Genomic DNA, 144179 nt, shown 5'->3' with positions numbered 1-144179 from the left:
CCTTGCACCAGGTGTAACAACAGAAGGAATCCCAAGTTCCTCATCAAGGCTCATTTCAGAGCCGCTTGACTCTCCATCAACATGAGAGCTACTAGCAGACACATCAAACACTGGAGTATGGTCCACTTTTTCTTTTCCCTTATGTGATACCTGCACAACACTATCAGGACTGCCATGTGACGATTCACTAGATCTCAATCTCCCTGTCCATGCATTAGATCCACTAGTAGAGGACTCTCTGGGTCCACTCAAGTATTGAGATTGCTGCTCTGCATTTATTGCAGCATTCACATTTCCTGCATCTGCATCTCCTACCATAACAGTTGGTGCATACCAGCTGCTCATTTCATCAAAAACAACATCTCTGCTCACTTGCATTTTGCGAGTGGAAGGGTTATAACAGCGATACCCTTTCTGGTGCTGAGCATATCCAATAAAGATGCATTTTTCTGCCTTTGGATCCAGCTTGGTTCTCTTCTCATCAGGAACATGAACATACGCTATGCAACCAAATACCTTCAAGTGAGAAATATCTGGTTTTTGGCCTGTATACATTTCTTCAGGCGTCATGCCATGAACAGCTGCAGTGGGAGTTCTGTTCATAATATAAACAGCAGTTGCTACTGCTTCAGCCCAAAAATAATCAGGCATGTTTTTCTCATTTAGGATCGCCCGTCCTACTTCTGCAATATGCGTGTTCTTCCTTTCTGCAACCCCATTCTGCTGAGGGGTAGACCTGCATGAGTACTTCCTTTGAATTCCTTGTTCTTTTAGATATTCACAAAATTCTTCTGAAAAGTACTCTCCCCCTCCATCAGATCTTAGCACTTTAATATGCACACCTTTCTCTTTTTCAACCATGGCCTTAAAAGCCTTGAAATGGCTGAACACTTCACTTTTGTGCTTCATAAAATAAATCCACACCTTCCTAGTGTAGTCATCAATAAACGTCACATAATAATGGCATCCACCAATAGAAGCAGCTTTGGTTGTCCAAACATCTGAATGGATCACTTCCAAAGGTCTTCTGCTCACCTTAGCATTTTTGGGAAATGCATGTCTGGCCTGCTTACCCATTTGGCATGCTTCACATACCTTTTGCATTCCCTCAACTCTGAATTTAGGCAAACCTGCAACAATGTTTTTCGTTTGCATAGATTTCAGCCTTTGTATATTCACGTGCCCAATGCGCTTGTGCCATATCTCAATATCTGCAATGACACCTCTCCCATGCGCAAACATAGCAGCTTTCACCTCAGGCATATCAACATCCAAGGTGAACATTCTGCCATTTTTGTTGCCTTTCGCAACCAAGCGGCACTTATTTTTCAAGTCCTCAACGAAGCATCCATCAGGGTTAAATCTAACCTGCAGACCTTGCTCAACCATCTGGCCAACTGAAACCAGGTTCTTAGTGATTTTTGGAACATGAAGTACATCTGCCAAGTACTTTGTTTTGCCATCCTGCATAGCCAATGGCACTTTACCAACCTGCGTAATTGGGTGCGCAGTATCATCACCTGTTTCAACATAACCTGGCTTATCCAAATTTCTGACATCATGAAACCACTCACCATGACTGGTCATGTGGTTAGAGGCACCTGAATCAACATACCAAACATCATTGCAAGTTGCAGCATCTCCTGACATGGAGTTAACCATATGCTGCATCACAAAAAGGTGCTCATTTCTGTCGTCACCATGCCCACTTGATGATGCATAGTTGCTTTGCTGCAACTTTCCACTTTTGATGTCATTCTGCTTTTTATAGCATGTATTCTCCTTGTGTCCAGGCTTTCCACAATAATAGCATTCTGTGCTGCTATTTACTTGCTGGTTCCTTTGCCATGAACCACGGCCTCTTTGGCTCCCCCTGCCTCTAGAACTACCACGTCCTCCTCCATAGGACTGGTTTTCCTGTTGTTGCTGTTGGTTCTGATTTCCTGCACGGCCACCAGAACGGCCTCTTCCTCTATCCCTGCCTCTACCTGTATTCGAGTAGAAAGCAGTCTCTTGAGAAGTTGAGGTGGCTGAACCACCATTCCTTTGCTCTTCACTCAGCAAGAGAGCAATAAGTTCCTGAAAATCAAGAAATGTTTCACGGACTCCAATGGATGTCCGAAATTGTGCATAATCTTTCCCAAGACCATTCAAGGTCACGGACACTAAGTCCTCATCATCAACAGGTGCTCCAATGGAGGCAAGAGAATCTGCAAGGCCTTTCACCTTCAAGGAATACTCATTTATATTCAGATTTTTCCTTTGCACATTGTGCAACTCCTGCTTTAGCTGCATCTTTCGTGCTTTGGTATTTGTGCTATACAGCTTCACCAATGTATCCCATGCCTCCTTAGGCGTCTCTAGATCCTGTATATGCACAATCATAGAATCTGAAATGCTAACGGACAGCCAATACAGGCATTTTCTGGCTTTTTCATGCCATTCTTTAAAGGCCTTCAATTCAGCAGGAGTGGGAGCAGCACCCAAAACTGGTTCTGCAGTTTCACCACTGATGTAATCCCAAACTCCCTTTCCCATAAAGAAGTTTGTCATCCTGAACTTCCATGCTTGGAAGTTGTTCTTGTCAAGCTTCTCACTGACAATGGTAGACAGATTCTCAGACATTTTACAAATCACGAATTGCAACAGCAACCTGTAAACACAGCAAATGCCTCAGAAGGGCAAATAGCAAAACTTCTGCAAAGAGCCTCACAGGGGCAGATCTGCAACACTGACGAAAGTGGTATTTCACCACACAGTCACTTCCTAGTAACGATTTTGCATCAACAGGCAACAGGCATGAATCTGCAACTCCCAATATCTCTGCACACAGGCATACGATGCAATTTCTGTGGCACCTTTCCACCGACTGGCCGCGCACAGTGGTCGCACACAGTGGTCGCACAGCAAAAACAGGGCCTTTTTCTGAGTGCCTGTGAAGGACTTCCGCCTTCAAAACGGGCCCCAAAACGGCCTCAAATCAAAAAAATAAAGTCACCAAGGGCTTTGCCCTCACCCGCAGCATATACTGCGCTCTCGCCACACCTCGAAGGGCCTCTCAATCTGAAGCAGTGCACTCCTGCACTTCTGGCTGTGCTACCTGCAAAGATTTGCTCCCAAACTCGAAGTAGGAAAGCAACACTGGTCCTCTTACCAGGACACCACAAATTTGGCTTTCTTTCTTGAGCTCCTTACCACGAACAAGGCTCTGATACCATGTAAAGAATAAGGGAGAGAGATAGGAGACTCAAGTTCACCTTTCTTCACAACACACAAGCGAGAGAGGACACAAGGTTGGAGGGTGAAGCCTTTCTTCACTTTTGCACACAACAACAATACAATAGAAGAGGGAAATACCCTATATGTCAAAACCTAGAATACGTGGTTCATATGTGAACCCAAACCAAAACATACGTGGTAGTCTAACTACACCACAAGTACAACTAACATAGGCGGTGACATAAATGATAGTCATCCAGGAGATATGTCGGGGATAGAGCTTGATATCTCAACAGGTTCTTTATTTCCTTCTCTTCCATGTCACTCCCTTCTTCATCCTTTTCGAGGATACACATTCAGGTTTAAGGGAATCTGAGGAATTGATATTTTCTATGATACTCCAAGAGTGGCGAGAATGGATCCGTTATAACTGGTGAGAAATTATCTTTCGAGCAAAATATACTATTTTTGTATAAGGGTGCTCACTTGTGTGGCATTCAATATCTGATCAACTACAAGCAATGCCATTGCAATGGCTACGTTGCTAATGGATTTTCTTATTATTGGTCGGAATCTCGTCTGGCGTGCTTTCTTCAACCCATGGCTAGTTCTCTTGCATGCAATTGGCATAGGCCTCTTTTGAGCTTGAATAAACATGACTCTTTCTATCCATTTTCCATTTCTTGGTCTTGACTGCCGACCTCGGGTTAGACCATGTTCTAACCTTATATCTATTCTTAGATCCCAAGTTAGTCAGGTCTAGGCTTTAATAAGCCTATATCCTGGTTAGTAGCTCAATTGTGGACCACTTGCCTTCTTCAACCACTTGCTGGTGGTTTTGTTGCCTATAGATGGTATATGCCCTCTATTGTTGCTTGACCAAATAGGACTCTTTCCATTTTTCACCCATTTCTTGATCTTCACCATTGATTATCATGTATTCTGCAATATTAAATGAAGCTAACTCAATAGCATCGATTTCTCTATCTCTTTTCTTGCGGCTCCCCATCTACATGTACGAGAGGTTTCAACATAAGACTTCAAATGCTATGATGTCCTTATAAACCTTTTTGTGTTTAGTGAAATTTGTCTTTGATGATCCATCGTCTCTTTGATGGGTTTTTGTTGTTCCAAGTATGCCTTGCTATCAATTAAGAAGATTAGATGTCACCACATGCAGTTAGCTCAAACATGATGGCAATGTCTTGGGCATGCCTTCCTCAACCGCTAACCAGTTTTCTTGCTTACAGATGGTACAGGCCCTCTACTGAGCTTGACTAAGAAATAATCTTTCCATTCATCACCTATTTCTTGATCTTCACGATCCACTATCATGTATATTGCGATGTCAAATGAAGCCATCTTGTTAGCATTGATTTGTCTGTCTCTTTTCTTGTACCTCCCCCTCTGCATGTACGAGAGGTTTCAACACAAGCCTTCAATGCTCTAAAAGTCTTGGTGGACCTTGTTGCTCCTAGTGAAAGTTTTCATAGCCTCTTTGATGGTCTTTCTCGTTCTAGATACACCTTTATCAATAAGCAAGATTGGATGTCTCCACATGTAGTTAGCTCAAACGTGATGCTTTATCTTTGTTCCAAAAGCTCTCTAGAACCTCTCCATCTTCATTCTATTGTCTGCTCATCTATTCCTTTCTGATGTTGTTCCTTTCCTTGAATTGGGAGATGCTTTGGGCATCACCCTACTATAAATTGAACAATAGTGGTTATCCAATGCTTTGCAAAAAGCTACCCATCTTGCCCCCACATTGCACACGGCTTCCACATTCTAAATCCATATCTTTTCAATGAAATCTACAAGTTTTGGCATTTTTGCAGCGATTCTCACTTAAATTTTTTCAATTTGAAGCTCCCTTTTGCTGAAAATTGTTTGTGTAACTCCAATATGTCAATTTTAGACCATTCACAATGTTAAGCTACCTTCTTGTTTTTAGTGTATGGACCTTTGAGAGTCTTCCAAAGACCCACACTTTGAACCTCTCTTCTATTGAAAATTGTATAGCTAACTCAAGGTTTTCAAGGGTATCAAACCATCAAAAAGGTTGACTAGCCTTTTGGTTTGTAGTGTACCAAAATGCCCGATGCCCGTGTGTTTAACTCCAGCTATCAATTTTCTCAACTATCATATTATAGATTGTATTCACCTCTTTCGAGATAGTCTTTCATCAACTGAGATCATTCACAAGGTTAAGATGCCTTCTCATTTGTAGTGTATGGCTCTTTGAGAATCTTCCAAATACTCACATTTTGAAGCTCTCTTCTATTGCAAATTGTCTGCTTTCCTCAATACTTTTTAGGGTATCAAGCCACTTGAAAGGATGACTTGCCTTCTTGCCTATAGTGTATGGCTCATTCTTGATGCTACCCACCATGTCTTGCTGTATAGAAATAATGCTCTCTCAATTTCCTGTGAAGGAAGCGAGCCTTGTCCATTTTCTTGACTATCTGAGTATTAAAAAACCAAAATTTGAGATTTTCCTACATCACATTGTAAAGGATTGATGCATTTCATGATTTTCTATCAAGAAATATAGAGCAAAATACTAAGTCCTTGCTTTACGGATGGATCCTATACATTTTTGCTAGTTAAATTGTGAGTTTTGCAGACCTATATCTTCAATCTCATTGCCATTCCACAACTATCCACTGTTGTCTACATTACCATGTACATGTTACAAACAATCTATTAATTGTAAGAGCCATTGGGAGGTAAGCCGTAGAATTTATGACATGTGTGAGTAAAATTGGGCCCTTTTAGTTATTCTAGTGGAAATTAGAGGGTCAATCAAAAAATCATGATTCTTGACATAACCTCCTTCTTCTTCATAGCACATATCAATCACTTTTGCATGACTTCATCACCCTTCTTGGGTCATCAGGTCAACCAAGAGGGGACAAAGGAGGCAAGTATAGCAAGGAAAGGGGCTACAATGGAAAATTCTCTTGCCCTTATATAGGGTCTAAACTGGCTAGTTGGCTGACCAACCAAATTAACCAACACACACACCCACATAGGGTCCCCACAACCCCATACATGGGCTGGTGGATCAGTCAAGGCACTAGAAGAACTAAACCTAGGTAAAGGAAGCACACATTATAGCTAGTCTCAACTCGAGAGATGCTCCAAGACATAAAGTATCTCGTGAGTTGAGCCGCTATAAAGTGTGATTCTATTTCCAAGGCTAGAAGGTTTTGCCATCGAGCCTACTAACCTTTCTTAGAACCAAAAGAAGGGCTACTAGTGCCTTGGCTCAACACTTAGATAGGAGGTGGAAAAAGAAGGATGATTGGGAAAAGAAAAAAGAAGATTGTGAGAAGTAGGAGAATGAACAATGAATGTGAAAATGACATTTAGTAATGAGTTTTATTTAAAGGATCCTCCTCTCTCTCTCTCTCCCTCTCCCTCTCTTTCTATATTTCTCTTTTTGTCTCTCTCCCTCCCTCCCTCTCTTTTTGTCCCTCTCCCTCTACCCTCCCTCTCTTTTTCTATCTCCTTGTCCCTCTCCCTCTCTTTATATCTGCATCTCCCTCTCCCTCTTTTTGGGACTCTCCCTCTTCCTCTCCCTCTCTTTCTATCTCCCTCTCCCTCTTCCTCTCCCTCTCTTTTTGTCTCCCTCTCCCTCTCTCCCTCTCTCTCTCTCTCTCTCTCTCTCTCCCTCTCTCTCTCTCTCTCTCTCTCTCTCTCTCTCTCTCTCTCTCTCTCCCTCTCTTTCTAGGACTCTACCTCTCCCTCTAGTTCTCCCTTTCTTTTTGTCTCCCTCTCCCTCTCTCTCTCTCTCTCTCTCTCTCTCTCTCTTTATGTCCCTCCTTTACCAAAAAAGAAAAAAAAGTCAAAATAATATTATGGCTCTAAATATCATCCACCTCTATCTTCTATTCCTCTCTACCTTTTGCAACAAACATATAAACGAATTGTGAGACAAAAATGTAATAAAGAGACAATTTTCAAGGTGGAATCACTTCATTACCTTGAAACTATGTGTTCTTTCTTTTGAAGTTAATTCTCAATAAGGAGGTTCAGCTAGCGTTAACTGTAGAAATGGAGGGGTTGTTTAGCAAGAGGCAGGCCAAGGAGTTCTTAGTAGCGTGGTGACTTAGATGTTTGTCCCTTGCTATTGCTTCTTCTTCTAGCTTATCTAAATCTAGGACAAGGTGGTCAATATTTTGACTGTGGCAACAAGGTGGCTCCTCATTAACAAAGGAAAAGCTGGCTTATGCACCACTCTTCCTCGAGTATCTTTGCAACAAGGTTAAGAGGGTGCACAACAATGAGAACTCATGCACTAGGTTGGAAAATTATTTTTGTGCTTTTCCCATGCCAAAGGACTATGCCTCAACCTTAGAGCAACCTCATGAGCCTAAAAGAGTTGTTGGAAATGGGCACTAAGTAGGCCATAGGTGCTAGATCATAGGTTCTATAGAGATCATCCACCCCCATGAAAAATAAGGGTAGAAGCCTCAAGTCTACGAAGAGGATCCCTTGGCTAGTAAAATTTGAAGAATCAGATGCTTGACGCAAAAGGAAACAAACTAGTCAGATCCTTGACAGAGCACCTAGAGCCCATTACATCCATCTCCCTATTGTTCTTGACCTTTAGGCCTCTTGGCCCTCCATTCTTATAGTCCATTATGAACTTGGTGTTGGAGCCCAAATTTCCATCCACTGCTATGTCTTTTCCTCACTTGTCCATCTTGACAACTTTGGTTCCACCTTCTGCACCCATCATCTCTCTGACTTTTGTGTCCATGGTCACCCCCACTCCTTGTGACTGCCATTTCTCAATCATCGGTGCACCTAACTCTGTAAGGCATATGTGACAGGCTTGTAAATTTCTCGAAGCAGAAGGCCATGTCAGACACCTCAAATCCCTCCAAGGGGAAGAATTCTAAGGTGGAGGTATAGTCCACTTTGGCAATGATGCTCCTAACTGTGCGCTCTTTTGATCACCCCTCAAATATCCTAGCTATCCCACAGATTAGCTTGGATTGGCTAGTAGGCCAAAGGTGTGCTTGGTACCTATCCCGATTTCTAGAGGCAAAAGGACCACCTAGAGTCGAGCCTCTATGGTGACGGCAGGTTGATGACCTACACTCCACCTTAGCTGACATGACATGAGAGACTACAAAACAAAGGGAGAAGATGGAGGAGTGGATTGAGCATCATAGCTCAAAGATCATGGCTCTATGCATTGTATAGGAAGCCACTAACAAAAACATTTTTTGATGCCTGACAGCCTCAAAAGCTTTATGGTCACAAACCAAGTTGCAACTTCTTGAAGCACAACTAAAAGTACTCTAACCCGTTCGACACTTATATCTAGTTAAGCCTAAAGGGTGTTATGAAATTGATAGGGATCCTAAACAGTGAAATGCAATTCCCTTTGGTAGCAACACATTAAGCAACTACAACTAATTCTCCAACCCATGGCTGTAATCTATGCAGGTTCTCTAGAATGACAAGTTGGAGATAAACAGTGATGTAGGCAATGCAGCATCAGTGGCCCTTCAGGAAAAATTTATAGATAATTGTTTCACCCACACAAGGCATTGTGGTTTGAGAAGATGCCACCATAGGTAGTAGTACATTGCCCACTAGCAACCAAACACCAACTTAAGGGCAATCAGATGTAGAACTCTAGCAAAAGGGTAAGGTGCCCATGATCCAAGCATAGTCCCAACCAGATGTCCTCATACTTCTAGATGACCTGGCCTAGAACATGTCCATCGAGTCCCCAGAGTTCATAATATTTAAACACGAGATCACTATCCAACATGATTGGGACCTATCCAAAGGAGAATTCTAGGCAATGAAGCTATATTTTGGGGTGGAGTCTAGAGTGATGTCTACAATGGAACAAGCAAGAGAAGGACTAGTACAAGCAAATCAAGAGCCTAAAGTAGTAGCTCAATGTGGTGCACAAAAGCTGTAAGCACGCAGAATCTTGGCTTTGAGAGACCTTGACCCTAAGCATCGAGTAGTTGTATGTCCTAGCTAATATGAGAATGCTGCCCTCTATCCCACCACTAACCCAATCGGCACCAGCTCTAACCCTCCCAATATCCTAGACCCGAGGGCAAGTTTTGAACCTTTGCACCATGAATCAAGTCTTGTAGTTGATGAACGAGAAAGCCAAGATGCACACTGAGATCAAGGACTTGTGGATGGGCAACCTAGAGCTAAATCAAAACCATGACACCCTCTAAATGAAATTGGTAGAGGCCCAACACAAAGAAGTGTTTCAATAGCAAGCTCTTGAGGATGCATGTCAAGGCATTCAGTGCCTAGCATAGATTGTTGCTTGGGTTCAACTCTCACAACTTCCATGGTACCCATCCCTTTTCAACCTTGTGCAGTCGTATGCACATTGCAATTGCATCTCTTCCATGACACCCTCTTTCACCCCCATTTCCCTTACCTACTTATGCTACCAATCCATCCCTTGACAATGATGGCACAAAGGTCATGGATGGCTGAAGGCATATGGCTCATTAGAAGGTGCTGCAAGTGGGTCTCTGGTGATTTGATAGTAGGTAACATATTTCTACTTTGACCTTCATCTTAGAGAAGTAGGATCGGTCCATAGATGATGGTCTTTATCTTCTCAATCAGGGAACTTTCCAAACATGACTTTCTCCCCATGCACAATTGGGACGTAGAATCTCCTACATGGGTCATAGGTTTTGGCTTACAATAATGGTGTTCAAACTTCCTCTATCACCACAGTTGGTAAGTTTTGTATTGTTTCCTCCACAAGTGATTTCATAGATTTTGGTAAAGGAAATGGTTCCAACTTATAGTGAGTATTCTACTACTCATCTAGAAGCCCCTACATGTGGCATAAGGATTCTTTAGTAGTAGGTGCTCAAACACACTCAAGGTTATAGATCCCACTAACCTCTTGGCTAGCTAGTTGCTATCACCCATGACCTTTAATGAGATGGTAGCATCATTCAAGTCATTCTTGACCCATAGTTAGTAATGTTTTTGTCATTATGGGCTCTCAACCAAGAGAAAATTTGTCCTAAAATGATGTATTCCAATGTTTTAAGTCTCATCAATCCTTGTAGGAGTTTGCAAATTTTCATTCATCCATCGTGAGTGCCAACATGTTACATGTCTAGCTCATCCTACTCTATCCTATCCGAATCTAGCTATGTATCATATGCCCTCCAGTCAGCTCCAGTCAGAGACCACACTCAACATGCCATACCACTATTGAATTTGCTAGGTAGTTTTGTAACCACCACCCTAGGTGCCTAGATGTTAACAAGTCACATTTGAACATCAGATAGCTTGAATGCCTAGCATCATCACACGATGTGGATGACCATTGATGGGAATATCACATCATTGTAAAGGGTACCAGAGTTAATAGTTGTTTGAATTTGAGTATTTGTGCAACTCATTGACCCAAGTGTTGTGTGGAGAATTCTACAATGGAATGAGCTTTGCCTTCTTTTGATAAACATCTAGCATTTTTGTTTGTCTTTTGTTCATTCTATTCTTCCATTTACATCTTCCAAATTCCTATGTCATCTGTCTATTTACTCAGCAAACTTGTGAATGTCTATTTTAGCACTCTCAATACATTTGATAGTCAATGCAAGAAACTGTAGTTAACACCCCTGCTTGATATTCCCAAGTTGTAAGGCCTTACAAGGCCATTTGGTAGCCTTTATATTTGAAATATCATTTTGAATTAATCACCCATGTGGCCTTTCCTCCACAAGAATGTCAAGATACCATTTAAAGGCCTCGTCAATTAAGGCCATGGGAAACTAAGCTGCTTTTATTTTATCATATTAGCCATACTAGCATGACATGTTACGTCAAAAAATTGGAGGAATCTTTTAAGATCTCCTTGATCATTTTATTTTGGCATTCTGAGTTTGCCAAAATGTATTTTCTCATTGTTTTTAGCATTGTTGATTGAAGAGAATGTCAACATCTAAAATTTTATGTATCTCTTCTTTATTGAATCATTGATCTGCCATGTTGCTAGTGGAGGGAGAGATGTTAAATTGCTAGAGGGAATTGAGGGTACAAGGAAATTTTCAAAAATAAGTGGTTTCTAGACTTCTTCTAAATTAACTTACATAAAATGGGCCGAGCTTGCAAAATGTCGATGTTCTTCAGCAAGCATGTGTTGATTATGCTCCTGTAAGCAAACTATATGTGATCGAGTTTTATAAACATAATGCCAAAATAGCCTACATTTTTTGGGATCATGGATTCCCTATGCATTATAAGAGACACGCTTTACTAGTATATACATAGAGAAAATGATATGTGGAAAAAAATCCATATCATTTCCAAGATGCATAGAATCAGCTATATTATGTTTTTCTTTCACAATGTCTATCCAAAGGGGCCCACCAACCATAGCAACATCATGATAGGAGGAAGGGAAACCAGATGTAACTTCATACTCATCCCACGCTCTTGATATTGAAGATCTCATAGAAGCTTATGGTGGTCTTTTAGAGATGTGTCCCCCATTTGTGTCTGAGAACATATTCTTTACCCTTTGCTTGACTATTTTCTTTGACATTATGCTGAGGCTGAGACCTGGTGGAAGATAGAATAGTCACTTTACCTTTGCCTTTCCCATTCAGCATTGTAGGAGTTGCTTTATTGGGTGGGGGCAAGTCAGGCTGCAACACTGCCACCACTGGGGGAGGCTAATGCAATAAAACAAGGCACTTTGCAAACACATGGCCAAATTTGTGACACCTGTAACATGCACATGCTGCAAATACTCCCCATTTAAGCTCAAAATATTTAGCAATAGAAGGTATTGTAGGCTTTTTTGTGTCCCATAAAATGAAAAATCTATTTTGACTCCCTGTAGGATGAGGAAGGCAAATCACTTTACCAAGGGAGGTCTTTTTGAATTTATTTAGGGAGGTTAACTACCTCCACCCATACTAGACAACTTTGTGGTATTAAGCCTTAATAGTATTTGGTAGGGGACCATGGTACATGAATCATCTGTGTGCCAAACATCAAAGGCAATGCCTCAAGTAGGAAATTTCTACATTTGGGCTCAGTGAGGAGCACTTCATAGAAATTGGGTGCAACCAAATACACACCATCTATCACATGTGCTTGCAATAGAGCTTTTGTCCATTTGGCAACATCATCTGCTGAAGGCATCTTTCTAGGATAGAATATACTAACTGTATTCTTAGAGTACACACAAACCGGAGATACAATTGAGGGCAAAGCAATCTTGTAGGTGAAGGTCAGTACTAGCTTGTCCTAGCTTAGATGTGTAGTAATTCATAAAACATATTGTGCATATGCACTTGCATGAGCAATGGTATTTTCAATTTCCATGTGCACAAAGCCATCAGTCGAAGCATCAATATCTCAACATTTGAGTTCCTGACGAGTATCCTAGTGAGGAAGAGGATACCATAGTTGCTAACTAGAAGGATATTATCCCATTGTAATATTAGGAGGCAAGAAGATGAAGGAGTAGGTTGAGAGAAACCCCAATGAAAAGTGGCAAAATACACAACCGAGGAGCTTGAGTAAAACTGAGAGGAGAGGATCCCAATAAAACCTTAATAAGAGTAACCTTAGGGAGGAATATAGGGACTTAGCAAAAAATAAACAAAATAGAGGGAAGTAGGCAAAATGAAGAAACGTGTGCCTGATTAAATGCAGCAAAGATCAGAACTCAACCCAGCTCGCAACCAACTCATGAGAGAAGAGATGAAGCGTGGGCACAAATTGTGAGTCCCAAGAAGTCTCAATACTTTTTGCAGATCCAAACGAGTAGATGATGCAAAAAAATAACAAACAAAATGAGACAAATGCACAAAAGCAAAAGCCAAAAATTAGAGCAGGCCAACCAAATGGGCAGATATTCAAAAAAGCCAATAAGATACAAAGCTATGAGAAGGCAAATCAAGATGAAAGCTACTTCCCATGAGCTTAGATAAAAATTGCCATCACCTCTCTCTCTCTCTCTCTCTCTCTCTCTCTCTCTCTCTCTCTCTCTCTCTCTCTCTCTCTCTCACACACACACACACACACACACACACATACATAGAGGCTATGTAGCTCTTTGCTTCTCCTTCTGACTCTCTCCTTTTGGACTTCCTCTTTAGTTCTCCTACCCCCTACCCTTCCTCTCCTCTCCTTTTGCCTACTATAACCCTTCCCCTCATCCTCTACTATTGTTGCATCTTATTAGTGGGTAGGCTTACAAATGGCAATTCTTGATAGCTTTCAAGCAACTCATCCTTGGCTATACCAAGCTCCCAACTATAAGGTTCAATGATGACAAAACACAACTCCTCAATTTGTGATCTCCAATTTGACTTCCTTTCCTTCCTAATACTTCTCCGCTATCTACCACCTCTTCACCACTATTCAATAGCCTCTCATCCTCCGAAGGTCTCCTGACCCCTTTCTCCCCTAACCATCCTGCCCCATCTTTGATGGCCTCTCTTGACTATAGCACTCCTGTATCCGATCACACTACCTCCACTATGACGCTTCACAACATTGCATCCACTATAGGGCAATCTTACCAAGCAACAAACCCAATCATTAGGTTTTTTTCTATCCAATTCCCTTTCCCCACAATTACCAACCCGTACAAGTCATCAATGTGGTCAAATTCCTCGCCCTTCCATTGATGCAAAGATATATCACTAAGATAGTCTCTCAACGACAACATATAGCAATTGTTCTTGCAATTTTTCTAGATCCAATCCTTTGTAGTCATATCAATGACAAAGAAGTTTGGTCGACAAAGTTAACAATAATTATTGAGATCCTATTAACAAAAGGATGCTTTGAGAGCTTAACAAGAGGTTCATTGCCATTTTGGTGGTAAGTAGAATTTAAAAAGGCCTTCAATACCCTCTAGTAGATTTGACGTATCTAGAGAATTATGAATGAGAAACCACATAATAAACATATGTAGAGTATTTGTGGATGGAAAAACACATTGCCTGGTATATTGCCTCCTGTTGGTGCTTTCACAGAGGATGCGAGATCGACTTAGCCACCATTCCTGAGTCCTGGTGGGAAGTACTTCACATTTGGAGAGACAACAGATGGCTAGGGAAGTTTTCTCGTATTGGTGTTCCCTTGAGGATTTTGATGCAACGTGACAGCACGGACCTCGACTTCTTCCGTGTAGGACCTGGAGGCCTACTGTAGCCCCTCATTGGGAGTGACCTTGAGATGGATGGGAGTCTTGATGGGATACACTGGTAGATGATCAAAGTGGTAGGACACTTGGGGAAGGAGTGGCACATCGATCCTCCCAGTATCTCAAAGCAGGATGCCTCTAGATGATGGTGCCTCTGGCTATGGGAGGGTAGACCCCTGAGGGAGGTCCAATGGGACCCTGGGGAGTGGTTCTAGCCCTCCAGGGGTGGCCTTGCTGAGACGATAGATGAGGTGGCTTTCTTTTCCTACACCACATGGATTGGTAGGAGACTTCAGATGGACTCATTGAGATGGACTCCCTTGAGGGAGAGACACTAGGAAACGTTGAGAGTGCCTCGGGATGTTCGCTCTAGGTTTTGGACACAGTTGTGGTCCACGGTTGTGGTCTAGCTTGCAACCGATGAAGATTTCTTACTTCTTCTGGCTAGTAGCCCACAGAGGTTTACCCATCAGCCCGTGGTTGGCCCGTGGTTGGAACAAATGTGAGTGGAGGGGCAGTGCCATTGCTGCTCAGATAGTGTCCTAGAGACTATCCCACACTGCCTACAGAGCTATCGTAGCATAGCAAGGATCTAGATAAGAGCCCTCAGGATCATGACATGCATGCAGACTCTTCACAAAGACTTCACTTGGGGGATGGTGGCTTGGTTGATGGAGGGAGGACATGCATTCCAGATTGATGAGATCTCCCCAACCTACCAGATACAGGGTCAGAGCATTTAGAGGATTGCACTCCATGAGGCAACCCCCCCTGACACCCTAGCTCCTCCTTCCCCTAGGGAAGATAGTGTTTGGGAGGTGGTAGCCAGCATCAAGGCTTGGAACATTTGGGTGGCTCGTTGCAGTCTCGTGATGGGAGAGCACCCAGTTCCACCCTCAGCTACCTTGGTTGCCATCTAGCAAGATAGCATTTACACTCCATGTCCACCTGGGATCGTGTGACTCTAGGCTCCAGGGTGACTATTGAGAGGCATGCTCGTTTCTACAAGGCTTGGCCTGTAGGTGTTTTCTACATTTTCACTCGGGAGGGATTCGCTGGCTGTATGGTCCCCCCACTTGGCATTTAGCCCTAATTCTGAGCTGGGCTTCTCTAGAATAGGCCAGTTTTTCTTTCAACCTTTTCCAGTTTTTTCATACTCAGCACCTTTGGGGCTATTGTCTTGTATGAAATCTTTCAAGCATTAATAGAAGCTTCCTTTCTTTTTGGGGGGAAAAAAACTCTTCCAAATCAATAATATGCTTGATGCATTATTGGTTAAAGTGTATGCCAAGCAATGATTCAAAGAGAAATGACTTCTCCAAAACATGAGTATTTTAATAGAAAATTAAAGGCCTTTTCGAATTGAGGATGTGGAGACTTTATTTTCATGGTGACATATGAGGATCTTCTTAGATGATGTGGACAATAGTAATGCCCATCTGCATGCATGATAGGCACGTTCTTTGAATATTTCCTCTATAAGATGTGACAATAGAGAGGATTAATCATCAACAAAAATGACTAAGGTCTCCTGGGCTGTAGCCACGTGTAACTTGGGTGTAGATTTTCTTGAGCATCCTTGACTACTAGTTTTTGTTCTACTTTGTACTTGATTATTTCTATGCTATCAACTAGAACATCATCCTATACAACTATAGTAGGCTTCATTTCTTCTTTTCTTTTTCAAGGTAAATCTCTACAGCTAACAAGATCACGACAACTAAAGGTCCAAGAGTAGGTCTTGTTGAACTGAACTCCACGAGGTCTTCATCATGGCATAAGATGGCAAGCCATGAGTTGCTCTCTCAAGGGTTGCTCCTTGTGAAATTTCTATTTTGTCCTATTTGAAATGCTTCACAAATTTGAAGGATTGATGTCAATATTTAACTATACATTTGAATTGTACAAATGTTTTCTTGGCAATGCATCATATGATGGAGACTAGTTGGATAATGGAAATATTGGTTGATTATGTGCATACAGATGTATAATTGTCATCTGTTTGTTCAAAAATACATTTGTTGTGGATTTGAGTTAACCCCCTTAAGTAGAGTACATAAGGAAGTGTTAAATCATTATAGTGATCTCTTATACATATCAAACCTATTTTGTGAATATCATTTTGATTGTGAGTGATCATTTGAATCCTGTTTAATATCTTTCTAAACATGTCATCCTATTGGCGCACAATTGATGATAGTTGATAACATTGAACATGATTATTCTAAAAACTTGGATTCTGATGGATTTTCATTTGAAAAGATCCAACTCTCACATAGATATAATCTAATACAAGTCCCGTATCATTAAAACATCTATCCCACAAAAACCAAGTTGTAATTATGTTTGATACTTCATAAGCATTTGTAAACTTTCTTTAACATTTGTTTTCTAGTTAAGGAAACTTCATCTAAAATTATAGTTTATAATTCTACATATTTCACATTTGAGACACTAGGACTTTTGTGAAAAGGAAGGTGGCTTAGGCACAAGTTGAACTAGGATTTAAGGCAAGTTGTCATTTGTGGGGTACTTCCCATGCCTATGGGTTTTGTTTAGCAAGCAAACTTCATTGTTGAGTGTTTGTTGATTTGGAATTTTAGTGAGATGGTGCCTCATATTCTTTGAGATGATAAAATTTGTATTGCGTTGGCACAGAATCCAATGTTCCATGCTTATATAAAGCATGTTGGTATTCAGATCACTTCATGAGGAAGAAGGCATAGGATAGAGCATATCATCACACATAGAAGAATCTACCAAATATTTTCACCAAATCTCTATCATCAAGAATAGAGAGGATAGAGATGCATTAGACTTTGAGAGGGAGGCCTTTGTGAATGGTGTGTTTTGTGTTTTTTTAATATGTTTTCAATACTTGAATTTGTGAATGATGATTATATCTATTAGATACTGTTTTTAAACCTTGTAGAGATTGAGGGTTTTGATGTGTTATTTTATTGATACTTGTTGCTTTAAATTTTTCATTATCCATATTCAAAATGATGTCTTCTTTTCATTTCCATTATGTTATATCTATCATCTTTTGTGGATGTATGAGAATTGCAACATTGAATGTTGTGCCCAAACCATATTCTTGATATTATTTTCATTTATACTTGTTGCTTTTAATTTTTCATTATCCATATTCAAAATGATGTCTTCTTTTCGTTTCCATTAGGTTATATCTATCATCTTTTGCGAATGTATGAGAATTGCAACATTGAATGTTGTGCCCAAACCATATTCTTAGTTTTTATAAAAAATTCTAGTACTAATTGTTGGGATTACACTTATGTTTTGCAAGTAGAAACTTTGCTAAGGTATCTTACTTATGCTTTAATGTATTTTTAAATTGTCAAAAAGTTAGGTATATCATTATTTGCCATCAGTGAATCCAACTTCTACATGCAAGGGTGATTATGTATCCTTTTACAAAATAAAACACATTGAAGGATATCACATAGAAAAGGTGTACATGCAAGATAGCATAGGACATGGCCTATCTAATAGTTTTGTTAATGCTATTTTGGCATTTCTTAAAAGCACTAACATAGAGTTCCAAATTGTAAGAATTTGAAGATTTTGACCAAAGTCCTTGGTGGATTTAGTCTCAATGACTATCGATGTTTGTTTTTATTTATTGTCCAGCAAATTGGTTCCATCTGCAAATCATATTCATTACCATAGGGAAACAAATTTATGGCCAACTCAGATCCTCAATGCAATGCACCTATAGGTCTAAAGAAGTTACCCCACTCAAATCCCATGTTATAAGGCCATCAAAATCCTTTGATGCCAATGTATGGGCTTTGATGACAAAAGAAGCTTTGGAAAACACAGGATGTTAATGAGATAGCCGCAATGTTAGAAGTGCCCTATGAGCCCACAAATCGAAGCTTAAGAAAGCTTCGATTTTCCTTTTAGAGCTAAAGACAAAAAACACTTGTAAAGCCATCAAAAAGCAATCAATAAATCTATACCTAGAAAACAATTGACAAACAAATGGCTTGAACTGAATAGCTTCACGAGGTCTTTAGAAAAGAGAGAATTGGGACTAGGTTGTCTACGGTAAAGACCAATTTTCAATATTTCATTGAGGCACCTTCTCAACATCTGTTGATACAAGTAATTGTATTAAAATTGGCCTTTCAAATGAAATTCTATGGTAGCCCCTCCAATTTGAGACAGGCATTCAATGATTTTCTCTTGTAGTAGGCAAGCATATCTCTTCTTAAGGTTTTAAAAAGTCTCTCACACTTAAGTATATATGTTACCATTCATATACAAACATTTAATCTTCCATCATATAATACTGATTAAAATTTGGAACGCAATAAACCTCGTGTGTTTACACTATAGGTTGCACAATTATGTTGATGAAAGTTGGATAAAACAAGCTTGCATAAATGCTATTAATTGAAACAATCATGACATGAGGCTACATGGAGTCTACTAGGATTTGCTCGTTTTTGAAAATAATATGAAGGTTATTTGCTTTTACTACCAAATTAGTGAAGGTGAAGTGTTGGCAATTGTGAAATAATATACATTAATAAAGCATTGACAAAATAATTTCATGAGAACACAATAAAATAATCCTACGAACCAAATGCAATCTTTTGGTACCATGGGTCATATGCTTTGAGGGTATCGAGCATGATGTAAGGCTTTATTACCACACTTGAAATCATTTGCCCCTCTAATTAAATTAGACATGCCCTAATTTAGCACTTTTCACTCTAGTTTTGAGCAAGAATTTAGAGTATGGTTAAATAGTGTCTTATTATGCCATGGATGTGTAAGGCCATAAAAACTTATGGGACTTAGAATTTTTAAGACTAATTACCACTTAAATCCATTTTCCATTATTACTTCAATGATTTTCATGGTTCATTTTTCAATAAATTAAGCAAGAGGTAGGTATAAATAGATCCAGTTGGGCCATGGGTGTCCAAGGCCATAGTAGTTGTGCGATCAAGTATGGTGCAAGGGCTTATCACACGTCAATTTTTGTGCCAATTCTTGGATCATTGTCTAAATTACCCCTTTTCACATCAAATATGTCTAGTTTTAGATTAAAAATGTGCCTCTGGCAAACAAGGTTTAGTTGAGACATAGGCATGAAAGGATCTAGGACTCGATGGACTAAGACATGGTGTGAAGCCATAGCAGAATCCATCTACCTCTCAAATTCTTATAATCGCGATCTTATTAGTCCTTTTCACACCAAATGAGTCAATTTTGGGTAACATTTGAGGTGAGTAAACAAGGTCTAGTTAGACCATTGTAGCCATATGAGTTGTTGAAAGTTAAGTATGATGGAAGGGCTTTTGAATCCATTTTCCACTCCAACTCCTATAATCATTATGTACTTAACCCTAAACCCTAAACCCTTTTCATAACAAATTTGTCGTTTTTTTATAAATTTAGTGTTTTGAGGTTAGTAATTATAAGACCCAATTGGGGGATGGGGCAAAACGAGTTAGGATTGATGTTATCAATCATGGTGTAAGGCCTTATCACCACTTCAATCCATTTGTCTTCAATCCTTACATTGTCTAATATGACCCTTTTCTCAATAAACAAGCCACTTTTCAATAGTTTTAGCATTTGACATGTAAAAAAGATCTCATTGGAGAATGGGTATGCAAGGCTATAAGGCTTGCTAGGATCAAGCATGATGCAAGTATTGATCACCAAAAGAAATCCAGTTGCCCATCGTAATCATTGCCTTTTTTTAGTATATTAGGCATTTAAGGTGGGTGAACAAGATTGCGTTTGGCAGAGTTGATGGCTAAAAGAATGGTGCAATACAATATTTTTTATAAATAAAGTGTGTAAAGTAACAAGATCAAGTTGAGCCATGGATATGAAATCATATAGGAATATATGAATTAAAGCATGATGAGAACTCCTAAACCCACTTTCCCTCTGGTTTATATGATTACTGTTTAATTCAACACTTTTCACATCCCATGTCTTTTATTATATAAATTAAGCATTACAAGTGGAAAAAGATAATCAGATAGGGACATGAGTGTGTTAGATTATAGGAACTAATGTCAAGCATGTCCTGTTGAGCTTGCATGTTTTAAGTCCAACAGAAAAAAGAACTTGAGCCCTAATATCAAAAGAAAAGAAATTGCACTTATGGTCCCTACAACACACTTGTAATAAACTATTTGGTTAGAAATATTTTTAATTACTAAGTAATACCAAAGCATTGATTGATAGTAGTCATTAGTTACAAACTAAGAGAGTTAGTAGTTAGTTTCATCTCTACACGCTAACAAAAGCTAGTTAAGGAGTACAAGACTATACTTGCTTTTAAATTACTTTTTGAAAAGTTGTAATACTTTGTTAGTTTCAAAGTAACTAATGCCATGTGTAACTTGGCTAACGAGTATTACACTTAAACATTTAAGTTAAATGAATTATTTAGTTCTCTTACCTATTACTTGACAAAGTGAGGATCCTACTCTCCTAGTCACTAAGACAACATCCTAATACAACACTAATCTACGGAGGATGCAACCTAAGTGCAAGCATAATGAAGAGAGTGCTCATGACATGTATCTCAAGTCAATTAGGTTCCAAGATAGATTAACTTGGACTCATAAAGAGAATCTTGAGATAGTGCAAAGTGCTTGATTGATATTCCTTCAAATGAACCTCCCTTTTATAGGTGAGGGTACTTACATCCATTTTGCTTGCTCACATGTGGGATATCTCCTCCATGCCATGTGGCAGCTTATCCTTTGCTCATACCTTTGCTCTACAAGTGCTTATGGCACCATATCTCTCAACACCTCCCCTTGGTGCCATAATCCTTTGGCTACTGCAAGGTGGTCAGATGTGAGTTACAAATCCATCACCTCCCCTTAGTGCATGCATTGCTACTTAAGGTGGTCAAGTGTGGCTTTTACATGTCAATACCTCCCCTGGGTGCTTTCATAGCTACTCTCAGGTGGTCAGGTTTGATTACAAAACATAATAGGCAAGGTTGGCAAGGTTTCTCAATACATTCCATTGATGTCACCTTTTGGCTCATGGCTTGATGATGACTCCGCGTAGTTGACTTGTTGATTCTTCAATCTGCAATCTTCTTCCTTGTGTCCGAGCTTCTTGCAATGGTGACACTTTGGTTTGTTCTTCAATCTGCAGTCACTTTGATAGTGACCCATCCTTCCGCAATGATAGCATTTCACTGATGTTTTACTGAATAGTGCTTGTTCTTCATTATAGCTGTTGTATGTTGATGTCGATGTTGATGTCGATGTCGATGCCTTTAACTCTCTTTCTTTTTCGAGAAGAGAGGATACACATTCTTCAAACTTTGGATCTGGCAAATTCTTCAAAGTGGTTGTCAATGCACTATACTCTGCAGGCATGCTTTTAAGGAGAATTGCAAGTGCATCTTTCTCTCCTACTTTTGCATTTATGCCCTCTAGTTGAGTCATAATGCTTTTGATTTTGTTGACAAATTGTGCCATGGATTCATTGAAGCCCATGTGCATACCATAGAATTCAATTTTAAGATGGATCTCTTGGTTTTTGGCTTTTGCACCAAACACTGTGTTCAACTCATCCCATGCATCCTTGGCATGATCCTTAGAGTCTATATGATGAATTATGTTTGGACCTAAGTGCAATCCAATGAGTGATAGTGCTGCTTCATCTTTTTCCTTCCAAGCATCATTTTGTGCAGTGGGTATATCTTCTTTTACAATCTTCCAAAGCTTTTGGTGCATCAGAAGATATCTCATTTGTGTAGACCATGTGTGAAATCCATCCCCGGTGAATTTCTCAACAGTTGGAGTGCGGATTGCCATTGCAAAGGTCTTACCAGTTTGATGATACTTTCAAATCTGGCAGTGTCTAATTGCATACAGAAAATCTGAGTTGACAGGTGCGTAGAGCTTGAAAAGACGATCACTTTTCCTTTTTGGAGCGTGGGCAAATTCTTCCTGGATTGCAAGTTATGGCTTCTTGAAGGTTTTGTAAAGAAGAGGGGCCTTTGATGATGTGGCTGGGCTATTCACATGCTGCTTGCAGGACTGTGCTTGGCAGGGGCTGTGTGCTTAGGTGGCCCTGTGCCATGTGGCAACCTTCTAACCCAAGTTAGTTAACCCAAGTCTAGATTAACTTAACCATGGTCCACGCAACTAAACCTAACCATGGTGATCATTAAGGTAACCACAGTTAAGTCCTATCTTGACACGTGTCAATCAATGAAACCTTAGGAGACTTTGTAGAAACTTATTCAATCTGTTCTCTCATCTCAGTGCGTCGACGGAGATGCGGCGAATTTGCGACGACGATGGAAATGCTTCGTGACAGAGATGCGGGTGCGCCTTGCAGGAGAAGGCCTTCAACAGCCATTGGAGTTAGACGGAGGTGGTGGGAGCCTTAAGCTCTGTAGAGTTCGGAGTTGTAGCAGCTCGCGGTCGGGTCATTGCAGAGGAGCGTCGATGAGCTGATTCCGTCGGCTGAGCATTGAAGGAGAAGGCTGTCTGCAGGTCTGAAGCTATGGAGAGCCAAGAGCTAAAAATGCTCTGGCACTTCTATTGTGAACGGGCTGCCGTTTTGGAGAGGCACGGCTTTGGCTGCTGGAAAGCGTAGACTATAGGGAGTGATGGCGCAGCAGAGTTGGAGAAGCTCAACTATGGGATAAGCTTGTAGCCATCTCCTCCTGTCGCCCCCAAGCTCCGTTCCCGTGACGTCAAGCTGAAGAAAGGCTGCCACCGTGCTATGCAATCGACAAGGGCAGCTGGAGTGGATTTGTACTTGTTGTTGCCTGCATTGTCATGCTGCTAGACACTTCTCCTTTGTAGATAGGAGCTTAGACGCTGTAGATAGGCCACCTTAGTTGTAGTTTGAAAGACAGAGAAGCAATACTCCTCACAATACACCTCTCAAAACTTTGAAAAATCTTATTCTCACATCTCTCAAGTCAAAATGAAGAAGAAGATACTCTCTCTCTTACACACACAATGTCTCTCAAAGAAACAATGAATTGAATAAGATGAACGGAAACCTTTCAATCTCAGATGGACGGAACTCTCCCTCAATCTAGAACAAAAAACTAACCTAAGAGAAAAAACATGAGCTCCTAAGATATGCCTACAACTAAACTAGGAGACTAGACCTAAGCTCTGATACCATGACAAAGTGAGGATCCTACTCTCCTAGTCACTAAGACAACATCCTAATACAACACTAATCTACGGAGGATGCAACCTAAGTGCAAGCATAATGAAGAGAGTGCTCATGACATGTATCTCAAGTCAATTAGGTTCCAAGATAGATTAACTTGGACTCATAAAGAGAATCTTGAGATAGTGCAAAGTGCTTGATTGATATTCCTTCAAATGAACCTCCCTTTTATAGGTGAGGGTACTTACATCCATTTTGCTTGCTCACATGTGGGATATCTCCTCCATGCCATGTGGCAGCTTATCCTTTGCTCATACCTTTGCTCTACAAGTGCTTATGGCACCATATCTCTCAACATTACTAACTAGGTAATACTTAAAAGGTAATCAATAGCACTTATCATTCATTAAAGAATTAAAAATGACTAGTATATTAGTACATGACCAAAATTAGAGTCATCTCTTACTAGCTAGATAGTAATAATACTTATACATGACTAAGCTACACTAATACTTGTCTTTGAATAATTACTTTGTTCTACTCCAACTTAGTAATGCTTATTTGAATAGGAAGAGTAACATAGAACAACTAATATTTGTCAGAATTATTGTTATAATTCAGCAGTGACCAATGTAATGTAATAAGTAGGTTAGGGCACTTTTCCCTCAATTTAGAGGTTTTTTCCCCTAACCACAGTTAGTTCACTAACTATGGTTAGTGAAGGATAAGGTTTTGTCACTTAGACAAAACCTATCCCACTCTTTAGTTGTACTACACTCTTCTATTGCAACTATTGCTTTCAGCTCTCACTCTCTCTCTCACATTTGGTATCAGAGCAGCAAGATCCTGCTCTTTGCTTCCTTGCTCGCAAGCTCTCTGCTCCAAGCTCAACAGCTCGCTGCCCGTCCGTATAAGTATCGTCATCTATACAGTCCTCCGTACAATCTGTACGGACTCAGCTCCTGCACCACCGTACCAGCTCCTGCGTCGTACCAGCTCCTGCATCGTGCAGCTTCCGTCCGTACAGCCATACAAGCTCATGGAGCTCTCGCTATCCGTACACCTGCATCTGCTCCCATACATTCCGTATGGTATCCGTACCATCGAACGGCCCACCAACATTCCGTACCGTCGTGCCAGCCCATACTGCTCGCCGTCAGTACTCGTACAGATTGTTTCATATAGCCATACCTTCGCCATACATTCGTACCTTCGTCGCCGTACATTCGTCATACCTGTTTTGTACAACCGTCGTACCTACACCGTACAGATCTGCGTCGATTGTTCCTACATCCGTACAAAAGTCCGTACATGAATCCATACAGTCTATACATTGTACGGATTTTGTACTGACAGTTTCGTACTGTCAGTTCCGTACATATGAAGAGGCTGTACTTTCTGCAGTTTTTTTCTTTGCAAGTGGACTCTGGAAGGTGTTTCGTGATAGGCATTTGTGTAGAGAGCCATTTTTTGGCTAATTTCTTGCAGAAAATTGGGACTTTTGCAATTACACTACAATTTTGCAGTGAAATTCGATGATTTTGCAAGCAGAGGAGCAATTTGTGCAACATTTGGGGCTTTTAGACCATTTGCCCCTTTCTGGTTGCAATTTCAAGCCACAAATTGGGGCTTTTGTGTTGGGAGAGCAATTTTGTAGGTTTCAGTTCACACTGCCTTTCTGTAAGTGTTTTGAAGCACTTTTGGCAAGTTTTGGGAGAGATTGGATGCTCTATCAGATTTTTGACAGAGACATTACAGAGTTTTGAGTTGCATTTTCAACTAGTGTTTGGCTGTATTTTTTTGGGAATTGTGCACTCCATTCCCAGCAAGGAAATTCAGATTTGCATTTGCTGTATTTTCTTTCTCAGACATGGCCCAGCAAAATCAGAATGATTTCCAGTTTAGTGGTCTCTCACGAGAGAGTAAGCTGGATGGTACCAACTACTCCCTCTGGAGTTTTATGGTACAAACATTCTAATTTCCCATAATTTGTGGGACTATGTAAATGGGGATGAGATCCGCCTAGCAAATGTGGCACCTAATATCCCTCCCCACAGCAAGGAGGAGGCAGAGGTCGTGCATAGGGTACAACTGCAAGACAAGTTGTTGGTGCAGCTATACCTACCACTCCAGAGCAAAAGAGATGGGATTCACGTGATGCTTTAGCTTTGTCGTGTATTTCTCTTTCAGTGAAAAGATTCATCATTCCGCATATCCGGTCGTGTAAGACCTCAAAGGCAGCATGGGATATTTTGGAGAGCATGTATGCAGCTCGAAAGATGCCAGGGTGTCTTTTTTGAAAAGAGAATTGTCTCATACACATATGGAAGAGGGTGACTCCGTGTCAGTGCACCTCACAAAGCTACATGATTTACTAGAGCAATTGCTGAATATTAATGAGATCATTCCTGATTCAGAGATGATTACCACTACTTTGAATTCTCTTCCTGAGTCTTATCTCAGCTTTCATACCTCGCTGAATTTATCATTGAAGGGGGATACAAATCCTCTCAATTTTCACGAGTTGATAGGACTTCTGTTGCAAGAAGAGCAGACCAGGAAAAACGTGGCTTCACGAGCAGGTAAACATGCCATGCTTTCAAAATTCAAGCCTAAAGGAAAGGGACAAGCAAAGACATCAGCAAATCAGCCTTCCAGTGGTTCAAGACAGCCTTCTCAAAAAACTAAGGGTGATGCAGGTAAGCCCAAGAAGAAGGGTATATGTCATTACTACAAAAAGCCAAGTCACTACATTGGAGAATGCAAGAAGAGGCTTGCAAAAGAAAAGAAAAACAGCTCCGGTACGGCCGTTTCAAATTCAGCTCCTCATGCATCTGACAATGAGCAAGCTACAGCCAACTTTGTAAAGCATGACTATGCCTTCTTGTCTTGCATTTCAGACTCTCAGTTAGCTGCTCCGGATACTACATCCACTTGTAATGATGACTCTTATGCTTTTCTGACATGCAATTATGATTCTTCCAAGGATGCATCAGGTCTCAGTGTCAATGAGACACAAAATACATGGTATTTTGATAGCGGTGCCTCAAAGCATATCACTTCCAGGAAGTGTCTTTTCACATCTCTGCATCCACCTCCTGTTGATAAAAAGGTCACATGTGCCAACAACTCCTCCTATTCAGTTCGTGGTACAGGAGAAGTGGAACTTACAGCCATTGATGGCTCAACATTCAAAATTTCTGATGTCTTGTATGTGCCTGGTATCACAAAAAATCTACTTTCAGTGTCCACTCTTAACAGAGCTAGATTTCAGGTCATTTTTGAAGATGACAAGTGTGCAGTCCATGACAGAGAGAATGACTATACCTTGAGATTGTCTGGCACTTTGTTACATGGTCTTTTTCAGCTTGACATGTATGAGAAAAGACCAGCACATGCTCTTGCAGTTTCCACTCCTACTGCTGCTATGCAGAATGCGGAGTTATGGCATGCCAGATATGGACACATGCATTATGGCAGCTTGATGACACTTCAAAAACATGCTATGGTTGATGCATTGCCTTCTCTTGAAACACCTCGTCCACATGCCTGTGAAGGGTGCATTCTTGGTAAAATGCACAGATTTCCTTTCAAGAAGGATGGATCAGTAAAAGCTGTTCGAAAATTCCAACTTATTCATAGTGATGTCAATGGTCCCATGAGGACTCCATCATTGGGTGGTCATCTTTACTACACTGGGGTTTATGGGCTGAAACGCAAATCAGAAGTGTTTATAATTTTCAAACACTTTGCAGCCATGGTTGAGAATGATCAGGACTCAAGATACAGACATTACGCACAGATAGAGGAGGGGAGTATTTGTCTGCAGATTTTGATGCACTTTTAAAAGACAAGGGCATTGCACATCAGTTTACAATGAGGCTAACCCCTCAGCAAAATGGCAAAGCTGAGAGGAAAAATCGTACTCTTATGGAGATGGATTGATGCATGCTAAAAAGCAAAAGATTGCCTCACAAATTTTGGCTTGAAGGTCTCATGTGTGCCAATTATGTTTTGAATCAGGCTCCCACAAAAGCTTTGAAGACCAAGATTCCCTACGAAGTTTGGCAAGGGAGAAAGCCTTTTGTGGATCATTTTCGTGTTTTTGGATGCCTTGCATATGCTCATGTGCCCGTTGAGTTTCGGCATAAGTTGTCTGATAAGGCAATCAAATGCATTTTTGTTGGGTACAGTGCAGAGAGCAAGGGCTACCGTCTCTACAATCTTGTCACACGCAAGATTATTATCAGTAGAGATGTTATATTTTCAGAAAATTCAGCTCACACTCAAGCTGAATTTAATATGCCTACTTCTTCCAATGATGTCTTTGAGAGATTACTACCCATTGCCTTGGGTTCCCCTGTTGATATATCTGATGCAAATCACAATTTACAGATACCTCCACATGCTCCAATTCAGCCACACGATGTCTTACCACCTCCATAAGCAGTGGACCTTCCAGCTAACAAAACTCCTCCAAGTGGAAGTGCATGTGAAGGTGGAACCCCAAGAGGAGGTGCAGATAAAGTTAGAATCCCAGAAGAAAGTGTGGGTGATGAAGGAGCTGTAGGAAGATGTAGTGCAACAGAGGTTGGATGAAATATCACAAGCACATTTCACTCCAATGATGAAGGCGACATACATGCAAGAGAGAGGCACACGACACTATTGAAGGAGGACAATCTTGTGACCCAAGAGCTGGGCTGAACATGCAAGATGAGAAGCTAAAAGTTCTAAGCAGGGAGGAGCTAACAAAGAAGATGAAGTGATATGAAGACAAGGAATATGCCATGAATGGCTCATAGAAAAAGGATAGTTCACAGAGGACCAGTGAATAGAATACTGAACGAGAAGGAAAAGTGGAGGAAGGAGTATGAGAGTTCTTGGAGAGGGCTTACACCCTGATCCCCGATCTAGGAATGAGTATCATGCCTTTCCTTGATGATAACCATCTTTTGTACTTTAGTGGAATGGTTTAACACCCATGCATTGATTGGTCATCTCCCTAGTGTTAGGCCTCCCATGGTTATTCTTAAAATCCTAGATTAGAAACAATTGGGTTGATAAAGGCATGATTGTAACTACTGTGAGATTCCTTAGGAGGGGCTAATTTGTGTTCTTATTTGAAAGAACTAAGATGGCTACTAGAGCACTATAGCATGGATTGTGGACCCTTAGGCACCATCCCTTGTACTTGGAATGGTGGACTCAAAAGTTGTCACCTGATGTCCCTAGATCTACTAAGATCCCAGTATGGGTTGAACTTCTTGATCTCCCTCTCTCCCTCTTTAGTCATCTCCCCTCATTGTGTAGGGGACTAGGACAGGTCTCGGTGGTTGAAAAAGAAAACTTCATCAATCCTAGAAGGAATCCCCAGATTTCCATCAAGCTAAACATAGCTGAGGAACTTCCCAATATGTTGGAAGTGTCTTTAGAGAGTAGCCATTGCTCTATAAAAATCTTCTAAATTCTTGCTTCCTTTGTGATCTCTCCAATTATGTAGTGAAAAACTATCCACAGAATAGGGGTAAATCCAAGATCCAAGCTAACAATGTTCCTAAGCCTATGTTGTGATAGAAAAATGGGTCCTAAAGCTCCTGCTAGCTCTAATATCCCTACTTAGAGACAGTTGAATGTGTTTGGCTGCGTCGTTTATTTGCTGATCTTCATCTTTCATTGGAGGGTCCTTCTCTAATTCTCACTGATAGTCAGAGTGCTATTGCAGTGGCAAAGAATCCTGTGTTTTATGCTCGCATGAAGCACATTGAGATTCACCATCACTACGTCAGAGAGAAGTTGCATGCAAGAGAGATCAGTATGACCTATGTGTCAACACATGACAATGTTGTAGACATTTTCACCAAAGCACTTCCACGTGAAAAGTTTGAGGCATTTCGCAGTGCCCTGAACTTATCTCCTTTTGGTGATTGATCATTTCCTTGTACATGACATTGGCATTGCAAGGGGGTGTTAGAATTATTGTTATAATTCAGGAGTGACCAATGTAATGTAATAAGTAGGTTAGGGACACTTTTCCCTCAATTTAGAGGTTTTTTTCCCTAACCACAGTTAGTTCACTAACTACGGTTAGTAAAGGATAAGGTTTTGTCACTTAGACAAAACCTATTCCACTCTTTAGTTGTACTACACTCTTCTATTGCAACTATTGCTTTCTATTGCAACTATTGCTTTCAGCTCTCACTCTCTCTCTCACAATATCTAGGTAGAGCCAACCTTGCAAGGGTATTTTCTTATTTTAGAAAGGCCAGTCCAAAAAGGGGAACTAGGCAAAGTGGGCATACAGTGCGTTGAGACGCTACCGCCAAAAATGAAATCTTCATGCCCAACAAAGTTTCAGGAGAGAATGGATTAGCCCAGCAAAATACTTGGGTAGAGACATCAATGTGGGTTTCTTGTCTTTGAGACAAACGTGTGCCGGGACGGGAAGCCCTTCATGCAGAAATAATGTATTTGCATGTTTGTAGCGAAAGGACTTTGAATGGAATCAAATATAGACCTTTAATAATCATTACATTTCCAAATGAGAATCCAGACAACAATATAACATAGTCTATCTAGAGAATAGTTGGAGAAAAAACAAAAAATGCAGAAATCTATGAAAATACTCCAAATCCATCTCACATGACACCTTATATTTCACATCCAAGGAGGTGGTGTATATTCATATACATTCCATGACAGACACCTAAAACACGTCACAAGGCAATTACTACCACATAGAATCCACTATACAAAGTCTGAAGCTCATGGCCAAAACAGTAAAAATCATAGTTGCTGTGGCTACCATCTCAACAGAAGTTTCACAAACAACCAGCAGACACTGCTTCAGAAAATCAAGAAGTGCTCTTTTGGAACTCCTATGTATAAATTAGTATAATGCTACCATAATTGCAAACTCCATTCTCATGTAATGGGGTTCTCGCACAGTATAGTATTGCAAGGATTGGCATAGGGCATATTAATATTCCATGTGTACAAAACCCCCTTCCTTACCACTACTGGCAGTTTACTTGTAGATTTGTGCAAACAACAAAGTTGCCCCAGAGATCAGCAGCCGCCGCTTATGCAACCATCTTGGGTACAAGAATTTGCAGGAGTCCATCACTGTCATATCAAAATCACTGTTTTTTTAAAATGTGATCAAGTTCAAGATATTCAGTACTATCATATAATTTCACGACAAATTCATGCTTAAATCCCAAGCTGCATCTTTGCAAGTAGCCTTTAGTTTTTAGTGACAATAAAAATAAGATTGAGAATAACTCAATACATGCAGAAATAAAGTAGAATGCAACATCATGGATGAAAGTGGTTTAGCCGCATACATAAATTCTGCAGTTATAGCATTCACATTGCTATCATCTGGAATATGCCATACAACCCTATATGGCCCTTGTGATAGTTCTCTCCTGAGGTAAACAGCACCTTTATTGTTTCCGTTGAGGTTTACACACCATTCGCTTAAGCGTGTTCCAGCAATTATTAACCTGCAAAAGATACTGAATTAGCAAAGTGCAAAACACTGCATATGCACAGAAAAGAAAAGGAACCAGACATCCAAATGACACATGAAAAAATGACCATCTTTTGCTGATGAAAAGCTAAGCATCAAATGTGTGGGCTTGACGTACGAGAGTTTTATCAAAAGCCTATAAACCACCACCCATGGCATGGAATGTTTGCTATCAGCCTTGTTCATGCCATAAAATCCCAAAAGAATGTGGAGATAATGTCCCTAAAGGTTTGTCCTCTTTGTTAATCATAAATGGATGAAAAGCAGCATGCTCTATCACTTAAAGAGGCATAAGATCAGATTATTGAATACAAAAGACAGAAACTAAAGAGCAAGGCTCAAGTAACAACAACAAGAAAAGAGAGGCTAGAGACAAACAGAATCAACCAGCAAAAAATAGTATTAGGTATAAAGAAAATAGACACAGCAACAAGGTAGCCGTCGTACCTATTATTTTTATATACCTTTGTAAGACTAGAATATGTCCAATCATACAAATTTAGATTTTTTGTTGTTCGAAAGTCCAAAAATCTACACAGAAAATAAAAAAGAATACGAAAGAGAAGAAAAAAGAGGTAACAAAAACTTCTTTGAAAAACAAAAGGAAGACATACTTTGTAAGAAAAGCAACACTTATGTCATCATCAGTGCCCAAGCAGAAGCAGCTATACTGTGTTTCTAAAGACCAGTGGAGTCTCTTAGGCAAACCCAGTGCTTACTACAATACGTCAATAAATTTTTTTAAAAAATTAGAAAGAAAACAAGAAATAAAGAAGGAAGAAGGTGATTAAGCAAAAATAAACAAGCAAATCAAGAAACCAAAACCTCAAAAAACAGGAATAAAAAATCTCTCTCTCTCTCTCTCTCTCTCTCTCTCTCTCTCTCTCTCTCTCTCTTACTTATTTAAAACATAAACAGGACCCCTTACGCTTATGTACCGCTTCCTACAAAGATGCAAAACTACATTCGTAACTTAGAAAGCACATGCATACCTATTATTGTTTACCTCTACACGGATGCCTTCTGCATTGACCCCAGGTAACTCAACAGTGACAACATAGGCAGAGCTGGATTCTACAACATCCATACGAGGAGACCACTCAAGGCCTGTACAAAAAACAACAAAGTCGTTCATCATCTCTCTGAACTAGATTGGTGTTAAGATTACAACTTATTCCATCCATATCAACCAGGAAAACCCAAAGCTGTATAGACTTGAGCAACATACAAAGGCTTATCAGGAAGACAAATGTTAGCAGCAATCTCAACAAAACTTCCTAAACTTTATAGACTCTAACAACATACCAACAAGGCCATTAAGGAATAAAGATGTTAGTGCCAACCAACCCTTGATGCAAGAAAAATTATTATAGTAGTAAGTCATTGAAAGGTTATTTCTAGCAGTTATCACTATCTACTGATTCCCCAACGTCCACAAAGGCAATTAAAAAGATCACGCTATCCAACTCAACCAGAAAAGAAAGCGCAGCATTTAAGCACATCTGCAGACACTATCCAAGAGCACGAGTCCATTCTTAGTTAGAAGTTATTCACAGATACCAAGAAAAAGGCCCCCCTAGGCTGCTGACATTGGAGGACATTGCTGCTCCCATCATCGCATTATAAGGTTCTTGGAGAGCGCTTCACTCCTGGTTTAGTTCATGCCTGCAGCAATGACTCCTTGCTCCTTCGTCTGTTATTTATTGGTGCCTCTCTCTTCTTCCTCCCATTTGATGGTTCGAGCACCCAAAATTTTCCCCCAGGTTCCGCTCTAGCGCATGCGCCCGTGGAGGAAGAACTGGTCTTGCTGGGGGGACAGCCAGGTCCCCTTCTTCGCAGGGTTTGAGACAAGGCTTCATACTCCTCAACTTTCTATCAAAGCAGATTTTCGTGTTTTTTGGTTGGGTTTTGCGTGTTGCGGATTGAGAGTTTCTCACTGCCTCGGTTTTTTTGGGTTTTCCGTGGAGGTTTTTGGGATGGAGATTACTCTCCCACCTCTGCTGTGAATCATACTTTGATAGGGTGCCGTCTTGAGCAGAATATATTACTGTTTCACTGTTTTTTCAAATTACTGTCTTGAATTACCGCCAATAAAGGGTGTTGACCTTATGATATAAGCACCAACTAGAGTGACCTCAGTGTTTAAACCTCCCATCCTAGGAAGAGTTGAAAGTATGATTATCTGAATATTTGAGGGAACAGTCTACTAGTTACGGTAGGCAACCTAGAAGGAAGTTTTCCTTTTCTAAGCCCTCGTTAAGCCATGTGTCATGATTATAGGCGTTGATCTTTATGAAGATCCAAGGGTTTGAAACATGTTTTTTAGAAAAGCAAAACTTTTGTGAGCTCTCCTTAAGCCACATGTACAATTGTAGGCCCTTAATTTTAGATTGATCTAAAGGACTAAAACACTGCTTCCAAAATTGACCCAAGAGCATACTTTTGTATTCATTCTTCCCGCAAATCTATTATATAAGGAGGGAGATAATTGCATGTTTTGTTTCTTGCCATCAGTTGTTTGAGTAATTGTTAGACAAAGCTCACTGAAACTCCAATTGGATAATAGTGAGGATTCAGGTTCAATTTGGAGTTGGGGCATGATGGAAAGGCTGCCTACCACAACCTAGTTGCCTGAATACTCCAGGAAACATAGGACTTGGTCTACTAGTTTGCTTGGAAATCATCATTTCTATTGATGGAGGGGCCTATTCCATTATAGACAGACAATAGAGGAATGATGTTCTAGAAGGGGTCAGATTCTTTCTACAGGAAATTTATCATCAGTGATGCTTGTATCAGAGGATATGTCCAACAAAGCCTCCCATACTTGATATGCTCCACCTTGCTTCAAGCAACATCCCTATCTTGCCGCATTTGTGAGTGATATATTCACATCCTATCACAGCGGTTGGATTGTAATCTTTCTAGATGATGTCCTAAACGTTAGTCTAATAAGAAACATGTTCTGATTTTTTTGTAGAAATTGTTCGAGTATTGATCAAAGGAAACAATCGGTCATATAAGATGGGGATTACACAAGAAAGTCAATGCAATGCTCTTCTAGAAAGAAGAAAAGAATCTTTGTGGATTCCATTGTTGGATTATCAAGATTACAATGGGCAAGGGACCTCTGAGGGTAGTTGACAAGAATTATTAATGTGATCTTTTGAATTAAAAGGGTATTTTGGAAGAGTATAAATCAAGCATAAAAACACAATTAGATGTTGAACCCTTAGTTAGAGGCATGTTCGGCCAAGCCACGTGGGAAGGTCTCCTAGGCCCCTAGCCGCCCCGCCACTCGAGACTCACACTCCTGAAACTAGATCCAATGAATCTGAGCCCATAGCACTACTTTAGGTCTTATATCTCGAGCAGCACTAATTACTCATTTGCATCTAGGACTAATTCAAGTTCAATTAAGTCTTATGTACATGTGTCATCAACGCCCAAGCCCAAGTCTTAATCCTCTTTGATTAGCCATATTTCCATGGACCCATAGATCCCTATGCACACACTAATAAGCATAGAGGTCCATGCCTCCATGAAATACGCAATTTTGACCATCCACACAAGGCTAGGCCATGTCGACAAGTCCAAAATCTATCCCACACCATCCGTCAATTCAATATGTTTGCCTACCCGCGCAATTATAGCCCATGAGTCAGATACCCCACGAAGGTTCAACTGCAAATCATTGCAAGTGCCACACCATCCCAAGCGCAATAACCGTCACAGACTGTCACCTCCCAAGATAGCACCATCCGTCAATTCTATATGTTTGCCTACCCGTGCAATTATAGCCCATGAGTCATATACCCCACGAAGGTTCAACTACAAATCATGCCAAGTGTCACACCATCCCAAGCGCAATAACCAATACAAATTGCCACTTCCCAAGAGAGCACCGTTGTCACATAGCCTACCCAATTTGCTTAGTCAATCCCACGTGTGTCGATCCGCAGGGCAGCAACACAGCTAGTACCATTGTTGAGATCTTACTTAGAGCCCTTAGTGAGAGCCATGTATCACCTTCATGGGCCAAGCCACATGTAAGGGCCCTAGCTGTTGGGATTTCAACACTCCCAAAAATAGATGTCAGTCATAGCACCACTTTAAGCCTTGTATCTCTCAATTATCAATAAGTACCCTTTTATTTTCATGAAAAACACTTCTATCAAGTATGAGAAAACCCCAAAGAGAAAAGTGCTCAAGGCACCGCTGTCACATAGCCTACCCAATTTGCTTAGTCAATCCCATGTGTGTCAATCCGCAGGGCAGCAACACAGCTAGTACCATTGTTGAGAGCTTACTTAGAGCCCTTAGTGAGAGCCATTTATCACCTTCATGGACCAAGCCACATGTAAGGGCCCTAGCTGTTGGGATTTTAACACTCCCAAAAATAGATGTCAGTCATAGCACCACTTTAAGCCTTGCATCTCTCAATTATCAATAAGTACCCTTTTATTTTCATGAAAAACACTTCTATCAAGTATGAGAAAACCCCAAAGAGAAAAGCACAGTGTTTAAGGCATCAAAATATACCACTACATCAAAAAGCATGAGAGGGTAATGTCCTACTTTTTTGCAAAGAAGGGTTAAATCCTACTCAGTCCTACTCAAACGACAGAGCTAAAATTGAGGCTTAAAGTGCCACCTCAAACTTGTAGGGACCTCAGAGTAGAAATGATAGTCTCCCCATTCCCCAAGGAAAATAGTCCTCCTAGCAATAACAGCCATGGAAGATCCCTACATACTAAGCCAGATGGCCATCAAGGTATATATCGTGTCCATCCATATGCAGGCCAAGGTATGAAATGGGTGGATTTGCCATATAGTGCCTACATCTAGATCTTTAGATATGCCAAGTTGATATGGTCACTATGAACAAACAAACCAACATGAACAAACAAACCAAATTGTGGCCAGAAGCACCTAATTAGCCACTGCCACTCTAGAAGGCATGACAACATAGCCAGAGATGCACTGGATATAGGGAAACCAATTAGGCAAAAGAGGACAGCAAGGCTTAAAGAGGAGGAGACTACATGGAGACATACAATGGCTATGTGCTTCTTTCTTGATTGATTGTACTTCAATATGAACCATATCTTTGACTGTAGAGACTAGTTGAGGAGTAGGAGGAGAATTCTTACATGAGTTCACAACCTCAGCAATCATTGCCTGCTTGCCAAGTCCCTCTAGAACTTGAAGTCGGGTTTTTACTTCTGCCAGCTCAAGCCTTAACTCTCTTACTGCTTGCTGCAAATAATAAATATGTTCATGTTGCCCAATGATGGGCCAATGATGGGTTGTTTGGACCCTTCTTGTTGGTAATTGCGTCCATACGGAGAGGGTGTCATGGTTGCAACTGTACAGTACCCAATCCTAATAGTTGAGGCTGATTGAGTTGAGGAATATTTGGAGGAGAGGGTAGGCCATTCCATGTTGGCTATTTCTATAGAACCCCCTAGCTGAACCTAACCCCCGAGTTGGGCTGGGGGTTTAGTCCAACTCGAGGTTAGAGAACCTAGGAGCTAGTTGCGAGATGAGTAGGGAGGGAACGGAGAACAAGTTATCGAGGGATTGTCAAAGATGTGAAGTAAACGAGCTCTTGTTGACGGCGGCACTGCTGGTGGCGGTTCTACTGTTGGCGACGTTGACTGGTTGCTAGCGGCACAGCTAGCTACGTTGCTAGCTAGCTAGAGCTAAGGCAAAAGGACACGCGAGCAGGCGATGAGAATGACGGACAGGAGCGGCGGGCAGAGCAAACGGAGAGACGGACAAGCAGAGCAGACGGAGCCGACGACGGAGCGGGCAGAGCAAATGCACGGAGAGAGAGAGAGAGAGAGAGAGAGAGTTTATTAAAGTCTTTGGAAGACCGATGGGTCTATAAGGCTATGAGAAACCTGATACAACAAACTGAAAGAGTGGAGCTACTAAAATGTGGATCATCACCCAACCCCTACTAAATGTTAAATGCTACATAGTCATAAAATCATCAGTACTACTAGTTATAACATCAACATCCTCATCCTCATCATCATCATCATGATTCATATCACATCAAATCCAATGCCAAGTCTGGTTCGATACAACAGATACTGGAGGCCCCCTAGAAGGGAGGTCATGGTGGACCTAGTAGCTGGTGAGGATGTGGTGATATAAGGTTAAAAATACAACTTTGGTGGCCATCTATGGATGATGTCCAGCGTGGCCTCCTGGTGGAGGCTCTACGTCTGACAAGAGCCACGGGTACCGTTGTCAGTTGTGCCCAGGTCCTGAACATAGAAGGGATGTCTCCAAGCATAATATGTGTCTCTGCTCTCTGTTGGGTATGTCGTGTCACTGGCTCTAGATCTCTACCCCGCCGACCTTATGGAGAGGTGATCTGTGTGTCTGACTTGAAGAACTCTGTAATCATGCTCTAAGATGAGCCATCCTGTCGCTCTGATTTGAGTTAAGTGCTCTGGGTGCTTAACTGTCGCATGGATGAAGGCAGCCAGGCATCTCTAATCTGGATAAGAAAGGAAGCGGGAAATCAGTCCAAAGCTATCTCTAAAGAGACAATAGTGGTGGACTCGGATCTCGTAGTACACCGGGCACTTGAAGATTAATGATCCTCTGACTCAATCTCTTGTAGAAGTACACAAGTCACTGAAGAGTTAGGAAAGGGGGAAGAAGAGCAAGAGGGAGAGAGTGTTAGAAAGAGAGACTCAAATGTGCGGGTGTGAAGTGATGAGCCACACCACAAACTCATTAGTTTTATTAGGATTAGGTTTTACCCTATGATTGTCTTAAGACAGTCATAGATGTCCTATCTTTAATAAAGGGGTGGCAATGTGCCTTTACCCCAACAACCTCCCACCTAAAGGCCAATGTGCCTAAAGGGGAGAAAAGAATAAAAATTACAGCAATATACAGTTACTGTATACAAGACCATAAAATAAGAATGGTCTTATCCTAATCCCATGATGTGGCGGCAATGTGCAAACCGCTCTGTAGGCAAGCTCTTAGTGAGCAAATCTGCAGGATTATCATCAGTGTGCACTTTCACAAGCTCGAGTCGCTTGTCTTCCAGTACCTCCCTGATGAAATGATATTTCACATCAATGTGCTTGGTCTTTTGATGAAAGACCGGATTCTTTGCCAACATGATAGCACTCTGACTATCACAATGCAAAACTGGCATATCTCCTGTAATGCCCAAATCTCCCACCAGCCGAGTAAGCCATATTGCTTCCTTGCAAGCCTCAGTGGCTGCAACATATTCAGCTTCAGTGGTTGACAGTGCAATGCATTTCTGCAACCGAGACACCCATGATATAGCACCTCCTGCAAATGTGAAAATATAACCGGTAGTAGACTTCCGGTTATCTGCATTCCCTGCATAGTCTGAATCTGTAAAACCATGCACCAATGCATCTTGCCTACCATAGCATATGCACAAGTCTTTGGTACCCTTGAGATACCTCAAGACACCTTTCACTGCTTCCCAGTGCCTCTTGCCTAGATTTGCCATATACCTGCTGATGACTCCCACCGCAAAAGCAATATCCGGACAGTGGCAACCATGGCATACATCAAAGAACCAACTGCAGATGCATACGAAACCTTGGCCATTTCAGCCTTATCATCATCTGATCTGGGGCTGTCCTTACTGCTGAGTTTTAAATGTGGAGGCAACGGGGTACTAATAGACTTCCCCCCCTCCATTTTAAACCGTTGCAGTACTTTGTCAATGTACTCCTTCTGTGACAGAAACAAAAGTCCCTTGGACCTGTCACGAGTAATCCGCATGCCAAGAATATGATTTGCATCACCCAAGTCTTTCATGTCAAAAGACTTATGCAGTTGTTTCTTCAAAGCACTAATCTCATGCTGAGATTTACTGGCAATAAGCATGTCATCCACATATAGAATGAGTAGCATCAAACTGCCATCCTTTGCCCGTTTGGTGTACAAGCAATGATCGGTCTCACACCTATGATACCCTTGGGACTGCATGAAGGCATCAAACTTCTTGTACCATTCTCTTGGCGCCTGCTTGAGTCCATACAAGCTCCTCTTGAGCTTACACACAAGCTGCTCTTTCGCTTTAACAGCATATCCCTCTGGCTGACTCATATAGATCTCATCATGGAGATCTCCGTGAAGAAAAGCTGTCTTCACATCCATCTGACATAAATCCATGTCGTCATGAGCAACAAGAGCTAACACTGCTCTCAAAGTAGTCATCTTTACTACAGGGGAAAAGATCTCATCAAAGTCAATGCCCTTCTCCTGCTTAAATCCCTTAGCAACCAATCTGGCCTTATACCTCGGTAAAGCATTTGAATCCACTTTGACTTTGTAAACCCACTTGCATGGCAAAACCTTTCTGCCTGCAGGTAGCTGCACCAAGTCCCATGTATCATTTTGAAGTAGGGAGTCCATTTCTGACTGCATGGCTTTCTCCCACTTCTTTTTCTCTGTTCTTCCCATAGCTTCCTTGAAGCTGGAAGGCTCACCACAATCTGTCAGCATGATAAAATCAGCCACATTATTGGCTCCTGGAACAAACCTGGCAGGAGGCCGTTGTACACGGGTGCTCCTCCTAACAAAATGTTCCGGATTAGGCTGCTGTCCAGCCTGTTCGTCATGCATGACGGGTGGCTGTACCACCATATCTGGCTGTTCTACAGCCCCATCTACTGGCATATCCAGTGGTGCATCATTGGCAAAATTATCTGGCTGATTTTCAGCCTGTATACCCTCTTGAACAGGGTTATCTGCAGCAGCCTGCTGCTGCATATAAATGGGCATTCTTTGCTGTCCAACATCATCATAAATAACCCTCCTGTATTCCACAGGTTGCACGGGTTCCTTGTGTACACTATCCTCTTTAAAGATGACATCATTGCTGCGTATAATCTTCCGTTTAACGGGATCCCATAACCTGTACCCCATTTCACCTTCGTCACCATAACCCATAAAGATGCATCTGATAGACTTTGGATCCAGTTTGGTGCGCAGTTCTTTGCGTACATGAGCAAAGCACTCGCAGCCAAATACACGTAAGTGCTTATATGAAGGTGGCTTGCCAGACCACACCTCCTCTGGCACTTTCAACTCCAAAGCCTTGTTTGGCGACCTGTTAATAATGTGAACTGCTGTTTGCACGGCTTCTGCCCAAAAGCCATGGGGTAATGCAGCATAAGACAACATACATCGAACCTTCTCCTGAATAGTTCGATTCATCCGCTCACTTGCACCATTTTGAGATGCATTATGAGGGGCTGTGAGTTCCTGTTTGATGCCCTTAGCTTCGCAAAACTGCACAAAAGCATGTGACACATACTCACCCCCATTGTCGGATCTGAGGCATTTCAGCCTACGACCTGTCCGATTCTCAACCTGAGCGACAAACTTCTTGAAAGCATCTAAGGCATCGCCCTTATGCTTCAAGAAATAGACCCACACTTTGCGTGTGGCATCATCAATGAAAGTAATAAAATATTTTGCACCCCCTAGTGATAACTGTGGCATCTCACACAAATCAGTGTGCACTAGATCAAGCGGTGCTCTATTCTGGGGAGTTCTCCTCTTATGAGGAGTCACAGAATGCTTGCCAAATATGCAATGATCACAAGGAGGCAAATCTGAAAAAGAAAGAGACGGCAGATAACCCAAACGTGACAGTTCTTGCATTCCTTTAACAGACATGTGTCCCAACCGGCTATGCCACAATGAAACCTTTGGCAGCTCGGTTATGGCAACAACATGATTACCCACACTGGAAACATAAAGAGGGTACAAGGTATCACTCTTAAAACCCTCAGCCACTACAACCTGGCCATCAGTAATCACCCATTTGGAATCCCCAAATGTGGTGTGGTAACCACTGTCATCCAATAAGCCAGTGCTAATCATATTTTTCTTGATTTGCGGCACATGGCGAACACCATCAAGCATAAATGTGCGTCCATCAGGGAACACTATCTGTATACTGCCAATCCCTGCAATCTGACGTGCATAAAGTACCTGTGTAGGAAGTAAACCACTCCCTATGAGGAGTAACATGAAAGGAAGCACCTGAATCCAAGAGCCAGGTGTGCATGTCATGGCCATCAATAACCAAAGTATGTGCTCTTACAGCAGAAGAGCATAAAACATCATGTATGTCACTGTCACTATCCTCTGCTGCAACATTCACTGCATCCAAGTCATCTGCCTTTGCCTTTGCTTCCACTGCCTGCATCCTTTGTTTCAGCCTTCTTGGCTTTCTGATCCCGTATGAACTTGAAACACTTAGACTTCACATGTCCCTTCTTGCCACAATAAAAGCATTCAATATCCTTTTCGCCACGGGACTGACTGCGGGATTTGGACTTACTAGCAGATCTCCCCTTCTGCTGAGTCCTGCCTCTATCCTGTACCTGCAAGGCATTTGAAGACTTGCTGCTCGCATTATTCTTCCTGCTCATCTCCTCCATAAGGAGAGAGCTCTCTACATCAGCATACATCAGAGTGACATTCAAATTTGACAGGGTGGTCTTGAAAGTGTCCCAACTCTCAGGAAGGGTACACAACAAGAAAGTAGCCTTGAACTCCTCATCAAGGTTCAATCCCTGTGCAATAAGCTGTGTAAAGATGGCATTGAACTCACTCAAGTGTGAGGTCATAGGTGTACCTTCCTTCATGCGAAGATCAACCAGCTTCTTCAACCAATAAACCTTACTGGCTGAGCTCTTTTGGGCATACAACTCTTCTAGCCTCTGCCATAGGCCATAAGAGGTCTTTTCAGCCTGAACATTGAACACAAGAGTATCAGAAATAGTGAGCATGATAGCTGCCCTTGCGGACAAATCAAGCTCTTCCCAGTCATCATTTGTCATGTCAGATGGCTTGACACCCTTCACCCTTATGGGCTTAGAAATCTTCTTTAACAGAAGTACATTCAAACACTGTTCTGCCCATAATGCATAATTGTGTGCCCCTTCCAATTTCTTTATGTTCAGAATTGATGATTCACTTCCCCCTGATGCCATATCAGATAAGGGAAGTACCTGACTCCCTGTAAGTCAAGAAAGACTGAATAAAATTCTGATTTCTCATAAAAAACCTGCTCTATCAAGAGCCAGGAGCACTCACAATAGTGCTGTTTTTTACTGTCAGAAAATCTGCAGCAAAACAGAAAATTCCCTCCAGATACTGTACCTTCTGACACACTGTACCGTGCTCAAATAGACATAAAAACAGTAATTTCAGAATGCTGCAGCTGCTCCACAAGTGCTTAACAGTGCATCATCAGCTGACAAAGCACAAAACACTGCTGTACTGATCACTTCTCCCACCTCAGATGAGGTATTGCACTGATTTAATATGCATAAACCACTTGGCATACACTATTTTGTTCACCAAAAAAAAATCAGACACTTCAGCCTGTCACAAACCTGCAACAGAAAATGGGATAAATCCCAAGCAAACACCCTTCTGCCAAGGGAATAAAAGGCATCTGAAGATCTCTGACAGTAACCCAAGTGTTCTCAAGCAAAATTTGGGCAAAAGCCCCTCGATCTGACACTTGTACCAAGTGAAAACAACCTCAACAATGAGGGATAAGGCATACAATGTGCAAATCTCTCTGACAAAATCAACTAACAGTGTAATGCAAATACTGCCCTGTGTAGAAAAGACATACACAGATCCCAACGTACAAACACTCAATGAGGAACCTTTTGAGCACTGTCAACGATGGACAGTTAGGGACCGAGTAAACTCGATGCGCCCTGGCCAAGCGTGGCTCAACTGAGGTTCTCTGAGTGTTGCACAAAAAATGTGACCTGCATGAAAATGTCACCTCCACACTACGGAAATCGAGGCAAATGTGTGCTCTCTGGCACCACACTACCTCAAGGCATACAAAGCATCAACTGCCAGGCAAAAGCCCTATGATCTGCTCACCCGTAAACTGAGATTCAAACCCAGTAAAAGCATAAAAGTCCTCTGCAAAATCAAGGCATTTCCTTCACGAAAACAGATAACTGTGCAATCAACCACATACTGTGGTTCTGTTCACCTCAAGCACGAGGGAGATGAAGGTACTTGCTGTACTTTCAAGAAAACACAGTTTTGAGAACTGAAAGATGATCCTGAATGAAGAGCAGAGTGCTCTTTCTCCTTCTCTTTCTTCCAAAAAAAAAAAAACTGTGCCTGCTGTACTTCCTGTACCTGCGCAGTCCTGCTGTACTTCCTGTACCTGCGCAGTCCTGCTGTACGTCCTGTACCTGCGCAGTGCACGAATCCCCAAAAAAAATTTTCTGTCCTCCTGCTCGTCGCGACGTCCGTACGGCAGTGTCCGTACGGTACTGCTCCTGTACGGCGTCCGTACGGCCGGTACGGATGGCCGTACCTGTCGCTGCAGGCGGTCGATGGGCGCGCGCTGCGCGCTCTGGCTATGCGCGGCCCGGTGCTGTGCGATGCACGCACTGGCTGCCCCTGCGCAGCTAGTAGCAGCTAGCTGCTGCTGTAGCTTTAGCTGCGTGAGCAGCTGCGCTGCTCGCGCTGCCCCGCTCGCCGCCGCCCTTGCTCGCGCTGCCCCGCTCGCCTCCGCCCTTGCTGCTGCCCGCGCGCGATGCCAGCTCTACCCGCTGCTGAGGGCACGAGGCCCAAGGGGGGAGGAAGGGGTAGAGAGAGAGGTAGACAGGAGTGGAGAGGGAGAGATGAAGGCTCTGATACCAGTTGAAGAGTTAGGAAAGGGGGAAGAAGAGCAAGAGGGAGAGAGTGTTAGAAAGAGAGAGACTCAAATGTGCGGGTGTGAAGTGATGAGCCACACCACAAACTCATTAGTTTTATTAGGATTAGGTTTTACCCTATGACTGTCTTAAGACAGTCATAGATGTCCTATCTTTAATAAAGGGGTGGCAATGTGCCTTTACCCCAACAGTCACATATGCGCCTCTACCTAGGTACCCCCTCAGCTTGCGCACTCTCAATATGGAGTCGATGCGACAAACCCCAAAGCTGCCCAATAGATATACTACATGAATTGGGGAGGTGAATCTCAGTATACCGTGGAGGATCAATAAAGCCCTCATCAGAAATGTGTAAACAATGGTCTCTGTAGAAGCTAAGCTTCACTAGAAGCTCACTCGGTACTAACCATGACCTGAATGTGTAGCTATAGAAGGTTCTCGTGTATGACCTGGCTGACCTCATGATACTCAAGTCGGAGAAATGACGCATCAATGCTAAACTAGAAGGGGGGTAATCTATCCATGTGGAGCCCCAATCTCTCAAACCACCTGCATGTGTGTGCATACCAGCATCTTTGACCACCTTCAGCTGCTAGGGTCATAGAAGACGATAGTGCTAGCCATGGTAGTCCAAATCGCCTTGAAGTGTGGTCGTGGTATCATTTGACCCGGTACGTATATGTGATGACCTAGAATGCCGCATCAATCTGCAGGGGTGACGACCCAAACTCAACTGAATGATTTGGTGGAAAACTGACAGCTTACAGCATATCATCCGCGATAGCATACGCTCTACCAAAGCCCACTCTGCATCTGAGATACGGTCTTTAACAAGGGCTACCATACATGCCCGTTGGGCGGACCACAGAGTCGAAAAGGAGAGCCTTGGTCTGGGGGTCGTGAAAGTGTGAGTGGAAGCACTGTCTCTTCATCGTGGATAAAAAAGCCCATAGATACGTGTGAAGAAACAATCTCAATTGGTGATCCATTAAAAGGGAACTCATCACGATGCATGTGTGTTGAAGATCATGAACTTGGTCTTACCAAGATTGGCCTTCAAATCATGCAACTCACAGAATGATTGTAATGCATGTAATTGGCTTTGGAGGCCTCTACAAAGGAGGATAATGACACAACGTCATCTGCATACAACAAGATATGACTCAAGGAACTAGTGAGAGAATATCCTGCCCTCCCTAGTGTCCCCATGAATGTCTCGAGCTTATCTATGTAGAGGCCAAACAGGGGAAGTGAGGGAGGGCACCCTTGTTTGACCCTGATACTGCTCATGGTCTTCTCTCTCCATCCATCTCTTGTATACTAGATTCTGCCTGAAACCCTCTCGTAGAGTGCCATAACAGCCCATATGATCTCCTGATTGTAACCCAGCTCTTGTAATCGTCCAAGAAAGCGGGCCCTTGGTACTATATCAAAAGGCTTTGTGAAAATCCACAAAGCAACAATAGAACCTTTGTCTCTGAAACCCTGAGCCTCCTCGATAACACACCTGAGTGTAAGTATGTGATCCATGGTCCCGTGGTCACGTCGGCCTGTCCCTTTGCTCTGAGTCCCTGCATCTCTGCAAATTGACCGACCTCGGTATCAAGTAGCGATGCATCCATCTTAGACATGACATGTCCGATCATGATGATCTTGTAGTTTTCCGGGCTCATGGGATCCCCTGCCTTGTGGTGCAATGGTGTCAAGAGTCCAGGTATGTGGAAAGCCAAGATAGACTGCCTCATTGAAGAGCTTTGCTAAGATCAGGGCTAGGATGTCTATCTTGTATTGAACTCGGTGCATAGTTCCTCATGATCCTTCACTTTGGCTATTATGGAGCTTCGATACTGCGTCCTTGAGACCACCCCTAGTGCAAAGAGTGCAAGAGATAGGACGAGGTGAGTGCGAGAGGTCAGGAGCAAGCTAGTGTGGAATGTTACATAGCTTATCAGAGGGTGAAACAAGCATTGCAGAAGTCACAGGAGAAGCAGAAAAAGGAAGCAGACAAGCACAAGCGTGACGTTGTCATCAAGGAAGGTGATTATGTCTTGCTGCATTTTCAGAAAGCAAGGCTGAAAAGTACATGCGGTCGTACTCGGCTATTCCCTAAGCTGAGTATGAGGTACTATGGGCCTTTCAAGGTAACTCAGCATATTAATGATGTAGCATTTGGCTTACAGTTACCTGACCTTTGAAAGATTCACAAAGCTTTCCATGTGAATCTCCTTAAGCCTTTTCAAGGTGATGTGCCTATGGATCTGCCTCCGTAGATCCAGCCAGAGGTGGAAGACATGGATGAGATCCTTGTACCCGAACAAATTCTAGCACATAGGGAAAGGAAGGTACAAGGTAAAGTTGCACGACGCTACTTGGTGCAATTTTGTAATTATTCATCATTGCATGCGAAGTGGATAGACGAGGACGAGTTAGCAGATACTCCTCAGGTGTTACAGCTTTACCTTGAGGTTTTCCAGTTGGATCCCACTTTGCGTGGCACTCATTCACGTTTAGCAGAGCACAGGTGTCTGTAGCAGTACCTGATGCACAGGGGGGGGAGTTAGCACTTCCATTCCTTTTGTACAGACCCGCTCATGTATCTAGAGGACACTTGGTGTTGCATTTGTTTCACCCGAGATACTGGTTGCTGACAATATCTTCGCCGTGAGGGCCTCTATGATTGGTGTTCTATGATTGGTGTGCTAGCCACTTAGTTATGATGCATCTTATGTGCAATGTATTTTGTATTTGTTACCATGGCTCTACAAATACATATTCATTGTTGATTGACCTGTTGGCGGCATTGGTACGCTGTCCTTTCAGGTTTGGTTGGTATGTTGGGTCGCTCCCATTTCAAACTTGGTTAATCTGTTGGCGGCATTGTTGGTTGTCTTTCAGATTTGGTTATTTCACTTGCGTTTGATTTTTCCATTGCTATTATTTCTTTTTGTTTGGTTTGCAGGCAATCGAGGACGTTTGCCTTCTTTCAAGAGGGGGTTTGTCACGAGAGGACGTGAAATTATGGGACTTTTGATTTGCGACTCCCGTAATTTGCATGTGACTGCCTTGAGCCTCTAGGACGCGAGGGTCCGGCCTTAAGAAATGAGCCCTTGGGAATTGTGAATGTGTGCCCAGTTACTACGCAATTAATTCCTAGGGCCAAAAGAGTGGTGCAATTAAAAATTGCTAATTTTAGCACAGGAATCCAAAAAGAGCAAAGAGTCATGTTTTTGGGGACAAAAGGCCAAAATCAGTTCCAGAGAAGCTAGATCATCAATTGCAAGCTGCCAGAGCCTACCAAGTGCTACCAGAGCCAAATCGCCATCTGCCAGGAGCATTGAGAGCTTGCTAGGGAAAATCGCCATCGGCCAGGGCCAAATCCAATGCATCCAGAGCCTGCCAAAAGAAATCACACCTAATCCAGGAGCCTGTTACAGATTGTGATTTCTACCAGGGTGTCTTCTTCAGGTTGCGATTTGATCTTCAGGTCTTCTAAGCTGTTCCAAGTGGCTGCGACTTGTTCCAGGGCTGTTTGAGGCGATTGCAATTTGTCCAGGCTGCTGTTGGAGATTGCGATTTGCTTTCCAGGCTATCCAAGCTTTGCAGGGAACTTGCGATTTGATTCTAGGGAGCTTCTCGGTGTTGCTGAGATTTTGGTAACTTTCCAGGTGTGGGTGTTCTCTTCTAAGCTGCTTTTGGGGCTATGCCAAAGGAGAATCGGCTTTTCTCTGCAAGATCTAGGGTTTTCTAGCCTTGGTGACCTATCTTCTGTGGATACTAGGTAGAAGAAGGCTTGCTTTTGCCTGCTTTTGCCGTTCCCTGATTGGTTGCTGGCTAGTTATTGCGTTTGGGTTTCTTTCCTTGCGAAGAAAGGTTGATTCCTGCTGTTGGGCAGTGGTCAGAGAGGCTATAGATTGAGGCAACCTGTTTGGAGGTGCTTTGTTGATTGATTGCACCAGGGTTTGGCTGTTGAGGGCTTGTCCTGCAATTGTTCATCCATGTCTGGCTGGTTGGGCACTTGGTTGTGCAATTGCAGGTGTGGCACAGACAGTGGATGCTTTTGGGGTCTCTATTGCATGCTTTGGTTGGCTGAGGACAGAGGGTTGTCTTGCCATTTCACTGTATGGAGTTGAGCAGGGAATTAGAGGGTAAATATTAAATAAATACCGCAAGGGGCGCCAACGTTGGAGGCCAATCGGTGTCCTTGTATCAGAGTAGGAGCGCTCTAGCTCCCTTGTGATTTAATCTGTGGTGCATAATTATTTGCCAATTTACTGTGTATGTTGTAATTAAGTGGATCCTACCACCCTCTACGTTGTTAAGGCTGGTTTCAAGGCCTCTATAGGTAACTCATGATAGTGGTGATGTCGGCGGTGCCATCTGGAGATGAGGTCGTGGTCGAGATCGATATCGCTGATACCATCACTTCCGAGGGAGGTGCTGTCCCCTCCAAGGTTGGTGGAGAAGTTGCCAGTGATGATGGAGGTGGTGACGATGCAGAGGTTGATGTCAAGACTGAGGCTGAAGTTGAACCACATTAGTTACCTTTTGTGTGACCATACTATCAACTTGCATGCCACCTTGATTGGTCCATCTGTTAATGTCGTCAATCTTGGATTGTTTCAACTGCTTCTCATCCTTTTTCAACTTTTCTTTCTCCTTCTCACGTTTTTCCCCTTTTTCCATTTCCCTTGCATTCTCTGAGTCTTTTGTTCTTGCCCTTGCTACGAGACTGGATTGAAGGACTGAAGGATGCTCCCATTTGTCATTATACCTTCACATGGTGAGGCAGGTAGAGCCCCCTAGTATCCTTGCAATTACCTAGTCTAACATCTGAGGAAATGAGAGATTGGCAAACAGCCTGGAGATCCTCACAGTTTCCCTTGATGGTCCTTGAGTATAATTGCAGCAGCTGGTACAATCCCGTGGGCCTATGGAGCTGGAAGATAGCAAGTTCCAAAGCACAACTAACTTTTGTTTTTGTAGTTTTTCCTCTGTGTATTTTGCAGGCAGATGCAGTCCCTTGTTGAGCTGGAAGGGACTCGAGGTCAATGTGGCCTGGTGCGCAATGGGTTACAGCAGCTTCATGGAGGCCTTGAAGGTGTCGCAACAGCAATGCCCCACATAGAGACCTTGTGGGATGCTGCGATGGCTTGCAGCAGTTTCGTGAAGGCCCTGGGGGGGTGTAGCACACCAATGCCTCCTCCTGGAGACCCTGTGGGATGTCGCTGCAGTGTAGACAACAAGCTGTTAGAAATTACCCAACAGAGGGTACGCACAGCGGAAGACTGATGGTAATGCCCAGGAGCTCACACAGTGTCCGTGAGGGGTGTGGAATCACAAACTTCTTAACCTATGTGCAAAGATGTGCAAGCCAGTAAATAGACAATGCTCACAAACAAATATAGAGGCAACACTTTATATTTCCGTCAGTCCAGAAACTAGGACAGGATAGAATACGAAAAGGTTCTCCTACTAGATGTCAAGCACTTGTAGATCTCTGAGCCCGCGTGCTCCACCTCGAGCAAATGTAGACTCTCTATCTAGAGTGATCCTCTCCACCTTGCTGTCCGGAACCTCAGCCTAGGTGGGCAGCCCTTCTCAACTTAGTCTGCAGCTTCTCTGTACCTCCTTCACCTCCTGGATATAGGCCCAAGGTAGGTCTAGTGCTGCTCCTATCTATTGGCTGAAGTGCTGCTCCAGATGATGATGATCACAACACCTTGCTGCCCTAGAAGACAGCCAAGGTCCAACCTCTAGGGAACTCAGTCTGCAGCACACCTTCCACTCTCCTTTACCCCCAGTGTGAGGCCCAAGGGAGTGGCTTCTGGGTGCTCCTGTCTGCTCCTTTTTATAGGCCATCTTCTGATGGTTCTAGTGATGCCCTATAGGCCATGGTATGTGCCTTGTAGGCATAAGTGTAGGCACTTATAGTGTTAGTGCCTTTTAGGCCACATAGAACATTTAGTCCTATGTGACACCTAGGATACTTAGTCCTAGGTCTAGGTACAAGTACTATGTACTTGTGTATTTTCCATCTATCTAAGATTTTGACATGACGGCTATTCTACGTCTCCTTCGTACCTGCACTCTCTCTCTCTTCTCAACGGACCTTCAGTGGTATCAGAGCAGGTTTTGCTCTTGTCTTCCAGCTCTACTCAGCCCCTGAGTCCTCCATTGCTCTTTGGGAGTCTGTTGCCCTGCTGGTCGACATATCTTCAGCACCTGTAGTTTTTCGAGGTCTCCTTCACCACCCGTGGCCATCAGACGCCATTTTTCGTGCTGTAGATCCAGGCGTCCAGTCTCACCTGTTCCGTACTGCATACAGTACCTTAGCCGTACAGCCCGTACATGAACACGTACATCGCCATCGCCGTACACCTGCGCATTGCCATACTGCATCGCCGTACTGCACGTCCGTACTGCACATCGCCGTACACCTGCACGTCGCCGTACTGCACGTCGCCATACACCTGCTCGTCGCCTTACTGCACGTCCATACTGCACGTCGTCGTACATCTGCAACACCGTACCTGCGCATCGCCGTACAACGTACGGCCGTACAACCGTACACCGTACAGCCGTACAGGTGTACTCGAGCTGACCGTACAGCCATACAATGTACTTGAGCTGTCCGTACAGTTGGTACTTCCCTCGAGACTGCAGTACAACTGTTGAAAGTGTGAAGTCTCTTGCAGGACTTCGGCAAAATTTGGGGTTTTCAATACCTTCAGGAGAGATTCGGGATTTGGTCTGCAATTTCTTTTTGATTGCAATACATTGAATCACATTTGCAGGACATTGAGTCACTTTTGCAGTACATTGAGTCAGATTGCAAATAAATTGGGTCACATTTGCAAAATTTCAGCAAAATTTGGGGCTTTTCTACATTTGCCCTCTTTTTGGTCTATTTGCCCTCGACAAATTTGGGGCTTTTGCCAAATTTGCTATTTTTGCAGTGAACATTGCCTGTCACAGTCACATTTGGGTCAGATCTGCATTTGCCCTATGATTTGGGTCTGAAATTTGCAGATATTTGCTGTCATTTTTGGGACAGCCAGCTTTTTGCAGTGATAGCCTTGAGGCTTTTGGGTTTTCAAGTCTTTTTCAGGGTATCACAGTTGCTATGGCTGGGAACAATCAAGATTTATTTGGAGTTCTTCGTGAAGATGATAAGTTGGACGGCACCAACTATCCGATGTGGTCTTATCTCATGAAACATATTCTTGTTGCAAAGCATTTGTGGAATATTGTTTCTGGGGGTGATCTGAGGCCAGCCAATGCTACAGTGGTTGTTTCTACTGCTGGTCCTTCTACAGGGGGTACTCCTCCTGATGCCTCTTCCAACTCAAGAACAGTCAAGATGGGATGCAAGAGATGCAAATGCACATTCATGCGATGCTTTATCATGCAAGAGAATCATTATTCCACACATCCGGTCTTGCAGGACAGCAAAGGATGCTTGGGATAAATTGGCTTCTCTCTATCAGATTCGCAATGAAGCTCGTGTTGCATATTTGAGAAGGCAATTACAGGAAGTGAATATGAATGAAGGTGAGTCAATGGATGCATATTTGACAAAGGTCAAGGACCTCATGGAACAACTTGCCAACATTGATTAGGTGGTGCCAAATTCATAGCTTGTCAGTACCACATTGAATGGACTGCCAGAGACATATCAAGGGTTTGCTACAACTCTTAGATTAGTGGCCATGGGTAATCCACACCACTATTCTTTTGACCAGCTAGTTACTTTGCTTTTGTAGGAAGAGCAAAGTAGAGCTAACAGACAAGCCATTATTCCTAATCATGCATTTGCTTCACAGCAGACAGGAAGAGGCAAGGCTTCCAAGCCTATGGGCAAGCCAAAATCTGCGCATAGCAGCTGCAATTCCTCTACGCATAGCAGATGCAATTCCTCCCATACATCTAAAAATACAGCAGATAAGGGAAAGAAGAAAAGATGCAACTATTGTCGCAAGCCTGGACATGACATTTCAGAATGCAGGAAGCGCATTGCTTTGGAGAAAAAGAAAGCAGGATTGACAGTTAATGCCTCACATGCTATTGAATCCCATGAGTGGAACTCACATCCATTTCCAGCCATCCTGTCACTCTGACAAATGTTCTTTTTGTGCCTGGCATTGAAGTCAACTTGATTTTAATTTCAGCAATTGCTACTTCAGGTTTCAGAGTAATTTTTGATGGCTACAGATGCCTAGTATATGATCTTCGTGATGACAATTGCCATAGTTCTCACTGACACTTTGCAAAAAGGGCTTTATCACCTTGATCATCATCCAGCTGCACTTTCTATTGAAGCATTGGCTATTAAAGATTCACAACTTGCTGAAACTCATCTTTGGCATGAGAGAATGGGCCATCTCAATTATAGAGCTCTTGCAAAGCTACATTCACAACAGATGGCAAATGATGTACCTCAGACTCATACAATTTCCAAACATGTGTGTGAGGGTTGTCTTTTGGGTAAAATGCATCGATTTCCTTTTCAAAAGAATTGTCCAAAACTCTCACAAAGGAAATTTCAGCTAGTACACAGTGATGTCTGTGGCCCTATGAGGACAAATGCCATTGGAGGATACAAGTATTTCATGACTCTCATTGATGATTTCACAGGGTATTGCTGGGTATATCCTTTAAAGGCCAAATCTGAAGTTTTCTTATGCTTTCAGAGATGGCTGAATATGGTTGAGAATGAATCAGGAAACAAGCTTGCCACCCTCAACACAGATAGGGGCGGTGAGTATATGTCAAAGGAGTTTGATGCATTTCTATCCTCATGGGGCATTATTCACTCATGCACTACTCCTTACACTCCTCAACAAAATCCTGTTTCTCAAAGGAAAAACAGGTCCACAATGGAGATGGCCAGATGCATGCTTAAGGCCAAGTCTTTGCCCAATAAATTTTGGCTTGATGCAGTAATGTGTGCCAACTATGTGCTGAATAGATCACCTACACGGGCATTGTAGACTATTACACCTTATGAAGCATGGAAAGGCAGGAAGCCTTCACTTTCACACATGAAAGTTTTTGGGTCTCTTGCATATGTTCATGTACCATCTCAGCTCGGACATAAGCTTGATGACAAGGCAATCAAATGCATATTCATTGGTTACAGCCAGGAGAGCAGAGGGTATAGGTTATATCAACCAAATACTGGGAAGATTATTGTCAATAGAGATGTGATCTTTGCTGGACATTCAGCTTCTCCTCTTGTGGACTGCAAAGCAAAGCTAGATGTTGACACGTTTGATGCCTTTGAATCTTGGTTACCTCTGCCATCATCAGAAGAGGATTTTGAGCAGCAACATGCGCCTCCTGCAGGCCCTCCACTAAGCAATAATCAGCCTCAACCTCATGCTGATTTGCAGGTTTCTCTTCCGGCACAAAATGATCCCACTACTCATGATGCAGTCATTGAAGAAAGAGCTGTCAATAGACAGCAAAGGCAAGTTCCCAGATGGCTTCTTGATACATTGAGGGACAGCAAACAAGATCAGCCTTTTGCTGCCCGGACAAGATCAGGGAATAGACAGCATGGTCACTTTCTTGAGTTTGCCCTCCTTGCTACAGCTTGCAATGAAGAGCCTTTGTGCCATAAAGATGCTTTTGACAGCAAAGAGTGGATGGATGCAATGAAAGCTGAGTTACAATCTATTGACAAAAATGACACATGGGAATTAGTAGATCTCCCAACTGGCAAGCATGCCATTGGAACGCGGTGGGTCTACAAATTAAAAAGGAAATCTGATGGCAGCATAGATCGATACAAAGCCCGTCTTGTTGCAAAAGGGTATGCCCAACAACAAGGCATTGACTTTGAGGAGACATTTGCTCCCACATCCAAAATTACTACCATTCGAGGCCACGGTATGTGCCTTGTAGGCATAAGTGTAGGCACTTACAGTGTTAGTGCCTTTTAGGCCACATAGGACATTTAGTCCTATGTGACACCTAGGACACTTAGTCCTAGGTCTAGGTACAAGTACTATGTACTTGTGTATTTTCCATCTATATAAGATTTTGACGTGACGGCTATTCTACGTCTCCTTCGTACCTGCACTCTCTCTCTCTTCTCAACGGACCTTCACTTTTCTTGCTGGATAGTTGGATAATTTATGAGGCCCAAGGCCTCTCCTTTTATAGAGCACAAGGCCTGCCCCAAAAACCAACTAGCAGCCTCAATCTGGCCGACCCAAACAGGCCAACCAGGCTGCTGCAAAACCACCTTAAAAGAGCTCTCATAACAAGGGCCCCTGGCCCACAAAACTAAGGCTGTGGCCCTCACTTCAAGGGTTAATGCCCTCTTATATATGCAGGGTCCAGCCCCCTTCTGCCCTGCCATTTTCTAGGCATGGTAGGCTGGCTGGAACCAGCCCTATACCTGGCCGACCAGGCTGCTGGTAACCCCGGCCATGTTGCACCTCTGCCAGGCCCTTCTCCAGCGCCGTACGGATCTGTACACCCTGCTGATGTCATCGCACCCTTCATAGGGCTCTGTTGCAGGCCGTACGCCTGCTCTGCAGTTCCGTCTTGCCAGGTCAGATCCAGGGCTTCATGCCCCCGCCATCTCTCCTGCACAAGGTCTCTTGTGCTGTCCACATGACAGCTCACGTGCTGCCCATGTGGCAGCCCCATTCTCTGCCCATGTGGCAGTCTATACATCCCTAGGTCGCACCTCCCCCATGCTCTCCTCATATGGGGGCTTACAGATGGGGAGGTGACCATTCCAACACAAGCATGAGGAGATGGAAGGCCTCCGCTATGGGTTAGGAGATCCTGCGAAGGGCTGCAGGCCCCTGGGATGAGGTGCACATAGCACGCGGGTGCTGGGGAGATGAATTGTGAAGGAGAGCCCTTGGAAACAGTCAATCTAGGACTGGAATCCACAGCCATCTATGAATGGAATGCATGTGTGGAGAGGAAGATTCTTGGGGGCTTGAAAGCTTTATATAGCTGTGCGAAGGCACATCTGTGGAATTGGGCACCCAGACTCTAGGATTTTTTGGGAAGGAATAGAAACTTTACATAAACATTTCCTAATAGGGGAGTTGGGGGTTAAGGCACAGACACCCTGCCCCATGTATTGGCTGAAACAAGTATGATACTTTTGAAAAGGGAGGCATTATGCCAACTCATGGCTTACCTCAAGAAAGTTTGGAGCAACCAGGAAAAAGCTAGGAAGCTACTTTTTAGAGGTTTTGGAACACCGCAACAAGGTACTTCGACTAGCACACAAGCTAGCCCAATAAATACTCACTACATAGCAAGTTTGAATATTTTCTTTGACTGCATGTAAGGGATCACTATTAGTTAATTGGGATCACCAATCCCTTAGATCCTAAAGGGTCTCACATGGACTCTACTACAATTGTATCATATCATCTCTCTCTCTCAAGCAATCATTCACTTAGAAGGACTTGTGTGAGAAGACTCTCTCTCTCTCTCTCTCTCTCTCTCTCTCTCTCTCTCTCTCTCTCTTTCACTCCCGTTCGTCACTCAGCTCGTCCGTCATTCATCCTCTCCCATCCGTCCACACGCCCGTCGTTCATCCTCTCCCGTTCGTCGCTTAGCTCATCGCTCGACGCTCAGCTCGTCATCGTTGTCGTCACTCAGCTCGTCGCCGTTGTCGCTCAACCCATCATCCGTCCCGTTGTCACCCGTCACCGTTGCCTCAGCCGCCGCCTGTCCTGCCTACCTACCTATCTAACCTATCTACCTATCTAACTAGCTAGCGGGGCTGCCGCCACAAGCCAACAGCCCCCAACCGCCGCCAACCACCAACCGACAGCCTCCCCTAGTCCCATCGTCAACAACAAACCGCCCGATCCCTTCGTCAACAACAACCCCCCCCCCTCCCCCAAATTTTTTCAAACAACTAACCCTAACCCTAACCCCGAGTTGGGCTAAACCCCCAACCCGACCGGGGGTTAGGTTCAGCTAGGGGGTTCTACAGACAACCAATTATGGATTGGCCTACCCTTTCCTTTAAGTCCCCCTCAACTCCTTCAACCTTCATCAAGACTCGGTACTCTACAGTTGCAGCAACAATGACACCCTCTTCGTATGCACGCAATCATCAACAAGAAGGCTCAAAGCGACCCATCCTTGGGCAACAGGATCAGATTTTTAATCTACAGCAAGCAGTGAGAGAGCTACGATTGGAACTAGCAGAAGTAAAAGCTCGACTTCACATTCTGGAAGGGCCTGGTAAGCAGGCAGTAATTGATGAGGCTGTAAAATCTTGTAAGAACTCCTCCCCTACCCCACAGCTAGTCTCTACAGTCAAAGATCTTTTTCACATTGAAGTATAAACTGCTAAGAAGGACGTGATTGTGGAAGTGGATACCAAAGCAAGTAAGTCTGATATTCAAGCAAATATTAAAGAAACGAAGCTAGATGTGATAATGCGCTGAAGATTAGAATAGGGGGACTTCCAGAAGATTGGTACAAAGAGGAGGACACGTATAGTGAAATATTGACAAAGACTTTGAAGCAGGCTTGCCCAACATTGAATGGACGGATGATGATGAGTAGGATGATGACGACTCTAGGCCCGCTTCTATTATGCACTACAAAGGTCAGGCAATCCTTACACTGAAGTCAAAAGATATGCGAATCAAGCTTCTTCGATAATCTTACAAGCTTAAGGGTACCAAAGTATGGATACCCTAATCAAAGAGTTTAAATCAAAACCAAAAGACTCTCAGTCTTAAACTGATGTATGGCTGATTACTCTTTCAGACTATTATGTAGATACTCTAAATAAATTGGGGTTGCTTTTGCACTCCTTGGGAGTTGCCATGCGCCCTCCCTAAAGCAGTTGTACTAGAGGGTTTCTTGTTGTCCCATAGACCTTTTGGTGTCCAGTGGACGTTAATAGACTCTCTCTCTCTCTCTCTCTCTCTCTCTCTCTCAAATGCCCCCCCCTTCTCAAAGGTAACATCAGTTTGTTTTTTATGTGTCCCAATCACCATCACTTTTGTCTTGTCTATATTGACTTGCATTCCCGAGTGTTTGCAGAATTCCCTCATTACATCCAAGTGTGCTTGCAAGTTCTCCTTGCTCTTACGAAGAATACCACATCTGCATAGATAAGCAGTGGCATAGCATATCTTGCAATCCTGACACCCTGAGAGAGAGAGAGAGAGAGAGAGAGAGAGAGAGAGAGAGAGAGAGAGGGGGGGAGGGAGGGAGAAGAAGCGGTGAGAATAAAGAAAGGTGGTACACTTTATCTCTCTCTCTCTCTCTTCGTCCAACCCCACCAGGCCTCCACCCACCCCACCAGCCCTCCATCCACCCCTGCCTAGCCTCGCCAACCCTCAACCTAGCCCCATCTACCCTCAACGTACCCCTGCCTAGCCCCGCCGCCTCTAAGCCTCTCAACGTACCCTTACTAGCCCTCCGCCTAGCTCCGCCAACCCTCCGTCCACTCCCGCCTAGCATCGCCAGTCCTCAACCTAGCCCCTCCTATCCTCAACCTACCCCCGCCTAGCTCCGCCTGCCCTCAGCCTACCCGCTAGCCCTCCGCCTATCCCTACCTAGCCTCACCAACTAGAAACCCCTAGTTTTTTTTTTTTTTTGGGCAAAAAAGAGACTTCTATTAAGTAAGAAAGAAACTCGCTAGAGCAAGCTCTGAGCGAAAATACAACATCATGACATCATGAGGATAAATAAAAACCCCTCAAAGTGAGGTGGAAAACAACCAAGGCTGAGGCTGAAAGTGCCACCTCAACCCTGTAGGAGTCTCAGAGAAGAAAGGAGAATCCTTCCATTCCCTGAAGAAAGAAGCCCTCCTAGGTTAGGCTGCACGGGAGTCTCCCTGTATACTCATCCATACGGCCATCAAAGCATGTATGGTGTCTGTCCAGATACTAGCCAAAGTGTGCGAGAGATGAACCTGAGTACCCTCCATAGCCTCTGTGCATCTGGCTCTCCAGATATGCCAGGATGCTATGCTCGCTAAAATTTCCCAAGAAGTATCCACAGAGGCATGTACATCTGTAAAAGAAAGGTGTGGTACCACATCCAACGAACAGGACTCAATCTGATGACGTCGAACCAAAATGGCCCGAGAGGTATAAGAGAAGCCAAGCCACTGAGCCCCATGTCATAAAGAATGGGGAGTGGGCAAAGTGACTGAAAATCTTGGCTACCCCCATCCAAATCATCCTCGCCTGTCTGCAATCCCATAAACAATGCTGAATAGTCTCCGAAGCAGAGAGGCAACGAGGGCAAGTAGGGTCGGCTCCGAACCTGGATCTCCAAAGGTTCACTGCAATCCCACCATGGATAGAAAGCCAAAAGAAGAGAGTGATCTTTCTATTCCTGTGGGATTTCCAGAGTCTCTTCCAGAAGCACCTCTGCAGATCCGCAGTGATATCAAATGTCTCCCAATGAGGAACTCTGGAAGGTGTCCAATCTCTACTACTGAGCTGAAATCTCCTAGAATTACTGATCGTGTAACGAAAGAAGGGGATGCTCTTCTCTCGATGCCCTGCGTCAATCCACTCCCACTCTCCAGGGTCCCACTGCAAATACCTAATGGGAACTCCCCCGTAGAGCCAAAGCCTCCAAGACCCGGTGGAGAGTAGCCGGGGGTTTGGGTCAAGGAACCACTCTGCATCTGATCCCTGTACCAAAAGACCTACAACCCTGATAGGCTGAAAAGCAGACTCAAGCAAGATGTCCTCTGTGGATCTGAGCAATCTGCCACCATCCTGCACAATAAAAACTAAAGCATCCTCCTGTGCATCTCAAAAGGCCAAAACCTGAAGCGGAACACTACCTCTCGTAAAAGTACCTGCCCAAGTGGAGCAAGTGAGTGGCATATCATATGTGTCTACCCACTCCTCTGGAAGGGCTGCCTCAATCTGCAAGATCCTCCCTGCACTCCCTCTGAGATGTCCTGTCAACTGAGACTTGGTCTCCTCTAGAAGCCTACAGAAAGCTTTCCAAGACCCCAAAGATGATGGGCTGAACCCCCATCTCAACTAGGAGGTTAGCTCAGCCAAGGGATAACACGAGATACGGCCAGCAAAGAATGGCCTAGCCTACCCTCCTCTTTAAAATCACCCTCTACTCCAGCAACCTCCAATGGCAGAGCCCGATACGCCACAGTTGCAGCCAGGTCGCCTTCCGTATGCATGCATATCTATGACCGAGGTGGTCTTTTTGACCGACCCATTATTGGATATCATGAACAGATTTGCTTCCTACAGGATCATGTGAGAGAGCTGAAGATGCAACTGGCGGATGCCATAACTAGAATTCAAGTTTTGGAAGGACCTAGTAAGAAGGAAGTCATTGACGAGGTTCTAAAGTCATGTAAGACTTCCCCCCCTACCCCCCAACTAGTCTCTACAGAGTTCAAACAAAAGTCCAGACAGCCAGGCAAGAAGTGATTGTGGAGATTGATGCAAAGGTCAACAACTGATATTCAGGAAGAGATTAAAGAACATGCATCTAGAATGGATAATGCTTTGAAAATCAGAATTGGGGGGATTCGAGATTAATGGTATAAAGAAGAGGAATCATTCAGTATACCTTTGCACATCCATGCCTACTATTGATTGGATAGCTAACGCAGATGACAAGCCTGACAATCCTGATGATGATGGTGAAGCTCGAGCAGTCCAGATTGGTGGGTGTAATGGTCATGCCATCATTACATTCAACTCACAAGACCTACGTATAAAAGTACTACGACAATCTCATAAGCTGACAGGGACTAAGATATGGATTGCCGAAGAACTCACAAGAGCTCAATTGAAGGATAGCTATAGCAAAGGAATTAGTAAAGGTTCGGGCTGCGAGGAAGGACAATAAATGGGCAATCTATCATGAAGGAGTAGCACTCATTAAAGAGTTTAAATCACAACCAAAAGACTCCCAATCTTAAACTGATGTATGGCCAGCTATATCTACGTATGTTTTATCTAGATTCACGTAGGTACTTTAAATAAAATGGAGCTGCCTTTGCACTCCTTGGGAGCTGCCCTGTGCCCTCCCTAAGCTGATGTATTAGTTAGTTTTCACGATGTCCCATAGACCTCTTGGTCTCCCGTGGACATTAATAGACTCTCTCTCTCTCTCTCTCTCTCTGGACATTAATAGACTCTCTCTCTCTCTCTCTCTCTCTCTCTCTCTCTCTCTCTCCTGACAATCCTGATGATGATGGTGAAGCTTGAGCAGTCCAGATCGGTAGGTGTAATGGTCATGCCATCATTACATTCAACTCACGAGACCTACGTATAAAAGTTCTACGACAATCTCATAAGCTGAAAGGGACTAAGATATGGATTGCCGAAGAACTCACAAGAGCTCAACTGAAGGATAAGGCAAAGGAATTAGTAAAGGTTCGGGCTGCAAGAAAGGACGGTAAATGGGCAGTCTATCGTGAAGGAGTAGCACTCATTAAAGAGTTTAAATCACAACCAAAAGACTCTCAGTCTGAAACTGATGTATGGCCAGCTATATCTACGTATGTTTTATCTAGATTATCACGTAGGTACTTAAAATAAAATGGAGCTGCCTTTCCACTCCTTGGGAGCTGCCCTGTGCCCTCCCTAAGCTGATGTACTGGTTAGTTTTCACGATGTCCCATAGACCTCTTGGTCTCCCGTGGACGTTAATAGACTCTCTCTCTCTCTCTCTCTCTCTCTCTCTCTCTCTCCAAGAAGAAAGGAGACGTATGTATGAGACCCGAGTCAAAAAAAGAGAGCAAGGAGCTGAACAAGCTCAATAGGAACGCGAGGCCTATGGGACCAAGAAGAAGCTGAAAGTCATGTTTTGGAATTGTAGAGGCTTTCCTTGGCATAAAGGAGCTGGTCTGAATGAAGTGTTACATGATGCAAACATTATCTTTCTTGCAGAGACTTGGGAAAGGGATATACGCAGGATTCCTAAAATGGATGGCTATTTGGTGCACTCCGTCTGGCAAAAGCAATCATGCCTACGGGGCAGGGAGGGGTAGCATGCATATACAAAGACCATATACACGACAAGATCTCTATGGTCAAAGATGACATCCATAAGCGCTACATATGGGTTATGGTAAAAGGAAGCCCTTTGCCATTGTATATTGCAGGATGCTACATTCCTCATAGAGAATCCCCCTTCTACCAGAGGCATGAGATTGATCCATCCCAGCCATTTGGGGACCTATGCTTAGATATTGCTATGTTCAGCAAACAAGGAAATGTTATGCTTATTGGGGACCTAAATGCACGCATAGGAGACTCACAATTTCAATATCCCACACAGCAAGAATACATAAAGGAGCATGAGATAGACATTGACCCCAGCTGGTGTAGATGCTCGAAGGATAAAGTGGTGAATGCACATGGTACAGCATTGGAGCATTTGATGAATGGTATGCACATGGTGGTGGTAAATGGCACAGCCCTTTTCCCAAAATCTAATTCCCCTACTTGTTTCCCTGCTAGTGGGGGGGCTAGTGTAATTGACTTTGCATTTATTCATCTGGAAGCTTGCAATCTTATACACAATTTCTCACTTGGCCCGAAATCTCTTGATTCGGATCACATACCACTCTATGTAGAGCTTAATATAGAGCGTAAGAAAGGGCTGCCATGTAATGACTGGTTTGATGCTGAATGCAAGGCACTTAGGAGTGCACTAAAGAAGATTCCAATGGGGGATGAAAGAAGAGCAGCCGAGAAGCAGTTCCATGCTCTCACACGTAAAAAGAGGCGTGTTTATATTGAGAAAAAGGAATGGTTAGATGCAATTGATTTTGTCAAGAACCCTAGAAGAGCATGGAAAGGAGTTAAACAAAGGCCAAATGATATCATGGGAGATTTTACAGAAATATAGATGCTTGAGTATGTTCAACAACTCTACATGCATCCCAAGGCTCGGCCCATGGCGAGCATGTCTCTCAGTGGTAATACTCAAGGTATTTTCTCATTGGAAGATGTGCAAGATGGCCTAAAGAAAATGGCAAATGGGAAGGCAGCAGACACTATACACCTCACAGCAAAACTCATTAAGTGGTCCAATGAACACACGCAAAGGCACATAGTAATGGCACTAAACCAAGCATTCGTGTATGGTTTCCCAACCGATTGGCAAGAGAACTGGATCTAGCCAAGCTATATAGTACAATAGTAGAGGCAAAGCTGAGTGCTTGGGCAGAGAAAGAAAGGAAGAGGGCAATGGGACAAGCGGGTTTCAGGCCCAAACACTCCACTGTGGATCATCTAGTTACTCTCCGAGTGTTGATGGAGGACAGCTGCCTTAAGGGGAAGGCACTCTTTTGTTGCTTCATTGATTTTAAGAAGGCATTCGATACGGTGCCTAGGGATGTGCTATGGGAGAGAATGGAATGCATAGAAGTGCCTCAGGAAATAAGGTTTGCTGTCTTTAGACTTTATGAGAAAGTAAAATGTCAATTAAAATGTAAGGATGGGATGTCACAAGAATTTTATAGCAATATGGGGGTCAAACAAGGATGCCCACTCTCACCCACCTTGTTTGGTTTATGCATTGATAGACTTGAGGAACTGATGCACACAAAAGCAGGTAAAAGAGGGTTGCACAGCCTCTACCTAGCAAATTTTGAGATTCACTTGCTTCTTTATGCGGATGATGTGGTTGTTTTCACTAATAGTGAGGATAAGATGCAACAAATGATGGATATCCTCAGCATGTTCTGTTCGGAAAGTGGGCTGGCTGTGAATGTTTCCAAAACTAAACTCATGATAGTCAAGACTATACAGCCAAGTAATCCCCCTTCAATCTCATATATGGGTCAACTTGTTGATATAGTGCACTCATTCAAATACTTAGGCATTGAAATTCCAGCCAATAACAAATGGAGCAGCTGTGTGCAACGGAGAATTGATGCAGGATGGGGAAAGTATTATCAATTTGAAAATGACTGCAGCAATACCAACACAAGAAGGTGGCAAGTACGAAACATGATTTTTGGGGCATATGTGGTACAAACAGTGCTCTATGGGGTAGAGGTGTGGGGGGGGAGTATACCATCATCAAAATGGAATGATGTAGAAAAAATGCAGAAATCTTTCATTAGAAGACACCTTGGCATCAAGGCTACCACACCCTACTCTCTCCTACTCCTAGAGACAGGATGCATACCCATAGAGTTGCATGCCTTGAAGAGAGTACTCAGATAGATCACAAAGGTCAAGCGCATGAATAATGAAAGGCTGCCAAAGAGGGCATGGGTAGAAAGTCAAAAGTCCCAAAAGACGAATAAGGGTAAGATTTTGGCATCTGGATGGGCACTAGATTTAAAAAATGGGTTCCAAAAATGGGAGGTAGAGAGGTACTTGGGCTACTCTCCAGAGGAGGTAGATGAGGATGCCTTTCATCATGACCTGCTGAATGCACTACACAGGAAATGGCAAACAGCTGAAAACATAGATAAGTTTGAGTACTACCGTACATTTATTAACCCCGAATATTGGGCTACTTATACAGGAAGAGAAACAGCCACGCAGAAGTACATTTGCACACCTATGGCAATACATAAGCGAAGAGCTTTGGCCTCACTTCGCACCCGATCACACCAGCTGCAGATTGAAATAGGAGGATGGAAAGATATGCCAAAAGAGAGCAGAATATGCCAATTATGTGACCAGGGAATGGCAGAAACTGAAGAACACATGGTAATGATATGCCCTTACTATACTCACATCCGGAAAGCATTTAGCTCTCTTCTCGAGGGACATAACAGACCGGCTGATATGCTACATAGCGGGTCACCCCCAGCTTTAGGAACGTTTGTCTATAAGCTTTTCAAGCACAGGAACTCACCTAAGACATAAAGGTAGTTTCTCTTAATACCCTCCCCTCCAAGGGAGGAGTCTTTGTGTACGAGGATTTTGTATTGCTCAGGTCCCATAGGCCGATTTTTTGGTCTTCAGAGGACGATAATATATTCTTCTTCTTCTTCTTCTTCTTCTTCTTCTTCTTCTTCTTCTTCTTCTTCTCTCTCTCTCTCTCTCTCTCTCTCTCTCTCTCTCTCTCTCTCTCTCTCTCTCTCTGTGTGCAATAGTTGGTACGATCAGGAATGTAAGGCTCTTTGCATACTTCAGACTTGAGGCTAAACATAGCCTTCCGAGTGAACCAGACACGATACACAAGTATCGTCGTCTAATACGCCAGAGGAAGCATGCATTTGCCCGCTGAAATGAGGAGTTAGTTAACATTTTGTTCAGCAACAACTCCATAGAGTTTTGGCGCAAGTTCCTTGAGCGGAAATCACCACCTCCTCTCACCAACACCCAAGTTTGGCGCACACATGCACGCAGCCTCTATGATGTTCCTCACCAGCCCCTGACCTCTCGCACTCACCCTGCCCCACCACTTGCACTCTGTTTACCAGAGGAGGTGTCAAGGATGTGGCATTGAAGCTCCACAATGGCCGAGCGAAAGATCACAAGGGATTATGTACTGAGTTTATGGCATATGGAATTAACATCCTAGCCCCGATCTTAGCAAAGCTATTTAATGACGCAGTTTGCCTTGGCTTCCCACACGTCTGGACCCTTAACACTATCACTCCTATTCACAAGGTTGGGGATCCCATGAGCCCAAAAAACTACACGACCATTATGATTGGGCATGTCATGTCCAAGATCTCTGCATCTGTACTTGACATAGAGGTCAGCTGGTTTGCAGAGATGCAAGGACTCAAGGCAGAGGGGCAAGCACGATTCCGACGGAACTATGGATCACATACTCACACTCTAGGACTGTCACAGAGGAGGCCAGATCACGGAAGCAAAGGGTGTACTCTTGCATTGTAGATTTTCGCAAAGCCTTTGACACGGTCCCACAAGCCCGCCTCATTAGGCGCCTACAAGAGCTAGGGTATGACCAAGAGATCATCTGGGCACTTATGGCGCTTTATGAGGGAGTCTCAGGCCGAGTTCGAACAAGTGCTGGGTGGACAGAGGAGATTATGAGTACCATTGGAGTCAAACAAGGTTGTCCGTTATCACCAACCTTGTTTGGCCTCTACATAGATGAGCTCGAAAGCTTCATGGGAGAGCACTTGGGGGGGCTGGGTGCTCCCTCGCCAGTAACCTAATTCAGATCCTCTTATATGCCGATGATGTGGTACTAATGTCCTCCTCCTCCAAGGGCCTCCTGAGACATTTGGATGCATTTGCAAGCCTTTTGTGAGTCACATGATTTGAAGGTCAACCTTGGCAAAACCAAGGTTATGATCTTCAACACATCTTAAGCAGCTATGCATAGGGAGCAATTCACATTTGACAGATCCCCAGTTGAGATCGTCTCCCTATATACTTACTTGGGTGTTGTCTCTGGCCTGAATTTCACGATGAGACCGGCAATGCAAACCCCACTGAGCCGGGGATATCCTCACTGACCCGATTGGAGAGACATTGCTTCCACTCACACTTTCAAGACCCTTGGACCAAGGCTCTTCTCTTTGACTCCTTGGTTTCGACCAGCCGACATGTATGGTAGCCCTTGTTGGGGACCGGACCTCTCAAACACAAAGTGGGCTCAAGTAGAGCAACTATAGATTCTCCTGCTCTCACGAATGATCTGGGGGAAACCATCGATGCCACATCATATCATTCAAGCCAAGTTTGGCGCTTCTCCACTATAGCTAGATGCAGCATTTCATACCATTACTTATCTGCATCGTGTCAGACAGTATCCAGACTGCACATCGGGAAGACATAGGCTGCCCTGGCTAGCTGAGCGCTCTAGCTTCGTCCATGAGTGTTGCTGATGAAGGGGACAAGAGAGGTAGGTATGCACAGACACGCAAGTGGTTCAAGCGATTTGGGCTCCACATGGATAGATTACCCCCCTTCCAATATAGCCTAAACGTCCCATCTATCCCACTTGGGTACCACAAGGTCAACCAAGTCATTCAAGAGGATCTCTTACAACTATACACATTCAGGACCTGGTTGGAGCCGAGAGAGCTTCCAAAGTTCATCTTCTACAAAGACCATTGCCTTTGCATCTCTGAGGAGGGCTTCATCGTCCCGCCAGAGTACACTTGGATTCACTTACCACACTCATTGAGGATCTCTATTGAGCAGTTTCGAGTATCATCACACCGACTCCATATCGAGAGCGAACAAGCTAAGGGGATACCCAAGGAGTGCCGCCTATGTACGCTATGAGATCGGCAGGAGGTTGACTCAAAGAAGCACTTCGCACTTTGATGCCCCGTGTACTACGAGATCCATGGTCGTTATCATTGTCTCTTTAGAGACAACTTTGGGCCCCTCTCCAGACTCCTTTCATATCTAGACCAGGAGTTCCTCGCTGCCTTCATTCATGAGGCAGTTCAACAAAGAGAGCACTACTCAGGATACAAAGGCAGGCCTCAGACACACTGCCTGACTCTTCTCAAAGCAGGATCACGGAGTTCTTCCACTCGGATCATACGGACCACACAGTCACCGGTTGCAAACACAATAGGGACTCAGAGCCTGAGGCACACCATACTCGACAATGGACAAACATGCAGATCACATTGGGAGACCTCCCATCCTTGTTCAAACCCAAGACACAACCCATAGGTGTTACAATAGCCTTGGTTAGGAGCAGAGCCACTACCCAGAGATGAGCCACTACCCATAGGTGTTACAATAGCCTTGGTTAGGAGCAGAGCCACTACCAAGAGATCAATACGTACAACGCCCACAAACAGTCACCAACGCTCCATCACTAGCTACGCATCAATAGGACCTTGATTCCTCTCAAGCTCCCCTTGACATTTACACACTGTGAGGCCGCATTGTACTAGCCAGAGCCTACATGGCCTAGTGGCGTGGATTGATCGACATGATGATCAAGGTTGTGATGATGATGATGATGATGTCATTTTATTGATGATATGACTATGTACTACTTAGGACTTAGCATTCAGCATGGGTGATGCTGCTCCTTTGGTAGCTCCACCATTTCTGCTTATTGTATCAAGTGTTCTACCAGTCTGATAGACCCATCAGTCTTCCGTACACTATAATAAACTTTCTTTCTTTCTTTCTTTCTTTCTCTCTCTCTAAGTCTTAAAGTGATGTAATGAAGGCCCTTTATGATAGGATTAGTATTTAGATGTATGCTATAATAATCTCGAGCTCCTCGACTCTCTGGTTTATCCAAATCCTATAAGTCATTTTGACATGTTGCTTTTTGTCCCATAGGCACGTGACGCTCCCCGCGGACGTTAATATGACTTTCTTTCTTTCTTTCTCCCCCCCTCTCTCCTCGCCCCCCAAAGCACACAAATATATATGCACACCTATCTCTCTCAGGGCAAGAAGAAGCATCGCAATCATCCAAACTCGATCACACTCCCTAGAAGTGGAGAAAAAAGCATGGGAAGGAGTATCAAGGGAACAAAGACTCTACCAGCTATGCAACTTAGATGAAGTGGAAAATGAGGCACATGTTCTTTTGACATGTCCGCGATATGAGCATCTAAGAGAAGATTTCAGCAATGTCACGCAGCATCACAACAGTTTGGAGAGCTTGCTTTCCCATCCTCACCTCGCAGCCTTGGGCAATTACATTACCAAGGTCCTTGCATACCGTGACCAATGTATTACACAGGTAGCAACATGCTAGCTGTCCACTCCACCCTTCTTCAAAGAAGGAGACTTTTTGTAACATTCCATTGGGTCCCATAAGTCGATTTCAGGCCCCCAGAGGACGATAATAATAGTTTCTTTCTTTCTTTCTTTCTTTCTCTCTCTCCCTCTCAAGATAATCAATCCCGCCTCAAAGTGCTTAACCACAAGCATCACTTGAAGGGACATTCCATCTAGATTAATGAGGACTTGACACAGAGTCAATATGCCCAAAAGCTCAAGGAGATGGAAAAAAGGAAGGCAAAAAAGGAAGGGAAGCATGCATACATGAAAGATAGCAAGGCTGTTATTATAGAAAAAAACAAGGGGGGACGGAAACCAGCACAAGGATTTGAGACCATCAGGATCAAAGTATGGAACTTCGGAGGCTGGACCATGGACAAGGTCATCGCACAGGAAGAGGGAATAGACATATTTATAATTTTGGAGACATGGGAGCATGAGGGGAACACATCCCCAAAAATTCAAGGATTCATTAAAACATCAATCTGGAATACAAAGGCACACATAAGGGAGTGCCCGGACAGAGGATTTCTTTACTCCCAAAATTTAATGCGATGGGTTTGGTGGGGATAGAATGCATTACCTCCAACCACGCAGTTGGACAATTCATCCATCGGGACATGGCGATGCATATATAACCCCGCTCCGCCCGTCACCAAAATATATGTATCTGGGCGGGTGTGGGTTTGGTGTGTAACCAGCCTAAGAGGTTATGGGAAAGAATGGAAAAGCTTAAAGTTCCTCAAAAACTCAGAGAAGCCACATACCGTCTCTATGAGAAGGTGCTAGCTGAGTTAGCACAGCCGCTAGTGGACAGGTCAAGCTTCAAGGGGAAGCTGTAATAAGAAGTGACATAGGGGTTAAACAAGGCTGCCCCTTCTCTCCGACACTATTAGGTCTTTTTATCGATGAGTTGAGGAGTGGATGAGAATGAACAGCAAGAAGGGGGTTCAGATTGCAGGATATGCTTTGTGAATGCTTATCTATGCAGGTGACGCAGTATTCTTCGCAAAGAATAAGGAGAGCTGCAAGCACATTTAGATGCACTGAAAGATTTTTTCTGCAAACACTCAGGGATACAAGTCAATATAGACAAATTAAATGTAATGTCATCGAGACACGCAACAAACAAGTAGAGGTTCGAGAGCTCGATATAGCTTCCAAAACAAATGCAGGAAGGCACACATGTGGAATTGGGAAATGAGAAAGTGTATGTAGACCATGCTTGTGCAGACAGTAATCCTCTACGGATGCCCTGCTTGGGCACCAGGGCTGTCTAGAACATACTTGGAAAGAATAGAAACTATACATAAACGTTTCCTGATAGGGGAGTTGGGGGTTAAGACATAGACACCCTATCCAATCCTACTGGCTGAGATGGGTATGTTGCCTCTAGAGGGGGAAGCATTGCGCCAATTCATGGCTTAGCTCAACAAAATGGAGAAGATAGACGCCAATCTCTCTCTCTCTCTCTCTCTCTCTCTCTCTCTCTCTCTCTCTCCTGGATACAGGGAGCCAGATCATGTTCTTGGAGCATTACCCCTGAGCGCCTGAAATGCCTCACTCATGTTACACACTATTTGGCTTTTTTGTCCTGACTTGATATGATGTACTACATTAGTATTTCAGTTTATGTGTTTTCTAGTACTCACCGAGGGCCTTAGCGAGCCCTTCGCTCCAGCCCACAGTGGCTTGTATGAGTTTACTTTGTTTCCGTACTTTTGTCCCATAGGCCCGCGAGGCCTCCCGCGGACGTTAATATATATTTCTCTCTCTCTCTCTCTCTCTCTCTCTCTCTCTCTCTCTCTCTCAACGATTGACGCGATGTAAAAGGCGAGCTTTCCTCTACATAGGATGGATGAGGTGATCCGATTGTTTCGTGGAGGGGACCCAACTTTTGCATGGGGGCACTTATCTGAGAGGAAACCACCTATTCCTAATACAGAGCCAGAGTTATGGCACACTTATGCCTATGCTGTCCCCACTCAGATACCACCTAATATGTCTGCTCTTCCCTAGCCTGTAAGCCCTCATGGTCCAGTGCTCTCCGGTTATGGAGCCTGAGAACTTTGCACATGGGCTGGCCCCGAGCTTAGCACAAATGTTCAATCATGAAGTATGTCATGGTTTCCCTCCTTGGAGTACTACTACCATCGTGCCAATACACAAAGCAGGAGATCCCATGGATACACGAAATTATCGCACTCTCATAATTGGTCACACCCTAGCTAAGATCTATGGGTTAGTACTCCCCTCCCCCCCTCTCCAACACCCCATGCCCCCCCCCCTCTAAGAGAGAGAGAGATCAGCTCCTATACAGAGATGCATGGGTAACAGGCATTGGGACAGGCCGGTTTAAGGAGACAGCACTCCACTTTGGATTATATCTTCATCTTACGGGCAATCGTTAAGGAAGCACGCTCATGGTCCCAAAAAGTCTACGCATGTTTGGTGGACTTTCGAAAGGCTTTCGACACTGTTCCACGAGCGCGCATGATCAAACGACTACAAGAGATGCAGATCCCAACTGTTATGATTTGGGGGGTGATGAACTTGTGTGAGTCATTCAGAGGGAGAGTACGTGCTCCTAGAGGCCTGTCAGACTGGACCGAGAGTACGATAGGGGTGAAGTAGGGATGCCCTCTCTCACCACCTTTATTTGGGCTAATATTGATGAGATCACGACCTTTATTGACCGCCTAGCAGGCGAAGGATCTCGACGCTGACCTGATGATATAGATCCTATTGTATGCACAACAGCAGGGTTACATAAACACCTACATGCCCTAGAGGTGTTCTATAGAGAGAGGGATTTGACGGTTGATCTTGGTAAAAACCAAGGTTATGATCTTCAATACCTCCGGCCAGTACTTTGTCAGCATAGTTTCACCTATAGAGGAGAGTCAGTGGAGATTGTACAATCTTACACATATCTAGGGGAAGTCTTTACAGGACCAATCTTCATGATGATCCATGCAACCCGGGCACGCCTTACGTGAGGGCATGGAGCTTTGGCCCAACTGGAGCAACAGTGTTTTCAGGCGCATTTTTAGGACCCCTTGATGAAGGGATGGCTATTTGACATATTAGTGAGGCCCACAACCATGTACGTGGCACCTTTCCGAGGATGTGATCTGACAGTGTGACTGAATGGCGACGCTTTGAGAGACTACAGGTGACCATCGGATCCAAGATGATTCGAAGCAAGCCCTCGGTCCCCCACCAGATCATGCAGGTAGAGTTCACCATGATGCTGCTTGAGATCGATGCCATCTTCCAAGCAGTTAACTATCTTCATAGAGCCTGGGCTTTACCTAGAGAGAGGCTACTTAGAGTGGCACTAGAGTCATCTATGCGACTGGTTGAGAGTGGTGCCAGCATGGCCTGGTACACGCATCTCAAAATGGTTTCATAGACATGGAATTCAGATGGATCGTCTCCCCCTCTTCCAGTATAGCTTGGACACCCCTAATCCTCTTGTCCCACGGGATGAGATCAACCATATCATGCAGTTAGACCTGCTTCAGCTCTATACATCACGGACATGGGGAGGAGACCAAGATTTCCCCACCAAGACCAGATTTTATCACGACCACTTCTTGGGAGTATCAAAGGACGGAGTGATCATCAGACCCCAGTATTTGGAGGACAGGCGAGTATCACATGCCTAGATGCGATTCTCATCCCATTAGCTGAGGATTGAGACATGAAGAGCTGTAGGCACACCTAGGGAGCAGAGGATCTGCAGATTATGCACATTGGGTGAGGTAGAGACAGAGGAGCACTTCTTATGTATCTGCCCAGTTTACTATGAGATCTGAGGACGCTATCACGGCCTTTTCCAGGAGGGGCTTGGATCGGACCTCTCTCCAGATTCATTCACTCCAGGACCACGTCTGCATTGGTCTTTACTTAATGGAGATGAGACGTCATAGAGAGACCCTCCTTCGTCAAATCAAAGAGGGCGAAAGGGCGACTCAACAGGGGATTGTGATGGATCGAGCTCAGCGACACGTCACAGATTTCTATGCATTCGAGTCTGGCCTTGAACATGTCGGGATACAGGATGAGGAGATCGACGACATGAGGGCAGTATGGACCAGTAAGACAACACGACAACAAGGCAAGACATGAAACGTAAAAACTACTTAATTAACCAAATCACGATTATGGCATTAAGAATATCCACCCGTCAAAAGCAAGCGCAACAAATTCAAACGTGATTTTATTTCAGCAAGCCTTTGCAGAGCTCTTATCTCCCTAGACGAATCTGGATGCCATGTGTAACCCCCTAGCATGCACCCTTTTACCCCTCTCTTGGGATAAACACTAATTGCATGGCAAATAACACAGTCAATTGCACACGGATCCTCGACCTTAAATTCGTCTAGTCTATGCCATATCACCCACACCGAAGACCTTGACATTGATTCCTTTAACCGTATATTTAAAGCACAATAACATCTAATATGAAAGTTTGTCCTCTAAAATAAAGTGTCCACCGACCCTTCCAAGTTCATGTTATCTCGGCTTGAGCATAACATTCCTTCCCTATTCAAATATCAGCGTCCTTGATGATAGAATCTGGGAAGGCTCTCTGCATCTAGTACACGGATTCCCAAGTAGCCTCAGATAGAGATAGACCATGCAATGCAACCAGGTATCTTACGATTGCGTACTTGCATTGTTCCTCGGTCCAGGATTCTTGTTGGTTTACGCCCTGCATTATCCTCTATCTCTTGAAACAACACAACACCATCGATTAGTGAGTCACATGGGTGTAAAAACTTCTTTAAACAAGAAACATAAAACACTAGGTGCACCTTACAACCCTGTGGTAATTCCAACTTATAGGCTATCTTGCCTATTTTTTTAAGAAATTAACCATGGCCCACAATATAGGGGTGATAACTTTACTTAGCACACTCTCTTGTAGTCAAGGTGTGAAGGAATTCTGAAAAAAACGTCCCTAAATTCTCTAACAGATCTATTTTCATCCACATACGCCTTAGCTCTATCCATAGCTTGGCCGATGTTAGCTCTCACAAGTGCTAGCATCTCCCACATCTAAACAACATAGTTCGCGACGCTGGGTACATTCTGAGGTACTCCAACTATGGTTGGATTTGCTGGTCTATAACCATAGTTCAGCTCGAACGGACTCATTCCTGTAGAGGAATGTTTTCTATCATTGTAGCAAATTCTGTAGTGGCAACGACTTGTCCCACGTATGTGGACTCAATGATACATATGCTCTAAGCATATCCTCTAAAGTCTGATTGACTATTTCCATCCAACCATCTGTTTCAAGATGATCCCCACTACTCATTCCCAAGTCAGCCCTTAGTGCCTCAAACAATAATGACTGGTAATTTTAACATCTCCGTTTGACACTATGGATCTTGGTAGTCCATGCAGACGAAATATATGTTTAATAAACAAATCTGCCACTTGCGGGGAGCTAATAGACTCCGTAGTCGGAATGAAGTGAGCCATCCTGGTAAGACCATCAACCACCACAAGGATAGAATCATATCCACCTTGTGTCGTAGGCAGACCAACTATAGATTCCATAGAAATGCTTGCCCACCTACCTAGTGGTATTTCCAAGTGCTGTAAAAGGCCAAGTACCTGGGCTTCACCCACTCTGCCTTACTCGCTTGACATGAAAAACAATATGTAACATATTCATCAATATGCTTTTTCAATTTTAGCCGAAAGAAATCTCACTTTACAAGATCATGTCTTCTCGACATTTGGATGTCTCACACACGGCTATCATGGCACTGTTGAATGACTCTCTGTCTTATATCATTCTAGTTAGGTACTACTACCTTGCCATTTCGTTTCAGCATACCATTCGCTATGGTATATCTTGCATAAATTTGGCCTTTTCTGGATGCAGGTCATCCTTTTCCCTAGGTTTAAGCACATAAGCCTTAGTCTGAGTTTCTCTAATTTCAGTCATTAGAGCACTAATACTGTGAAACTCCTTAGAGGAAAACTGCTCCTACCGCAACGCCACTTGCATCCGTATGTATGAAAAACGGTTTTTGGGGATCAACTATTTTTAGCACCATTCCTAAGACCATAGCTTGTTTTATGGCGTTAAAACTTTCTTGTTGGTTCTATCCCGATATAAAAGGTACTTTATCTAAGTTTAGATCAGTCAATGTCGATACTATCTCGGAATATCCTTTGATATGCCTTCGATAAAATTGGACAAATCCCAACAATGATCGCAAAGCGGTCAAACCTGAGGGATAGGCCAAGTTAGTATCACAACCACTTTTTTTAAATCCATTTCCACTCCCTCGTGAGTAATAATGAATCCTAAATATTCAAGTCTTATCATGCACATGTCTTGCAGGGTGAAAAAGATTTACATCAGGGACCGTTAGTTTCCGTAATGGAAGTTTGAAAAACTCAAGAAGAGCTTTTGTTTCTTTTACTACATTGGTAGAGTCGATTGATGGTTCATCGATTATCACTGATGTTACCCAAGATGGGGAGATGGCCAAGTTGACTGATCAAATTGCAGAGGAGTTCTCTAACTATTTTAGGGATGAGCTGCCTTATGGTTTACCTCCAGAGCGGAATGTTCAGCACAAGATTGAACTAATCCCATGGGCAGAACTTGTAAATAGGCCTCCCTATAGGTTAAGTTTTACTGAAGAAGCTGAGGTGCGAAGGCAACTAGAGGAATACCTCAAGCTGTGGCTGATTTAGCCCAGTTTCTCACCTTTTGCTTCACCACTGGTATTGAATGAAAAGAAAGACAATACTTTTCGTCTCTTTATAGATTACAGAGCGCTGAATAATATCACTGTTAAGCACAAGTATCCGTTGGCTCAGATCGACGACTTGCTAGATGCATTACATGGAGCCATAACTTTCAGCATGATAGTACTTAAGTGTGGCTACCATCAGATCCGCATTAGAGCCGAGGATGTGCATAAAACCGCTTTTAGAAGTAGGTTTGGTCATTATGAGTTTTTGGTAATGCCCTTTGGACTTACCAATGCTCTAGCTACATTCGTCATGCTTATGAACGATTTCCTGCTCCCGTATATTGGGAAGTTTGTAGTACATTTCATTGACGATATTCTTGTTTTCAGAAAAAGTATTACTGAGCATCGTGAACTCTTAAGAATAGTATACAATACTAAGCCAATCTGTATGTAAATAAAAAGAAAACTGTGCTACTGCACATCATTCATCTTGAACTAATAAATGTGTTTTTTCCAATCAATGGCTGGATTCTTCTAAGAATGCCAAACCTTTCCCAAGGCTATATCTACGTAAGCAAGCCTGGTTATTTCAAAATCCAGCTTCTCTGCATAGTCCTAAATTCAAAGTTCCAACTGGATAGCCCTTTGCTGTTGAACTTCCATCTGCCATCCTGACCATATATGCATAGTCAAATGGACTAGTCTTTCATTTCAACCTCTTTACGAGCTTCTCAGTCATCCAATGATCCTTGTTCTATGGATAATCTTTCCACTAATGAGGCTAAAGGCATCCAAAACACAAGCCTTCTCTCCTAGCTTTCTCTTTTTGCTCTGGAGTAAAAGAAGATTTCGACCAACCCGAGCTGCCATTGGGAATCAGAAAAATAAAGTCACCTGGGGTTTTGCCCTTTCTCGCAGCATATACTGTCCTCTCGCCACACGGTGAAGGGCATACTTACTTTTCTTTTCACCCCAATGGCAGTACTTGGTTTAGAAGGAGTCTTTGCCTGCCTGGCTTGGCCACTAGGCTGTGAGACACTACCTTTACTAACCCATTTCTTCTTAAATCCACTTTTCTTCAAGTACTCATACTAAGTCCCAGCCTGCACAAACCCACTTGATATGTTACCTTTGGCATCCTCATAGTTCAAGTCTATGGCAATTGCTTCATCTAGAGTGTTCGCATACTTAGCCCGAACCTCCATCTTGATTCTATCATTGAATTTGAAAATAAAATCCTTTACCTATACCGACTGAGGAAGAGTTTCATAAGCGTTCACTACACATTCTCTAAATTTATCAGTATATTTAGCCACTAACAAATTTCTCTGACGAAGATTTCTGTACTAGTCCCAAGCTCGGGATGCTTCGTAAGGAGGTAAGAAGTGGTTCCTAAATTCTTTCTTCAACACATCACAAGTAGTGGATGCCACTTCATCTCTTTGCTGTTTTATCCACCATCTATCCGTTGCCTCATTAAACATATGGGTGGCCTCGCGGATTTTCTTCATGTCATTCCTGATTTCACAAATGGCAAAAGCCTCTTCCCATTTGTGCAACCAGGTTTCTATGGCATCAAAGCTGCAGTCAATCATTCGACCAGAATACTTTTTTGGCCTATAATTTGCAAAATTAGGTATCTTACCCCTCCTATGCTCGATCGTATGAACATTTGTTTCAGGCTCCATTGGAGCTTTTTTTTTTCCTGACGAGATGGTCTAGTAGACATACTATGAACCATTTTTCTAAGCTCGGACTGCCCTAAGTTTGCTTGCAATTGCTGAGCCGGAATCTGTTGGAAGGCATCCTCTAGTAAAGCAATCCTATCTGATAATGTGTGGGCCACTAGGCGTGACATTTATCGATTTTTTAAATTAAAAAATAAAAAACACTTGAAACTGTATTTACGACTAGAAAATTCGAACCTCCAAGTATGAACTGTAAACTCCGAATGCTCAAGCAACAGCTATACAGGCATATATCCAGCTGCAAATTGAAGTAGATCTATGTATTATAAATTGCGAAATTAGAAAGCCCCTTGGTCAATTGCTAGACTATGCAAGTGAAGGCTTCAAACCCACTGCCTTGTTCCATCTGGCTATAATTTCTGAAGGCGTACTTTCCAACCTCAGCCTCAAGCTCTCTCTTGGTCAAGAGCCCTGTGCACAATATCTCGATCAAGCTGAGGCATATCAAGCTGTAGATGGGGCTGAATATCATGCTGCACATGTAGCTGCAAATGACCAACACATGTAGGAGGAGCAACCTCAGATGTGATATCATCAGGAGCATCTAACGGGAACGAAGGCATCAAGCTGTCAAAGAGATCTCGGGCATCAACAACAGGCTGTTTTTGATAGTCGCGCAAAGGCATAGTGGAGGATTCATCAAATACAACATCCCTACTAACAAAACACTTGCCCATGCGGGGCTAGTAGAGCTTATAGCGCTTGCTCTCTCAGCTATACCCAATAAAAATGCATTTGACAGCTTTTTCATCCAACTTGGTGCATGTCTAAGAAGGCACATGGGCATATGCCAAGCATCTAAAAATCCTTAGGTGAGAAATCATGGGCTTATGACCTGTCCAAGCCTCATAAGGTGTGATGCTCTTCAAAGCCTTTGTGGGACGTATGTTCAAAATGTAATCATAACGACATCCAACCACAACTTGTTAGGCAAGTACTTGCCTTTCAACATACACCTGGCCATGTCCATCAATGATCTATTCTTTATCTCAGCCACGGGATTCTATTGAGGAGTGTAAGGTACTGTGCACTGATGATGAATGCCACGTGAGGCCAAAAAAACAGCAAACTCCTTTGACATATATTCACATGTGAGAAGTGCAGCGGAAATGAACGGGAGAGAGAGAGAGAGAGAGAGAGAGAGAGAGAGAGTCACACACACACCACACTGAGAAGGAGAGAAAGGAGAGAAAGGCACAAGAGGACTGCAAGTGATCTCTAGAGAAAAACCGGCTACAATTGGGGGGAAAACCTCGAAACCAACAGGCTGCTCGAGAGCTCAGACGGACAGCTCAACAGGCACGAGAATGGGAGACACGGAGAGTGGAAGAATTGCTCCACACCTCTGCCCGAGAACTGCTCCTGAGGTGCACACTGGGCTGGCTCTGCTGCTCCACCATACACCACAATGAGCTGCTGAAAACACGTGGGGGGGGGCCTATATATATAGCCCCCCATCCTCCTGGTCGACCAGCAAGGGCCGGGCCGACCAGCCTGCTAATGTGGGCCGACCCCTACAACCCTCTATATGAGGCTGCACAGGGCCCCAAAGCAAGGGCCTGACAACCAACAGCCAGGGCTCTAGGGCCGACTACCCCTAGGCCTCCACAAGGTGCTGCCTCAGCCTATAAGAGGGGTTGTACCCTCTGCCCTCCAGCCGACCTGCACATGAGGATGGGCCGACCCACCTCTGCCCTCCATAAGGGCTGAACTAGTGCAACTCAAGGGCCAACTGACATGCCACCCTCCAGCCTCTAGGCCTCCCCAATGTGCAGCAAGGTATGCCCTACACAAGGGCTGCCATGGGAGAGCATGTGAACCAGCATGGGGCCCAGGAGGACCACGCAGTCTCTACCCTAGTCTATCCTCACGGGGGGCAGGCACACCCACAACACAAGCCCTCACTCATCTACCCTAGCCTCACTCACTGGGCGGTCACACCCACAAGCAAGGCCCTCTCTCTCTAGGTGACATTAGAAGATGTTGACCTCTAACACCCCCTCTCAGCTCCTGGATGGAACAGAGACGCCACGAAGCTGGGTGTGCCGCTAGAACAACTGGAGGAATCCATCGTGTGATACTCCACCGCTGAAACCGCCGCCGCGGGTACTGTCGAAGAAGCCCCCTCATGGCACGAACCGCCTTACCACGATCAATGGAAGCTTGGAACTATTGCTCCTAGGCCACTAGTGCTAGGAACACTCCTTTGGTCTAGTACTGATAGACTAGGTCATCTGGTACAACAATCCAACTGTTGGTCTTGGTACATGACTCCAACAGAGGATCCGAGAACAATAATGCGACTGATACTGCCACCGGTGCAAGATCTGCTTCCCTGCTTGGGCACCTGTATCACAGAGCTAGATAGCCCCCTTTGAAGCCCCCTCTCAAGTCCAAACTAGTACACTGCCGCCAAATCAATGAACTTCAGTGCTCCAATGACAATAGGCATATAACAGCTCACAAGGATCAATCAACTGTGGCTGGATTCCTGCACTGGCAATCTGTTGACCCATCCGGATCTCCAGCATCATCATACAATAGCTGCAGCAGAACACTAGGAGACCCCCTTTGGATCTGCTAGGTCATCACGTCCAAACAAAATACAACCTAGTAACATACTACCACCTAAGTCAGCGTGAACAACTCCTCGTGGCTCGAGGTCCTGAAAGCCTACCTCAATAAATGACTCCCTGCTCAGTGCACCTGATCGGCAGGTTCTATTGCCACAAACAAGCAAGCAACCCTCCATCGGAATTCGGAAAGCCTATTGACAACGCCTGCCAAGGTTGGAGTATTCGTGGTCGCAGCAATAACACTATTGGCCAATTGGCGATGTATTGCTTGGCCTCGAGGGCTAGGATCAATTGGACAAAATCAGTAGGATTCCTCAAGGCAATTGGGGAGGTCCTAGAGATCTAGATTTGGGGGCAATACTTGGCTTCCGGTGGATTCGAAGGGGGCACAAAGTGAGATATCTTGGCTGCCAAGTTGGCATTGACATTTCAGCAGAGCAGTAGATTGCCTCAGTATTGGAGAACGTGCAATGTAAGCTTATCTGTATTGGAGCTCGGCCAAACTCTCTAGCAAGAAGGGCCCTTATGGTCAACTAGGTCTTCTTGGCGATGGCGTGGTACATAACATACAAGCTACTTGACTGGAGAATCTAGCAACTCAAAATCACAAATTCAGAATTTCAACAGGTGACAAACAATTATACCAATGTCCTTGTTTGTTTGGTTACCCTGGCTCTGTATCAGCTCTGACATCTGCATTTTATTGTCACTGTCATTTGCTCTTCGGGCAAATAAAGGTCCTTCATCTAAGGCGCGACCTCGATACTCTTTATTAACTCCCATAGAATCCACGATTGGCTTGCCAAAAGAAGGTTCCCCCAACTCCCATTCCATCTCTGAAATAGAATGCTTAACCCTACTTCCCTCCTCATTTGAAAGCACCACCTGTACAGAAAAGGCAATCTGAGTGCCAGCCTTATCCCTCCGGTTTGAGATGTTCAAAACTCAGACAATAAACTACTTAAAATATAATAAGACCCTCCTCTTTACAGACCTGAGATCCTGTACTTTGCCGCATGTAAAAAGCACGAGTCTGACTGTCCTGCCTAGCATACAAAATCCGATTGTCTTTCCTGTTACCTGAGTGGATATCTGAGCCCGCACTACACTCCTGACAAAGTATTCAATTAAGAAATGTCAACGACCTACTAAACACAGAAACGCAAAAGGCGAAACTTACAATCCCAAGGCTAACCACGAAATCTGGTACTCCTGCCTTTCCATAAATACTAAAAGCCTCAAAGGCATATACATGAGTGGAGGAAAGCATGAAGATAAAGACTAAACATGGAAATACTTTGCAACATGGTTTTAAAACATTAGGAATTTAATAAAATGCACAACTTATAAAAAACTGTAACAAGTACCCTGCTGTTTACATACGAAGCCCATCTCATTTGTCAACTACCATGCAATCAAAATGCATTTATGCATCCAAAACTTGACGTGTATCCCTTTTAAAATATGATAGCAGAACAACTGAAACCTATCACTCTTGCTGTTCTGTTTTTTCTTTCCTTGACTATACCCTATCTTCATTGCAGAGCGCCCTCATAAAAGGCACTAGTTATTGATTTCTTTTTCGCTTACCATATATGTGCACTTTTTCGCGATTGTAAGATGCAGACGTAAAGATATAGAACACTGCCAATATGGTGTTATTACAGCACTCAGTCCCGATATTTTGCTGAGAACTGGCTCTACTCGGAGGGATTTTGGGTGTTTCTTCACCCGGATACCCCGGGGGGCTGCCAGTGGTTACTTTCTATGTTATCCTCCGCTTTTATGTATTGAGTTCTCCCATTTTTCATTCAAAGGGGAGATCATTCTATATATCGGACTTCATATTCACGTCCTGGTCTTCTACGTTACCCCAAGTTCTGTTGAAGGGTCTACGTTACTATTGTAATTTAAGCTAAGCATCATTGTAATAAAGAAATCATACCTCAGATCAGCCCAGGTAGAGGGGGTACCTCATTCACACTCCATCAAGTGCCGGATTCTCCTCCTTTTCCTCTTTCTCTACTCTAACCCTTGTGTGAAATTTGAATGATATGTGAATGTTTGTTAATTTCTAATTAATGGACATTTGAAATTCTAAGTTTATTGAGTAATTTAACTGGAAATTGTGCTTCTGCATAAGCACAACTCTAACACTATGTATGATCGTAAAATCATGTTCCCTCAATAGTTGTCACCAAAGCATTGACCAACCAACAAGTCACTGATAATTTGGTCAATATAAATGCTCTATTACAGCAATGCAAAGACAACATGGCAAAAGCTCAAGCCCACATGAAGGAGTATGCAGATCAAAACCGAATTATTCTTTCGCGAGGGAGATTATGTAGTCCTCATATACCTAGATGAATTCAGAAATATTCCCAAACTCATCCTCTAAAAACACAACATAGTGCAATTTCAAACTCATGATGGTCACTCACAAGGTTGAAAACCATAAATTCCATCATGCATAGCAAGGACTAGCTACTATGACATCCCCACTGACATCATCAGCACCCAACAGTGGGTGTAGACCATAGTATAAAAATATGCTCTCACACATACAAATCCACACAGCCACACATACTTGAGCATCCATTTATACAAAGTCTTCATACTGAGTTTCTATCGGCACTCCGGAGGTGAAGGGCAGACTCAGCCATGACGAAGGCTAGCACTAAAGGAGAAGGCTAATCAAAAGGTAGTCCAAAATCTCTTCATTCAAGCTACAACTACTTGTGAAGTCTATACGTTTTCACTTTAGTCTCTCCCCAATGAGCATCTAAATCTAAATCTAGCTGATAGGGCAATGCACCATTTAAGATAGAAAGAATTATCACAATACCAGCAGGCCGCAACCTTCACAAATCTAGTTATGCTTTATTGAAAAGAATACTAAAATTCAACTTGCCCACAGGTACAATGGTCCTTATAAAGTGTTGAAAAGGATTGGAGATGTAGCCTATCAATTGAAACTTCCCTCATCTTCAAGAATCCACAAGGCCTTTCATGTTTCACTTTTGAATATACTATAACCTATGATACTAGTCCTTGAGAAATTGCCTCCCACGGATGAGGAAGAGCATACTTAGTACAATCCAGAGAATAACGGGGTTCAAGGGCTATGTACTCAGAACCAAACTTATGAGGGGTCACTTGCTCAGCTGATGCAGTGATTACAGAGGCCATCGCATCTTCATTTCTACTTATCTCTCCCTCGTGCTGACTTTTCCAAGAAAGCACTAGTAGCATTGATGATGTCCAACAGTTTATCCAAAACTTGAGGACAATTATTATCATAGGTGGGGAGGACTGTAACAAAGGTTAGTTAGTTTGCTATAGCTAGGGTCCTTTGGATAGGGCTTGATGAGCAGGTCAAGCATGACTACTCAATTCTTTCCCTAGCCAAAAAAGTTCATCTTGTTAATTGTTTTGCACTAGTTGGTTCCATTGGGTACTTCTAGTGTAACATGCAACGGTAATCTAATCGTGTAATTCACAGCAAGACCTTCTTTAAATCTCTCGCGAGGAATTAGCATTGTTTACCATAGAGAGAGAAAGGAGATGAGGGTAGAGAGAGAGTCGAGTCGACAACCGATTGGGTCCTTGTACCCACTGAGGGCCCCCTCCCCCAATCAGGGGAGAATTTGCTTTATACTTGGAGAACTGAGAAATACAAAGAACAATCTTCGAAAGAGCACGGAACGCAATCCTGAAGAGTTCACTGTGCACACATATATGCACACGTATAGCAGACCCAAAGACCTAAGAGGCAACGCCGACCAATACCGAGACCTTGATGCTGTCCACACTGACGATGTAGGACGCTTCTGCAAGGCAAGGGAGAGGCTTGTGCTGTCCACCAAAATGCAGGGTTACTACATGAGTGAGAGAGTGAAAACTAGGAGTGATAGATCCTATAAGAGAGCTGAGAGATGACTGAAATATAGAGCTGAGAGTGAGCTGTGTAAAGCTGTAAAAGATAACTCAAAAGAGCTACTGAAACAGACCCCAAACCTTACTCCATTCGCTGTCCCGACTCCCCGTCTGATGCGCTGCGTGAACACCTTCCCAGAGGGTTGAACTGATGCCAAAGGCTAAGGCTGGTCAGAGGGCCACTGGGTGTAGAGAAGGGGGTAGGGACAGATTTGGAGAAAGGGGGATAGAGGAGCAGAAGAGAGACAGAGAGAGAGAGAGAGAGGAAGAGGGAGAAAGAAAGAAAGAAAGAAAGTCTATTAACGTCCACGGGAGACCAAGAGGTCTACGGGACAACATGAAAGCCATCTAGTACATCAGCTTAGGGAGGGCGCAGGGCAGCTCCCAAAGAGTGCAAAAGCAGCTCCATTTATTTAGAGAGTACCTATATTGTAGCCTAGATAAAACATACACACATATATATAGTTGGCCTTACATCAGTTTAAGACTGAGAGTCTTTTGGTTTTGATTTAAACTCTCTAATGAGTGCTATCCCGTCCCAGTAGACTGCCCATTTACCATCCTTCCTGGCAGCCCGAACCTTTGCTAATTCCTTTGCCTTATCCTTCAGTTGAGCCTTGGTGAGTTCCTCGGCTATCCATATCTTCGTCCCTTTCAGCTTGTGAGATTGCCGCAGAACTATTATACGTATGTCTCATGAGTTGAACGTAATGATAGCATGGCCATTACGTTGACCGATATGAACTACTCGAGCTTCACCGTCATCATCTGGGTTGTTAGGGTTGTCATCGGCATCTGCTGTCCAGTCAACAATAAGCATGGCTGTTTGGACATGTGCTAAGGTATCACTAAAAGATTCATCTTCTTTATACCATCCATCTGAAAGCCCCCCAATTCTGATTTTCAAAGCATTATCCTTTCTAGCTGCATGTTCTTTAATCTCTTCCTGAATATCAGCTTTGTTGACCTTTGCATCAAACTCCACAGTCACTTCTTTGTAGGATCGATAAGCAAAAGAGAGAATACAAGGTACAAAGAGTCGATGAGAATCAGCCGTCACGTCAACTAGAAAGAGTACAAAGTACTTGTACTTAGACCTAGGACTAAGTGTCCTAGGTGTCACATACGACTAAGTGTCCTATGTGGCCTAAAAGGCACTAAAACTATAAGTGCCTATATTTATGCCTACAAGGCACATGCCATGGCCTATAGCGCATCACTAGAACCACCAGAAGATGGCCTACAAACCCCCCTCCATGGGATGGGCTGAAGTATTCTGGAAACGTCTCAGAATACCTGGTATTTTCTGGTCATGGTGGCACATGTTTATCCAAAAGGATATAGCCACCTATGAATGTACAAGGGATGTCAGATCCTGTAACAAAGAAAACCAAGTGTAAAGCCTGTCGGAAGACTTCGAACTTGGGACGAGGAAGTGCCTTTGTAAACATATCTGCTATGTTGTCCTCTGTGGGAAGATAGGACAACTCTGTCTCCTGCTGACAACCGCTCCCGAACATAATGATAGTTAACTTCAATATGCTTGGTACGCGCATGAAACACTGGGTTAGGCGCAATGGCCAAAGCACTCTGGCTGTCAGTGTAGACCATAGTGGAGGATGTCTAGCGAATACCAAGATCTGTAAGTAACTGGCGAAGCCAAACACACTCTACTGTAGCGGTGAAAGCTGCCCTGTACTCAGCCTCACATCTAGATGTGGCAACTGTTGGTTGCTTCTTGCTAAGCCAAGAGATAAATGAATTGCCAAGCAAAAAACAATTGCCGGTATGTGACACTTTGGTGTCGGAACATCCTGCCCAGTCACTATCCGTGTAAGCATGCATGGTAAGTGAACCATGATCACCATAGAAGAGGGCTAAATCCTGAGTGCCTCTGAGATATCTGAAGACTCTCTTCACTGCCTACCAATGCTGTGAACTGGGCATGTGCATGAATCTGCTGAGCTGAGATACTGCATACTCTGTAAGTCAAGTCTGGTGTGACATAAATAAATAAGGCATCCAACAGCCTGCTGATAAAGAGTGATATCACATGGTGGGCTCCCATCATGAGCTGAGAATTTGAAGCCAGAGTCCACTGGAGTAGAGATTGGCTTGCAATCCTCGAACTGAAAGCGATCAAGGAGCTGTCCAATATACTTGGACTGTGACACCATGATACCCCCCTCAACATGAGCAAACTGAATGCCCAAATAATAGTGGAGCTGTCCCATGTCTGACATTTCAAAAACCTGCTGCAAATCAGCCTTGAAAGCTGCAATATGCTGAGTATCTGGGCCCGTGATGAGCATATCATCCACATATAAAATCAGCACTAAAAAATCAGATCCACTCCCATGGACATAAAGAGTGGGTTCTGTGGGGCTATTCTAAAAACCAAGAGATAGTAAGTGTGCATGAATTTTGACATACCATGCCCGGGGTGCCTGGCTTCAGACCATAAAGGGCTTTTCTAAGCCAGCATACCTTGTTTTCAAAATTAACAACCTCAAAGCCACGAGATTGTCAGACATAGACTTCTTCCTGCACATCCCCATGAAGAAAAGCAGTTTTGATGTCAAGTTGGTGCACTTGCCAATGGTGATGGGCTGCAATGGCAATGACACATCTAATGGTAGTAATCCTGGATGTGGGAGCAAATGTCTCCTCAAAGTCAATGTCCTGTTGTTGGGCATACCCTTTCGCAACAAGACGCGCTTTGTATCGATCTATGCTACCATCAGATTTCCTTTTTAATTTGTAGACCCACCGGGTACCAATGGCATGTTTGCCGGGAGGGAGATCTACTAATTCCCATGTGTCATTTTTGGCAATGGATTGTAACTCAGCTCTCATTGCATCCATCTACTCTTTGCTGTCAAAAGCATCTTTATGGCACAAAGGCTCTTCATTGCAAGCTGTAGCAAGGAGTGCAAACTCAAGAAAGTGACCATGCATTTGTCTATTCCTTGATCTCGTCCGGGCAGCAAAAGGCTGATCTTGTTTGTTGTCTCTCAATGTATCAAGAAGCCATCTGGGAACTTGCCTTTGCTGTCTATTGACAGCTATTTCTTCAATCACTGCATCATGAATAGTGGGATCATTTTGTGCTGAAGAGAAACCTGCAAATTAGCATGGGGTAGTGGCTGATCATTGCTTGTTGGAGGGCCTGCAGGAGGCTCATGTGGTCAAAGTCTTCCTCTGAGGAAGGCAGAGGTAACCAAGAGTCAAAGGCATCAAACATGTCAACATCTAGCTTAGCTTTGCAGTCCACAAGAGGAGAAGCTGAATGTTCAGCAAAGATTACATCTCTACTGACAATAATCTTCCCAGTATTTGGTTGGTATAACCAATACCCTCTGCTCTCCTAGCTGTAACCAATAAATATGCATTTGATTGCCTTGTCATCAAGCTTATGTCTCAGCTGAGATGGTACATGAACATATGCAAGAGACCCAAAAACTCTCATGTGTGAAAGTGAAGGCTTCCTGCCTTTCCATGCTTCATAAGGTGTAACAGTCTTCAATGCCCTTGTAGGTGATCTATTCAGCACATAGTTGGCACACATCACTGCATCAAGCCAAAATTTATTGGGCAAAGACTTGGCCTAGAAACAGGATTCTGCTGAGGAGTGTAAGGAGTAGTGCATGAGTGAACAATGCCTCGTGAAGACAAAAATCCATCAAACTCCTTTGACATATACTCTCCCCCCCTATCTGTGTTGAGGGTGACAAGCTTGCATCCTAATTCATTCTCAACCATATTCAGCCACCTCTGAAAGCATAAGAAAACTTCAGATTGGCTTTTAAAGGATATACCCAGCAATATCTTGTGAAGTCATCAATGAGAGTCATAAAATACTTGTACCCCCCAATGGCATTTGTCCTCATTGGGCCACAAACATCACTGTGCACTAGCTGCAATTTCCTTTGTGAGAGTTTTGGACAATTCTTTTGAAAAGGAAACCGATGCGTCTTACCCAAAAGACAACCCTCACACACATGTTTGGAAACTGTGTGAGTTTGAGGTACATCATTTGCCATCTGCTGTGAATTTAGCTTTGCAAGAGCTCTATAATTGAGATGACCCATTCTCTCATGCCAAAGATGAGTTTCAGCAAGCTGTGGATCTGAAATAGCAAATACTTCAATAGAAAGTGCAGCTGAGTGATGATCAAGGTGATAAAGCCCCTTTTGCAAAGTGCCAGTGAGAACTATGGCATTGTCATCACGAAGATCATAAACTAGGCATATGTAGCCATCAAAAATCACTCTGAAACCTGAAGTGGCAATTGCTGAAATTAAAATCAAGTTGATTTCAATTCCAGGCACAAAAAGAACATTTGTCAGAGTGATAGGATGGCTTGAAATGAATGTGAGCTGCACATCTCCAATTTCTTTTACAGCATAGGAAGCATTATTAGCACATGTGACAGTTCCCCCTCGAGGTGCATCAGCTAAAGAATGGAACAACTGTTTGCAAGATGTGACGTGCTTGGAAGCACCACTATCAAAATACCAAGACTAAGCATCATTAGTAATAAAGAGTGCATCAGCTTTGGAGGGATCAAATGAGCAATGGACAGCCCATGCCCAATCATCCTGGAGCATGTGCATGTGAAGCATCTGCTGGCTCATGGGATTCAATAGCATGTGAGGCATTAACTGTCAATCCTGCTTTCTTTTTCTCCGAAGCAATGCGCTTCCTGCATTCTGAAATGTCATGTCCAGGCTTGCGACAATAGTTGCATCTTTTCTTATCTGCTGTATTTTTAGATGCATGGGAGGAATTGCAGCTGCTATGCGCAGATTTAGGCTTGCCAATAGGCTTGGAAGCCTTGCCTCTTCCTGTCTGCTGTGAAGCAAATGCATGATCAGGAATAATGGCTTGTCTATTAGCACGACTTTGCTCTTCCTGCAAAAGCAAAGTAACTAGCTGATCAAAAGAATAGTGGTCTGGATTACCCATGGCCACTAATCGAAGGGTTGTAGCAAACCCTTGATATGTATCTGGCAGTCCATTCAGTGTGGTACTGACAAGCTGTGAATTTGGCACCGCCTCATCAATGTTGGCAAGTTGTTCCATGAGGTCCTTGACCTTTGTCAAGTATGCATCCATAGAATCACCTTCATTCATACTGAATTCCTGTAATTGCCTTCTCAAATATGCAACACGTGCCTCATTGCGAATCTGATAGAGAGAAGCCAATTTGTCCCAAGCATCCTTTGCTGTCCTGCAAGACCAGATGTGTGGAATAACAATTCTCTTGCATGATAAAGCAATACATGAATGTGCATTTGCATCTCTTGCATCCCATCTTGACTGTTGGGGGAGCAGTAGCAGGAGTGCTAGAAGATAAGGCATCAGGAGGAGTACTCCCTGCAGAGGGACCAGCAGTAGAGGCAACCACTGTAGCATTGGCTGGCCTCAGATCAACCCCAGAAACAATATTCCACAAATGCTTTGCAATAAGAATATGTTTCATGAGATAAGACCACATCGGATAGTTGGTGCCATCCAACTTATCATCTTCACGAAGAATGCCAAATAGATCTTGATTGTTCCCAGCCATAGCAAATGTGATACCCTGAAAGAGACCTAAAAACTCAAAAGCCTCAAGGCTATCACTGCAAAGAGCTGGCTGTCCTAAGACAGCAAATATCTGCAAATTTCCAACCCAAATCAAAGGGCAAATGCAGATCTGACCCAAATGTGACTGTGACGGGCAATGTTCACTGCAAAAACAGCAAATTTGGCAAAAGCCCCAAATTTTAATGAGGGCAAATGGGCCAAAAAGAGGGCAAATACAAAAAAGCCCCAAATTTTGCTGAGATTTTTGCATATGTGACCCAATGTATGAAAATTTGACTCAATGTCTGAAAATCTGACTCAATGTCCTGCAAATGTGACTCAATGTTCTCCAATCTGACCCAATGTATTGCAATCAAACTAGAAATTGCAGACCAAATCCCAAAAAATAGCCTCAAGGCTTGCAACTGCAAAATTAGGACTTGCTGTCCACAAATTGACTGTAGAAGTGCAACTGTCCCAAGGTATAAACCTCAAGAAATAGGCTTTCCAATTTGTTGAAATAATTTGATAGGACTTCAAACAGTAAAAGGAAGTGAAGGACATCAAAAGCCCTCAAAAGCCCCAATTTTTTGAGAATATCCTGTAAGGTACAAGCTATACGGACAGAGTAGGTACGGTGCAAGTACAACGTACTAAGCAAGTACGGTGAAGGTACAAAGTATTGAGCAAGTACGGTGCAAGTACAAAGTATTGAGCAAGTACAATGTATGTACAAAGTATAGCGCAAGTACGGAGTGCAATGTACGAAAGAAGTACGAAACATGTATGACACAATACGAAGCACGTACGTCTGCTGTACGGATGCCTGTTGTACAAAATCACATGTACGGAAATAGGTACTACGGTGTACGAAATGCAAGTACTAAACTGTACGGCTGTACGGTGTGCGATGTACAGCAATGCAAATTCGAATCTGTACGACTGCTCAGGTACGGAGTTGTACGACTGTACGATGTTGCAAGTACGGAGCAAGTACTGTTGTACGGCGGCGCAAGTGTGGAGCAAGCTGTGAGTACGATCATCCGTACAATCGTACGGACTGTATGGATGAAGGAGCGTTGGTACAAATCCGGGACGCAGAAGACGAGTCAACCGTGGCTCTGATATCACTGTAGGATCGATAAGCAAAAGAGAGAATACAAGGTACAAAGAGTCGATGAGAATCAGCCGTCACGTCAACTAGAGTAGTAGAAAAGAAAGAGTAAAAAGTACTTGTACCTAGACCTAGGACTAAGTGTCCTAGGTGTCACATAGGACTAAGTGTCCTATGTGGCCTAGAAGGCACTTAAACTGAAGTGCCTATATTTATGCCTACAAGGCACATGCCATGGCCTATAGGGCATCACTAGAACCACCAGAAGATGGCCTACATTCTTGCTTGGCTGTCTGCATTTCAGTATAAACTAGATTCTTGACTGCAGAGACTACTTGGGGGGTAGGGGGGGAAGCATTGCATGACTTTATAACCTCGTCAATTACTTCCTTCTTACCAGGTCCTTTCAAGACTTGAATTCTAGCTATGGCATCCGTTAGCTGCATCCTCAACTCTCTCACTTGATCCTGTAGGAAGTAAATTTGTTCATATATCCAAGAATTGGTCGGTCAAAAAGACCACCTCGTTCATATATATGTGCATACGGGGAAGGCGTCCTGGTTGCCACTGTGGAGTATTTGGCTTTGTTACTGGAGGCTGCTTGAGTGGAAGGGGTTTTTGAAGAGGAGGAAGGTAGGCTGGGCCATGCTTTGCTAGCCATATCTCCTGTTACCCCCTGGCTGAGCTAATCCCCTAGTTGGGCTGGGGGTTCAGCCTAGCTAGGGGTTCCTAATTCAAGAGCTTGCTACAACCAGCTAGGGGAGCAGGGAGTAGAAGCGGAACGGGAGCAAGAGGTGCCGGCGTACGGGTACGGGAGAAGGTACAACTACGAACATGGGCGGGAGCAAGAGCAAGTACGGACGGGAGCGGGAGCAGGTTCGGACAGGAGGGAGGGGGCTAGCAGAGAGGCTACATGAGGAGGGCTGGAGAGGCTACGGGAGGGGGGGCGGAGAGGCTACGAGAGGGGGGGCGGAGAGGCTACGGGAAGGGGGGCGGAGAGGCTACGAGAAGGGGGGGTGGAGAGGCTACAGGAGGGGGGGGGCGGAGAGGCTACGGGAAGGGGGGCGGAGAGGCTACGGGAAGGGCGGAGAGGCTACGGGAAGGGGGGCGGAGAGAGAGCACTCACACGAGAGGGGGGGGCGGAGAGGCTACGGGAGGGGGAGGCGGAGAGGCTACAAGAGGGAGGCTATGAGAGGGGGGGCAGAGAGGCTAGAGGGGGGGGGGGGCGGACAAGTTACATAATGGAAAGAGAGGAAAGAGATTGAGAGGGACTAGGGAAGATAGAGTGAGTAAGTGAGCGTAGGCAGGAAGGAGGAAAGGAGAGTAGATAGGATTAGATGTCACATTAAAAGTACATAGTAGGGGGTGGATGGAGACTTATATAGTCCCTCCACATTTTCCACCTAAAGGGCCTCTAACTTGGCCTCTTTTCCCCCTTCATTACAACCATCCCTTCCCATAGAATTTTGCCCTCAAATTTTCATATGCAAGCTGTTAAAAAGGTGCAGCAAACAGCAAATAATAGTCAGCCCGGTAGGAGATAGGGGTTGTCCTGGACAATGCGATGTAGCCAATGTGTCACTTTGCACCCAAGTGCAGGGGTGCATGTGACATTCCCTCCTTAACTTGGCGGTAGGCCCGCCAATATCTGGGAAAACTCTTGGAAAAAATCTTCGTCCAACCACACTGCTTCATGGGTACCTCGATCACGGAACTTGGTGTAAAACTCCCGGATCCTGCGTCCTGACCCATGCTTGAATTTACGAAGAAGGATCTGTTCTAGCTGCAAAACTTCGGCTTCAGCAAAAACTTCAGATTGTTGCTCGTCGAAAATCTCTAAAAGAGAAGGTCCAAAATATGGCTTCAACCAAGCTACATAAAGCACATTATGCATAGTCCAACTGTCTGGAAGGCGTAACTTCATTGAGACATCATTGATATTTTGAATAATAGGGAATGGTCCGAAGCTCCTAAAGGACAGCTTAGGGCATCGCTTGCCCACCTGCTTTAATCTTTGCTTGATAATGTGTAAATACACCCATTGACCCTCTTATACTGGACATCTCATCTGGACTTGTCACTTTGCACCCAAGTGCAGGGGTGCATGTGACATTCCCTCCTTAACTTGGTGGTAGGTTCATTGCTTCCAAGTAGGCCACCAATATCTGGGGAAACTCCTGGAAAAATCTTCGTCCAACCACACTGCTTCATGGGTACCTCGATCACGGAACTTGGTGTAAAACTCCCAGATCCTGCATCTGACCCATGCTTGAATTTATGAAGAAGGATCTATTCTGGCTGCAAAACTTTGGGTTCATCAAAAACTTCATGTTGTTGCTCATCGAAAATCTCTAAAAGAGGAGGTCCAAAATACAGCTTCAACCAAGCTACATAAAACACATTATGCATAGTCCAACTGTCTGAAAGGCGTAACTTCATTGAGACATCGTTGATCTTTTGAATAATAGGGAATGGTCCGAAGCTCCTGAAGGACACCTTAGGGCATCGCTTGCCCACCTGCTTTAATCTTTGCTTGATAATGCGTAAATACACCCATTGACCCTCTTATACTGAACATCTCATATGGACTTGTTAGCCTGGCGCGTATACGATGCGGCTTTTCACAGACTCTGTAATCTCTGCCATTGATTCGGTGGTTTTGTTGGCTTCAAGAGATGGAGACACCATCCGAGTGAGGAGTGAGGTAAACCGCCGTCCCAACGCCGCTTCATAAGATGTGCGACCAATACTTGAAGAATAAGTATCGTTCAGAATGGCCTGCACAAGCGGAGGAAACTACTCCCACTTTCCCTGAGCATCATGACAATATGATTTCAAAATATCAAATGCCATACCATTATACTTTTTCGTCTTGCTGTTCGATTGCCGCTCGACATCTGCAGCTTAGTACCAAAATTATCAAACAAGGCTCGTCAAAAGTTAGACGTACTTGTCGGATGTGATGGTCTTCGACAACCCTCCAATGGGATATCAATACTTGATAGATAAGCGAGCTACATCTTCAGCGCTAGCCGTTTGTTTGCAAGAAATAAGCATACAATATTTACTAAAGCGACAAACAATAGTAAGACATTGAGTATTACGCGTACCTGCAGATGCTGGAAGTGGCCCCATAAAATCCATACCTATGTCCTGAAAGGGACCATCAAGGATTGGCAATGGCATAAGTAAGCATGCCGCTTTCTTGTGGGAAGCCTTGACCTTTTGGCATATCTAACAATTCTAAACGTAGCCGTATACGTCCTTCCGCATCTTTGGCCAATAGAAATAGCACTCTAACTTCTCCAAAGTCCCGTTGATACCTCTGTGACCACCAATAAGGATGTCGTGGGCATCATGAAGAAGCAATTGCCGTTTGTCTCTGAGTACACACAATCTTTTCTTATAGAAAAGCCAACCATCCTCTAATGAGTAACAGCCTGAAGCAAGCGTCGTGGCTAACTGAAACTGCGTGCGAAACTCTGTTGACTCCGCGTACTGTGCCTTCATGCTATCAAGATCCTTTCCTTTGATTTTGAGCACGGTGGCCTGCTCAATGGTCTGGATGGAACCTTTCCAACTGAGAGCGTCTACAACGGGGTTGTTTTTTGCCGGGAACATACTCGATCATTCCCCTAAACTGCTGGAATATCTAGCTCCACCGTTGTTGCCAATCGCTCCATTGTACACTAGGCATTGTCTGAAGCCACTTAAGGGCTTGGTGATCTGTCTTAACCGTGAAAGTCCGTCCATATAGAAAAGGCTTCCAATGTTTTAATGCCTGGATGACACCGAGGAGCTCTCTATCATACACTGAATAGTTCTTTTAGGCATTGTTAAGCTTTCTACTGTAATATGCCATGGGCCTATCCTGTAGCTGTAAAACTGCCCCTATGGCGACATTGCTAGCATCTGTGAATATTAGAAATGGAGCATCCCAAGAGGCGATCTTCATAACTGGTGCTATCGTGGCCAACCGTTGCAAGTCATGGAAGGCTTGCAAAGCTTTGCATGTGACTTTAACTTTTTGTTTGCGTGTCTTTAACCCCTTGAGTAAATCTGTAAGAGGGGCTGCGTATGTTGAGAAACCCTCCATGTGCAAGCTGTATGCTTGACACAAACCCACAAAGGATCGGCTCTCCTGGGCCGTCGTGGGGACAGTCCAACTTGTGATAGCTTGGATCTTCTCAGGGTCCAATCAAATCCCTTGAGCACTAATGATGTAGCCCAAATACCGAATTTCCAGCAATCCGAATTCACTTTCTTTGCGTTGAGATATAGCTGGTTATCACGTAATAACTGTAGGGCACATCGCACATCCTGAATATGCTGCTCGGCTGTAGCGGAAAAGATAAGGATATCATCGAGAAAGATGAACACGCACTTCACAATATACTCTGCAAATACCCGTGACATCATCTTGTTGAATGTTCGTGGCGCATTCTTCAGACTAAAGGGCATGACGACGAACTCGTAATGAGCTCGCTCTGTTCGAAAAGCTATCTTTGGGATGTCAGCTTCAAAAATTCGAACTTGATGGTAGCCACTCTTGAGGTCAATCTTTGAGAAAAAATTTGCACCATTGAGACATTCCAAGATGTACTTGATGCGGGGCATAGGAAACTTGTTGCTTACTGTAAGCTTATTGAGTGCTCTGTAGTCGACACATAGTCGTGTGGACTTATCGTTCTTTGCCACAAATAGAATGGGTGCAGCAAAAGGCGAAGAAGAAGGTCTAATAAACCCTGTGTGCAGTAATTGAGATAATTGCTGCTCTAACTCCCCCTCCATAGACTTGGAAAGTCGATACGGGAACTTACTTGGAGGTGTCGAGTCCGCAAGTAGATCAATGCGATGGTCTTCCGGTCGGTTGGGAGGAAGCTGGGGTGGCAAATCATTCCGAAGCATGATGTTTTGAAACTCTTGGAGTAGATCCACCATTGGTTGTCTCATCGAAGGAGCAGCTTGAACTGCCGTGATTTGGCACTGGACATAGACAAGTGCACTCATGGCGCCCTTGCAGGCGGCACGTACTACTTGAATATGTGAGATTAACGAAATCCCTGGTATGCTCAGATCGCCGCGTATCACGGTGGGCTGAAGTAAACCTTCCACAATAGTGAAGGTGTCCTACCGCCAATCAGGCGTCGGTACATGCTACGGAACCACTCAATCCCGAGGATCATGTCGCACCCCATTAAAGGAGTCAAAATAAAATCCCGCGTAAACATGGCATTCTGAATTGAAAAAGTGAAATGAATGGCCTTATGCTTGATGTGTGTGCGCAAGCCAAGCGTGAACCTGTCCACTGTAAGCTTGTGAGAAACCAAGGTGCACCCCACTGTCTTGGCAAGCTAAGGGGAGATGGCATCTTCTGAACTCCCCATATCGAACAGGACAATAAACTGATGCCCGTTAGCAGTGCCGTACGCTCGAATGAGCGCCTTCTTTTGATCTAAGAACTCACCCTCTTTCTTACCTTGAAAGACCACCGTGGGAACGGCGTTCAAAGCAAGGAAGACAGCATTCGTAGCTGAGGATGGAGGCGGGACTGGAAGAGCCAATACATTGGCAACAGACGAAGTAGGAGCTTGTTAGCTGTGCCATACGCTCGAATGAGCGCCTTCTTTTGATCTGAAAAATCGCCCTCCTTATTCCCTTGAAAGACCACCGTGGGAACGGCGTTCAAAGCAAGGAAGACGGCATTTGTACCTGAGAATGGAGGCCAGGCTGGAAGAGCCAATACATTGGCAACAGACGAAGTAGGTGCTTTCGCAACCTTTTCGGCAAGCCACTTCGAACAATCCTTCTTGCAATGCCAAGCGATGTGGTGGCAATGAAAGCAATAATGTTCTTGGTGGTACCGCTTTTGCTCGTCGAGCTGTAGATAGCCTCCCATAATACCCACTTTAGTCTTCTCATCCGAAGTCATCTTTGGCTTAGACTCCTTTTTTTGACTAGAACCTAGCCGTCTTTCTTTTGGAACTGGTAGTCCTTCTTCTGTTGCTATGTTGTTTGACTGCTGCAGGGCTTTGGAATCTTTCTGAACCTGCTTAGGCTTTCCCCCGTTCAGCATCATCTCCTGATTTTGTGCGAGAGTCAACACCTGCTCGTAATACGACGGGTCGAAGTTCTGAATGGTAAAACGTATGTTTATGTCCAATCCTCGAATGAATTGCTTCATCTTGACGCTCTCCGTCACACCCAACTGTTGCGCCAGCGTGATGACCTTGTTACTGTATATCAACACAGGCAAACCATTCTGGGAGAGACGAGAGAACTCATCCTCCAAGTTAAGCATATATTGGGGTGGGAGAAAACGGGCTTTGGGGTCGGCCACAAACGTTGCCCAAACGAATTTCGTCTTAAACATTGCTAGGTCAGTATGCTTACTAGCCCAATGTTGCCACCAGGTCACCGCCTCACCTATACGATAAGGAGCTGCCAGGTGGACTTTGTCTTGCTCATCTTGAATCCACGCTAATGGAAAATGAGCTACAAACTGATGAATAAATTGCAAAATTGCTGAATGGTCACACTTACCATCATACTTAACAAAATTTGGAGTGGACCGAGTGAGTGGTGTTACCTTTGCCGATGACGAAGCTGTGGCGGTGACAGCTGCTGTGCTCAACTTGCCTGCATAGCGGCTAGCATCTGTTTGTGTTGGAGAAGCATTGCCTCTCGGTCTAGCTTTTGTTGCCTCTCTGCTTGGGCGAGCTTTGCGCGTCGCAGTGCCTCCTCATTTTTGCGTTCCTCACGCATCAACAAGAGCAGTTTTTCAAAATCTGTGGTTCCTCTTTCTTCTAACATCTTTTTTGCTTCTTTTTCCTCCAGACGTTTTGTTGTCTAGTCTAGTTGTCTTCTGCTTTCTTCTAGTTGGGATGAATGTTTTTCGAGTTGCTGTAGGAGGACCCAATTCTGCTCTAGAAGGTTCGCCATCACTTCTTGAGCACTTGGCGAAAGCATATCTTGTTGGTAGTCTTTCTCCTCTTCAAAGTCTTCAAGGTTGAGTCCTTTTCTTGACCCTTCCATGGCGCTGGATTGTGTGTCCATTTCAGTTCTCTATTCGTGTAATTCACAGCAAGACCTTCTTTAAACCTTTAGCGAGGAATTAGCATTGTTTACCATAGAGAGAGAAAGGAGATGAGGGTAGAGAGAGAGTAGAGTCGACAACCGATTGGGTCCTTGTACTCACTGAGGGCCCCCTCCCCCAATCAGGGGGGAGAACTGAGAAATACAAAGAACAAAATCTTCGAGAGAGCACGGAACGTGCTTCTAAAGAGTTCACTATGCACACGTATAGCAGACCCAAAGACCTGAGAGGCAACGCCAACCAATACCGAGACCTTGATGCTGTCCACACTGATGATGTAGGATGCTTCTACAAGGCAAGGGAGAGGCTTATGCTGTCCACCAGAATGCAGGTTTACTGCGTGAGTGAGAGAGTGAAAACTAGGAGTGATAGATCCTATAAGAGAGCTGAGAGATGACTAAAATATAGCGCTGAGAGTGAGTTGTGTAAAGTTGTAAAAGATAACTCAAAAGAGCTGCTGAAACAGACCCAACCTTACTCCGTTCGCTGTCCCGACTCCCCGTCTAATGCGCTGCGTGAACACCTTTCCAGAGGGTTGAACTGATGCCAAAGGCTGAGGCTGGTCAGAGGGCCACTGGGGGTGAGTATCAGGCTGTTCAGAGGGGGCTGAGGAGGAGCTGTAGGAGGCTGAAGTGCTGGGAGAACTGAATGAGGAAAGAGGGCCTGGGGGCTCCCTATTTATAGGGCTTTTGGGGCTGGTTGGCTGGCCCCATAAATGGCAGCCCTAGGCCCCATAAATGCCAGCCCTAGGCTCCATAAATGCCAGCCTAGGGAGGGGTGCAGGGTATCCTATAAAGGCAGCCAGCCCTTCCCCTGCCATTCTCTTCACTTGTTCCAGCCCTGAGGGGGCCCAAAAGGGCTCCTATCCTAGGCTGGACCTAAACCTATCCCTAAACCTAAGACGGAAACACTACCCTACGGTTCTCCAGTGGGTACTAGTGAACAAGGACTGATCTTCCAACTTGACCTAAGGCTGAGAGACTAACTTACGTAGCTTGTGCCTGACTGTCCCTAGACAAGGGGTCACAGCATACGACAAAATCTCCTATTAGGGAACTATTACGCACTTGTCGATGTAGCCAGTGTGTCACTTTGCACCCAAATGCAAGGGTGCATGTGACATCTAGCCTAGTTCTAGGGTTGCCTAGCCTGACGTCCTGCTATAGTAGTCTTCACTAAGCTAGAGTCAGGACGACCTGCTATGATAGTCTTCACTAAGCTAGAGTCAAGAAGACCTCTACTCAAATTTTAAATTTTAAACTAATTTGATTGTTTTTTAGTTTAATTATGCTATTGATCAAAGAAAAAGCTTGGGTATCTAAGTTGGAAGAAAAAGAAGAAGTAAGATCTCCGCTACAAAAACCGGGATCAAATATGGTAAGCATATATGCGAACAAGTAGCAAAGAAGAAATCCATTTCAATATGCAAGGAAAAATAGCCCCACAAACAAGCAGTCAAACAAGTTGCAAGATCTAAGTGGGAAAGGAAAGCGCTCCTTTCTTCATCACTCTTTTTTTTACTGTAGTTCTCTTTTGCTATCCTTTTTTGGTTTACATGCACACAAATAGCAATCAAACGAAGAAGGTAGTGCTCATGCCACACCTGCTCCCTTTATTTAAAGCAACGCTTCTTAGTCTTAATCCTTTCCCTCCAGCCAACCGATGTCCAAATTCACGTAAGGCGACAGTACACGCACCAGCTCAGATGCAATACGGCAAAAAGCAACTTCTGTTTACAAGATCTACAATAGCTTTGATTTAGGTGATACACACCAGGGTCGTCATTGCAGGGGCCGAAGAACCGTGCTGTCTTGCACCCATATGACCTGCAATTCGCTGCATTCTTCGTCTGCAGACTTCGGAAAGCTTCATTCCTCTGTTTGTCTTTGTAATCTATCAAGCGAAAATAAGCAATAACAAAATAAGTTCCAGCAGCACCTAAGGAAACATACATCTCTTCATAGAGAAGCAATTGCGATCCCTAGAGATCAGTCGTAGAGGGTTAGAAAATGATGGGTAACAGCTCTTAGCCAGCTCTAACTATGATTACAAGTAGGAGAAACAAGCCAAAACCACCCCATATTACGCAAAAGGGCAGGCTCTAGGTCTCATTGCAAAGATAAGGACAAGCTGCAAATTGAGGAACCAGGCGAAGACAAATCACCAGGCACGCACAGAGTTGCCCAATTAATTGGTGGAACAATTTACTCTTAGGTTTCCTCTCCTAAATGCATGCCCTAGACAATTCCCTTGTGCAAGGCCAAGAAAACTCATGGTGCTTAAGAGAGGTTTAACTAGGGTGGAGGGTGAAAACTCATGGTGCTTAAGAGAGGTTTAACTAGGGTGGAGGGTGTATATGATACTATAATCGCGAAAGACAGTGTGGGAAATGAATGGACGGAGGGGGTAGATAGAGGGATGCAAAAAATGAAGTGGAATAGTAGGACTAGGGGCCCGAGGGGTTTTTACAATATGAATTTCATTCATGTGGCTTGCCTAGGGAGAGCCTAGGGAGAGAAGAAGAAGAAGAGAGAGAGAGAGGCAGAAGAGAGAGAGAGAGAGAGAGAGAGAGAGAGGAGGGGAAGGGGGGGGCAAAGAAGTAAATGCATGCACTAAAAGTCCCTTATAAGAGCCTATAAACAATTCAATGGAGCATATGTGGACCAATCACCTTAAAATTTTTATAAAAAACCTATTTTTCCTTTCTTATCACACATCTTCACTAAGGCCTTCCTATGGCAAGCCAAAAAAAAGGAGAAAATACAACAGAGGGTATACACATACTTGAAGACTAATAGCCCAGGAGCCGGGTTGGGGGTGGAAGCTCAAACTTCTTTACTTTGTGTGCTCATCAAAAATGTGCAAGCCAGTAAATGAACAATGCTCCAACAGAGATATAGAACCAACAAAATATATTTTTGTCCGAAGGACATAATACAAAAGGATTCCAAATTCCCACCAAATCATCGTCCTGTGTCCTTACCAAAAGGATGTTGTCCTACTACCTTCGTGGCACTTCTAGATCCCTAAGCCTGCGTGCTCCCTCGCTGAGCTCTAGTAGACATTGTCACCATGCCTTGATCGTTGCTCCTTGTTACCCTAGAAGATAGCCCCTTCTAACAAGGTCCGCAATAAAAGAGCTATGGCATCTCAAGCCTATATCTCCAAATAACCTGGATCCACCATGAGCTCTCAAGCAAGTACTCTTCCATGATCCGAGATTTGAAGAAGCACCCACACTTTCCCTTCTCCCTTCTAGGAAAGCACATTCCTTCCAATCTCCCATTTCCTAAGACACATGAAGAGCAGATTCTTTCCATAGCATGCTATAAAGGCTCAAATCAATAACATTAAGTACATACCAAAACGTTGTCCTGCCTATGTGCTTGCTTTGAAAGTAAACCATGCACCTCCTAGAGGCACGTTGAAGTGCCCTATGTAATCCTGTAATGCCCCCTTCTAAACCTAGCATCCATCCGACCCCGAAATCCTAGGCCACTCCATGGAATCCTCCCTTGTGTCAATACTACCATCAAAGCACCTAGAAGCACTCAATATTGTGCTTCACCTTCACAAAATTTTTTGTGTCCTCATCTGCCTACATCTCAATATCAAACATCCTCACTGTGACTTTTGGGTCTACAGACCTATTCTCAACAACACTCGAAGATGTCACCAAGAATAATGGTTCTCCATTGACTACCACATTGGAGGTGTTTGACTCTCTGGCAACTGAACTAGACCCCTTCTTGTTCTTTTGATCTACCTTCTTCTTTCTGCAATCCTTCACAAGATGGTCTACCTGATCACAATAGTAATACTTCTTCTTGTGCTTCCTCTTATTCTTGTTTTCTAATCTTTTTTCATTATCCTTAGAGTCTCTTCCTTCTTGGGCTTGCCACCGCTAGGCTTGCCCTTCCCCTTGTCGACCTAACAATGCCTTGTCATCACTTTTATTATAGAGCTTCTCTCGAGCCTCCTCTAGTAGCAATAAGGGACCTAATTCCTCAAATGTTAGAGGTATGTTCCTCTCTTCTATTGTCATAGTTGTAATGAAGCCTTTCAAACTCCATGGTAGCCTGCCAAGAACCAACAGGACCAACTAGCTTGAGTCCACCAACCGAGGCCAGCTGATCTCATGGACCGTATCTCCTTCATCCTTGAACAACTAATGATTCATAGCTAAGATTTAGGATGTATTGCCCATCTCATATAAATCCTTCAGAGTGGCGCATGCCTTCACTCATGTGCCTGCTATTTGGATGTAAGGAATCACCAAATCGACCATCATCCCTATAGGGCATTCTTGTCCTCCTAAGCATCGCGATCATCTAGATCTATAGCAAGGACAACATTACCGGCTGCATCCTCGACGTCCACGAGCATTAGATCTGCTCCTGTAATGATCTTCCACAATTTCTAGGCCACCAAATGGGTTTGGATATTTACCTTCCAGAGAGCTTCCAAATAGGATAATTTGTACCATCCAACTTCCCAGACTCTTTGAAATTTAGAATTGTCAAAGAGGGCATGGTTGTTGTATGAATAGTGATTGTAGGTGCTGCAGCATCTCCAGTAGTCCCACTACCTCCACCCAAATTCTTCAATCCACCTACCCTGAAAGCTCCTTCACCAGAATCTTTATTTGTCGACACAGGTCCTGGAAATCACTCGAGCAACCAAACAACTAACCCTTCTATAGCAATCAAATAGACTTTGTACACACCTGTCTGAACCAAAGTTGCCCTCCTTCTTACAAGGGCACAATCCTCTAGTGGAAGTCAATTCCCTAGAGCCTTGAACTTCCTTTAGCAAGTTCCTTGCCTTGAAGGTCCCCCCGCTTGTAAACCCCTTTTGGGATTTGATACCATATTGGGAAATACAATAGAGGGTATACACATGATAGAAGACTAACAGCCCAAGCCAAAGAGCTCACATAATGGGGTTGGGGGTGGAATCACAAACTAATTTACTTAGTCCAAAAGGACACAATTCGAAAGAAGTCCAGAGTCCCACCAAATTGTGGTCCTCTGTCCTTACCAAAAGGACGATGTCCTACTACCTCAATGGCACTTCTAAATCCCCGAGCCTACATGCTCCTCACCTAGATACATAAAACTTTGCTCAATATTGAGCACTTTCTATGGAATTCTTACCTTGTTCTAACATTTCTTGGATGTTTGTTACGAAATATTTTGCTATCTGTACATTCATATTCTGACGGCCTAAAGAAATTGGTGATCTAGGCTAGTATCCATACACAAGCATAAATGGGCTACATTTTAGAGTCAAATGCTTAGCATTGTTATAGACAATTCCATCATTAGGAGGTACATCTCCCAATTTGATGGTTTCTTAGAGCCATATGAGCTAATCATATCCTCCATAGCAAGCTTGACTCACACTCTCCATTTGCTTGTTATATCAGCCAAAATCAAGCTTAAAGTATTATCCAATTTCTTAAAAGCCCCTAAAAATTTGCTAGCAAGATTTGTTAATAAAATTTGAGTCTCAATCACTAACTATGTCACTATGCAAATCATAAAACCTAAAGAGCCAATCAATAAATAAATGTTCTAATTTAGGTGCCTATATGTTTGTCCTAATAGTATAAACCATGCAAGTTTGGTGACTCAGTGAACTACTATCTAGACTATATCATGTCCTCTAGTTGTTTGACGTAATTATATAACAAAAACTATCGATATACTTTCCCATTTAGCATCAAAATCTATAGATGATGCAACATGACTCCAATCTTAAAGAATTATGCATGACTAGTTTGGCATTGTTGAGCATAGTCCTAGAGACATGCACTTTCATTTTCATGTGAGTAAAATTGTACTTTTCTAAATGCTAGTCCATTTGTATACCTAGATGACCTAGACTAGGGTTATAATGACATTCATATAAGATCTTTTTCTTTATCTCATCTTTATCACCTAGGTATACACTTTAGCTTGGTATAATATTTTGGATTGGATATTGATTTGTAGACTCTAGATGTTAACAATAGATAGCTTCCCCCCTTTTGACTCAAAGGGATTCAAAGATTTTGATTAGAATCTTTGAAGGGATTCAAACAATAGGCATTGCATAGTTGTTTCATCTTTTTGCCATCAAGCTAGTAAAGGCCACAACTATCTAGTCCATAGTCTTTTGAATCTTGAATGGTCCTTTTCACTAAAGATACCTTGTCCCCTCAATAACTCTAGGCTAATACCAAGTCACCCTTCTTGTATTTTTGGGGCATCTTCTTCAACAAATAACTTGTTGGTATGATATGATCCATCCTCAAATATCCTTTCATTTTTGTTGTAATCTCATCTTCTTCCTTTTGGCTTGACTTGCAAGGATTCATAAATACGTTGAATACTAGGAAGTAGAACATCTCAACCTTGAACTCTTCCTAAACCCTACAACTCTCTCTTAACCTTAAACCCCTAGTTAGATTTTTCAACTCTATATTCCATCTAATCCCTTCAACCCTCTCAACCTTAAGGTGAGAACCTCCATCAAACCTTGTAATAACACTTCTTTCCCACCTAATCTCATACAAAAATTATTCTCCATGGTTTATCCTACACCTCTCATTGGAACATGACTCAAGAACTTGTGCTACATTTATAAACACCTGTGCTACAATGAGCAACAACATACTTGTAGGTTACCAAAAACTTGGAATTGGAAATGAGAGAAAAAATGATAACATTTTGGCATTGTTGGTCAAGAGGCTAGCACCTAAAGTGAAAGGAGATCATGTGTTTGCTTGCATGAGAAAGGACACCCTATGAAAAGAATCAATGATAAATCATCCAAGGCAAAGGAGCACGAAAATTCTTCCAATTAATGCTAAACTACAAAGTTCTACCCAAATTACATGCTTGAACCTGGTGACTTTCATACACCAAATTAAATACTAACACGGGAATCAACCCCATACCTTATAAAAGTGTCTTCCCTTCCCTCAATCCTTCCCCATTCTTTGTTGCACACCACCTTATCTTTTTGAATTTCTTTTTTGCACACCTCCTTGTCTTTTTGAATTTCTTAAATCCCTCCCAATGCCACTTGAATCCTTTCCCATTCTTTTTTGCACATGTCCTTGTATTTTTGAATTCCTAAAATCCCTCCCAATGCCACCTACACTTTTCATCCACTAGCCTTCACCATCCCTCCACCCCCTGCCATGCCTCCACCACTTCTCCTCCAATGTTCCACCACCTTCAGCCCACCACTTTCCTCCACCTCAATTCACTTATCCTCCACTATTTCTTCTTCCTCCTACGCCTCCACTTCCACTCAAGGTGTAACCTTCTCTTTCCCTCTACCCTTCCATTTTCTCCCCCTCCTCTTTTCTACCCTTTTTGTGCCCCCCTTTCCTCTCCCCCCCTCTTTTATTTTGTCCCCCTTGTTTTATCACCCCTTTTCTCTTTCCTTCCTCCCCCTTCCATTAGCTTCTCATATCCCTTCTCAATTCCCCCCTTTTACCTTTCCCCTCTCTATTTTCCCCCCATTTTAAATCACATCCCCCCCCCCTGCATTTTGATTCCCTCTCTTTCCACCTCTTACATTTTCTTACCCCCCTTGTGTTTCCTCTCTCCCCTATTTTAGCCCCTCTCCCCCAATTCCATTATCTCCCCCTCCCCTTCCATTTTCATTCATTCTATCCTATCCTTGCATTCTTCCCCTTCCCCTTCTGTTCCCTCCCCCCCCCCCCCATTTCATTTCCTCTCCCCCCCCTTCCTCTCTCTTTCTATTCTCTTTCCCCCCCCTTTCATTCCCTCTCCCTCTCCTTCTATTCCCTCCCCCTCCCCTTCTATTCCCTCCTCTTCCCCTTACTTCTCTCCTTCACCTTCTATTCCTCTTTCCCTTCCCGTCTCTCTTCCCCTTTCATTCCCTCTTCTCCTTCCCTTCCCTCTTCCTTTTGTCCCCATCCCCTTCCATCCAATTCCTTGCTCCATCAGAATCCCCCCCCCTTTGAATTGCAAATTAGCACCCCCATTGAAATTTACACCCTCTCCATCTCTTGCCCCACATTGGTGTTTTTTGTGCCCCTCATTAGCATATTTTTTCCTGCCTTGTCCCACAAGCCTATTGGCTCACCCCTTATAGCCCTAGCTACCCAACTATTCCCTAGAAGGTTAACCTACTTCCTTTCCTTGTGACTCATTTTTCTCCCCCCTATACACGTGTGACCCTATATCCCCAATCACCATAATCCCCCCCTTTGACCCCATTCCCCCATGAAATCCCTCATATTGCCACTCTTTCCTCCATTAGTTAGAATCTTAGAACCTCCTAGTTCTAACACCCACTCAAGTAGTCATTGGCACTCCCCTTCACCTTCTTCCCATAAAAAACTAACCTAAGCCTAAACACTAACCAATCCTAACCACTAGTCTAACTCTAAACTACCTGCATTGAATCTAACCTACTAACTACTAGTTAGTTGACTAAACTGACTACTATTAACTTAACCTAACCCATGATCGAATTGGATATAGTTGGGCTAAGTTACCAAGCTAGTTAGGTTAGCTAAAATAAATAGAGTAATTTAACCACAACTAGCTTAAGTTACCTTTGAATTGTCTAACCCATGAAAAAAAGGGGAAAAATAGAGGAAGACTCTTTGTTGATATCAATATGTCAATCCTTCTTTAAAGGCCCATAACTTGGTCATTAGGAGCCTAAATTAAACCTTCTTTGAACATAGGTTTCACAAATACAAAATTCTAGCCTCTAGGAAGTTTTCAAGCTAATTGCCATCATTTTGGCCTCCATTAGACATCTGGAATTAGGCACTAATTTTGACTAATCAAGCCCAAAATTTCAGCCATCTTTTGGTCTGAAAAGATCAAAATGAAGATTTGACTTCATAGTGGTATTCACCACCTTGCTCTACATCCTCGATCACTTTTTGTGTGAGATGGATGGCCTCTAAATCATTGAGGCTTGAATCATCATAGCATGCTATCTCATTGACTTTTGGATTGATGGAAGAGCTGAGGTCAATGACATCCTCGTAGGCGTCAGCTGCAACCTAGCATAGGACCTCATCCTCTTAAAGATTGGGTTCCTTCATCACTTCTAAGAGGGTAAGTTATCCTCACCCTCAATGTGATTGGATCAATCGATGTGAGGTATGGCCTAGTTGTTGCCTCATTAGGATTATAGGTGGAGGATGAGTATGCACGACTCAGATAGGCTAATAGGATAACTTGTCTCTCAACTTGCTCTTCGGCTAGGTCTATAGCATGCTCCTCATGTTCTATGCCTAGGTTCAACTCACCCGTTCCATGGGAGCGGCTGCAATCTTGCAATCTGCCATATGAAACTTCTTTAGGAGACTGTCAACATATTTCAGCTGACTCATAAAGGTGCTGTCTGAATCTTTCCAGAACTCAATTCCAAGACAATAGTGCATAAGTCCAAGATCTTTCATGTCGAACTCTGCAAATAAGTCTTGTTTCAATTTCTTGATGAAGCTTTCCTTGCTTCCGGTCATTATCAGATAATCTACGTACAAAAGTGCAATAGTGATGTCTTCCCCTTGAACTTTGTAGTAGAGAGTATGATCTGCATTGCACTTCATGTATTCCAAATCACCAAAATACTTGTCAATTTCGCTGTACCAACTTTTGGGTGCTTGCTTTAAGCCATAGAGACTTTTATTAAGATGGCAAACCTAATCCTCCTTTCTTGGTTCAATATAACCTACTGGTTGTTGCATGTGGACTTCCTCATCCAGGTAACCATTGAGAAATGCATCCTTGACATCGAGCTGATACACATTCCATCTAATGAGGACATATCAAGAACCATATGGAATCCATCTTTGCTACTAGAGCATAAGTCTCATCATAGTCTTGACCATATTGCTATGCAAATCCTTTTGCAACTAGTCTGGCTTTGTATCTTTGAATACTTCCATCTAGATTGTACTTCACTTTGTATACCCATTTGTTTGCTATGGCTTCTTTCCTGGTGGAAGGTCACATAATTCCCAAGTATTACACTTGTACAAAGCATCCATTTCTTCATTCATAGCAGTTTGCCATTCTAGCTTGTCTATTGCATCTTCTAAGTACACTAGCTTTTATGTAGAGCCATGATGGTAGTCATAAGAGCATAGTTGGTGGTTTCGACCTGAATTGCTTTGCCTTTCTGAGCATATGTCAATCTAGCTGGAGGTCTAATTTCCCTAGTAGACCATCTAAGCTGATGTGGCTCCGCTTAGGGTGTTACTGGCAATTCTTGCTCTTCTTCATTAACCTTTTTTGTAGATGACTGTGAAATCGGTGCATCTATCTCCTGTGTATTTGCATTTTTCCATTTTGATTCCTCATCGAAGATTACATCTCTAGAGATAATGACCTTGCAGTTGATGGGATCATACAACTTGTATGCTTTTCTTTATTTAACCGTAGCCAACCATGATGCATTTACGTAACTTCGCATCCAATTTCTTGCAATGATCATCATGTATGTGGGCATATACTATGCAACCAAACATGTGGAGATGCCCAATGCGTGGCTTAGGTCCTTTCCCCAAAGATATGCTGACGCTATAGTGCAAGGCTGCATGGGATCCCCTACTCATTGATTGCTATCATGATCATGTGCTGCTCCCACTTCCCCGATGTCAGACCAGCTCGAAGAACTGCTTATAAGCTCAACCCATAGCTACTGAGAGTTGCCACAAGCCCAGGTCCTTTCCCTTACCAACACCTTGGGCATCCTATTAAGTGGTTGCACATGAGCATTTATGCTTTCTGGGAAAAAACCATGGGGATGAATATGTACACACTACTTACCATAGCATTTATAAGCCTGCCAATCTCTTCCCTGGGACCAATTTCTGTTTCAGCACAGCCACATGCTACATGCACTGTGTAGCTGTCAACTCTGTTCAATGAAGATGTTCCTGCCACCATTGTCTTTGTTGGAGCTACATCATCACACTTGGGATATATAATATCCCAAGAAGGGGTTCGTATGGACCCTGACAAAGTAAGGACCATATTGGAATGGACACATCCTACAAATCTAAAAGAATTACAGATATTCTTAGGTTTGTCAGGATTATATAGGAGATCCATCTAGGATTATGCTATACGATTGCTGTTTCGATGATGGACCAGCTTAAGGGAAAGGGAAACACCTTCATATGGGATGAACCTCAAAAGAGAAGGTTTGAAAAAATAAAAGTAGCTATAGCAGCAACTCCAATCTTAAAAGTAGTGGATCTGCTATCGTCTCCTCAAATCTTGCATGTTATTAATGAAAAAGTAGTTCATTTGTGTCTCTGGGGGGCCAAACTCCTTTTGTATGTCAGAGTCGACATCTTTTTTATACATAATCTCCTCGTTTATGATTGAAAGCTTGAAATTTGTGAAGCCTATTGTGAGCATCTGCTTTTTCTGCGATGAAAGTGATGGTTTGTCATCTGATTCCGAGGGGTGGTGGAGATTGAGACAAAGGGTGTAGCGGGGGTTGTCGGCATAGTTTTGGCTCTTGTATGGAGGCCGATTTTGATGGTGTCATTGCCCTGAAGGTCTTCAAGAATAGGCCCTCCTTGCACCTGTTTGCCCTTATCTTGAGGACCTAGCTGCCAGAATTATCATTGCACGAATTCATGCAACTAGATTTCCTCATACCACACAAACCAGAAAGGATTTTTGGATAAACAAGAAAAAAGAACATGACATACTATATGGCGAATATGTTTGGTTAAGTGGAAAGATAGATCTGAAGAGAGTTCAACATGGGAACTCCAGAGGAGGTTTCCCAATTTTGTTTTCGAGGACATAAACCATTCTTAAGGGAAGGGAATATTACATTAGCCATAATCCCGGTATCATCTCGTGTGGTTATGGTGAAGTGGGAAACCAAAGGGCTCGACAGTGCTTGGTTGATGGGAGCCTAGAGGGTCGGGGATGAGGAACCATCCTAGGCCTAGGCAAGAATGGGGAGTGCAATGTTAAGGCCTAAATGGCAAAAAGGTACTAACTTGTTCCTTTATGGACATGTGGCACTCAAGTGGGCTCCAAGTGGCAAGCACTGGGTTCAGGGAAGATTTCTAGAGACAGGCTCTATAAAAGGAAGAGAGAAGAGAGTTTATGTATGGATGCAAGAAGGAACACTCTAGGAAATGAGGTTGGGTGGTGAATCAGAGAAAGCCCTCTTTTGTGGTCTTGTTACATCATTGGTAAGTCAATGCTATTTGAGTTCGTGATTAATATTGCATGCGTACATGACATGAAACCTTGAGACCGAATCTTATATTTACATGAAACCTTGAGACAAGATGAGGAGGGTGGCAAAGGTGCACATATACCTTCACACTTTGAGGAGGAGGATAGTCTCCCGGATGTGCCAGGTGATGACGAGGGTTGGTATGGTGGACATGATGGATTCTATTTTTAGGGGCACTATGTCACATGTACATGTGATGTCCAAGTTGGAGGCCAATATGCGAGAGTTGCACAGGATGAGGAGGGTGGCGAGGGTGCACGTATACCTTCACACTTTGAGGAGGAGGATAGTCTCCCGAATGTGCCAGATGATGACGAGGGTCAGTATGGTGGACATGATGGATTCTATTTTTAGGGGCACTACATCACATGTACACGTGATGTCCGAGTTTGAGGCCAATATGCGAGAGTTGCAATCAACACGGTTGTATGAGGGTGTTGCGATGTCAAAACTATGGGCTTGTCTCTCAATCTTGAATCTGCAAGCAAAGTATGGGTGGTCCAATACAGTGTCTTGTCCTTAATGAGGTTAGCTTTTGCATTAATTTATCTCATAATTTGGATATTATTTGTTTTGAGAATCATCATAGTTTCTCATTATTCGAAGCCTATGTATGTTTGAATTACGATAGGTTGTTCCAGAAGATGTTGCTTGCAACAAATACCATGCCAGCATCAAGAGATGAAGCGAAGAAGATGATGACAACGATGGGTATGGATTATGATACCATCCATGTTTGTCGTAATGATTGTATTCTCTTTCGTCGGTGACCATGGAGATTTGGCTAGTTGTCCGAAGTGTGGGGAACAATGATATAGAGACAAATTGCAGAGTGAGCACGGATCACTTCTATCATCAAAGCATAGTTGACCAATTGTTCCTGCACCCTTCTTTGCTCCTCTAATCTCTTGGACCGTTGGTGTTCGGATGAACCCCAGCCTCATAAAATAGTCCATACTGCAATGTGGACTTCACATACCTGAGTATGCATCTAGCCGCATCCAAATGCAGTTTCCTTGGAGCCTGCATAAACTGACTTACCAACCCAATAGCATAGCTCAAATCTGGCCTGGTAATAGTTATGTAAATCAAACTTCCTACTATGCGTCTGTACATAGTAGGGTCTTTCAGAAAGATGCCTCTAGATTGAGGTTGCTAGACATAGACATGGTGCAAGAAATGTACTCAAGGTGTCATGAAAATCACTATCTAAATCAATTGCAAAAAAAATTGACTGTGGCAAGTGAAGTCTGAACTGTCAGTGAAGGTAGAACATTAACACATATATATAATCCGATCTAAATTACAAGGCTTGTAGCAAATGATGTCAAGAATAACCAAGAGGCTTTACAAGGTTGGAATAAAGTGCACAATGCCATGAAATAGCCAAATAGGCTTTTACAATGATAGCATGTGTGTGTGAAATGAAATCATGTGCTATCTGCCCACTAATCAATCGGCAATGCCTCTGAACACTCTGAAGTCTGCTCACTGGACTGATGAATGTCAGGTTTCAGGTTATGTGATGACATATGTAAAACCATATGTGAGCATAGGGACTGACTCCAAGTAGGAACTAGTCAGGAATTTTGGGCATGGCTTAGATTGGCAACTTGGAAAAATTCAAATCGTCTCCTCTATGGCGATCTAGTCTACTCTGATCTAGATCCATACCAATCGTTGATCGATAAAAGTACATCAAATAATTTCTTTTCTTTGGTTCTTTTTCTGTGCTGGGTCAAATGCATCAATGTAAAGGCTGATGTGCTTGTAGGAAGTGGATTTGTCGACAAGGATCAAAAGTGAGTGATACTTGTGCCAAAATGCGAACGTGATGTGACAAGCACATAGAGCACAAAAAATCAAGCGATTTTTCATCTTGGAGCACCCTCAAATTCTTCCTAGATTAAGAGATACTTCTTGATCTAGGTGGACGGGCAAAAAAGGGTGCAAAGTGCTTAATGATAATGTGGCACTCAGGGTCATATGCAAGGGTGTGCCTGCCAAGGGATGTGCCAATGGAGCAATGATGATGTGGCAATTGGGTGCACATGCAGTGCACAGTGTGCTTGCAGAGTGATTGTGTGCTTGCAAGAGACTGTCACATGGCAATGATGAGTTGGCAAGTTAACTGATCAAATGATGATATGGCACTTTGATTGGTTAAAAGATGATGTGGCACTTTGACCAATCAATAGATGATGTGGTTGTGATGAGTCAGTTGATGATGTGGCATGGGTGATGTGGCAAGATGATGTGGCTGCCAAGCTGGAGTGATGATATGGCAGATGTTGATGTCAGTGATGACATGGCCTAGGGCCCGAGAATGTTGACATAGTAGATAAGGATAAGATGCCAAGTGTCAAAATATTGACCATAGTTCTTTGTGGTAACCTAGTCGTGGGTTAACCTGATTGGGGTTGGCTTGACCAACCCTATCCATTATGGTTTGTGGAGAGCCACTTGTCGTGCTACGAGCTACCAAAATCTTGTAAATATTCTAATGGAATCTTAAAGATTCCATTGTCTTCCACGGTCGAGGTATTATGAGAAGCACTACAAAGACTCAGTGGAGCCCTGTTAAATTGCACTGTGAGATGTTGCAAGCTGTGATGAAGTCACTGGCCATCGGTGGAGTGGTGTTTGGGGCTTAGCTTTCTTGGAGATGAAGATGTGGGTCTACCATTGGGAGTGCTGGTTGCAGAGCCACTTAGGCTGGAGCTGAGAGGCTATGGCTATGGGAATCGAGATGGAGAGGCTAGCACCGTGGATCTTGCTGTGGGCATTGAGGTCGCCCTTGGTGCTAGATCATTGAAGGAGGCACTACTGTGCTTTGTGGCAGACTGCTCGTTGAAGGATGACGTTGGTTAGTAGTCATTAGTCATGCTAAGACAAGCTTTGGAGGTGCCAAAGTTCTTCGCTCATTGGCAGGGCTAGAGTGCTGGAGCTATGTTGCATGGGCACACAGATCCATTGCAAGAGTGCCTTGTGGGAGCCATTGGGTCATCTAGAGCTTGTTGGAGAGCAGTCTGTTGCATGAGCTGGGAAGGAAGGACACTTGGGATGACAAAGAAGGTTGTGAGAAGTAGGAGTGTGAATAGTGAATTTGAAAATGAAATTTGATAATGCACTTTATATAAAGGGGCCATTCCCCTAAAAATAACCTTCCTCTATCCCCTCACCCCTTCACACTCTCCTTCCTCTCTCCCCCTCTCTCTTCCTCTCTATCTCTCCCTCTCTTTTCGTCTCTTCCTTTCTCCCCCTCTCTCTTCCTCTCTACCTCTCCCTCTCTTTTTGTCTCTTCCTTTCTCCCCCTCTCTCCTTCCTCTCTCCCCTTCTCCCTTTCTCTCTACCTCTCCCTCTCTCCCCCTCTCCCTCTTTCACTCCCTTACTCTCTCCCTCTCCCTATTTTTTTGTCTCCCTCTCCCTCTCCCACCCCATGAGTAATTAATTGAACTAAAAATAAATCCCTATGCTTGGGGGTCCATGAGCAAGGTAAGAATTCCATAGAAAGTGCTCAATATTGAGCAAAGTTTTAAATGTCTCCACCTATGACTTCAAGGTCTCGTCCCGCTACTCCACCCTCATCTTCAAGCTCCACTAAGACCTATCAACACCAACAATGTAAGAAAAAGTTCTAACTTGCAACTTGTATGCTCATTGTAGGCTTAGTTCCTTAATTTGTGTTCTATAGTTTCAAACCAATGCCTCATCCCCCTCTACCTCAAATAAAAACTTAGGTCATATATGTATTGTCCTTCTTACAACAATGGCCTTGCATTTCCACCACTAGCATATCTCCAATATCATAATAGACCTTGCAAGGTAGGATGTATTCCCTTATGAAATAGTGGTATGCATGATTTTTTAATCATTCTTAGAGGGGATTATTTTTTAGCTCTTTTTGGGCCTCATTCCCTCGATGAGGTAGTCAACATATTTATGGGGGAGTTTCTTCACGTTGCCCCCCAAGAATGGTCTAGAGAATCAAGAAGCCATTTAATCGAATCCTTATGCTTTTGTAGCAACCTTGTAGGCCTCATCTCTCCTTGAATTTTCTTCATATAAATTGTTGTAATTTTAATATCTCTCAAACAAACACTTTCCCAAACATGGATGACCATTGAATTCGGTCCCTGTGCTTTTGTAGGGCCCTCATAGGCCTTATTCTTCTCAAACCTACTTCATGCTCAAACATGGATGGTGGTAAAAAAATTGCATGGTTGAAAGTGGAGTGTTTACTATAGAGATGGTGCATAGTAGGTGATTGAGAGGGAGAGATAGATAGAGATAGAGATAGATATAGAGATAGAGATAGAGATAGATAGATAGATAGATAGATAGATAGAGAGAGAGAGAGAGAGAGAGAGAGAGAGAGAGAGAGAGAGAGAGAGAGAGAGAGAGAGAGAGATTTTTGTTCCCATGAAACCAAATGGTGCATACGATCGATCGAACACAAGCCTAAGTGGTGCATTGTAGGGTGACTGAGAGAGGGGAAGCAAAAGTTTGCATTTCTACCACACCAAAGTGTGAATAAAAGTGATCAAATTCACACACCCAACACTTCCCTTGCAAGCCAATGTGCCTACAGTGGTTGACTTGGTTGGTTGTAGTTGTCTAGTTTCAACTATTTTATAGTGGTGGGTGTGGCTAGTTTCAACCATGTGGTGCTTGACATGGCTAGTTTCAACCATTAGAGTGGTTGACATGGGCCACTATGCCATGATCAAGTCTAGATTATAATTATAGCCATCTTGGTCATTGATGTATATCACTTCCCCAACCAAGAGCTCATGCAGTGCCATGGGTTTTGCATTGCTAATTGGAACAGTGGTTGCAATAGATAGATGCAGCCTCTATACCTAGATTGGTTAATGTGGCCACCATGGTGGTTGAGTTGGCCCATTACGAGTGTATTTCAGCCACCACAGTGGCTAGCATGATTGGTTTTGAGCCTATTCCCTCCACTAAGAATCTTGTTCATGGCTTCAAAAATCATGGTGCATATCTATGGGTGTAGAAATAAATTGACTCACTTGTAACCATCCTAAAAGAGAGTATGCTAAAACTTATTGACCAAAAATAGTATAAAAGTATACATAAAAAGGATTTTATCTCACTAAAAACCTTGTGGCAAAAGGTATAACATGAAAGACATGAAATGTAAGAGAATTTATAAGGGTTTTCATAATTTGTGTATCCATCTCAATATTCAAGGAGGATTCAAGGCTCACTTATGAGCCTTTAATAATTCTCAATCAATCAAAAGTTCTTATTCACTAACAATCATTTTCCTTGATTGCTAGCAATTAAAGTAACCAAGATCAACTAATAGACAATAACGTAATCTAAAATGTGAACATGTACCATAGATCAAACTTGAGAAAAGTACCAGCCTTAAATTATGAAGGAAATCCAATGTGGCCAACTCAGTTGCTCGTGACTTCTTTAAAATACTAATATGAATAAGAAATCGTTTAAATAGCTACTTGAATGTTGTCCTCTATATCCTTTTGCATGGCATATAAGGGAACATACCTTATTAAAAAATTTGTTAGCCTTGAATGCACCAAATGATCCGCAAGTCAAATACTCATATGATAAGAGTAGTCATCAAAGCTGCAATGAGAAGACTAGTCATCAAAAGTACAATGAGAAGAGTAGATAGACATGAAAACTACAATGAGAAGATTAGTCATCAAAAGTAATCCTCTAAATAGCTACTTGAATGTTGTTCTCTATATCCTTTTGCATGGCATATAAGGGAACATACCTTATTAAAAAATTTGTTAGCCTTGAATGCACCAAATGATCCACAAGTCAAATACATGAGAGAAGCTACAATGAGAAGACTAGTCATCAAAAGTACAATGAGAAGAGTAGACATGAAAACTACAATGAGAATATTAGTCATCAAAAGTACAATGAGAAGAGTAGACATGAAAACTACAATGAGAAGAGTAGTCATCAAAATTGCAATATATATGTTAAGAAGTAGTCATTAGAACTATAATGAGAAGATAAGTCACTACAATGTGGTATAGAGAAATGTAGTCATCATAACTACAATGCATGTGATGAGTAACAGTAAAGTTTTGCTTGTAATAACTTGAGTCTAAGAACATAAACCATGAATCTAATAGGATGGCCATAATCAACACAATTTAAACAAGATCCAAGCATAGTGTCATTGTAAAGTTTGGCTTGATGGGAAAATTCATTCTCCTAAGAATGAAGGAAAATTTAATTGATTATGACTCCTATTCATAAGATGAAGGTATGATGCCCATTGTGCACCATATCGATATTTAGCCCTCGGGAGACTAATTTTAGGAATTCAATTTATAGTACCGTCTTTTTAATCAATCATATGGGATTAGATATGAACCAATGCTCAGGTACTCTTGTGTTGTGCATTGCATTGATGCCATGTTGATGTTATCTACTTCATCATTTCAAAGGCCAAGGATGGCTCTATCTTTAATATACTATGCATCTCTCTTACATTTAAAAGAGAGTTGTGTATCTGTAAGAGGTTAAGTTGCCAATGTTTCTACAATGCAAGACCATTGTGAATGGTAGAGGAGTTGAAGTTTCCTTTCTCCTACTTCCAATAGCCAACTAGAAAAGTCTTATTCTATTGTAGTACATGTTGATGCCATCTACTTCATCATTGCCAGGGGCAAGGATGGCTCTATATTTGAAGTACTATGCATCTCTTTTTCCTTCAAAGAGAGTTGAGTATGTCCAAGGGGCAAGGATGGCTCTATATTTGAAGTACTATGCATCTCTTTTCCCTTCAAAGAGAGTTGTGAATGTTTGTGGAGGGAAAGATCATTGTAGATGGAAATGGACTCATTGCACCAATCTCATTTAGAAGTATCCCTTCTTTTACATATTCACAACCAAGCAAAAAATCGTAGCTTGTCCCCAAATCTTGGATTTACATAAGGATGCATGTACTATTTTTCTTGGTTCCACAAAAGTTGAAAAGTAGAACTTGCTTGTTTTCAAATTGTAAGAAATGGTTGTTTGGCAAGGTTTCCTATCCACCATGTCCTATTAAGGGCTTTAAATTCATGCCTATACACTACTGGTGCCTCACCTCAGACTAATATTATGTAACAAATTTACCAATTGGATGTGGACATTGATATTACAAGTAAATATTTCATGTATGGCAAATGGAATTTGAAATGTGAGTGGGTGTTTCTTCCACCTACATGAACATGCATGGTAATCTCATGTGGATGGTCTAAGAAAAAATGTAATTTAAGTTTTTTTACAAAGTTTATAATTGGTATCATTTGGGATAGCCTAGGAGGAGAAAAATATTCCAACCTTGATTAAAAAAGAAGGTGATTTAAAGGTTTTTCATCAACAAAGAGGTGCTTTTGGTGAGGTCATCAACAAATTTTAAACCTTGATTTGAAAAGCATGCATGATAAATGTTAGGCCGGTCTACACTATGTTGGCTAGATAGGAGCTCTAACTATATTTTGGACCATGAACAGTTATATGTGACTCTAATAGATAGGGTCAACTTACTATCACATCACATAATTGCCATTGTATCAAGCATAGTTGATGAATTTACTGCGGTTTATCTATGTCCCTATTGAGAAACCATGTATTGGCAAGTGATAATCTCATGTGGAGATCATATCGTGTAGCCCTTAGTAGTATAACTCACACTTTACTATTTTATTATTTTGCTATATCCATGCCAAGTTTGAATGCTCAATGCTTGCATAGACATCAACCATGAATTATCGTAACAAGTCGCTCACAAGGAATGGACTCAATACATCTTCCTTCATATTTACAACTAGAATAGGGCCACATCTCGGCCACATTTGGGTAACATTCTTTTAGATTCAACCCTGGTTGTTTATTTTGCAATTGGATGTCTAACTACCATTCATCTCAATTACATGGGACTTGTAATGGGGTTGTATATGTAGTGTAGCACCCCATTGCACATTCCTTGGGTAATGTTGTCCTCATGCCCTAGCATTATCATAGCAATATTGCTTGCATTTGCCAATTAATTATTTGATCCACTAGTTTCAAGCCTAGCTTTAGAGCAAGTGTAATACTTATTTCCACTTTAGATAAAGAGCAAGCACGTCTTCATGTTTGTTTGCTCTTGGCAAAAATCTAGATAGCCTTGCACAATCATGGCATCAACTAAGAAATTGCGGAGGGAGAAGGCAGTGTGGCATTCCTTTTACCACACTTGGAAAAGTGCCATTGGTATTGATAGAGTACAAATCTTCAAGGGGTGCTTGTTATGGAAAGGTTACATTACAAATGCTAGTTGGATCAATCTTATTGTCATATTTATACAATTTGTGCTAGTTGTTGAAGCAAACCTTCAAGTGTCCCTAATTTCTAATTATGGATAGTGATCTAGCCTTCATGTCTTTATACTTATCAACTCAAATTTTTTGTATCTTCATGCAATAAGCTTCAAATAATTGCTTGTTCCTTTATCTCTATAAATGCCTTCTTTATCTCTTCCATTTTGCCTATCAATTTCATAATTTAAGATGCCAAGGAGTTTATACTTAATTTGATCATGTTAGACACTTGTATTAATTTGGTTTAATTGAAAGTTGTCCTTATATCACCACAATTTACATAGTTAAGATACCTTGGTACTATAAGAAATGAGAGGTATCTCCATCAACACCAAGAAATGCCATTGGGAAATGTTAAATTGCCTTCTTCTAATTGTCTTCACTTGATTAGGCTTGATTCCTATAATGAGTATTTTTTTGCAAGTTTGTCTCACTATCCATGGTGCTAGGGACAATGGGAGCATAAACTCTAATTGCAAATGCATTCCAAAATTGAGGGATTTTGTTGCTTGGTTGGGACCTTGAATTTATGCTTCCTCAATTAGTCTCACTATCCAATGGCTACTTAGGACAATAGGAGCATAAGCAATAACTATGAATGCATTCCTAGCATAAGTTGCATTAAGCTAGTATAATAAATTTCTCACCTGGCATTGACGTCTATTGATAGTCTTTTCCTATCAGCCCTTGTTTGACTAGTGAACCTTGTGATCAGATGCAAATGATGATAGTGCTTAGGTGGAAGATGCTCCCTTACACTCATGAGGTTGCTTGATGTGTAGAATCTACTATGTGCTTGTGTGCAAAAGTTAGATGTCAAGAGTTGACACGAGAGTTTGTGCTGCATGGCATTAGCATATAAAAGCAAGTATACAAGCACATAGGAGAGTAATGTGTGTGTTTCATGTACTCAATGGAAAACTGAGGTATCAAATAAAATACTTATATTATCAAAGATGCATTATCTTATTACAAACATTTATAGTTGCGCACAGTTCTCAAGGACCCTCATCTCGACTTGAGGCACCATACTCACTCTGAGTAGTAACTCTACACTTAGATTCATATTACAAAACTAGCAAGAGGTGAGTACAAAGTCCATTCTACATTAAACTCATGATTTACATAACCTAGACCCTAACTTGGTTAGTTTTGTCAACAATCACCTTTTGTTCATGGACCTGAAAACCCTAAAAAAAGCTACAAGGGATTGGCTCCATGGTGTGGCTAGTGTTGTCTCTACCTAGATTCTGAAGGTCACACTATTTTGCTTTGTAGTGCTAGCTCCTAGTTCACCATGCCTAGTTGCTTAGACCTAAAGTGGGTTACTCGGGTAACTCTAGGCCAAGATTTTGCCTTGGCTTCATTTGGACCATGTCCTCATGATTCTAAGCCCATAGAATCAATCTTTGCTCAAAACATAGAGGCCAAATGGTGGGATTTTGGGGACAAGATTCATAATTTATTTTGTGCTGCTTGGGAGCGAGACATTGTCACTACAAAGATAGTAGAGGCCTTCAAAGGGTCAAAGATTTATAAGAATGAGGCATCTCCAATAAACTAGGCAAGGCCAACCTACCTAAAAAGTATGGGTGCCTAAGTGTGGGTGATGGTGGCCTTGGGTAAAGTGAACAAATGTTAATTAGCTCCTACTCGAGATGTTGGAGCTAGTCTTTAGACCACTCTTTTGCCATTGAGTCAACTTGTGGGACTATATGTTGAGATATCAAGCTCTATCCCCGACATATCTCCTGGATGACTATCATTTATGTCACCGCCTATGTTAGTTGTACTTGTGGTGTAGTTAGACTACCACGTATGTTTTGGTTTGGGTTCACATATGAACCACGTATTCTAGGTTTTGACATATAGGGTATTTCCCTCTTCTATTGTATTGTTGTTGTGTGCAAAAGTGAAGAAAGGCTTCACCCTCCAACCTTGTGTCCTCTCTCGCTTGTGGGCTGTGAAGAAAGCTGAACTTGAGTCTCCTATCTCTCTCCCTTATTCTTTACATGGTATCAGAGCCTTGTTCGTGGTAAGGAGCTCAAGAAAGCTAGCCAAGTTTCTGGTGTCCTGGTAAGAGGACCAGTGTAGCTTTCCTATTTCGAGTTTGGGAGCAAATCTCTGCAGGTAGCATAGCCAGAAGTGCAGGAGTGCACTGCTTCAGATTGAGAGGCCCTTCGCGGTGCGGCGAGAGCGCAGTATATGCTGCGGGCGAGGGCGAAGCCCTCGGTGACTTTATTTTTCTGATTTGAGGCCGTTTCGGGGCCCGTTTTGAAGGCGGAAGTTCTTCGCAGGCACTCAGAAAAAGGCACTGTTTTTGCTGTGCGACCACCGCGCGACTAGTCGGTGGAAAGGTGCCACAGAAATTGCATCGTATGCCTATGTGCAGAGATATTGGGAGTTGCAGATTCATGCCTGTTGCCTGTTGATGCAAAATCGTCACGAGGAAGTGACTGTGTGGTGAAATACCACTTTCGTCAGTGTTGCAGATCTGCCCCTGTGAGGCTCTTTGCAGAAGTTTTGCTATTTGCCCTTCTGAGGCATTTGCTGTGTTTACAGGTTGCTGTTGCATTTCGTGATTTGTAAAATGTCTGAGAATCTGTCTACCATTGTCAGTGAGAAGCTTGACAAGAACAACTTCCAAGCATGGAAGTTCAGGATGACAAACTTCTTTATGGGAAAGGGAGTTTGGGATTACATCAGTGGTGAAACTGCAGAACCAGTTTTGGGTGCTGCTCCCACTCCTGCTGAATTGAAGGCCTTTAAAGAATGGCATGAAAAAGCCAGAAAATGCCTGTATTGGCTGTCCGTTAGCATTTCAGATTCTATGATTGTGCATATACAGGATCTAGAGACGCCTAAGGAGGCATGGGATACATTGGTGAAGCTGTATAGCACAAATACCAAAGCACGAAAGATGCAGCTAAAGCAGGAGTTGCACAATGTGCAAAGGAAAAATATGAATATAAATGAGTATTCCTTGAAGGTGAAAGGCCTTGCAGATTCTCTTGCCTCCATTGGAGCACCTGTTGATGATGAGGACTTAGTGTCCGTGACCTTGAATGGTCTTGGGAAAGATTATGCACAATTTCGGACATCCATTGGAGTCCGTGAAACATTTCCTGATTTTCAGGAACTTATTGCTCTCTTGCTGAGTGAAGAGCAAAGGAATGGTGGTTCAGCCACCTCAACTTCTCAAGAGACTGCTTTCTACTCGAATACAGGTAGAGGCAGGGGTAGAGGAAGAGGCCGTTCTGGTGGCCGTGCAGGAAATCAGAACCAACAGCAACAACAGGAAAACCAGTCCTATGGAGGAGGACGTGGTAGTTCTAGAGGCAGGGGGAGCCAAAGAGGCCGTGGTTCATGGCAAAGGAACCAGCAAGTAAATAGCAGCACAGAATGCTATTATTGTGGAAAGCCTGGACACAAGGAGAATACATGCTATAAAAAGCAGAATGACATCAAAAGTGGAAAGTTGCAGCAAAGCAACTATGCATCATCAAGTGGGCATGGTGACGACAGAAATGAGCACCTTTTTGTGATGCAGCATATGGTTAACTCCATGTCAGGAGATGCTGCAGCTTGCAATGATGTTTGGTATGTTGATTCAGGTGCCTCTAACCACATGACCAGTCATGGTGAGTGGTTTCATGATGTCAGAAATTTGGATAAGCCAGGTTATGTTGAAACAGGTGATGATACTGCGCACCCAATTACGCAGGTTGGTAAAGTGCCATTGGCTATGCAGGATGGCAAAACAAAGTACTTGGCAGATGTACTTCATGTTCCAAAAATCACTAAGAACCTGGTTTCAGTTGGCCAGATGGTTGAGCAAGGTCTGCAGGTTAGATTTAACCCTGATGGATGCTTCGTTGAGGACTTGAAAAATAAGTGCCGCTTGGTTGCGAAAGGCAACAAAAATGGCAGAATGTTCACCTTGGATGTTGATATGCCTGAGGTGAAAGCTGCTATGTTTGCGCATGGGAGAGGTGTCATTGCAGATATTGAGATATGGCACAAGCGCATTGGGCACGTGAATATACAAAGGCTGAAATCTATGCAAACGAAAAACATTGTTGCAGGTTTGCCTAAATTCAGAGTTGAGGGAATGCAAAAGGTATGTGAAGCATGCCAAATGGGTAAGCAGGCCAGACATGCATTTCCTAAAAATGCTAAGGTGAGCAGAAGACCTTTGGAAGTGATCCATTCAGATGTTTGGACAACCAAAGCTGCTTCTATTGGTGGATGCCATTATTATGTGAACGTTTATTGATGACTACACAAGGAAGGTGTGGATTTATTTTATGAAGCACAAAAGTGAAGTGTTCAGCCATTTCAAGGCTTTTAAGGCCATGGTTGAAAAAGAGAAAGGTGTGCATATTAAAGTGCTAAGATCTGATGGAGGGGGAGAGTACTTTTCAGAAGAATTTTGTGAATATCTGAAAGAACAGGGAATTCAAAGGAAGTACTCATGCAGGTCTACCCCTCAGCAGAATGGGGTTGCAGAAAGGAAGAACAGGCATATTGCAGAAGTAGGACGGGCGATCCTAAATGAGAAAAACATGCCTGATTATTTTTGGGCTGAAGCAGTAGCAACTGCTGTTTATATTATGAATAGAACCCCCACTGCAGCTGTCCATGGCAAGACGCCTGAAGAAATGTATACAGGCCAAAAACCAGATATTTCTCACTTGAAGGTATTTGGTTGCATAGCTTATGTTCATGTTCCTGATGAGAAGAGAACAAAGCTGGACCCAAAGGCAGAAAAATGCATCTTTATTGGATATGCTCAGCACCAGAAAGGGTATCGCTGTTATAACCCTTCCACCCGCAAAATGCAAGTGAGCAGAGATGTTGTTTTTGATGAAATGAGCAGCTGGTATGCACCAACTGTTATGGTAGGAGATGCAGATGCAGGAAATGGGAATGCTGCAATAAATGCAGAGCAGCAATCTCAAGCCTTGAGTGGACCCAGAGAGTCCTCTACTAGTGGATCTAATGCATGGATAGGGAGATTGAGATCTAGTGAATCGTCACATGGCAGTCCTGATAGTGTTGTGCAGGTATCACATAAGGGAAAAGAAAAAGTGGACCATGCTCCAGTATTTGATGTGTCTGCTGGTAGCTCTCATGTTGATGGAGAGTCAAGCGGCTCTGAAATGAGCCTTGATGAGGAACTTGGGATTCCTTCTGTTGTTACACCTGGTGCAAGGAAAAGCAGGCATGATTTAAAGACGCCTGCAACTGATCCAGTTGTACGGAGGTCCACTCGTATTAAGTATCCAGTTGACAGGCTGAGATATGATGGGTATACAGCACATCACTATGCTTATATGGTCAAGGTACTAGAGGAGCCAGAGCCCACATGTTTTGAGGATGCAGCAGGGCATAAAAATTGGGAAGCAGCTATGGATGAAGAGATGGCTGCCTTGGATGCAAACCACACTTGGGATTTGATGCCTTTGCCTCATGATAAGAAGGCTATTGGCTGCAAGTGGGTTTACAAAGTAAAGCACAATGCTGATGGGTCTGTTAGCAGGTACAAGGCAAGATTGGTTGCCAAAGGTTTTGCACAGACATATGGAATTGACTATGAGGAAACTTTCAGCCCAGTTGCAAGGATGGCAACCGTGAGAGCAGTAATTGCTATGGCTGCTGCAAAGGGATGGTCTTTGCATCAGATGGATGTGAAAAATGCCTTCTTGCATGGTGACTTGCAGGAAGAGGTTTATATGATGCAGCCAGAAGGTTATGAGGATAAAGCACACCCCGATTTTGTATGCAGGTTGCGCAAAGCCTTGTATGGCTTAAAACAGGCGCCGAGGGCATGGTCAAACAAGATAGGGCAATATCTTGTCACTATTGGATTTCAGATTTCCAATTCAGATTTTTCACTTTATGTGAAAAGGACAAACAGAGGGATTGTGCTTATAGTCATCTATGTTGATGACTTGATTATTACAGGTGATAGTGATGCAGACATTAATGAAGTGAAGCTGCTGTTGAAGCAGAAATTTGAGATGAAGGATTTGGGAGAGCTGCGTTACTTCTTGGGCATTGAGGTTATTAGATCCCCAAGTGGGATATGGCTGTTGCAAAGGCAATACGGTTTGGACATGCTGTCCAAATATGGGATGACAGGCTGTAAGCCTATTTCTGTTCCATTGGAGCAGAATGTGAAGCTCAATGCAGAGACAGGTGAGCTTCTTGAAGATATTACTATGTACAGGCGCATAGTAGGTAGCTTGATTTACATGACTATAACAACCCGACCAGATTTGAGCTATGCTGTGGGGCTGGTGAGTCAGTTTATGCAGGCACCGAGGAAGCCACATTTGGATGCGGCTAGGCGCATACTGCGGTATGTGAAGTCCACATTGCATTATGGACTGTTTTATGAAGCTGGGTGTGCATTACAGGTACATGGATACACAGATGCTGACTGGGCTGGTAGTGTCTCAGACAGGAGATCTACTAGTGGTTTTATGTTTTCCCTTGGGAGTGGTGCCATCAGTTGGAGCAGCAAGAAGCAGCCAACAGTTGCCTTGTCGAGCACAGAGGCAGAGTACAGGGGTGCAGCAATGGCTGCATGTGAGGTAGCTTGGTTACGGAAGCTACTTGCAGATATGGGACAGTCAGTTCATGCAGCAGTTGTCATTCATTGTGACAACATTAGCAGCATCATGCTTGCTAATAACCCAGTTTATCATGATAGAACGAAGCACATTGAGGTGCATTATCACTTTGTGAGAGAGAAGGTTCTAGCTGTTGAGATTGATCTTGTCTATGTCAGCACTGAGGAGCAGGTGGCTGATATTTTTACGAAGGCATTGGGTACCGAGAAGCTTCGCAGATTTAGGAGCTTGCTTGGTGTACGTGAGATGGATTTGAGCTTGAGGGGGAGTGTTGAGATATCAAGCTCTATCCCCGACATATCTCCTGGATGACTATCATTTATGTCACCGCCTATGTTAGTTGTACTTGTGGTGTAGTTAGACTACCACGTATGTTTTGGTTTGGGTTCACATATGAACCACGTATTCTAGGTTTTGACATATAGGGTATTTCCCTCTTCTATTGTATTGTTGTTGTGTGCAAAAGTGAAGAAAGGCTTCACCCTCCAACCTTGTGTCCTCTCTCGCTTGTGGGCTGTGAAGAAAGCTGAACTTGAGTCTCCTATCTCTCTCCCTTATTCTTTACACTATACCCAACTCCTCAAACTTGTACCTATATCTTTTGAATTGGTAGGTGTGCTCCACTCACTTATCCTGGGACTTTTGTACATATATGATAAATGATGCCACATATTGGTGGCCTTTATTATTACAGACCCCATTAGATTTTTAAGCAATAGCAAGAGCTTTGTGTAATATGCATAGAATGTAGTCTACTCTGATCTAGATCTAAACCAACCGTCGATCAATGAAAGAGCAGCAAATAATTCCTTTTCTTTTGTTCTTTTTAAGGGATCCCTTGGAGACTATCAAAATTTTCCTTTAGCTTCTTATGCTTGAAGCTCACAAAATCAAGCTCATCCTCATAAAAGATCTATATTTTCTTTCCATAAGCCAAATGCTCTCTTTTGTTGTAGATGAGAGCTTGGGGAGGAACCCAAGTTCTAGCTACATTTTGTAAGGTATGAGTAGCAACAACTAAGGTCAGTTCATGGAGTTGGCACCAATCGGCCATTATGAGGTCTTGAGAAATATGACTGTCAAAATAGAATAGTTGATTAATGCCCCTTCCTCTACAACAACCTTCTGGGGAGTGAAATAAATATTACAATTATGGGATATCAAGGAACTAGTAGGGTTTCGAGTCATCTGGTTTCTCGGTCATGGGCCTAGCTTCACGAGTACCTGGCCAGCTCTATGACCTTTTAGACCTATGCTAGGTAACTCAAGTAGCTTAGTGAGTATCTTCTTGCCTTTCACATCAAGCATTGTAGTTAGTGCATGTAGCTACTCATCGGGCACTAGTGTCTCAAGGTCCATGACACTAGATTCTTCAAACACCTTCTTCTTTCCCTTGAGATCTTCAAGTGTTCCCACAATCAGCCACTCAATGGGAACCATTTTAGTGGTTTTGTCACCATGCTCGGTGACTATTTCTTTGCTTGGGGGTTCTTCCTAGTCCTTGGTATACTTGGTTGAGACTTAATCTGTTGCCTTTTTTGTGACATGCTTTGAAGCTACATGGGTATCTTTGCTAGCCTCTTGATTGTTGTCCAGTGAGTGTGGGGCTCCTTTTCATCTCTTTCACTAGAGGAGAAGGGATAATAAAATTATCTTTGATGGGCGATTGAGGCATGGTACAACTTTCTTTGGTAATAGGAAAGGCAAAGGAACTAGATTTTACAGAGGAGGAAGAGGCATGGTTTGTGATGATGGTGAAGATTTTAACATGAATTTGACTTTGGAGGGGGAATATGCTAGCCCTGCAATAAGTGGACTTGGCTTGGTTGGGTTCTTAAAGGTGGCATGGGCTTGAGAACCGGCTTAATAAGCTAGACAATTGATGGAGAAGTAAGCTAATTCTATTCATCCACCACCAATGAATTGGGTTTATCCATGAGAGGAAGCTATGAGGGCCCCCGACTAATATTCCAAAGCCAAGGCACTTCTCTAGTCACTAGTTTGTGATGCATCATGCAAAAATGAGGGCTGAGCTTATAGTGCACCCGACCCTTGCCACTTATTGCCAAAATGAGGGCCGAGCTTATAGTGATCCAGTCAACTAGAGCTTTGTCTTTGTAAGCCAAAATTACTTTAGCAATATGATCATAGAATGTTGAGTGATACTCCTTTTCAAGCTGACACAAAGGTAGTGGGAGAATGGTCAAATTTTGAGTGATACTCTTTTGCAATGTGATAGAAAGATAGTGGGAGAATGGTCAAATTTTGAGATCCATGGTCTTGATTATGGGATAGCTTCGAGACACTGAGTAACACTCTTCAAAGAATTGATCATAATGTACATTGATCAGAACTAGCATGGTCTTTAGACTACCAAGGGGATGGGAGGAAACATGAACACTTGTCTAAGTAGTGGCTTGCTGATTTAAAGTGATCATTCCCAACCAAATGTTGTTGTCCTCGTTTGAATAAGACTCTAGAAGGTCCTCTATTTTAGAGGCATTCCAAGTGCCCAACCATGGTAGTTCTACAAAATACTTGAGTGCATTGTGCTTCATGAATAGGTTAGTAGTGCTGATGCCAATTGGGTGTGGCATAGCCAATTCTGACACATGCATTTCATTGCTTACTTGGACATTCCTCAAGCTCAAGAAAGATGAGAAGGCTAGAAGAAGCCATATTGCACTAGTATAGATTGAAGTAGTGGAGGTAATGGGGATTTGTAGGTGCAAGTAAGGGTGTGAGAATAAATAGTAAAGGATTACACTTAAAAGTGCAAGGCAATATATTCTAAACAGTTTCTTTAGTCCCCATGCACTAATGATTGGTTTTGAGAGATGTGCCATTGAATCAATTACACATCAACTAGCAGGTGGTTTTGAGAGATGCGCCGTCAAATTAATTATTTACATATGTCCCTTGACTAGAGTGATCTCCATGTCCATTGTATGATGACAACTAGTTAAGTACTCCTTAAGAGCCTCTCTTCCATGTGGCACTTTTGAAGGCATTTTTGATCTACAGATGCTTGGTACAACTATTAAAGGGCTCAATAATTACTTGGCCTTATGAGATGTACTTACCATTGCTGAAGACCTCAGTTAACTTGTAGGACCCATTTCATCCAAGTTTGAGATTGGTTTTGAGTGGCCCTAGCTTGGTATTATACAATAAAACAAGCATATCTTTCTTTAGATGCCTCCCCATAATGTGCATGCCTATCCTTCTACCTTCTCTGGATTACCTACTGTGACCATCCTACTTGGATATGTAGCTCATCCAGGTGCGATAATTGATGCAATCACCCCTTGATTGCCTTCTCTGGATTACCTACTATGACCATCCTAACTTGGATGTGCAGCTCATCCAGGTGGGCTAGCTAAAGCAATCGCTCCTTGGTTGCCTCGGGTCCCCAAGCTTATGCTCGATTGCTACTCAAAGACTTGGTACTAAAAAGGGGCCATGTTTATGCTCACCTTATATGTTTTTTGATATATCCAGCTAGATGCCCCAATGTCGATGATGTGTACTAATTGTCTTTCTAAGGATAGACATCATAGTCTTATTAGTGGACTTAGCTTGGCCATTGCACTGTGGGTAATATGTCATGGCAACTTGGTGCATCACCATGAACTCGATTGCCAAAGATTAGAAGACTTCATTCATAAAGTGTGTGGCTTGATCACTAACAAACTTGATTGGACAACTACACTACATATGATATTTTCATAAAGAAACTTGGTTATGCTGCGAACCAAGTTATCCCATAGGGATTTAGCCTCTACCCACTTTGTGGCATGATCTTGGAAACAATAATGTACTTTATTTGATATACTAAGCTATATTCTTAAATGGCACAATATAGTCCAAGCCCCATCTCTAGAATGCTTCCCATGGCTGGCTTGGTTGCGATGGCATATGATTCTGTGGAAGCCATCTACTTATTCTCTAACAAACATTACATTCTACACAGTGATCATGGACATACTTGAATAGATGCTCGACCATAAGCCTGCTTGTTGAACCTTTCAAGTTATGAGCTCACTACTAAATTGACCTCCTAAGGCAACAATAATTTATGGCATAATCCGATCAATAATCTGCTTGTTAAACTTTTTGAGTTATTGGCTCACTTTGTGGCATAATTTGTGGCAACAAGAATATACTTATTTTGAACCCACTATGTGACTTAGTATCATTGCTTATTTATGTGGGATGACCCAATGCCACAATACTCCACCTTGGCAATATAGGCTTGCCACTAGTCAAAGTATATTTCAAGGCTTTTAGAGCTAGTTCATGTGCTTGTGTTGGGGCATTTGCTCAAGAAATGTGTCTTGTGATAGATGCTAAAGCATTTTATCATAATCAGTCTCAAAAAAATTCAAAAAAACAAATGGACATCTAGGAGTTCGGTTGTCACTCCTAGGCTTTCATCAGATGTGGGGAACTATGATAAAGAATCTATGTATGCATGGGACTTATCAAACTTGTGTATGATTTTGAAATGGAATCCCTAAGCAAAAGCATTACCATTTTGTTGATTAAATATAGAAAGTCTTGATGATCTACATACAAAATGAGTCGGTTACCAAGAAAATAGTACCTAAACTTGTAGACATCATCCCAAGAGCTTCATGCTCATCGGTAGTACTATGGTTGCACTTGGGTGGCATCATCAATGGACTAGCATAATGGTCTAGGTAGTCCATTGTACCATCTAGATATGCCAGTATAATGCCAATTGCATAACCTATTACATTCACATGGACATGGAAGATCGCATCCCACCTTGGTTGTTGGAGAATTGGTATCTTGGTTGCTCATTTCTTCAATTCATGAAACATTGCAAGCAACAATGGTGTTGCAATCTTGGAAAAGTCCTTCATAGATATTTTATTATAGCTAATGAGTCCTCAAAGGATCTAAGTTATGTCAGATTCTTGAGCTATAGCATTTTCTCAATTTCTCAGATCTTACTCGGCTTGATTTACATGCCCTCCTTGAAAATCACATGGCCAAGTAGCACACCAACTTGTGCACATAAAATACACTTGACCGGGTCAAAGTGAAATTTGCCTACCTATTCCTAGCAAACAATTTTTCAAGGTAGAACAAATGTATGAATATGTTTTAGTAATGCAAAAATCATATAGGTAAATAGGAATAAACTTGGTCAAATAGTTTCCAAAAGTCTCAACCATGAACCTCTAAGAGGTGGATGGTGCATTGCAAACACCAAAGGGCATGACTTAGTAGCATATGCATCACGTTCAATAATAAAGTTGCTTGATCTCATATGCTATAGAAATTTGATTGTCTAGACTGTAGCCATTCAACTGTAGCCATTCATTAGTGATTACATCTATGATCCTATAACTTGGTCAATAATTCCATACATGAAAGGAATTGAGAAGGATATGGCATTGTCTAAGAATTAAACTCCCTATAATGCACATAAACCCAAAGCTTACCAGCTTTCTTAAGCACTACCATGATGGGGGAACAACCAATTGCTCCAATCGATTATCGTATAGGTAAAACTTACTCGGATGAGGTGGTCAAGTTGACTTTCACTTGCTTGGCATAGTTTATATTCATCATGTATCTTTGTTGATGAGCTGACTTAGCATCCAGTTTCAATGGAATCCAATGCGAGTATATTTTTGGGAGACTCCATGCAAACACATACCACCATTGCACAAAAAGATGCTTAACTTCTTTGAGTTTGTCATCCAGTGCATGGGCACTGACCATGACTTTGTGCGGCTCCTCGATTGTGAGTTCTTGAGTTGCTTTGGGAACCAAATGCTCATACCAAGCCAAGTTGGTGATCTTAGGCTCATGTAAATGTTGTTCTCTAGTCACATATTCAATGAAGTGACTTTAGTACAAATTCCATTGCTCAATCATTTTTTCTTCTTTTAGCTTCTACTTGAGGTCAATAGCCACCTAAAATTTGATTTCTCCCACAAGTAAAATTTGCATTTCCACCAGCCAACATCCTGTGGAACTAATCTTGGAATTCCAAGTCTTTAGGTTGGAAATTGCTTGATATCTTACTTGGATTGGTAGGGATTTTCACCTTAGTATTGCTAGCTTTGATTGTCATAACCTCAAACTTAGGGTGTACTATATTCCTACTATGGGGATGATGACATCTTAAAACATACGTTTAGGCTCAGCGTGGTCATTGATCTACCGTACGTACTTGGAAGTGAGAAGGTTTCAAGTTCTTGAGTTTTGGCCACTTGGTCATGTCCATGAGATGATGTAAACTCTAGGGCCACCATCCACCATCACATTAGGTATAATCTACTTCTTGATTCTTTACTATGTAAAACTTCTTTGTCCACAATGTGTTAATGTCAAAATGGCAACCAAGGAATCAATAACTAGTGGTGATTCCTCCTTTGCTAGAAGCTATTGTTAGAAGAATTCTTGGCAATATGAGCAAACTTTTTGATAGCTCAGCCATTGTGAGATTGATCCTCATATTGTGGAAGGTTTTCCATGCTTGGATCATTTCTAAACTTAGGTACTCAGTGGTACTTGCTTTGATCTTTCTTGGTGAAGCCTCACCTAGCTTGGTCGATTGCCTAGCCATAGGTGGGTTCGATGGCAAGTCCACCGCAAGTGCTTTCCCTTTTAGTTATTTGGCAAGCTTGGCTATAATTGTTTCTACACCTTCTAGATAATACCCTTGATCTAAAGTGGGCCTTTTAATATCCTTGATTTGATGCGGGCCTTTCTTGGGACCCTCTGACCTGGTAACTGCATTGGCCTCAACTGAGTTTATCAGTTCTACCAAAATGGCTTAGCACTTGGGGTGTTAATTTCTCTTCTTTTTGCATTGCTTTGAGATGCTCTTGCCATAACTTGAGCTCAGCCAGCCTTGCTATGATTCTCACCATAAAAGTGACATCGAATCTATGATGGTCACTGATTCTTACCTTTCTCATTCTTTCCTTTGCATTTTCCTTGCTCAAGACAAGGTGGCTGACTGTCTTTGGGCTTGGTTTCTTGGCTCACCTAGTGGGGACATCTATAGTGCAATTTGTACTATACCAACACTCAAAGTTGTCATGCCCAAATTTGGTACAAGTGTTGCAGTACTTGGTCTGACACTCATCCTTAGTGTGTCCTTGCCAAGAACACTTGTTGCACCATTTTTCATTTGGACCAAGCTTACCTCTGGTACCCAGTTTCATCATGGCCTTCATAAGCTTAATTAAACTTTAGCTTGTCTTTCTTCAACAAGGCATCTTCCTCATTGCTTTCCTCATCCTCGTGTATTGGCTTGCCTTGGTAAGTCCACTTTTCTCTAGGGCTACTGTTTGGTTTAGCAACTCTACATATGTCTTAGTTGAATAAAAAATCTCCAAGAAATGAAGGTCCATCTAGTTACAACACATAATAAGCCAATGGTAGAGTGACTTGTCATCCAGTGGTATGCTTAATTGATTGATGAGTGCCATATTTGTAGCACAAAGTCTTGAATAGATGCATTCTTTTCCTACTTCACATCACTTAGCCTGTTTATGGACATCCTCCTCATTAATTTCCTAGGAATCTAAACCTTTTAAGAAAAGCCTCAGACATCTGTTACCAATCTGTGAAGTAACCAATTAGAGATTTAGTTGAACCAACATTGAGCTATCTTTGGTAGGGTTCATGGGAAGTAATTCATATGCTTCTCCTTGGTCGTGGCACCATCAATATGATAAACTTGTAGAAAACTATATAGATGGCTATAAGGATATTCATAATTTGCATCCTTGAAATCTTAAAACTTCACTTTGATAGGTTGTTTGATCGCTCAAGCACTACTACTTTGATAAGCTGTGCTACCTTTTCTTTAATGGCTTAAGCACTACTGGCTCAAGCACTACATTACTTAGGTTAGGATCCACTCGGTCAAGTGGTCTTAACCTTGGGTGCCTTGTTCCAGACTTGTGACCAATAAGTGCAATAGGGACGATAGGTGATAGAGTTCTTGGTAGTAATTGTCAAGCTCTATCTTGGGGTTTGATAGGTTTAGGACTTCTTGCTTGGATAGGCAAATTTTTTGGTCATGACCATGCTAGGTAGGACTTAGTAGTTAAGTTTTAGTAGACCAACAAGCAACTAGAACCAAGTGTCCACCCACTCCATGGCAACAACTATCATTGTGAACATGGTCACTATGTGTTTAACTTGTTACTGGGGCATTGCAAGGTCGAGCTATCATAGCTGGTCTCTCATCCTCCGATATATTCTAAATGGACTTGTCTTCCACCAATCAGAGTGAATCTCATAGAATGTGTCCCTTTTGGTGCATCCTGTCCATAACTTAATTCCCGCTCCCCACCATTGCATGGGTGGGTCTTCTTGATCTTAATTTTAGCTTTAAGGCTCATCTGCCCTTGTACTTGATTCATGCCTTTCACGACAAAGATTGTGCTCATGGCTCAGCCCATGGACAGACTCATCAAGCAACTCAAAATCGTGGCTTTCTATGGATGAATGCTCCAAGTCTTCATGAAGTTGCCTTAAGGACTCTCGCACGTCAAGACCCTTGGGACTCTTAGATGAAGATTAGGTACTAGCTTACTCCTTGTGTTGGTGTAGTAGTTATTTGCCACCTCATCATGTGCATGGCTAGGCCTTCTCCATCCTTGAGCTCTTCACTATTGGGTGGCCTCTACTAATCCGACTCATCGTCATCAATCATTTGTCTATGGTTTGACTCCACTTATGCTTCCATAGTAGGATTTTGCTAAGTCCTCCCACCTTGACATAGGTTTTCTTCTCGCTTGGCCACATACCTTTAGTGTCTCCTCTCCAAGTGTGCGCATCAAACATTAGTTAAAGCTTGAAGTATCCTATAGGTACTATCTTTTATCCAGACATCAATAGTCAAACAGGTCTTCAACACTACAAATCATCCCTAAACACTCATTTGCATCTTTTATTGTTATTATATGCTAATCCAAGCAACTATTGCATCTCATCATTTGTTAGCATGAACTGCTTCTTTGAATGTCTTTGCACTCAATTCTAATGCTCAATCCACTCAATTCTCCCCTCATTCTTTTTGCACATCAATCCACAACAACATTGCCAAATGTTGACAATCTTTTTATCTCACCCCTTAGTTGACTGGTGAACCCTATGCTCAAATGCAAATAGTGCTATTGTTTGTATGGAGGATTCTCTATGTTATACTCCTAGGGTTGCTTGGCGTGTAGAACCTACTTGGTTCCTAGGTGCAAAGTTAGACATTGAAACTAACACAAGGGTTTTTGCCACATGGGTTAAACCATGTGAAGATGGATTGAAAAGCACACACGAGTAACGTGAGAAAATCAAGTATTCAATAGTCAGGGTAATGATGAATCCTATCCTTGTATTATTAAAGAGGCTTTAGATTGTTACAAATAGCCATAGTACACAAGTCTTAGGGACTCTCACCTCGATGAGGCACTACACTCACTTTGAGTAGTAAGGCTCTAGTTGGACTTAGACTACAAGATTAGCAAGAGGGTGAGCAAAAAGCCTGTTCTACATTAGACTCGTGGCTTAAGTAACCTAGATTCTAAACTTGGCCGATTTTGGCAACTACCTTTCGATCTTGCACTACCAAGGATTGGCTCCATGGTGTGGCCTATGTTGGCTTTTCTTGGATGCTTGGGGTCACATTGCTCAACTTCTCAGTGGTAGCTCCTCGTACACCATGCCTAGTTGTTGGACTCTAGGTTGTGGCCACATAACTTGGGGCCAATAATGTCCCTTTCTTGTTTTACCCCTCAAGCACAACTATATAGGCAAGAATTGAACATAAGCTCTAAGTTTATTTCTACGAAAATTTTTCTTAGAGATTTTATGCTTCATTAAGATGCATGTGTGCTTATTAGCTAGAAAAAGAAGGCAATGCAAATATCTTCAATGAACAACCTTCCAATTTATAATGCATACTATTGTATGATTCAGCAAATGTATGTCACATATTTATATGGTCCTATCCATCCAAACTTGAGGTTTTGTCCTTTTGGGCTTTAACCTTTGAATTGTATCGGAGGACTAGCATTCCTTTCTCATAATCAGTTGGCTTTATGTGCCTATCATGCCAACCTTTCTTATCCTTTCACTCAGTGCATGTGACCAATAAGCTCTTAATCTTATCTTGTCCATCATGAGCAATTGTTGTAACATGTTGGGAAGAATTTCGAAATCCTCCCACTCATGTTTTGATTTGCAATTGTTAAGCTAGTACCAAGAATTCCCTTGAGCCAACCACATGCAGGCCATAACCCAAGTGGGAAGGCATATGGTCTATTATTACCTTAAAATTTCCCTATATGCCCATAGGGCCATCCTCAAATTTCTATCTCAATCATTCCTATTTTTATTAAGTGATTCTACGAGGATTGACTTGACTACCTTGTTTGTCACTCTCCACTAGATCCATGCTCAACATGCCATAAAAGATTGAGATACATCACACATCCATAGGGTTGCCATACCCATTGGACTTTGACACCCATCCTTGTATTCTGACATCAACTTTGAATGTTCCAAAGAAACTTCTCATTGCTCTCTTAAAAGGGGAGGAGAAAGTTTGAATCACTTTACACTGCAAAAATATTATTTTGCTTGCCCATTGTATCTCATACTCAACAAGCACATATTAGTTTTTGGCCCAACAATATACTTATAAATAACACCACATAAAATCACTATAAACCAAAGAACACCTTAACAAGATACCAAGACAATTAAAAAAGAAATCAAATGAGGTTTATGTTAGAAATATAAAAACCTATGTCTGAAGCATGAACATGTGTTTGAAGCATAGAGATGGGAAAGATAACAATGCATAGGAGGCGATCTAAATGAAGGTAGTTGATAGAAAGTGGAAATGAGTATACCTAATAAGAAATAATACATTAAACTAAGAATACTAAGAGTTGGGAAATATCTCATTAGAAGCCTTAGTCAATTACCCACTTGTTATACAAGCAAAAGAAACATTATATCACATACTTCAAGATTGGGTTTTTGCTTTTATTAATAGATTTGGACCCAATGGAATTGATACTCTTATAGCACCTCATGATCGTGTGCTCTCCAATTGTGTAGCCAGTAGAGCGTAGTTTATATACATTATATGTGGTGAACAAGTGACAAGTGGTAGGCCTCAGCATAGATGACATATCTGGTGTGGTGTCCACATCTGTGGTGTCCGCATCTGGGCATCATAGAGGGTACATGCATATGTGTGCCACACACTTGGGTTAGTGATAGGAACATGTGGCTTACCCTCCCATAGAATGTATACAAGGATCATTTTGTCTTTTGGCATTCAATTTCCTTAATGTAATTCATGATATGTTGGAAGTAAACAGTAATGCATCGCAGTTAATAAAGCCTAGTTTTCAATTGTCAAGGAGAATTCTGCTCTTTTGAAACTGATTCAAATGCATCATAATCAATAAAGCCCGGTTTATAGTTTCAAAAGAGACATTATGCTCTTTTGGCCCTATTGGCCTTATACTAGATTTTGTAAAAAATCCAACACCTAGCATCTTCCTTGATTCATCAACCACTTTGCTCGGCTCTTAATCCTTTGGAAGGATTTTTATCACATCCATATCTAGTTTTTACTCTTGATTAGGGCACTACCTTTTTAGTTTCCACAGTAAACAAATTTGCCCCTTCCATCCTTGATGCTAATGAAACTTGAGGTACTCCTTGAGGTACTACCTTTTTAGTTTCTATAGTTAACAAATGTGCCCCTTCCATGTAGTTTGCCGATGAAACTTGAGGTACTCTTGGGCTAGATTCCCTTGATCCTCCTTTTCTATCCCCTTGGGACTTCTTCAAGTCTTGAGTGCCTTATCTTTTTGTGGCTATTGTCTCCTCAAAGGACTTGCTTCGATTAGGGAAAGAGGTCTTTCTATTTCATCTACCACTTTTGAATTCACAGGAGCAGGTCAACTTTTGTGTATGCTACCTTCAGCATATCCATGGTGCTAGCTTTATCTATAGGGATTCCAAACCCTGAGGCCTCTCCTCTATTCCATAGGCCTTGGCAGTAGTGGGTTACTATAAAAGAGTGCAGACAAAATGGATCTCAACTTGGAGTGTCGGATACTTTTTCTATTTTCCTTTCCCAAAACTTTTCTTTCCCAAGACTTTTCTCATCACTCTGTCCTTAGAGTGTCTAGAGTAGTGGATTACTAGCTTCATGCTAAAAGAGTGCAGATAAAATGGATGACTTAGAGTGTCTGATACTTTTTCTATTTTCCTTTCCTAAGACCTTATCTCAGCCCAATTGAATTTGATGCCCATCTTAGCTTCATAGATGAGTGAGTGATTTTCTATTGCAATATAATCACACTTGCTAAGAAACAAATGCATTCCAAAAACCACAAATATTGCTTTCTTTTGACCACATTCTTGCAATTCTTAATTTGACAACAGCCTCTTGCTATAATAGGCTTACCAAAATCCTGAGCTAACATATTAGCTATGCATTTGATGGTAGCTTTAATCTAAGTAAAGGAAGACAAAATAATTTTTTTTTGCAACTCTTGAATACATACTTATTGGCTAGCAAATAACCCCCTCTTTTGAATAGATATTGGAACTATGCATCCATGTCCATATTATCCACTACTTGACTGACTCCTACTCCACTAGCCCCATGCATTTCAATTAGACATTGTTTTGGATACCTCCTCATCTAAAAAGAACTTAAAATCCGCAAAGTGAGAGCTTTCGCTATCTGACCTAGCACTGACCTTTTGTGCTCCTTCTAGTAGAGATTCCACTACTTCTTCTTACTATTTGTTTTTTCCCAAATCATTGTCCACCTTGGAGTACAGGTTCAATGGAGAAACAAAAGTGACTTTGTACTTTGATGCCATCGATGCTGAGATTGTGGACGAAAAATATTTTGGCTAAAATCTATTGCAGATATCATAGTCAAAGAGTGTGGTGATGTGATGTGTTGGTGTATAGTACTAGGTGATCTAGTACTAGTCTATCTGTGTGAGTCTTGTGTGAGTGCCACGTGTCATCATGGGACTTATCCCATATAACACTAGGTGCTAGTGTGTGAGTGAGTAGCCTACATAAGGCTTGTACTTTACTTGTCTTAACACATTTGATGAATGAATGAGAGCCTTCATTATGTCTTCATTTGTGGATCATTTCCTCACACCCTAACCTTCTCTCTCTCTCTCTCTCTCTCTCTCTCTCCACCATGTTCTAACATGGTATCAGAGTAGGTTCACCCTGCCATAGCTACTCTATCATGTCCTCATCTCCCTAACCCTAATTCGTTTCTAATTGCCTCCTCCTTTTAGCTCATACCTGTTTAGGGTTTTTGCACACCCGCCTTATATCTACCTCTAGCTGCCTCTCCTTGTAGTCATTTGCATTTGTTTCCATCTATCCATAGCCTCTCATCACCGCCTCCACAGTTGCTACCTTCATTCGAGCCATTTTGAGCACTAGGTAGCTTATTCCTTGCAGGTCGACACAGTTTTCAAGGCCTAATGGCACGTGTGAAGGTTTTTGTCACCAAAAATCAGTCTTTCTAAGTTGCTGTAGTAGGTGAGCTAACCACGTGCGCATATTGTTTGTAGAATTCTGTTTGAGGTCATTGAAGGCACTTTCGAGCCATTTCGAGGCTGCTGCTACAGAGCCGCCTTTGTTCAAGTCTATTAGGAGCAGCATGTGTGGAAACTTTAGCCATTTCAGAGCATCTTCATTCTCATTTTTAGGGTTTCCAGGCTCTTGTAGCAGAGTAGCCCATCCATGTGCACTAGTTGTAGATTTTTGAGCTATTTGGAGGCATTGTCGTCTAGTTTTGGAGCTCTTGCTTGCATTTTCATGGTGTTCTAGGGTTGCTGTTGCAAAATCGCCTACAGCAGAGGGATTTACGAGGTATTTATGGTTTTTCAGCACATCCAAGTCCATCGATTTTCAATGTGAAGACTTGTAGCAGCATCTTAGTGCTCTTTGAATAGTCGACTGAGCATTTTGGAGCTATTCTAGAGGCCTGCTACTTCATTTTAGAATCCTAGAGAGCTGATTCATACATTTCAAGCTATTATTATCCATTTGGCATCCCTCTATCTACCCTCTTCAGGATTTCAGAGCTGCTCTAGGATCTTGAGCACTCATCTTGCCCATAAGTGCTCTTTTATTGGTTCAATTTTGCACTTCAAGTTTGACATGATGGAGCCTCATCCTTGTGGTGAAGACTCCTCAACTCTACCTTCAGCTAGGGATGAACAACATGACAAAGCATTGGTGCTTATTGGTTTTAGGTTGGCCAACAACTTGCTTCATCAACTTGACCTCACTACTTTAGCTAAAGAGAACCTGGACAAGCTCAAGAATATTTATACTACATCTATTGGACCTGAGCATGAAGCTTCATCTGCTATGTTGCATGATTCCTCTCTGAGGAGGTAGATGATGCTTAGCTCCATGTGTGTTTGTGTTGAGTCAAATAAAGGTTCTCAGCCTTGAGTTGTCCCTCTAAATTGAATCTATTTGGAGTCAATAAGAGGTTGTCCCCCAAAAATGAATGTATTGTCTTCAACTTTGGTTGATGGTTTGACCATCCAAATCAAAGTAAGGGGGGATGATGACTGATGGTTTGCCCTTGCCAGTCACAAGCTGACTGAGAAATCACTATCACACGGAAGGTGTTGGATAGTTGGCCTTGCTCTTTGTAGTATTGCAGTGGAGGGGGGATCGGTCTACTCTTTGCGTATTGGGTTTCACACTCTTTGCTCTGAAGGGGGGTGTTGGAGATATCATAGTCAAAGAGTGTGGTGATGTGATGTGATGTGTTGGTGTGTAGTACTAGGTGATCTAGTAATAGTCTATGTGTGTGAGTCTTCTGTGAGTGCCCTGTGTCATCATGGGACTTATCCCATATACACTAGATACTAGTGTGTGAGTGAGTAGCCTACATAAGGCTTGTACTTCACTTGTCTTGACACATTTGATGAATGAATGAGAGCCTTCATTATGTCTTCATTTCTACATCATTTCCTCACACCCTAACCTTCTCTCTCTCTCTCTCTCTCTCTCTCTCTCTCTCTCTCTCTCTCTCTCTCTCTCTCTCTCTCCACCATGTTTCTAACAAATCAAGCTAGTTGCCTCATTGTATCCTTCTCACCCTTAGCTAGAATCTTTGAACCACAATTTGTGAGTTTGTAATCACCTTGCATGATGATTAAGATGATTGAATTGACAGGTGACACAATGCTGCTCAATGTAAGGATAAGAGAGATTTCAAATTGCACAGTTAAATGTCTGATCAAGATCTTGAGCATGTGCAAACTCTCAATTCATTGAATACAATGAGCCACCCCTGTATTTATCCCAGATACCGCTTCCACTATGATTTTTAACTACATTGAATTTGATTGATCCACCAGCCCTCAAAGATGTATAAAGGGCTTCATGAAGAATCCATTTATTGGTGCCAAAAATACATTCCCATGTATATCCGCAATCCAAAACGTCTCTTGTCTTAGATCCTACACAATTTGGTATAGTGCTTCAAAATAAAGCATGAGTTTGCTCAAAAATCTTCCCAACTTTGAATTATAAACTAGTACTAGGTGGCCTTTCTTAAAAGTCTTAAATTTGATGCTCCAATTTAATCATGCTCTTCTATGTTCCCATATCACCTGCATGATATATTGACTCTAGATCCAATCTTCTTCTAAATGGAGTAGCTGATCTTGTAGAGCTAAGTAGAATCCTCTGGACTCATGTTAGCCCACAGTTAGGCTAACAAGCATGTGCATTGACCTTGGTTGGAAGCAGTGGAGTTGGCTATTTCTGATTTTGTAGTGGAGGTGTAGTTGATCACGGTGACACAACTAATACATAAATGGATGTTGGTGCATCGAGCACATACTCTTTTGGAAGGTGGTTCTTTAGCTAGTGTTATGATTGTAAGAGGTAGAGGAGAGAATAAAGAGAGCAATGTGCCGAGTTATCATCGTATGACCTGAGTTTGCTAGGATAGGGAGTGGATTTGATAGAAATGAACAATTGATTGTCTATTCAATTCCATTGTGTATACTTCATTGTCTATTCAATTTTGTTATGTATACTCCATTGTCTAAGTGTTGAATTGTGTGCGAGACTCGATATTCTCCCGTCATCATCCTACAATAGCTAACCCTAACCCTTGAGTGTTTATATGTTGGAACCTATTTTGCATCGGAGCATGCTCACCTTAGGATTGCAAGAGCGAGCATCTTCCTTGAGCACAACACTGGGTTGGGCTATCACTGAGCAACTCTGAGTTAGTCGGTTGAGGAAATCAGACTTTCAACATTTCGGTGATCCTACTAGAGAAGGGTTAAGTAAATTTCAAATTGACAAGCTATCGGAATAGGATATTTAGAGAACTGATTAGTAAGCTTAGAGTCAAGGTAGAATGAGAAGAGAGTTCATGTTAACCAATGACAAAGTAAAACAGTTGTTGGGAATCATGGGCTACTATAGAAAATTTATTCAAGTACTTCGGAAGAATGGCATTGATTGGTATTGTGCTTGAAGATCGGCGTGTGGAATGCAAAAAGTACTTGGATTGTTATTCAACTAGATGTGAAGAGCATCTGAGCCAGAGGTATTGGTTACATCCAACTATGAGAAATGGAGCAGTCTCAAAACCAAAGTTCAATGCCGAAGGAGACTGGCAAAGCAGCTATCTAACAAGAGTGACAAGTGTGAGGAGAGAGACTCAAGTATGCTACAACAGGGGTGGAAGTTGACTCTTATACAACAAGAAGATTGGAATGATGGTGGCGGTTTGAGGCACCCCAGAAGATTGGTGGATGAAGGTCCGCCGTCATGGCAATGGAGTCCAAACACTCATCTACAGAGAGTTTGGATTTTGAACAGATGGGCATCTTCTTAGTTGAGCATCAAAATGAGCAAAAAGACCAACTCAGAGAGCGATGATGATTTCTACATTATGTGGCTATCATTCCAAGATGATTGCATCGAGAAAGTTATGAAGATAGAAGACTAGCTAGGCCTGATGGACAAAGAACCCTTCATCGAGAAGACATGCATGCTTCTAATGGAGAGAGGCACCACCAAAGATCCAAGGTAAATGAAGGGAAACTAAGGCAGTTTCCCCAAGTTCCTCTCATAACATATAGTAATACTCCTCGATCAATAGATATACATCAAGCTGCAACCTTATGGCCTGAAGATAGTACCAAATAAGTCAGGAGGAGTCTGAAGTGACCTCACAACCATGATGGTGGTTATGATAGGTGGAGAGCTAGGGACCGGTACTTCCAAGTGGACGACTTGCCTACTTAGGTTTTGGAGTGAAAAAGTTTAAGTCTAGCTCTAACATCAAGGTAAAGTTTTAAAATTTCAAAGGTACAGATGATGAAGATCCTTACAGTCACTTGCAGGTTTTTTTCATGCCTGGGCACATCCATGGTGCAACAACAGATGAAGAGTATATGGACTATTTTCTAGATACCTTAATTAAAAATTCTCAAAGGTTGTTCAATCAGTTTCCCATTGGCTATTTCCTCAGTTTGTATGCAATGTTCGAAGCATTCTTTGAAGGTTTTAGTAGGAGATCAATGAGGAAGATGTGAGGACAAAGCTTAGTGAACTAAAGTAGAACAAGGGAGCATTTGTCCAAGACTTTGTGCTTAGAATGATAGCTCTTATCAATCAATTAAGTATGGTTCCAGATGACAAGTCTATATGAGTTTGGTTAATCACAAGATGACAAATATATGCAAGCCAGGTAGATTTACGTAGGCTAGAGATAGTCAACTCAACTAGAACCTATGAGGAACTATTAGATCAAGTTGGTCGCCTTGGAGAAGAGTGACACCGAGGAGACATCAACAAAGTAAGATACGTAAAAAATCGAGGCGAAGAAGGCCTTAAAAGAATTGAGCATTCGAGGTAAGCTAGGTAACAAAATGAGAAGTAGTGTAATGGGATCCTCTAGAGGTGGACATGTGAAAGATGAATGCAAAATGAAGGATTGCAATACTTGTACCAAATGTGACCATGATGAGTCAGATTGTTGGTTTAATGGAAAAAATTCACCAAATCAAGTGGCAACTAATAACTGGGCACCGAGCTATAAACCACCACATCTCGAGTAGAAGGACAAAGGGAAGAATGGCAAAGAGAAGGCCAATCCATCTAAAATCAAGTGTTCTTATTGTGGAGAAAATCATCTACATTCTGATTGTCCAATTTTGGTGGAACACTTAAGATTTCTTAAGAATAATATAGAGAGGAAAGAAGTGGATTCAAAATGTTGAGCAGTTGTAGCCGAGCTGTCAAATACAATTGATGATCAAGTTATCACTCGATTCAAGAGGACCAATGACAACCATAAAGGGCACAAACGCTTCAAGTAAAGACATTTATTGGAAAGCATAGAAGGAATTGGCACCCAAAATTGCAAGGAAACTATAGGGAAAAGCTCTAGTAATAGAAATGCTTAAGCAAACTTAGTACTCTATTACTAAGAGAGGGGAATCCTCAAAATCCTAGTCTAAAGAAAGAAAATCAAACACTTCATAGGAACTAGCATAGAGCTAGTCTAAGCATGAGAAACATTTAAAAATATGCATCAATTTAACCTTTCTCGAGCTAATGCAAATAGCACGTATTGTCATGATTTCTTTGCTTAGTAGATCAAGGAGTCATTCGAGCAACCAAAGGAAGTGCAATCCTTGGCCACTATGCCTGTGATTGATACTCTAGTAGTTGATGAAGAAGTTTTGGTCATCACTATCAAGATTAAGAAGAAAACTATACCAGGTGTAATAGTGGATAAAGGATTAGGAGTAAATATTATCTCTGAAGAGATTGCACAAAGGTTGAAGTTTAAATCATATAAGCCATCACCCTTCCGAGCTCGCATGGATCAACGACTGGTTGATCCCAAAGCTATGTTTCAAGATGTGGTCATTTCAATAAGCGGCATCTATTATACAGTTAGTTTCATTGTCTTTGCTATGGAACATTATATTCCTACTTGATCCTATTGGAAAGACCTTGGCTAAAGAGTGCAAAAGTCCTCCATGATTGGGGTACAAAAAAGATGACTATTAAGATACATAGTTAAAATGTTTGTATTAACAACCAACCCTCAAAAAGTCCTAAGTTGTTGTTGACCTAAGAATTTGTAGGTCGAAGATCCATTTTCTCAAGATGTTGAGTCTTTGGTTGATGGAGTTGCACATCCTACCTATTGGTGAGATAGACATTTTTCAAGTGGCTATAGACATCAAGTAGAAGTTAAGGGATGAGCAGATTACTAAGCAAAAGTATATTTTTTTGAGCAATTTTAGTGAATACATTGAAGGAGAAAGAGAAATTGCTGAGATACTAGTGGCTATCACTCAACTTGGTATTGAACAGTTGATTCTAGAGTGTACTTTTCCAAGGATGGCATGAGAACCAAGCCAAATAAAATTAAAGCCATGCAACAGATGCTTGAGCCTCATAATTTATGTGATTTTCTTTCTTTTGTGGGGTTTATCAGTTTCTATCACAAATTCATCAAATATTTTGCTAAAACTACAGTGCCTTTGTATGAATTGACAAAGAAAGATGCTAAGTTTGAATGGAATGCAGAGTTTACTATAGTTTTCAATGATTTGAAGAACCAAGCTATGGATATGCTAATTCTCAGGCAACCAAATTGGGATGTTATTTTCCATGTACATGTGGATGCTTTTGGTTATGCTCTAGGCATTATTTTGGCTCAATCAGATGGTTGGTTGGACTATCCAGTCTATTATGCTAGCAAATTACTAACACCTACCGAGCCAAACGATAGCACTACCGAGTGAGAAGCTTTGTGAATGGCATTTAGTGTGCAAAAACTAAGGCACTATTTACTTGGTAACCATTTTGTGTTCTATGTGGATCATCAAGCCTTGCTTTACCTTATGAATAAGACTATCATTCAAGGATGGCTTGTCCATTGGATGCTTCTACTATACAGGAACTCAACTTCATAATCATTCACAAAACGGGCAAGAGTCATGTGGGAGTTAACTATTTGTCTAGGTTACCAACACCTAAGGATACACATGGAGTTAATATGGAACTGCTAGATGCTAAATTGTTTGCAAAATATTATTGTGAGAACGAATATGTCAAGTTGATGAATTACTTATCTAAAGGTAAATTTTCAAAAACGATGCCTTGAGATAGATGCAGGAAACTAGCTTTAAAGGCTTGGAAATACACTTTGATTGGTGGGCAACCATATCGTCAATGTGCAGATAGAGTTCTTCGATGTTGGATTTTGCCACATGAACAAGCTATTGTGTTGCATAAAGCTCACTCAAGTCCACTAGGAAGACATTTTCAAGGAGAGTTATCTACCCGAAAAGTGTCATAAGTAGGTTTGTGGTGGGAAACCTTGTTTAAGGATGCTCAAACTAAATGCATGCAATGTGACATGTGTCAATGCATTGGATGGCTATCGACTAATCAGTCTATGCCTTTGCTACTCCTAAGGCCATGGGAAGATTCTAAGTACTGGGGTTCGGAATTTCTTGGTCCTTTTTGACAAAATATGAAGAGGGGAGAGGAGAAGAGTGGAGATGAGG

General features: G+C 42.7%; 1 protein-coding gene across 7 annotated transcripts; it reads right to left on the bottom strand.

Annotated features, from left to right (window-relative positions):
- Positions 1–30166: 30166 nt before the first annotated feature.
- LOC147880896 (uncharacterized) lies at positions 30167–98710 on the bottom strand. Of its 7 annotated transcripts, none has more exons than XR_015540497.1 (7): positions 98484–98502; positions 98049–98168; positions 79550–79666; positions 79224–79440; positions 32110–32210; positions 30916–31077; positions 30167–30694 (listed from the first exon to the last, which is right to left on the bottom strand). XR_015540497.1 is itself a non-coding variant. In XM_087370277.1 (7 exons), exons 1-7 carry the CDS (start codon positions 98547–98549, stop codon positions 30597–30599), a joined length of 828 nt encoding a protein of 275 aa, XP_087226403.1. In that variant the 5' UTR covers positions 98550–98710; the 3' UTR covers positions 30167–30596. The 7 variants fall into 7 exon arrangements, 6 of the variants coding, with proteins under 6 accessions (XP_087226403.1, XP_087226398.1, XP_087226400.1 ...); XM_087370277.1 differs by having other exon boundaries at positions 31016–31077; positions 32096–32211; positions 79192–79440; positions 98484–98710; XM_087370272.1 differs by having other exon boundaries at positions 30167–30711; positions 32096–32211; positions 79192–79440; positions 98484–98503.
- Between the last annotated feature and the right edge of the window lie 45469 nt (positions 98711–144179).

Source organism: Dipteris shenzhenensis, chromosome 31, assembly GCF_047967505.1.
Source record: "Dipteris shenzhenensis isolate YYH24624 ecotype China chromosome 31, Dip_SZ_1.0, whole genome shotgun sequence".
Lineage (NCBI taxonomy): Eukaryota > Viridiplantae > Streptophyta > Polypodiopsida > Gleicheniales > Dipteridaceae > Dipteris > Dipteris shenzhenensis.
This window is presented reverse-complemented; position numbering and strand designations above follow the sequence as displayed.

What these genes read in the sequence shown, in the direction of transcription:
- LOC147880896 (XM_087370272.1), bottom strand. Translation starts at nt 98,147, where the DNA reads ATGAAGCTTTCCGAAGTCTGCAGACGAAGAATGCAGCGAATTGCAGGT. An exon ending in ACAAGGACATTGGTATAATT is followed by an intron (nt 32,212 to 79,191) that starts GTTTGTCACCTG and finishes GTTTTTTGTACA; the next exon opens with GGCCTTGAGTGGTCTCCTCG. An exon ending in GCTATAACTGCAGAATTTAT is followed by an intron (nt 30,712 to 30,915) that starts GTATGCGGCTAA and finishes TTAAAAAAACAG; the next exon opens with TGATTTTGATATGACAGTGA.